The sequence below is a fragment of the Oncorhynchus nerka genome, linkage group LG13 (assembly GCF_034236695.1).
Source record: "Oncorhynchus nerka isolate Pitt River linkage group LG13, Oner_Uvic_2.0, whole genome shotgun sequence".
In the NCBI taxonomy this organism is placed as follows: Eukaryota; Metazoa; Chordata; class Actinopteri; order Salmoniformes; family Salmonidae; genus Oncorhynchus; species Oncorhynchus nerka.
This window is the reverse complement of record NC_088408.1, coordinates 30625292-30769470: the sequence shown is the minus strand read 5'-3', so window position 1 is coordinate 30769470 and position 144179 is coordinate 30625292. Positions and strand designations below refer to the sequence as shown.

Below are 144179 nucleotides of genomic sequence, written 5' to 3'. Positions count from 1 at the left end.
TCATAATGGTGGGTGTAGCTGGTGTATGCAGGCAGGCGCAGGAGAGCAGAGAATTGGGAGCAACGTAACTTCGCTCAGAATAATGAATGGTGCAAGGTACAACACTACACTTGCCCAAACACAAACACACGAACATCAATTTTTACGCACGGGCAAAAAACAGCACCCGTCGAAATAACCAGTCACCAACATTACCAAAAACATGACAATAACAATCCCGCACAACACCATGGGTGTCACGCCCTTGGGGTTCTCTATGGTGCAGTAGGTCAGAGTGTGACTAGGGGTGTTCAAGTACTATATTTCTATGATGGTGTGAGTATGGTTCCTAATTGGAGGCAGCTGATTATCGTTGCCTCTAATTGGATATCATACTTAATGTGGTCCTTTTCCCACAAGCGTTTGTGGGATATTGTTTTGTTTTCAGTTAGTGTCTTAGTCTGCTCTGTACTGTACGTTCGTTGATTCTTTGTTGTTTTTGTTAAGTTTCACTTAGTAATAAAGTATGTGGAACTCTACACACAATACGCCTTGGTCCGCTCCTTTTGACGGATGTGACAATGGGGGAAACAGAGGGTTAATTACATCAACAATAATTAGGGGAATGAAAAACAGTAGAAACAAAGACAAAACAACATGAACAACATGAAAAGTGGTTCGGCCATGGCTAGTAGACCAGCAATGTTAAATGTGCAACCAGAAGGGGGAAAAAACTCTAGACCACCTTTACTCCATACACAGAGATGCGTACAAAACTCCCTCGCCCTCCATTTGGCAAATCTTACCATAATTCTATCCTCCTGATTCCGGTTTACAAGCAAAAATTAAAGTAGGAAGCACAAGTGACTAGATCAATTAAAAAGTGATGCTAAGCTACAGGACTGTTTTACAGGACTGTTTTGCTAGCACAGACTGGAATATGTTCCGGGATTCTTCTGATGGCATTGAGGAGTACACCACATCAGTCACTGGCTTCATCAACAAGTGCTTCGATGACGCCGTCTCCACAGTGACTGTGCGTACATACCCCAACCAGAAGCCATGGATTACAGGCAACATCCGCACTGAGCTAAAGGGTAAAGCTGCCGCTTTCAAGGAGCGGGACTCTAACCTGGAAGCTTATAACAAATTCCACTGTGCCCTCCGACAAACCATCAAACAGGCAAAGCATCAATACAGAACTAAGATTGAATCGTACTACACCGGCTCCGGCACTTGTTGATGTGGATTGGCTTGCAAACTAGTACAGACTACAAAAAGGCAAGCACAGCCGAGAGCTGCCCAGTGACGCGAGCCTACCAGACGAGCTAAATTACTTCTATGCTTGCTTCAAGGCACTGAAACACGCATCAGCTTTTCTGGACAACTGTGTGATCACGCTCTCCGTAGCCGATGTGAGTAAGAACTTTAAACAGGTCAACATTCAGAAGGCCAAACGGATTATCAGGACGTGCACTCCTAGCATGCGCTGACCAACTGGCAAGTGTCTTCACTGACATTTTCAACCTGTCCCTGACGGAGTCTGTAAGACCAACATGTTTCAAGACTACCACCATAGTCCCTGTGCCCAAGAACACTAAGCTAACCTGCCTAAATGACTACTGACCCGTAGCACTCACGTCTATAGCCATGTAGTGCTTTGAAAGGCTGGTCATTGCTCACATTAACTCCATTATCCCAGAAACCCTAGACCCACTCCAATTCACTTACCGACCCAACAGATCCACAGAGGATGTAATCTCTATTGCACTCCACACTGCCCTTTCTCACCTGGACAAACTGGATCCTGGACATCCTGACGGGCCGCCCCAGGTGGTAAGGGTAGGTAACACACCTACTACGCTGATCCTCAAAACTGGGACCCCTCAGGGGTGTGTATTGAGTCCCCTCCTGTACTCCCTGTTCACTCATGACTGCACAGACTGAAATTATGTGTTGTTTGGACTATGAGTGCCCCTCATCTCCTACTTTTGAGTTGAAGTGTTGTGCAGGGTCCAGCTGAGGTCCAGTCATACATTACATGGCCAAAGGTATGTGGACACCCACTCGTCGAACATCTCATTCCAAAATCAAGGGCCTTAATATGGAGTTGGTCCCTCATGTGATGCCAGCATCCACTCTTCTGGGAAGGCTTTCCACTAGATGTTGGAACATTGCTGCAGGGACTTTCTTCCACTCAGCCACAAGAGCAGTAATGATATCAGGCACTGATGTTGGGCGATTAGGCCTGGCTCGCAGTTGGCATTCCAATTCATCCCAAAGGTGTTCGATGGGGTTGAGGTCAGGGCTCTGTGCAGGCCAGTCAAGTTCTTCCACACCAAATAATCTAGAATTCCATTGCATGCTGTAGCATTAAGATTTCCCTTCACTGCAACTAAGGGGCCAGGCCCAGACCATTATTCCTCCTCCACCAAACTTTAGTTGGCACTGGCATCCGCCAAACACAGATTCGTCCATTGGACTGTGAGATGGTCAAGCATGATTCATCACTCCAGAGAACGCATTCCCACTACTCCAGAGTCCAATGGCGGAAGCTTACCATCACTCCAGCCGACACTTGGCATGCGCATGGTGATTTTAGGCTTGTGTGTGGTCTCTCTCCCATGGAAACACATTTCATGAAACTCCCGACGAACAGTTCTTATGCAGATGTTGCTTCCAGAGGCAGTTTGGAACTCATTAATGAGTGTTGCAACTGAGGACAGATGATTTATATGTGCTACGCACTTCAGCACTCAGCGGTCCCATTCTGTGAGCTTGTGTGGCCTACCACTTCGCGGTTGAGCAGTTATTGCTCCTAGATGTTTCCGCTTCACAATAACAGCACTTACGGTAGACTGGGGCAGCTCTAGCAGGACGAACTGACTTGTTGGAAAGGTGGCATCCTATGGCGGTACCACTTTCAAAGTCATTGAGCTCTTCACTAAGGCCATTCTACTGACAATGTATGTCTATGGAGATTGCATGGCTGTGTGCTCAATTTCTATATACCTGTCGGCAATGGGTGTGGCTGAAATAGCCAAATCCACCAATTTGAAGGGGTGTCAACATACTTTTGTATACACAATGTGTTTGTTATTGTAACAGGGGTTGCCTCAAGTTAATAATATTCCTGTCACCACGCCAGACTGGCCAGCCCTGAGGAAGGCATTTTTTTTTTTTTTTTACAGTAGGTGTATTCCTGTCCCTTGTGCGCAGGGCTCAGGGCGGATGGGAACGGTGTGCAGCAAGGAAGGCTGAGGAGAAAAATTATCCTTAATGATGACTAAGTAATGTCCAGGGAAATGAATGTCTATGGGGAAAGAATTGCCTGCCCAGGAAAAACATTGTTAGGGCCCTAGTTATAGGCCATTCCTGTTCAGTTTATGTGGTCGGGAAAATCTCAGGGTTTAGTCATGTCTAATGCAAGAGAAACCTGAACGTGGTGTGACACTGCTTGGCTCTAGTAAGCATTGATTTAAGGTTGCAAGTTAAAGTCCTTTGAAGAGGCTAGTAAACATACCAGGGGAAAGCTGGGATTGGTACATCATTTTTTAAAAACTTTTAAATAAATTATTTATACCCCTTGATTCTTGAAGTATCTAATTTATAAATGCCTCCTGCGCCTAGTTCAACTGTCATACCCCATCAGAATCCAAAATATAAGCTTGTTTTACTCAAATGTGTGTAAACAATGTAAATGCAAACCAAACGAAATCACATTTTATTTGTCACATGCGCCGAATACAACTGGTGTAGACTTTACCATGAAGTTCTTGCTTTCCAGCTCTTCCCAACAATGCAGAGTTTAAAAGTAAAATAGTAACACAAGGAATAAAATACACAAGAATGGAGCTACATACAGGAAGTACCAGTACCAGATCAATGTGCAGAGGTAGGAGGTATTTGAGGTAGATATGTACATGAAGGCAGAGTAAAGTGACTAGGCATCAGGATAGATAAAAATAAGAGTCAAATAAAGAATAGAGCAGCAGCAGCAAATGATGAGTGTAAAAGTGTGTCTGTGTGAGTGTGAATGTGTGGTGTGTGTTTGTGTTGTGTCAGTCTGCCTGCGTTTTATGTGTGTGTGTGTAACGGATGTGAAACTGCTAGCTAGTTAGCAGTGGTGCGCGCTAAATAGCGTTTCAATCGGTGACGTCACTTGCTCTGAGACCTTGAAGTAGTGTTTAGCGGCTTTTGTGGAGCGATGGGTAACGATGCTTCGTGGGTGACTGTTATTGATGTGTGCAGAGGGTCCCTGGTTCGCGCCCGGGTATGGGCGAGGGGACGGTCTAAAGTTATACTGTTACATGTGCATGTAAACAAACAAACACTGTACAGCCTCAAAACATGGTTAAAACTATAATTATCATACCATGGATGGCCAGTCGCTGCATCCATAGCTCTATCTATGAATTGGAGAGTGGTTACATCGTTTGAACTGCAGATTGGCGCTTTAACTTCGAGACCACAAACTAAATTATTCGGAACTCAGTTTAACAGATGTAAGATCTTAATTTGAGCCAGTTTGCTACAACAGGAAAATAATGTGAATTATTATGTGGATTATAAATAATGGACATTTTTGCAGGGATTGATACATTTTTCGTTAGGGTAAATCAAGTGAAAATTACAAACTTTAGAAGCTTTATAAAAACTCAAATACACAACAACTTGCATTTTCTGTGGTGCAGGAAGATTCTGAGCAACAAAAGAGTGATCAAATTAAGATCCTACACCTCTATCTACTTGTCTACCGACTCCACTCTCAAAGTTACTACACGGGTTTGCCTGCAATTTACCTACCTCATCCCCATACTGTTTTTATTTATGTACTTTTCTGCTCTTTTGCACACTAGTATCTCTACCTGCACATGACCATCTGATCATTTATCACTCCAGTGTTAATCTGCTAAATTGTAATTATTCGCCTACCTCATGCCTTTTGCACACAATGTATATAGACTCTTTTTTTTAAACTAATTTTTAAAAAAAATTATACTGTGTTATTAACTTGTTTATTGTTTACTCCATGTGTAACTCTGTGTTGCTGTCTGTTCACACTGCTATGCTTTATCTTGGCCAGGTCGCAGTTGTAAATGAGAACTTGTTCTCAACTAGCCTACCTGGTTAAATAAAGGTGAAATAAAAATAAATCAATAAAAACTACCAGTAGTCTGTGTAGGTAGGATGAAGGCAAAGGCTACGACATGTCAGGGTTTGTTTTCCTGTCCCTGGAGTTCTATCAGCCTGATTTAAATATCCCTTCTTTTTGCATGTACCGAGTGACACAAAACAATTGCTGGAAACACATTCCAATGTGTTTATACATAGGTCAATAAACCATCCTGTTGTACACCAAACCTCTCAGTTATTTTCTCAGTAGTAAATGAAATCTGTCAAAAACTAGAGCCTCTGTGTGATTTCCTATTGGAGAAGCCCTATTTTACAAACTTAGGGCTGTCTGTCTCTGAAAACACATTCCACCACAGGATATGTTCTAACTGAACATCCACTGTCTCCCCGTCCATCTCCTTCCAATCAACAGTCTCACTCTGAGATCTAGGAAAAGATTCATAATGACCGGATTCTGAGACTCAAACCCCCAGGAATAACATTTGAACTCAGCCTACCCAAGAGATGGAATTTGTTGTCCATTAACCACAGTTTTTCAAAACTCATTTTTGTTTGAGTCTAGGTTGTGTATTTTGAACTAATAAACATGTGTATGAATGCCGCCATGGGTTTAAGTTAGGTGAAGTTCACTCACTTGATGATTAACATTGCCTGAGACCTGAAAACTAATCTCTAAGCCCTTCCAACTCAACTCTTGACCTCAAAGCCAGTTCCACTGCATTTTTTAATTGTTCCCCTCTAACCAGGGACTGATTTAGACCTGGGACACGAGTGAGCAATTAATTATCAGGTAGAACAGAAAACCAGAAGGCTCCGGACCATAGGGTAAAATTATTATAACCCTGCTCCAGGCTTAAGCTCACGTTTGACACCCTTGCAGTCAGTCCTGGTTTCTTTTGAAATCACTTCATCATCTCTGATGAACATATCTTCATGCTGAGCAAGCTCTGTTGCTAACAAGGTTTTCACACTTACTAGACTTTTTGCTAAACTTCGGCTAATCATACAGGATTACTATAATATAAACTTGAAACTTGTCATGACCGTAAATATTGCTTTCAAAACACCATTGTCAAGAATAACTATTACACCATATAATAGATTAAATATTTGCTCATATTTTCACGTTACACCTACCTCAGTATATTGACCAGTTTTGGGACAGTTGCTAGGTGGGGGGGTTCGATGAAGACGCATGGAATTTTTCTTGTTTAAACTTAAGTGAGCAGTGGAGGAGTGATGTGATCTAAGAGTCCCGTGAGGCCATTTCCTGCCGTTGAGTCGGTGGATCTACCTTTCCTCCCGTTCTAACACAGGACATGATTTACACTACAATTATTATCTGTGCCTCTCAGGCAGCGAAATACAATATCCTCACAGTGAGTTCCTTGAGGCAGAGGGTCAAAGAGGGTCAGAGAGGGTCAACAAAGCAAAGCAAGGTAAGCTTAGACTGTGGCAGACAGAATACCAAAATATGACTGGCTGGGTTGAGTCCACTAGCAATAGCATGAGGCATGCCAAATAATTTTGAGAATAATTTCACTAGAATCATATTACGTGGTTTCAGGGTTGGACAATCCCAACATAAACGTGAGTGAGTAAGACTTTTCATGTATTCATTACACATGGTACATTTCTGTGTCAAATTTGTGTCAAATTACATAACTGCAAGTTATGAGAAGATTGCAAATTGCTGCTCCTAAAATGCAATGTTTTTGTTAAGACAAAAATGTAAAGTTTCATGTTTTTAATATGGCATGTCTACATATTCTTTAATAAATATATAAATGTCTTCTTTCATCCTCCACAATCTATAGTTTTCCATTGACAACAACATGAGGGAATCTTTTTCAAGGTCATTTCGACCATTTCCATAAAGGTTATCATCAATGTAGAGTTGGTAGCCATCTCATCTCCCCCATGATATATTCTTTTCTGACAATGCTTACTCAGAGAGAAATCACTCCCGGGAGGGTGTGTGGCACAGAGAAGGTTATCGGTACAGACCTCCTCCCTTTCTCCTCATGCTCAACTACACCCTGCAGGGGAAGACCTCCCATTTCCTCCATTACGAGTAGCCTACATCTAGATAAAACACTGTTGTACCCTGTGGCCACAAAGAACTGGTCCCTTTTGAGGTACTACTTACTCAATGATATGCTTCAGATATGTTATTGGTGGCACCAGCAACGACAGAACTGGCTGTGTCAGAATGTGGCTATGCAAACACAAGCCAAGTAAGTGTTGGAAAGAACAGGCACTGTTTCTTCCGTTCTGGATATCTTTGATTTTCCCAAAATAAACATTTTGCTGCAGACACATCTTGAAGTTTTCACTAGTAAGTTTAATCAAATAGATATGCAAAACAGAGAAAACATTTTCCCAGGCATATCAAGAAGCCATCAATAATTCACAAACGCCACTACTTATCATACAATGTGCGTAATGGTTTTCATCGTGACGACCTCTTCATCATGAAGACCACAGTAGGCCTAATCAAATGAGAGGGTTAGACAGATTTTGTTTCCATTGCATGAACAAAAGATTGCTTCCCCGAATGCCAAAGCCACCTCACTTCCACCCCATTCTCCATTTCTCTCACTTCATCCATTTTTATCAAAGGAAATACAGAGACACTGAAATAGCATGCCGTTTCTATCAACTGCTACCGTGGATTGTGGGGTGGCCTTAGAGGAAGTGAGCCCACCTTCCACGTCCTGTAGCACAATGTGTCACTCATGACTCACACTCTCCCCCTGGGAAGGTCCCTCCCGCGAGTGATTATGTTCCTACTCCTCCCAGACAAACAGAGAGACCTAGAATCACTACATGGACACCTGCTCATCGAACATTTTATTCCAAAATCACGAGTTGGTCCCCCATTTGCTGCTATAACAGCCTCCATTCTTCTGGGAAGGCTTTCCACTAGATATTGGAACATTGCTGCGGGGACTTGCTACCATTCAGCCACAAGAGCATAACATGCTGACTAGACCAGGTACGTGCATCCGCGTGCACAATTGCATGTTGATTTGGTCCTGACGAGATCAGGACACACTGGTTGAAATATCTTTGAACCAACTATATTAATTTGTGGACAGGTCAAAACACATGAAACATACATGGACATTTAGCTAGCTAGCTTGCTGTTGCTAGCTAATTTGTCCTGGGATGTAAACATTGGGTTGTTATTTTACTTGAAATGCACCAAGGTCCTTTTTTTCCTGGATCTTTGTAGAATTTTGGCCCATTTTGAGTCACACAAAATTGTGTGTTCTCTACTCCGACAATTAATCCACAGGCATGTTGTCCGGTCCTCTGGCAGTCTCTATGGGGGTGCCACAAGGTTCAATTCTCGGTCCGACTCATTTCTCTGTATATATCAATGATGTTGCTCTTGCTGCGGCCGATTCCCTGATCCATCTCTACGCAGACGACACCATTCTGTATACTTCTGGCCCTTCCTTGGACACTGTGCTATCTAACCTCCAAACGAGCTTCAATGCCATACAACACTCCTTCCGTGGCCTCCAACTGCTCTTAAAAGCTAGTAAAACCAAATGCATGCTTTTCAACCGTTCGCTGCCTGCACCCGCACGCCCGACTAGCATCACCACCCTGGATGGTTCTGACAAAGAATATGTGGACATCTATAAGTACCTAGGTGTCTGGCTAGACTGTAAACTCTCCTTCCAGACTCATATCAAACATCTCCAATCCAAAATCAAATCTAGAATCGGCTTTCTATTTCGCAACAAAGCCTCCTTCACTCACACCGCCAAACGTACCCTAGTAAAACTGACTATCCTACCGGTCCTCGACTTCGGCGATGTCATCTACAAAATGGCTTCCAATACTCTACTCAGCAAACTGGATGCAGTTTATCACAGTGCCATCCGCTTTGTTACTAAAGCACCTTATACCACCCACCACTGCGACCTGTATGCTCTAGTTGGCTGGCCCTCGCTACATATTCGTCGCTAGACCCACTGGCCCCAGGTCATCTACAAGTCCATGCTAGGTAAAGCTCCGCCTTATCTCAGTTCACTGGTCACGATGGCAACACCCACCCGTAGCACGCACTCCAGCAGGTGTATCTCACTGATCATCCCTAAAGCCAACACCTCATTTGGCCATCTTTCCTTCCAGTTCTCTGCTGCCTGTGACTGGAACGATTTGCAAAAATCGTTGAAGTTGGAGACTTTTATCTCCCTCACCAACTTTAAATATCTGCTATCTGAGCAGCTAACCGATCGCTGCTTCTGTACATAGTCCATCGGTAAATAGCCCACCCAATTTACCTACCTCATCCCCATACTGTTTTTATTTATTTACTTTTCTGCTCTTTTGCACACCAGTATCTCTACCTGCACATGACCATCTGATCATTTATCACTTCAGTGTTAATCTGCTAAATTGTAATTATTCGCCTACCTCCTCATGCCTTTTGCACACAATGTATATAGACTCTTTTTTTTAATAAAAAAATATACTGTGTTATTGACTTGTTTATTGTTTACTCCATGTGTAACTCTGTGTTGCTGTCTGTTCACACTGCTATGCTTTATCTTGGCCAGGACGCAGTTGTACATGAGAACTTGTTCTCAACTAGCCTACCTGGTTAAATAAAGGTGAAATAAAAAATGAAAAAAATTAAAAGATAAAAGGGGAAACTTAGTTAGTTTCTAGTAATATCTCCTCCTTCAGTCGTCGTCTTCTTCTTCGGACTTTATATGGTGGTTGGCAAACATCTTTAAGGTGCATTACCACCACCAACTGGACTGGACTGTGGACCTCAGTTCATCTTGCAATCACCCATGTGGGTATATGCTCCTAAAAACCAATAAGGAGATGGGAGAGGCGGGACTAGCCATGCGTTAAGCGTCAAAAATAGAACCACGTTCTATTTTAGCGCCTGGCAACGCAAACGCTAGTTGACGCGAGCGAGCAGTTTGGATGAAATTATTGAATAACATGTATGTGTACATTTATTTTGCAATGCTCATGCACGTAACGCAGGTGGTGTGGTCAGCATGTTAGTGAGTTCGGGCATTGATGTTGGGCGATTAGTCCTGGTTCGCAGTTGGTGTTCCAATTCATCACAAAGGTGTTCGATGGAGATGAGGTCAGGGCTCTGCGCAGACCAGTCATGTTCTTCCACACCGATCTCAACAAATAATTTCTGTATGGACCTCGCTTTGTGCACATGGTCATTGTCATGCTGAAACAGGAAAGGGTCTTCCCCCAAACTGTTGTCGCCTAGAATGTCATTGTATGCATTGTAGGCCTACCATGAACAACGAAAAACAACCCCAGACCATTATCCCTCCTCCACCAAACTTTACATTTGGCACTATGCATCGGGGCAGGTAGCATTCTCCTGGTATCCGCCAAACCCAAATTCGTCCCTCGGACTGCCAAATGGTGAAGCGTGATTCATCACTCCAGAGAACGCATTTTCACTGCTCCAGAGTCCAATGGCAGCGAACTTTATACCTTTCCAGTCGACACTTGGCATTGCGCATGGTGATCTTAGGCTTGTGTGCAGATGCTTGGCAATGGAAACCCATTTCCTGAAACTCACGACGAACAGTTCTTGTGTTGACGTTGCTTTGGAAAATCGGTAGTGAGTGTTGCAACCGAGGACAGACTATTTTTATGTGCTAAGTGTTTCAGCACTCAGTGGTCACATTCTGTGAGCTTGTGAAGCTTACCACTTGGAGGCTGAACCATTGATGCTCCTAGACGTTTCCACTTCAATAACAGCACTTACAGTTGACCGGGGCAGCTCTAGCAGGGCAGAAATTTGACAAACTGACTTGTTGAATATCAAGCATAATAAGATATTATTCCAAATGAATGTATTCAAATATAACCTGAAACGTGTTTAAATCACCCCATGAAGAATGTGTTTGTCCTCGTGTCCTCAGAATGTGCCATTTGGCTGCCCAATAGGCATTCTCATGAGAGAGAACCATGTAAACACAAGGAGAGAACTGAGCAAATTAGGCTGCATATCACTGAAAGATATTATCTACGTTTTTGATGTCATTGATGTGTTTTCAATGTGTTTCTTATTTAAATGCTAGTTTTGCCATATGTGCGTAATTTGACTATAGCTTACTATAAATATACATTTTGTGTGTGTGTTGTGTGTGCACGTGTCAGTTCAATGTCTAGGTTTGATTTACATTTGGTTGAGTTGTCAACTAACGTGAATTCAACATGAAAAAAAATCGCCATGTTAGATTTAGTTAATGGTTGGGTGAAAATGTTACTTTTTGCAAATCTAATTAGTTTCCCACGTTGATTCAACCTCAACACATTGATATTTGGGGTTGAAATGAGATGGAAACAATGTTGATTCACCCAGCTGTTACCCAGTGGCTGGTTGTTTAGCATGATAGGCAGGTTCAGAGAGAACTTGTTTGTTCTTGGTCAGCAACTACGCCATCCAGAAAGGAACTTCCTTCCTTGATCAATCGAAGACATGGAGGGAGGCTTATATAAATGGGAGTTATCGGCAGTCTTAACGTTCATTCTGCAACTCAAGCCATGCCTAATAGACGAGTAGCCTACATCTAAATTATATGCGATTTTTATATTTAGTTTGAGGCGTAGGAGATTGTTTAAAAAGAAATGGGGGATACCGTAGCAATACTCTTTGCCCTGACGTTCCTTTTGAGAGTGAACGGGGAAGCCCCCCTCGTCGGATACTGCATGGGGAAGCAGTGCTTTGCCGTTTTCCAGGACCAAGCTAACTTTGGAACCGCTCAAAAACGTTGTGAGGAAAATAATAATGGATATTTAATGACAGTTCGATCTTTGATATCACATAGCATCCTTTTAATATTACTTGGTATTCATACAGGAGATTATTGGATTGGTTTACATTTAGCAAGCGGGCAATGCCCCGAACAAGCATCGTTTTTACGAGGGTACAGGTGGATAACTGGAGATAATGAAACCAAATTCCAGAACTGGGGGCGCTTTGAAGATGTCTGTTCTTCAAAATGTATTTCGGTATCAAAATACGACTTTGTGTGGAAGGAACAACCATGCGAAAGTAAAGTAGATGGATATATTTGTGAATATAAACTTGACAGTCCCTGCCAACATGTAATTGTAAAAGGGGACGAATCAGTTATGTATGAGACTCCGTTGGGATTCAAGGGAGAGAACCTACTGACATTACCCCTCGGAACCACTGCAACGCTCAAATCCATCGGGTCGAAGTATATCTGTCTATCTGAACAGTGGCTACAAGCACCGTGGAGTTGCGAGGTATTCAAAGGTGGCTGTGCGCATGACTGTTCCTCAGTTAATACTAAACCTGTATGCACCTGCCCACCTGGAAAAACTCTCCAGGACAATAACGTCACATGTGAATATGCGCAAAATGACCCCTGCCTTGACTCAGGATGCGCACATCTCTGCCAAAAAAAAGATGACAGCTACACTTGCATGTGTCAGCATGGGTATGCACTGGCAGAAGATGGGAAGGAGTGCAAAGACATTGATGATTGTATCGATAACAGACAGTGCCCTGGACATAACATTAAGTGTGTCAATACTGTTGGTGGATTTAAATGCGAATGCCATAAGGGATATGTGTTTGAAAATGACAAATGCGTCGATGAAGATGAATGCTCCATGGGTCCATGTGACCACGAATGCAGAAACACAATAGGCAGTTACAATTGCTCCTGTTGGGATGGATTCATAAGAATGGCCGAAGACACCAACCGGTGCCAATTTGTTTGTTTAGCCGAGTGTTCCCCAGAATGTGACCCAAGTAAACCACATCATTGCAACTGTCCAAATGGTTACATACTCGATGACAAAAATGGGAAGTCAATTTGTGTTGACATAGATGAATGTGAGATGGATGAGTGCCATCATAATTGTACAAATACGTATGGAGGTTACCTGTGTTCTTGTGATGAGGGATTCGACTTGGTTGGTTTAAATGATTGTGTTGAGAGAGAACCGTCAAATGTTTCAGGTTTTACCATACCATTTACACCATTTGTTAAGCATCCAACTGAGCGCCCTTCCACTGTAAAGGCTGGGGGTCTTCTTGGAATTATAGTATGCATTGTCATTGTTATTTTGGTGATGGTTGTACTTATTCACCTGATACTAAAACGTCGAGGTAATTTAGACATTGCTTTCGAAAGTCAAGATTTTGGTAATCACGATTTGCAACAAGTCACAATGGATAAGTACAAAACATTATCATTTGACAATCAATATTTTGTTGGATAACTTTGTCATTACCTTTTTACACGTCTGCAAAGGAGAATCAGATGTTTGAATGTTTTATATTTGTATTTCATACAGTTGTAGTAAACCTATCATAAATGTAATGGCTCCATAAGCATCTCATTACTGAAAATGCAGACCTGTCTAAGTAACCAATACAAAGTAGGCCTATAACTTGCAAATTATAATTTCTTCTTTTATATATACACTACCGTTCAAAAGTTTGAGGTCACTTAGAAATGTCCTTGTTTTTGAAAGAAAAGCACATGTTTTGTCCATTAAAATAACATAAAATTGATCAGAAATACAGTGTAGACACCAAACTTTTGAACGGTAGTGTATATTAAATTGTCATTATTTGTAAGTCTTTTACGTTCTCACCACAATACCCAATCTTTTGTGAAGTGTGACCCCTTGTGGACTCTGAAAGAGGTTGCTTTCTGATGACGCTTATTTATCCTTATGCTTAATAGTCAGCCCTTTTTCTTTGACTATAGCAAGGTTTCCAATCAATTGGCAACAGATTTTCGTGTGAATATTCTAGAATCTGCATAAGGAAAATATCTGCATTTTCCCACTAGTGGTATTTTACCGCCTGCATTGCTTGCTGTTTGGGGTTTTAGGCTGGGTTTCTGTACAGCACTTTGAGATATCTGCTGATGTAAGAAGGGCTATATAAATTCACTTGCCTGGCCAATTGTAAGCCGCCCTATGGGACTCCCAATCACGGCCGGTTGTAATACAGCCTGGAATCGAACCAGGGTCTGTAGTGACGCCTCTAGCACTGAGATCAAATCGAACCAGGGTCTGTAGTGATTTGATCTCAGTGCTAGAGGCGTCACTACAGACTTCTGCTGTGGCTGCATCACAGTAAATGCTGTACAGCCACAGCAGATGTCGGATTGACCATGCAGAGCCTTTATTAAGGCTAATGCCATCACTCCAGTCCTCGAGTAAGCACAGCAGTACACAGTTTTATTGTAGCACAGGACAAGTACACCTGATTCAACTTGTCACTTAATGAACGGTGCAGAATTATTATTTTTACTACAGATGGCTACATTGGTCCAGTAATGCAGGACTATTAAAGGCCCAGTGCACTACTTTTGTAAAAAAAAACATATGTATTACTATTTTTTATTTATTCCGATTTTTTAGGGGGTGCTGCAGCACCCTCAGGACCCCTACTTCCTGCTGATATGGGTTATTATATCAATATTTGCACACACAATGTTTGCACTGCTATTTCTCATGTAATTAATTTTACTGACAAAAAGTTAACACACATATGGAACGAACAAATGATCTGTCCGCATTTATAAAATTGTACCAAAACTTCCTGTTTTCATTACAGCTGTCAGGATTTGTATTTGTTTTATAAGGTAGGACTTTACTCGCATAAAAACATGGTTATAGGTACACATATAATCCATAGTAGATGTCTTCAGACCCAATATGCATAAATCATTTTTTTAAAGAAGGAGACCCATTCCGAATGGACCTGAAGACAGTCAGACCCGTTCCGAAAAGGACTGTGGAAAACAGACCCAAACAGACCCGTGCTGGTTCGGATCCGAGAGACCCGTTCAGATCCGAGAGTAAGAGAGATAAAGAAACCTCCAACTAAAACAATAGTTGTCTATAAATGTATCAAGGCATGGCATGCATATAGGCCTAGGAGTCCAACGTATAATATTCATATTTAAAAATGAAATAAAAACACATTAAAGGAGACAAGTTTAGGCCTAGCCCTGGAGAGACCGAGAGAAAGATAGAGATATGCCTGCGCCATGTTCCCGACATTAACATGGATTTCTTTATTGTCAGATAGGCTACTACTGCTATACAGATACATATAGGCGTACAGAAGGAGGCTAATTCGTTAATTTTCGAATATAGAATATATTTTTATAAAAGATAAGCATTATATCGTTAGATTAAGGGAGTAGGCTAACTCTGGTAGTCCTAAAACATTCTTCCTCACATCAAGTTCAACTGTCGGAGTCAGAGTGCAGGTGTGTACTGCCTTCATAGCCCTGCTGTAGGTACTGTAAGCCTAATAATATCCATACCACACCAAACCTTCACAAAAGTTGCTTACTTTTGATATTACCCTAATAAAGTTAAGTCAGTGTTTATCGGGAAAATACGAACAGGGTATTATATTGCAGCATTAAATTCATTACCAACAAAGGCATACCCAACAAATGACAGCAATTGGCTAATGCTATTTATTTTTACAACATTTTTACTTTTAACCTTAAACTAAATATGGAGCACAAAATTAAATAAAGAACTTAATTTAGCCCATTAAACTTTCTCAACAAAATGAAACAAAACACCTTTTGCATAGGCTATTTAAATTATTAAATGTTCCTACAATAATACTAAACATAATAAAAATGATGATTTACAATAGTAATATGACTAAAAAATTTATAATAAATACAAAAATAAATACATGAAAGATAGAAAATTGCATCAAACCTCACACAGTCCATTTGGCCGCGCCAACGTTCTTTGTCCACTAAAAACACATGTCCCAAAAGACATTCCCCTTGTCCGCTTCTTTTCACTATACTCTTTGTCCTCAAACTTTTGTCTTACCTAAATAACAAAAACTATTCCATCTAACTAATCAATAGTAGCCTAGGCCAGGGTTAATTGCACATACTCAAGAAAATTATATCTGACCGAATTTAGGACCTGGACACGGTCGGATTCAGGACATTTATTGGGACCTCTTCGTCTGCAGATAGGGTATCACGGCTCTCTGTATCCAAGGACAGAAAACATCACAAAGAAACAGGCAGCATTATACTCAAATTAGACAGCACTGAATATTATGTTACTATATCTCTTTTTCCTCAATTTTTCACTCTAGGGACTGAAACTGTAGAATATTTTCATAACGTCCTCCCACAAAGGTACCTGCTCCAGAGTAGCCTACTCTCCCTTCTCTGGCAGCTGGAACCTCTAGCTAATCCTTTCATCCTCTCCCATGGCTGTTAGCTAGCTACCTACGTTAGCTATAAATGCATTTTGATTTACAACGATAAATACATCCAGATAGCTAGCTAACTAGCCTAACATGAAGTTAGCTAGCTAGCAATATTTAATTATTTTGGCTAACGTAATCTCACCCCATTCCGTACAAATGTGCGCAACCACAACATTCAAACGAGGCTACAAAGAAAACGAATGGGACTGTAACGACTGTGTTGACAAAATCGGGGGTGTGAACTCGGTTTCTATTCAAGTGTCATCGACATGGTAATGGCTCTATTATATTGGAGAAAAGTTGAAAAAATGGACCCTCCGTTACATCTAGACGTGTCATGTCGTAACGTACAGCACGCATAAAACAACTATTTCTGTCTTACAATCTCTCTCCACCAGGTGTAGCACTTCCCTCATCCTTTAAAAACAAGAAATGGACAGTGATGGGATAAGGGGGGATACCTAGCCATTTTTTGCATCTTCATCGCATGCAATCATCATTCTCAAAGCCGCTGTTTACTTCTAAGATCACTTTAGCACCGCCCTAAAATCCTGATTCAATTCGACACAAACCTTCAAATAGGTATGTAATGACACATTATATAAACTCTTTATAGTGTTTTATTTACATTTTAGAGGCGATAAGGTGATAAGTTGGACAGATCGAGTGAAAAAAAGCAATTTTCCCACACAACATCTCTCCTTCTCACTATCACGCATTAGTTTCGCTTCTCTGCCCGCCATTTTTAAAAAGACCCGACGGGGCTCATTGCCTGCTTGAATTATGCAGAAACGGGCAGCGTTTAGGTCATGTAATTGATTCTGTTGGAAAGGGGAGAAATTGTGCTTTACAATGGTATTGACATTACAGATGATCTGGAAGTATTACGTTTTGGGTCGCTAAAATAAGGGCAATTGTACGGACCAAGGCGATGTACGGGTTTACGTTAGCTATACAGTATGTAATGTTAGGTCATTTGAATTAGCCTGCACACAGTTCCTGTAGCTATCATTTTCAAGAATATATGTAAGTACTTGAATAGGTTCTCCCACTGCCTCCCTTTTCCGGGTTCTTAGAAAAGGGAAATAACGGGTAAGCTTGAAGGTTTAGAGGCCATGATTATTTTCATCATTGTGTCAAGAGATATAGTACTAAAACACTTGAGTGTCTCTCTTGATCCTAGGTCCTGGCAGAGTTCTGCAGACTCAGGACAACTGAGCTTTGAAGGAATACACAGATTTAAAGAGGAGTCCGTAATTTGCTTTCTAATAATCACGATCTTTCCCTCAAAGAAGTTCATGAATTTATTACTGCTGAAGTGAAAGCCATCCTCACTTGGGGAATGCTGCTTTTCAGTTAGCTTTGCGACAGTATCAAAAAGACATTTTGGATTGTTCTTATTTTCCTCAATTAAGTTGGAAAAATAGGATGATCGAGCAGCAGTAGGGGCTCTTCGATACTGCACGGTACTGTCTTTCCAAGCTAGTCAGAAGACTTCCAGTTTGGTGTGGCGCCATTTCCGTTCCAATTTTCTGGAAGCTTGCTTCAGAGCTTGGGTATTTTATGTATACCAGGGAGCTAGTTTCTTATGAGAAATGTTTTTAGTTTTTAGGGGTGCAACTGCAACTAGGGTATTGCGCAGTTAGGTGGTTGGTTAACTGATTTTTGTCCTCTGAAGTCCTTGGGTAGGCAGAGGGAGTCTGGAAGGGCATCAAGGAATCTTTGTGTTCCCTTTGTGTTTCAAGAGGACGGTTTGAACTTGTAAGACCACTGGACTATAAAAACTGAATTTGAAGTCAGTCAGATTATTGTGTAATTAACTCTCAAACATGGTTGCATAAGAACATTTCAGTCATTTTCAGGGGAGGAGTTAATGAGAACTTGTTCTCAACTAGCCTACCTGGTTAAATAAAGGTGAAATAAATAAAATAAAAATGAAAAACGGTGCTTTGAGTTACAGTATCTGCGACGGGAGTAGCCTATCCGGTAAACAGGCTCACAGGCTCAAAGCATATTTAGGTAAGCCACAACTATTACCTTTAGCTTACTGTTTACTCTTAATGCATAATTGTGTGTAGTTGTTGATAGATATCAGAGAACATTGTTTTGGGTGTCGTAGTTCACTTCAATTAGATTATAGGCCTATGCCTACTTGAATGGTTACATTGCCCAAAGACAACTTTACTCATTGATGCACCAGTCTGCAACAATTGCTGTCATATTAAGACCTCACAGTTCTTTAGATGACAACTTTATTAAATGTCAAATAATTGTAGCCTCATTAAGTACATTTAAAGGGGGAAACCGGGATTGGTAGGCCTACATCCATTTTCTGATTCTTGAAGAACATACTGTATTTTAGAAATTACTCACAAGCTCAGTTGTCTTACCCCATCAGAACCCAAAATAAATAGCTTCAAAACATGGTTAAAACTGTAATTACAATGTCATTGATGGTCAGTCCTTGCATTCATAGTACCCTCTATTTGAGAGTGGTTACATTTCTCCAGCCCCATCCCTCAGTTGTTTGCCAGTTTTTGAATCTCAGATTGCCCCTTTAAAACAATTTTACTGGCCACATAATAGGTCTCATGATTATCGTTCATCCACATCAAAACGAGGCCATAGTTATATTGCCCGAGGCACTCTCTTGTGACACCTGACTAGAGTAAGGCTGTGTACCCAGCACACAAATCAAGTCTTATCATTATCAGATTGGGACAGAAACTGTGGACTATGGATATTTCAAAGAGACAGTTAAATGTGAATTCGCTATAGCCAAGGATGTCTCATCTGAAGCGGATACTCTAAGACTGATACCGCCAACAAATTAATTTATGGACTGTAGCCCTGTAATATCATAACAATCATTTAAATTATTTTGTAATAATTTGCATTATTTTCTATTTCTGTCAGGGGGATGATGAGGAACCTTATACTGCTGGCTATCTTTGGAGTCTATCTGCAGGTGGTGACACCCCAACATGCCCACTATATGGCTCTATAGCAGCTTGCACCAGCCAGTCTCTACATCAGGTCCCTCTGCTGCCTCCAGACATTACCATTGTGTATATGAGTGGAAACTACAGTGAGATCAATGAGACATCCTTCTCTGGGCTTGAAGGATTAAAGGAACTGGACCTCAGTTGGCAACGAGTAAATTGGCTTATTGTAAGAACTAACACCTTTCAAAGGCTGGCAAACTTGGCAAAGCTCTATTTAGGACATAGCTCAGGTTTACAGATTGAACCAAATGGGTTTGTGGGACTGTCGAACCTGAACTCTCTCTCTAAATAATTGTGACCTGACTGAATCTGTGTTACAAGGTGACTATCTCAGACCACTGGTCTCCTTGGTATCACTAGATCTGTATGGTAACCAGATGAAAGGAATTCAACCTGCACTGTTCTTTGTGAACATGACCTATTTCCAAAAGCTAAATGTTTCCCTAAACAGGATGAAAAGCTTATGTGAAGTTGATTTGCTTGGCTTTCAAGGCAAACACTTTCAGCTACTTGACTTGAGCAGCATCCAACTGAATAGTATGACTCAATGTGGCTTTGACTGTAAAATATGCAGAAATCCCTTACGGAACATGTCCATGGAGATACTTGACTTACCGTCCAATGGATTCAATGTGGACAAGGCAAAACTGTTTTTCAGTGCAATCCGAGGGACCAAAACTCCCCATCTTATTCTGGAACACAGCACCATGGGGAAATAATTTTGCTTCAGCGACGTCAAAGACCCAGACAGGAAAACATTGAGGGCTTCAAGAATAGTGGCGTCAAGATTCTAGATTTGTCCAAATGCTTTATTTTTACTTTGCAATATGCAGTATTCAGTCCACTGAGAGAGGTACAGGACATAACAATAGCCCAAAACAAAATGAACAAGATTGAGTTTTTTGGCCTTCTACAATGGCTGAACCTGTCTCACAATCTTATAGGGGAAATCTATTCTTACAGAAAACTTTATTCGTGATCTAGGTACAAATGGTTACCTTGCACCACTCCCAAACATCCAACTTCTTCGTTTGACTGATAATAAGATCACATCCTTAGAAGGCCTCGCTGGCTTTGCTGATAGTACGATCATACTTAATATTCAAAACAACAGGTTAACTAATTTAGAGGATGTATATATACATTGTTTTAGCTAAATTAATGCACATTAAGCTTCTCTGGTATGGTAACAACTTCAAAAAGTGGTGCACCGTTAACAATAATATTTCAGTGCCAGCTGTGAACTATTTAAAGCTGCTTGAGCTAAGAAACATCGCTCTGCAGGTGATATGGGCACAGGGAGAGTGTTTGCATGCTTTTGAAAATCTTGGCAACCTTTTTAGTCTGGATTTAAGCTTGAACTCCCTGCAGGCTCTCCCAGATGGTATATTTAAAGGCCTGATCTCTCTGGAAGAGATGAGATCTCCACTTAAACTTCCTCACATACCTCCAACCAGACATTTTCCCAGAGACTCTCAAAACACTTCACCTCTCTTACAATTCCTGGCCTCTCCTGACCCAGTGGCTTTCCATTCTCTCAGCTGGATCAACCTGTATAGGAATCGATTCCACTGTGACTGCGGCCTGGAGGACTTTCTGTCTTCTGTCTTTCTGTCTTTCTGGACTTTTCTGACGTGGCTGAACAGGACTAACGTGCCTTTTCCAGACCCTGGCGTGGATGAATTCAGCTGGGATTTTTCCTCAAATCTCCATGGCATCAGCCTGTTGAATTTCATCAGTCATATCGTGTGAGTAGAATGACGAGGGGCTGGTTCAGGAGCTGAGGCTCTCTCTTCGTCTGCTCAGCCCTGATCACCATCGGAACGATCGTTTTAGCCCTGTCTCCGTGGATACCTCTTCGACGTTTACAAAAAGGTGATCGCCAGGATCCTGGAGGGCCCTAGGAAGGATCATCCTGCTGATGGGCCCCGGTAGGACGCTTACTTATGCTTCAGCAACAACGAATACAAGTGGGTAGAAACTGCCCTGTCGAAGAAGCTTGACTTTCAGTTGGCGGAGTGCAACATCCTCCACTGCTGCTTCGAGGCCAGAGACTTCATCCCAGGTGAAGATCACCTGTCCAACATCAGGGACTCCATATGGGGGAGCATATGCCTGGAGGCCCTGACTCCGAGCAGGATGCTGGAGGAGCTCAGAGATTTTCTCATCATGGTGATCGTGGGGAAAGTCCCCCATTACGGACTGATGAAATGCGAAGCCATTAGGACCTTTCTCCAGAAGAGGGAGTATCTACAGCGGCCGGAGGACACACAGGACATAGAATGGTTTTATGAGAAGCTTATGTCCAAGATTCTTAACGACAGGAAGATCAAAAAGGACACAGCCAAAGATAACAATGGTGATATCACACTTGTAAATGTGCAAGCAGTTGGAACTTAAAGATGCACTCTCCAACTTTTGTATAATTTCAGGCAGCAGTTTTGAAAGTGGTGCTCACATTTTTTGTTGTTGCAATTCCTATCATATATTACAAATCCAATTCTTACTATGTGTTACAAACACAGAAGGCTGCTGAGGGGAGAACGGCTCATAATAATGTCCAGAACGAAGCAAATGGAATGGCTAGAAACACATGGAAACCAACGCTGGGCCAAATGCCAATTTGAACTATGGGACTCCCAAGCACAGCCAGTTGTGATACAGCCTGGATTCGAACCAGGGTGTCTGTAGTGACACCTCAAGCACTGAAATGCAGTGCTTTAGACCTCTGCGCCACTCGGGAGCCCCTTCACTGTATTGTGAACTGTATTTTGAAATATGACATCATTTTTTGACTGTACAACATAAATCATTGTTACCATAGTGATTACAGTCAAAACACAAGCATTTTCGCTAGACCCGCAATAACATCTGCTAAACACGTGTATGTGATCAATTTAAATTGCATTTGAATGGAGAGGGTCCTCTGTATTTTGGCATAGCTCATTTTTTTACCACTAGATGGTAGTCTCAACCTGTATTCACCAATCTTGGTCCTGTGAAATATGACCTGTTTAGTGTGTTTTATAGTGTGTACGTTGCAATTCTCTCCTATTATACATTTACACATTGTAATATAATTATTGTAAGAATTGTGTTACTTTTAATTAAAACCATTAACACTTCAACAGCACTACTCTTATAAATTTGAATCATTCTGTGAACTTTTATACTGTATGCATTCTTTCACTTGTTCAGTCACCCTATCTCCTCCCTATTTCCTCAATATAGAGTGTATGTCTGAAAACAGGATGCCACTGGACAGAGAAACTTCCTCCTGTAAGTCATTTTTAACATTTTAATTCAGATCCCCATTAGCTGTTGCTGATGCAGCAGCAACTCTATCTGGGATCCAAGTAAGGAGGAGCTGAGAATCAACTCATCCTCTCTCAGCAGTCACAGTGTTTGGGACTTGCGTACGGAAACCTCTCCTGACCTGTGGCAATTAACACCAAACATGTTTAGACCTCTATTTTCAAGGACCCTAGAACTCAATTTAAAAAGATTAGCAAATATTTACCAAGTAAATAAACTGCAGGTCTCCCCTTTCAAGTTATTTCAGGGATACGTAGTATTTGTGGAACACAGGCGCACGCCGGTCAGATTACCCTCACAAGAAAATGTAATAAACACTGCCCCCTAACCATAGCCAATATTTGGCCTCTGTTAAAACAAATATAATATACCTTCCGTGCAAGAGAAGTGGCCAATCTACAGTGAGCTGCCCTGGTGTATGAAGGCACCCATGGTGGAGACCTAAGACCAGGGAACACAGAACATCCAGTCTGGGTCGTATGAAGCCCATCAGTTCAGTATAACAGGAGCTCTCATGCGAATCCCTCTAACGCCTCACTTTCCCCCTTGGTGGTTAAACTTACGCAATGTGTTTTTAAGGGTTTGCTTGTAGGTTTGTATGGTGTTTGTGTGTATGGGATTTGGGAGGGCGGGGGTGGGCAGATACATAGGGCAATTCCTCGAGAACGGAATTACGCTGAGACTCGGATATTTTACTTTAAAATGTATGCCAAGTTAAGAATCTAAGTCAGTGTAATTCTGTTACCATGGAATTGCCCATATCAAAACAGAGGTCAGTAGTGACGTACAGTGGTACCGTTGATTTGTATCTCTATTTCAGAAGGGGATAAGGGAAAATAATATTGAAACATTTCCATTTAAAGCCACAGAGGCCTGTTTCTTCCAGTTTTCTGTACTTGCTGACTGCAGAAACATTTAGGCACTGGTAGCCTACCCAACCCAGGTTAGAGGCCCTGTGGTAGTAAAGGAGTTGATGGAGCATCTACAGTCAACTTCTCTGAGTGCTGTCTGTCCTCGGAGAGAAAGACGGGCCTGAGTGGCCATCAAGAGCATGGAGTTTTAATAGAGCATAACTGCTTTCCCATCTACCCCTGGGGCTCCGGCTGTAAGTGTTTGGTACAGGGACGTATCTTATGTTTCCGCCAGAGGATCAGCCTTCACATTCCAGAAAGGAAAGGAAAGGCAGGGAAGGGGAGAGGACCTATTTCCCAATTGACCCTTCGGAAACAGGTGTTTTCTGCACTTGAAACACTGGTGTAGCCTTGCCAGCGTGAGGAGAGAGAGAGAGCAGAGGGATAAAGGATTAGGATATTATTCCTGCCTCCGTCACCTGTTTTTCTAGCTATATCTCACCTACAGTTTAAAGTTCTACATTATATGAGACTGCAAGAGCAGCCAACTTTATGAAAATAAGTGCATTTTTGATACCAGGAAGTTTATATACAATGCCTTGCAAAGGTATTCATCCCCCTTGGCGTTTTTTCCTATTTTGTTGCATTACAACCTGTAATTTAAATGTATTTTTACGTGGATTTCATGTAACGGACATACACAAAATAGTCCAAATTGGTGAAGTGAAATTAAAAAATGAAAAAAACAACCACAGAAAGTGGTGTGTACATATGTATTCACCCCCTTTGCTATGAAGCCCCTAAATAAGATCTGTTGCAACCAATTACCTTCAGAAGTCAAATAGTTAGATAAAGAAAGTCCACCTGTGTGCAATGTAAGTGTCACACAATCTTAGTATATATACACCTGTTCTGAAAGGCCCCAGAGTCTGCAACACCACTAAGCAAGGGGCACCACCAAGCAAGCGGCACCATGAAGACCAAGGAGCTCTCCAAACAAAAGAACTCTGATGATCTTTGCCTGATAAATGGTTACACTGTAACCGGGGGTTGACACCTCATTACTCAGGAAGAAGACCTTCAGACTACTCAGTCTATATCATGAAGGGCTAGCCGTTCGTCTGTATACTCCGAATATTAGGCAGAGAATGATGTGTGATAAACCTACAGGTAAGTACCAAAATAATGGAAACACTTGAGTAAATGAGGGATACACAATATATTGAAAGCAGGTTCTTCTACACAGGTGTGGTTCCTGAGTTAATTAAAGATGCATTATGCAGAATGTGCTCCGCCATTTGCTAATAGTTTGCCTAATTTCAGTTTTTGACAAAACAAGCAAGTACAGTGACAGTGTTTTCCACCATCATCAACAAAACACCAAATTATGGAATTCCTTGTGGAAGAATGCTGTCGCATCTCTCAAATAGAGTTCCAGACACTTGTAGAATCTATGCCAAGGTGCATTGAAGCTATTCTGTCTCGTGATGGCCCCACGCCCTACTAAAACACTATGTTGGTGTTTCCTTTATTTTGGCAGTTACCTGTATATTGCCATGACTTGGGTTGATTTAACCTGGTATTTCATTGTGCACAGCATCAGCAAAGATCATCAGAGTTCTTGATGCACAGCTGTACCCTGAAGTTCACCTTACATAGCTTACAGTGGCTTGCTAAAGTCTTCATCCCCCTTGGCATTTTTCTTATTTTGTTGCCTTTCAACCTGGAATTAAAATATATACTTTTTGCCTACCACTTTGTAGATGCAAAATATGTTTTATTGTGAAACAAACAAGAAATAAGACAAAAAAACTGAAAACTTGAGCGTGCGTAACTATCCCCCCCCCCCCCCCCCAAAGTTAATACTTTGTAGAGCCACCTTTTGCAGCAGTTACAGCTGCTAGTCTCTTGGGGTATGTCTCTATAAGCGTGGCACATCTAGCCACTGGGATGTTTGCAAATTCTTCAAGGAAAACTGCTCCAGCTCCTTCAAGTTCTGCTGGTGTACAGCAATATTTAAGTCATACCACAGATTTTGAATTGGATTAAGGTCTGGGCTTTGACTAGGCCATTCCAAGACATTAAATGTTTCCCCTTAAATCACTCGAGTGTTGCTTTAACAGTATGCTTAGGGGCATTGTCATGCTGGAAGGTGAACCTCCGTCCCAGTCTCAAATCTCTGGAAGACTGAAACAGGTTTCACTCAAGAATTTCCCTGTATTTAGCACCATCCATCATTCCTTCAATTCTGACCAGTTTCCCAGTCCCTGCGGATGAAAAACATCCCCACTGCATGATGCTGCCACCACCATGCTTCACTGTGTGGATGGTATTCTCCGGGTGATGAGAGGTGTTGGGTTTGCGCCAGACAGCGTTTTCCCTGATGGCCAAAAAGCTCAATTTTAGTCTCATCTGACCAGAGTACCTTCTTTCATATGTTAGGGGAGTCTGCTTTGCAGCTCCTTCAGAGTTATCTTTGGTGTTTTTGTTGCCTCTGATGCCCTCCCTGCCTGGTCCATGAGTTTTGGTGGGCAGCCCTCTCTTGGCAGGTTTGTTGTGGTGCCATATTCTTTCCATATTTTTTTATAACCGATTTAATGGTGCTCCATGGGATATTCAAAGTTACATTTTTTTTTATAACCCAACCCTGATCTATACTTCTCCAAAATGTTGTCCCTGACTTGAGTTCTTCAGTTAACTTTCTGAGACAAGTGTTTAAATTTGTACCATCTACACTACATGACAAAACATATGTGGACATCTGCTCGTTGAACATCTCATTCCAAAATTATGGGCATTAATATGGAGTCGGTCCCCCCTTTGCTGCTATAACAGCCTCCACTCTTATGGGAAGGCTTTCCACTAGATATTGGAACATTGCTGCGGGGACTTGCTTCCATTCAGCCACATGAGAATTAGTGAGATCGGGCACTGATGTTGGACGATTAGACCTGACTTGCAGTTGGTGTTCCAATTCATCTCAAAGGTGTTTGATGGGATTGAGGTCAGGGTCCTGTGCATGCCAGTCAAGTTCTTCCACACCAATCTCTACAAACCATTTCTGTATGGACCTTGCTTTGTGCACAAGGACATTGCCATGCTGAAACAGGAAAGGGCCTTCCCCAAACTTTTACCACAAAGTTGTACGCACAGAATTGTCTAGAATGTAATTGTATGCTGTAGCGTTAAGATTTCCCTGGAACTAAGGGGCCTAGCCCAAACCATGAAAAACAGCCCCAGACCATTATTCCTCCTCCATCAAACTTCACAGTTGGCACTATGCATTGGGGCAGGTAGCGTTCTCCTCGCATCTGCCAAAAACAGATTAGTCCGTTGGACTGCCAGATGATGAAGCATGATTCATCAATCCAGAGAACGGGTTTCCACTGCTCCAGAGTTTAATGGCAGCGAGCTTTACACCACTCCAGCCAACGCTTGGTATTGCACATGGTGATCTTTGGCTTGTGTGCGGCTGCTCGGTCATGGAAACCCATTTCATGTACTTGATTGTATACACCTGTCAGCAACAGGTGTGGCTGAAAAAGCCGAATCTACTCCTTTGAAGGGGTATCCACATACTTTTGTATAACAGTGTATATTTCTTGTAGTTGTCTCCTTGCAGTGAAGTGGCTAGCCACTCCTCCCCAGTCAAAGGCACTTACTGATGTGTCTGTGCTATTCCTCAGGGCAGGGGTCAGGGCTGCAGAAACATTGGGGCTAGTTAAACAAGGGCAATCTTACACAGGAGATATGTCATTTTGAAAAGCTTCCAGGTAGCGCGAGGTGAGAGGTTCGAACAGTCACACCTATGATTGACCTAAAATCCCATCTGTATCCCTCAGTAATTGGCAAGGCTGAACAGGGATAGGGATATGTATTAACTGGAACTAGAGCTAAGAAATGTCCATGCCTAGTTCCTGTATGACCCTTGCCTGAGAGTGTGCAAGAGAGAGGGAGTGAAGGGAGTAATTAGAGAGGACTTAGCAGTCGCTAGAGGAATTTCTCCTCGCTCACAATATGTCATAGTTTTATTGTACCCCTGATCAAAGTTAAGAGTTGCTGCTGATCTTTGTTTTTGAGAGGGTGATGGTGTCAGAGACTAAGGGGAGATGGGCTACAGTGCCAGCTTGGTGTCTCTCTCACAGATAATTACAGGCGTCTGGTAGCCTACAATACAAGTTCAGAGCTGCGCATCTGACACTAATTCAAGACTGAAAGTGTAATTAGAAATCTGTATGCCGTGCTGTAGTGAGTCATACTGCCTGCAGAGCCCGGTCTAATGTATATGTTTGCTCTGTAGCAGAAGGTTTGGCCAGGATCTTGGACCACCAGGGAAACCTGTTAGAAGGGGGATGGATGGCAGGAGCCAGAAGAGCAAATAAAACACAGGATTCGTGAATGAATGGAATTCGTAAATGAATAGGATACTTTTTATTGGACGGAGTTAACAAAGGGCAGCCAAAGATTCTGAGAAAGGTAATAAAATAGCATGTCATTGATATGTTACAAGATCAAATCATGGGACCCATATGTGTTATACTATTGTTGGGTTTCAGAGTTTATCTTTGAAATTCATGCCCTTTTCACATACGTCCTTGGCCACTGTTAGAAAATGACTCTGTGGATGAGGGGTGTGGATGGTCTATAACAGGGTTCCCCATACTGGGAATTTGGCATGCGGATGGTTTTATCCCCCCGCCCACACCAGAAAATCAGCTCCAAGTGATTTTATTTTTGGAAATCTGTTGCCAAGTATTCCAACGCATAATAGAGAGATGTGATTATATGCAAATGTAAGCAAGGTTTCAAATGATTGTGTTTTAGACAAATATATATCTGTTTGGGCTCCTTGCGGTCAATCTGCAGTCTACAAATCATTTGTAATTATGTTCCGGTCCCCTGACCATCCGCTCAATATTGAATTTTTTATCTAGTTGAGGATCCCTGCTGTAGGACGTCAGCATTTCTCATTGACTTACAGTGTATGACCAGCTTGGAATGTGATGCAGGCTCTTGAGTGGAGATTAGAAATTAAACGTCTGTGTGATGTATGAGAGCCCAGCACAGCACTGTGGCCTCAGGCCAGACAGAGCAAATCTTCACAAGGCGCCAGCGGGAGTGAGACAATGAAACAGGTGTGCCATTTGTTATTCCAAACCATGCCCTTTGAACAAAACCTTGAGATACTTTCATTTCATACTATAGGAGCTGTGTGGAAAAAAACACGACAATTGGGTTCAAATGACTTTATAATCATACAGTACATCTTTCATATTGGACCGAGAGGCATCTGGCAACGTGAAACAGATGTCTAACTAAGAAGGCCTGTGGTTCTTAGAGAATAAAGTATAATGGTTCACCTTTCCTTAGACATGTTAGAACTCCATAAACACACCACATATTTACTGTGTACTCAAAAACAGTACATCTGACTGATCAAACCAATTGTATCTGCACAGTAGATACAGTAATCACAGAACATATAGGACCATACTTTTAGATGAAAGACATGAGGCACTTGGTCTATGAAATATACCAAGCACTTTAATTGCACAGGGACACTGCACATTATAGCTTGATATGACAAACGTTTACTCTTTAGATATAGTCTTTCAGAATTATCTTATAAGTTTATTTGCTGTCAACATAAACTTTCAGATAAGGGTTTTGAATTTATTGCAAGAGCAGGCACATTGGCTTCAGCTTTTGGCACATTAAACTCGACAGAATTGCACTTTACTTTCAAAGTTCTGTTAAAACAGTAGAGTTTCTTAGGAGAGGCTGAGGATGCCCTCTCCTTTTTGGGCTTCTGTTTGCACTTTTCAACACTTTCGTCCTGTGTGATGGGAGTAGTACTAGTTTCAAGCTTCTCCTGGTTGCTGGGCATCTTATGACAAGCGCCTTTTTGCGTTGTGGTGGACACATGATTATCCACGCTTGGAGCGTTTACCGTTCCATGGTTGGCCCTGCAGCAGCCTTGGTGTGTGTGGGCTAACGTGCAGCCCAGAGGAGAGGGAGGAGGACCTTGAGTCTGAGCTGGGGTGTTAGGACTGTCACCAGGGCCAGAGGACCCTCCAGTCCGGTGTGAATCCTCCAGCCCAGATGGGTCTGGGGCAGAGCTCTGGTCCCTGGGGAGGCCACCCAGGACGGGGACAGTGTGAACACAGTAGCTTCTGAGGTGGCAGCTGTGAGGGCCCTGTCTGGGCATCCTGCCCGGGGTGCAGTGGTGGAAGTGGGATGGGGGACAGTGTACATAGTTCATACGGCAATCTATGGGTTTGTAGACGGCGTCCAGAGTGGATAGGAAGTTCTGGCCTTTGTTGGCATGGCTGCCTGTGAGGGGGAACTGCGGAGTGGGGCATGGGGAGTCCTGGGTTGTTTGAGTGCATGGGTGGGGAGTCCACTGCATACCCATAGACTGCTGAGGAGGAGGGGGGTCCCCACATGCGCAGGTTGGGTTATGAGAGTACTGGCATTTGGATCTGGGTTTAGTAGCCAGTGTGCCCAGTCCCTTTTCAGAGCAGGGCCCTCTGCCGGGCTCTGCCTTGCTCTTAAAGGGGATGTGTGTGCAGGGGGCAGAGTGGGGGGCTATTCCATTATAGAGCTGGGTGCACGTCTCCTGTTCCTCTGCAGGTTTCTCCTCATTCCTAGGGTTTGAAGCTAATGGTTCCAGCTCGTAATGCTCATGCTCCACCTCTCCTCCTCGACTGTCCAGTTGGTACTTGGTGCCATGCTTGCCCTGGGGCGAGGGGACGTTGGTGGTGCCCTCTTTGAAAGCCTGGCACTGAAACCTCTTGGGCAGGGGGATCTGTCCACAGGTGCCCTGGGGGCCCAGGCAACGGCACATGCACTGGAAGAAGAAGGTGGCGAAGGCCCAACTGATGCACATGATAAGCATCATGAAGGTGCCCAGCTGGGTGTAGGCCAGCACCGTGGATGGCATCATCATCGCCCCGGCGACAAACGTGGTGAGCGCCGCCATGGCAATAGCGGAACCCATCCGGCCGAGGGAGAATACGACTTTCCCCTCACGGTCGGGGTCAGGGGCGAGGCGATAAGCGACTCCATAGTGCACCGCGAAGTCCACCGACAGACCCACCGCCACTGAGATGGTGACTGACTCTAGCACGTTGAGCTCCCAGCCCAATAGAACCAGCGAGCCCACCGTGACGAAGATGGTGCCCGCGATGGAGAGGATGGCGTAGAGGCTGATGATGATGTTCCAGGTGGTAAGGAGCATGACCACGAAGGCCACCACCACGGACAATGCCATGGCGATAAGAGTGCCATCCGATAGGCTGTCCTGCAGGTCGTAGAACTCCAGGTTGCTGACGAACCAGCCGTAATTCAGTCCGGCCGGGGCGCTCTTCAGCTCCTCCTGGATCCAGGTGTCCACCTCATGGTAGAACTGGTGCATCTTCTCGTAGGCCAGTGTGAACAGGTAGGTGCTCTGGAACTCCAGGACGATGGCCCGGATGGTGTCGTTGATGTCGAAACGAGGCCCGGGGGTCTTACTGTCCAGGTGGAAGCTGGTGCTGCGGTCCAGCTCCATGATGGCCCTCTTGATGCACAGCTCAAAGATTTCCTGCTTGTAGGGGAATGTTGACTGGCTGCAGCAAGGGTAGACCGAGGCCTCTTCACAGTCCCGGTTCTCCATCCACTGTTTAAAGGTCTCAATGAAGCAGCTGGTGAAGTCCTGTTCCTCCGACTGGAACACAAAGCTCTGGTTCCTTAGCCTCTGGCAGAAGTTGAGGATCCACAGCTGGGAGGCTGGGCTGGCGATGTTGAAGGTGTTGTCCAGCATAAGTTTGCCTTTGTTCTTAGGGTTGAGGGGGTCCCCATTGTCCACGGGGGTGACCCCCCAGATGATGGTGATGGGCATGTGCAGGTCCTCCCCATGGTGGACTCTCTCAAACATGAACAGTTTCTTGTACTCTGCGTCGTAGCGCTCAAAGGGGTGGGAGGAGCGGAACACCTTGAACTCTGAGAGCTCCAGGGAGGGCAGCTTCATCTTGGGGTTGACACACACCACATACGCCCCTCCCACTGTGAAGGCCAGGAACCAGAAGAGCCAGAGGTAGCGCAACTTGATCACGATGCAGGGCAGCACCTTCTCAAAGAAGATTCGGGAGGCCTCGGAGATGGTGAACAGGCACTTGCTGGCCTTCTGGCACAGGTTGGCCCAGAGAGTGCAGAACCCACTCTGCTGTGGGGGAGGTTGAGAGCAGGTGAAGATGTTGGGCAGGTAACGCTCATGGAGCACCACCACGGCCGGCAGCCAGGTCACCATCAGTATGTAGTTAACCAAGATGGCCGTGCCGGCGTAAACGCCAAAACAACGGATTGCGGTGATGTTGCTAACGTAGTTGGCGTAGAAGGCGGCAGCCGTGGTAAAGCTGGTGACGAACATGGAGAGGGCGGCGTGCTGCAGAGTGATGCTCACTGTCTCCGACAGCTCAGCGTTGGGCTTGTCGAACTTGGTGTAGTTCCACACGTCACAGAGGACAAAGGCGTCGTCCGCCCCGATGCCCACCAGGATGATGAGGGCCGTGAGGTTCATGAAGGGGAAGAATTCAAAGTCGAACACCATGCGGTACAGGAAGTAGGACACGATCAGGGAGCTGATGATGGCGATCATGGTCATCAGGGTGATGAACACAGATCGGGTGTACACACACATGACAAACAGCACAATCACTATGGCTATGGCCGGATACACGGTATCCGTCAGTAGGTAGTCCTGGAACAGGTTATGTTTGATACCGAACTCAATCCCCGTGATGGTGGTGATGCCGTCCGAGCAGTTCCAGTTCTCAAAGTTGTCCAGGTAAATGTTCATCATGGTCTCCCCTTTCTCTGTGGGGGAGAACAGCATGCCATGTTTCAGGACAGGGATAAGGTAGTCGGTGTTCTTTGGGCTCATAAAGTCTTTGTCCACCAGGAAGTGGAAGATCTGGTAAACGGCGTTGTACTTGGTGCACTTGCGGGGGACGATGGTGCACTTGGACTGGTCCTTCCTGCGCGTGGTCATGTCCCAGCAGTCGGGGCCCAGTGTTCCGTTGTGGTAGTATTTAGCGCAGGAGCGCAGGATCTTGAGGGTGTGTGACACGTCGCGCTCTGTGATCTTCTGGCAGGAGGACTTGTTGGTGAGGATGGCTACGTAGTTACCCAGGGTCCAGCTGGGGCAGCAGGAGGCGTCGGTGGTGCGCTGGCACAGGCTCCAGTACTGGGGATGGGAGCGCACCTGGGGACAACACAATACAACAAGATATAAGAACAGAGTACGACTAGAACATAACTATTGACCCAAGGAGACCATAACAGGAGACAAGGCCAATATATCAGTTGGGTTAGTTCCAGCCTGAGGCAGCATAGACTCCCAACATACAATTTCTAATATGATGGGGCTTAGTTCAGGCATTTAAAAATCATTAACATGGCACAATTTGACATGAGCAAACGCTGAGGCACATCATCAACAGTGCTGTTCCACTTACCCGTGTATTGTCCAAATTGCACATGGATTTAATTGCTTGTATATTCCAAAGGTTCTTCCCCTCTGCAGATGTGAATACTAATCTGGAGTATCTGTCACCTGCACATACATTAAGAGCATCCGGTTAGCATTTCATCGTAGTCAAACATTCAGTCAGTCAAACACTTACTAGACAAACACTTGAAACGGGAGAAGCATGATGAGTTTGTACCTGGGACATCACAGAAGAAACTGTCTTTACTGAAGTCCCAGTCAGCTTGTCTTTTATCTCTGTCAAAGTGATCTTCAGCCCATCTGTCCTCTTGGTGACTGGAATACAAAAGTAATGGTGTGATTGCACTGTTAACACTTCATACATTACAATGAAGTTTCCTATCAATTCTGAAGATCCACATGACAGAACGAGACTGAATCCGCTTAAAGCAAACACACAGCAGAGATTTGCACATGGTAACCAAAGAGTACTGAAAGGTCATTCTTAAAACAAACTAAGGAAGCGGGTTTAGACCGACCCATTTAAGCGATTACAAAGCCAGTGATTATACTTTTGTATTCCTGCCCCTGAACAGGCAGTTAACCCACTGTTCCTAGGCCGTCATTGAAAATAAGAATTTGTTCTTAACTGACTTGCCTAGTTAAATAAAGGTAAAATAAAAAAATATATCATAATCGGTGAAGTGATCACTATCAGATTGCAATCTTTATTTTTCTAATCATTATAATAGCCAGATCATTGTGATGAGCAGGGGTTTCAGGGACACATCATCTGAAAGAGACATTCTTCCTTTAATCAGGAGTCTGTCAGAGGAGACTGAGGCCATGGCAGAATGATGCAGAGAGTCCTGTTGACAGGCCTGACCCTGGAGCCTCCCCCTCCCCAGTGATCAAGATGAGTAATGGAGATGGGCCGAGGATTGAACAATCTCCCCCACCAATCCTCTTGCAGGATGGGATTGAGATGTAGTGTGTGTGCTTGTCTGTTTCTGTCTGTCAGCAGGATACATCACTCCATTTCATGGCCTGAGGCCTGATCCTGACCAGTCCTCTTCATCAGGGATGTTGAATCAATACATGTGTCACTAAAGGGTTAGAAGGATGACATTAAATGGACAGGATCTGTGAGCTCGGCTTTGTTACCTTTTCGCCTGCTCGTCGGCATACTTGAATGGGTAGTTAGCTAGGGTTGCTTTGTACCCTGTGTTTTTCACCATGTTATTCCATGTGACTAATCGCTGGCCTATGGCCGTGCCTCGTGGCTCAAATCCCTGAAGAAACAGACAAACAGAGGACATCTATTTATTAGTTCACCAGGAAATTGACCTTCGACATATTGGACTCTTCACATGCACTCAATATAATGATTTTGGTGTGTCAGAAACACTAGGTTTTCAATCTTGATCAAAATAAAGACCAGAATTTTCTATGGAGAAAGTTTTGTGCCTTCCTTCGATTGGCATGGCCTACTCACCAGTAAGGGGTCAGAGAAGTCTGGCAGGTCTGGCACCAGAATACCCACCAGGGCACACACCACGATGAGGACTGTACACACCCCCAGCACCACCACTGGCCAATCAGCAATCAGCTCTGCATAGCTGGAGATGAAGGTCAGGTATTGATTGAACACAAAGCTGATGGCTTTATAACTATACGAATATTATATGTACCGATAACCAAACAGAAAAGAGAAGGGTACACTAGTAGAATATCCAAAAGAGTATAAGGTGCTCATTGAAACGTCATGTAGATATTTAAGTATATTCAGTGTTCTGACTTGAGGGAAACTCAGTGGAAGGCATGTCTTGTAGAGGAACATGTGAGGTGGTTAGCAGGTTCCAGGCACAGAGAGCCCTTTCCACATCGATAACTGTGATGATTCACTACACAGGAATGACAGCTCGGCAGGGTTTTGATGGACTCAAGGAGAGCGAGAGAAGAGCTTTCGTAATAACATTTTAAAAAGATAATTATTTTTGGCAGATCTTACCTTTTTGGGAACCGAAAAGGCCTTGGAGGGCTGAAAAACAAAAGAGAGATAAATCAGATTTACATTTAGAAGTCAAAGCAAAGTCCAATCAGAACCAGATTTGCCTCTGCATCCGTGCAGGGGGAATATGTTTCTTCATGAAAGGTTTTTGAGCAGCAATGCAGCACACACCTTGTGTGGAACAACTAGCTCTATTCAAACTTACATACCCTCAGGGGACAGCGACCTCTTTTTGTTGAACTTTTGTTTTTCATTCATTAATAATAATGTAATCAAAAACCATACACAAAACTAGTGCCTGAAGAATCTCTGACACTAACCGGTTTAGACAAGAGTAACATCAATATCAATCTCTTTTAGGTCTGCTTTCTGTTTCTAACCTACAAAGCCCCACACAGTGCTGCAGTGCATGAAGAACCAGTAAAGGTAATAGTTTTAGAGGACTAGAGTCCCATTAGTGTGATCTCTCTTGTGCCATAAACACAGACAGAGAGGATCAGCACTGGGCTTCCCCGTTGCCAAAAGAAGCTTTCAGCGGCTCTGGATGTGTCTGGACTTCCCATCAGCACCTTCCCAGATCAGTGGGAAGCCTACGGACTGCAGAGTGCAAGCACGAGTCAGGGGGAATCAGATACGGCCACCGGATCACACAGGGCCCAGGACAGATAAGAGCAAGGCCAGGAGGGTGAGGATATGGGGAGAGGAGAGAGGGAGGATAGAGGTGGGGCGGAGATAGGTCTGGGCGATATAGCCAAATATCATGTCACGGTATTTTAAAAGAATTGGATAGTATGGCGGTATTTGACTATATTTTTTATGTTTTTGAATAATAAAAGTTGTACATTTGCTTTATGAGTAGTGAATGATCCCAGGGTGGCAACACATACATTCTAAGTGATTTCAATGGGTCTTTCTCCATTCTGATTGTTTTATACTGTTCAATTCAACTTTATCCAAAAATAATTTCAAGCATTTTCATACATTTCTGTATTTGCTGTACTCATTTGAGATCATTTCCACACTGCCACGTACGGATACACGATATGGGCAAACAATCTAGGCCTAATTTTTAACCAAATGTTGCAAATGCTATTTGACACTTTTGGAATCATGGAAATAAATCAAATCAAATCAAAGTTAATTTGTTATGTGCGCCGAATATTGTAAATACACCAGTTAGTCAGGCTGATTGAGGCAGTATGTACATGTAGACATGGTTAAAGTGACTATGCATATAAGATAAACAGAGTGTAGCAGCAGCGTAAAAAGAGGGTTTGGGGGGGGCACAATGTAAACACAATGCAAATAGTCCGGGTAGCCATTTGATTACCTGTTCAGGAGTCTTATGGCTTGGGGGTAAAAACTGTTGCCTTTTTGTCCTAGACTTGGCACTCCGGTACCACTAGTAGAGAGAACAGTCTATGACTGGGGTGGCTGGGGTCTTTGACAATTTTTAGGGCCTTCCTCTGACACCGCCTGGTGTAGAGGTCCTGGATGGCAGGCAGCTTAGCTCCAGTGATGTACTGGGCCGTACGGACTACCCTCTGTAGTGCCTTGCGGTCAGAGGCCGAGCAATTGCTGTACCAGGCAGTGACGCAACCAGTCAGGATGCTCTCGATGTTGCAGCTGTAGAACCTTTTGAGGATCTCAGAACACATGCCAAATCTTTTCAGTTTCCTGAGGGGAATAGGCTTTGTCGTGCCCTCTTCAAGACTGTCTTGGTGTGTTTGGACCATTCTAGTTTGTTGTTGATGTGGAACTTGAAGCTCTCAACCTGCTCCACTACAGCCCCGTTGATGAGAATGGGGGCGTGCTCGGTCCTCCTTTTCCTGTAGTCCACAATCATCTCCTTAGTCTTGGTTACATTGAGGGATAGGTTGTTATTCTGGCACCACAAGGCCAGGTCTCTGACCTCCTCCCTATAGACTGTCTCGTCGTTGATCAGGCCTAACACTGTTGTGTCGTCTGCAAACTTAATGATGGTGTTGGAGTCGTGCCTGGCCATGCAGTCGTGGGTGAACAGGGAGTACAGGAGGGGACTGAGCATGCACCCCTGTGGAGCTCCAGTGTTGAGGATCAGCGTGGCAGATGTGTTGCTACCTACCCTCACCACCTGGGGTGGCCCGTCAGGAAGTCCAGGATCCAGTTGCAGAGGGAGGTGTTTAGTTCCAAGATCCTTAGCTTAGTGATGAGCTTTGAGGGTACTATGGTGTTGAACGGTGAGCTCTAGTCAATGAATAGCATTCTCACATAAGTGTACCTTTTGTCCAGGTGGGAAAGGGCAGTGTGGAGTGCAATATAGATTGCATCATCTGTGGATCTGTTTGGGCGGTATGCAAATTAGAGTGAGTCTAGGGTTTCTGGGATAATGGTGTTGATGTGAGCCATTACCAACCTTTCAAAGCACTTCATGGCTACGGACGTGAGTGCTACGGGTCTGTAGTCAGGGTCTGTAGGCAGGTTGCCTTTGTGATCTTGGGCACAGGGACTATGGTGGTCTGCTTGAAACATGTTGGTATTACAGACTCAATCAGGGACATGTTGAAAATGTCAGTGAAGACACCTGCCAGTTGGTCAGCACATGCCCGGAGCACACGTCCTGGTAATCCGTCTGGCCCCGCAGCCTTGTGTATGTTGACCTGTTTAAAGGTCTTACTCACGTCGGCTACGGAGAGTGTGATCACACAGTGATCCGGAACAGCTGATGCTCTCATGCATGCCGCTGTGTTGCTTGCCTCGAAGCGAGCATAGAAGTGATTTAGCTCGTCTGGTAGGCTCGTGTCACTGGGCAGCTCACAATTGTGCTTCCCTTTGTAGTCTGTAATAGTTTGCAAGCCCTGCCACATAAGACCACCGACTCCGACGCTTTAGTATGATTCAATCTTAGCCTTATATTGACAATTTGCCTGTTTGATGGTTCATCGCAAGGCATAGCAGGATTTATTTTAAGCTTCCAGATTAGAGTCCCGCACCTTGAAAGCGGCAGCTTTACCCTTTAGCTCAGTGCGAATGTTGCCTCTAATCCATGGCTTCTGGTTGGGGTATGTACGTACAGTCACTGTGGGGATGACGTCCTAGATGCACTTATTGATAAAGCCAGTGACTGATGTGGTGTACTCCTCAATGCCATCGGAAGAATCCCGGAACATGTTCCATGCTGTGCTAGCAAAACAGTCCTGAAGTTTAGCATCTGCTTCATCTTACAGCTTTTTTAAGACCGAGTCACTGGTGCTTCCTGCTTTAATTTTTGCTTGTAAGCAGGAATCAGGTGGATAGAGTTGTTGTCGGATTTACCAAATGGAGGGCGAGGGAGAGCTTTGTACATGTCTCTGTGTGTGGAGTACAGGTGATCTAGAATTGTTTCCCTCTGGTTGCACATTTAACATGTTGATAGATATTTAGTAGAACTAATTTAAGTTTCCCTGCATTAAAGTCTCTGGCCACTAGGAGCGCCGCCTCTGGGTGAGAGGTTTCCTGTTTGCTTATTTCCTTATACAGCTTCCTTATACAGAGTGCGGTCTTAGTGCCAGCATTTACGGTGGTAAATAAACAGCCACGAAAAGTATAGCTGAAAACTCTCTAGGCAAGTAGTGTGGCCTGCAATTTATCACACTATACTCTACTTCAGGCGAGCAAAATCTAGAGACTTCCTTAGATTTCATGCACCAGCTTTTGTTTACAAAAGTACCTCGTCTAATTTATTGTCCAATGATTCCAAGTTTGCGAGTAGTATTGACGGTAAGGGCAGCTTTCCCAGTCGCCTTCTCAGGGTCCTGACCAGGCATCCGGCTCTTTGTGTTCTGTACCTGCGTCGTTTCCTCTTGCAAATAACGGAGATGTCGGTCCTGTGGGGTGTTTGGAGAATGTCTTGTGTGTCGTCTTTGTTGTAGAAAAAAACGTTCTCTAATCCGAGGTGAGTGATCGCTGTCCTGATATCCAGAAGCTCTTTTTTTGCCATAAGATACAGTTGCAGAAACATTATGTACAAAATAAGTTACAAATAACGCGAAAACCCCCCACATAATAGCACATTGGGATACTGATTTCTTCTGGCGCCATTTTATCATAATAAATAAAACCATAAATAACCATAACAAATAACAATAAATAAATAATAAATAAAAATAAATAAATAAAACAATTATTCTTATTCTATAGTTAGAATACAGTGCCCAAATTTTCTTACGTTATTCTAAAATGGATTAAATAAAATAAAAAATCCTCAGCAATCTACACACAATACCAGATAACGACAAAGCGAAAACTGTTTTTTAGAAATGTTACCAAATGTATTAAACCTAGAAAACAGATATACCTTATTTATATAAGTATTCAGACCCTTTGCTATGAGACTCGAAATGTAGCTTAGGTGCATCCTGTTTCCATTGATAATCCTTGAGATGTTTCTACAACTTGATTGGAGTCCACCTGTGGTAAATTCAATTGATTGGACATGATTTGGAAAGGCACACAGCTGTCTATAAAAAGGTCCCAGAGTTGACCGTGCATGTCACAGCAAAAACCAAGTCGAAGGAATTGTCCATAGAGGATTATGAATTGTGTTGAGGCACAGATATGGGGAAGGGTACCAAAACAATTATGCAGGATTGAAGGTCCCCAAGAACCCTCTATCATTCTTAAATGGAATAAGTTTGGAACCTAACGTTGGCTGCCCGGCTAAACTGAACAATCGTGGGAGAAGGGCCTTGGTCACAGAGGTTACCAAGAGCCCGATGGACACACTGATAGAGCTCCAGAATTCCTCTGTGGAGATGGGACAACCATCTCTGCAGCACTCCACCAATCAGGTCTTTATGCTAGAGTGGCCAGACGGAAGCCACTCCTCAGTAAAAAAAGGCACATGACAGCCTGCTCGGAGTTTGCCAAAAGGCAAACAAGATTCTCTGGTCTGATGAAACCAAGTTTGAACTCTTCGGCCTGAATGCCAAGCGTCATGTTTGGAGGAAACCTGGCACCATCCCTACGGTGAAGCATGGTGGTGGAAGCATCATAATGTGGGGCTGTTTTTCCGAGGCACGGACTGGGAGACTAGTCAGGATCAAGGGAAAGATGAACAGAGCAAAGTACTGAGAGATCCATGATGAATACCTGCTCCAGAGTGCTCGGAACCTCAGACTGTGCCAAGATTCACCTTCCAACAGAACAACGACCCTAAGCACACAGCCAAGACAACGCAGGAGTGGCTTCGGGACAAGTCTCAGAATTTCCTTGAGTGGCCCAGCCAGACCCTGGACTTGAACCCGATCGAACATCTCTGGAGAGACCTGAAAATAGCTGTGCAGCAACGCTCCCCATCTAACCTGACAGAGCTTGAGAGGTTCTGCAGAGAAGACCTAAGAAGACTCAAGGCTGAAGCCTGTAGTCGCTGCTAAAGGTGCTTCAACAAAGTACTGAGTAAAGGGTCTGAATACTTATGTAAATGTAATATTTCAGAGTTTGTTTTATTAGAAATTCTCAAAAATGTCTAAAAACCTGTTTTTCCTTTGTCATTATGGGGTACTGTGTGTATATTGAGGAATAAAAAACTATTTAATCAATTTTAGAATAAGGCTGTAACATTACAAAATGTGGAAAAAGTTAAGGGATGTGAATATTTTCTGAAGGCACTGTATAAAGGTGGGCACTTTGAATACAGTGTTAGAAATGACAACGAATGAAAATGCTAGAGAGGAGTTATTGTGACAGGGTAGGAACCAAAGTGTTGACAAGTGTTTCCTAGGGATCCTATAATCTTTGGCTACATTGACTGTTTTGTCTTAGCTACTTCATGTAGCGTTGCGTATTCCTCTTTGATTTTAAAGATACTGTTGCACAAACAACATGCTGATTTAGGTCTATACCATCACTGGTATTATCAAGCTGTACAGCTAATTCCGTTTGCTCTGACTCTGTACATTTATTAGCTAGCGATTAGCATTAGTGGCTACAATTAGTGGCTAACAAGATTTAGGCCCAACTTGCTAAGAAAATACAAACTAGCTGTTTGCAGATGTAAGAAACCCAAACTAATAGTGTAATTATAGAACGCTAGTGACTTTAAATTAAGAAGCATAGTGAAAACTGCATCGTTGTCATCAACATTGTTGCAATCGCTGCATTGACCATGATGACTTAATGCAAGTGTCTTGTGATCGAGGAACAACAAGTCTGTTCCTTGAATGATGGGGCGGCGCTAGGACTGTGTAGAAAGCGGCATGGAGAGAGATGACTCAAGTAGCGGAGTAAACTACAAAAATTGACATTACATATGGCGTATCACATTTAACAAACCAAACATTCAAATACCGTTATAGAAAGTAAAGTAAAAACCCAAACCGGTCCGTGCATCAATACCGGTATATCGTAAAATACAGTATACCGCCCAGCCCTAGGTGGAGATGTCTTCATATGCCATAAAAACGAGTGTACAAAACATTAGAAACATGAACAGGTGAATGTAGGTGAAAGCTATGATCCCTTATTGATGTCAATTGTTAAATCCACTTCAATCAGTGTAGCAGAAGGGGAGGAGACAGGTTAAAGAAGGATTTTTAAGCCTTGAGGCAATTGAGACATGGTTTGGGTGTGTGTGCCATTCAGAGGGTGAATGGGCAAGACAAGAGATTTAAGTGCCTTTGAACGGGGTATGGTAGTAGGTGCCAGTCACACCAATTTGAGTGTGGGCTTTTCATACTCAACAGTTTCCCAGCCAACTTGACACAACTGTGGGAAGCATTGGAGTCAACATGGGCCAGCCTCCCTGTGGAACACTTTCGACACCTTGTAGAATCCATGCCCCGACGGATTGAGGCTGTTGGAAGGCAAAAGGGGGTGACTCACAATATTAGGGAGGTGTTCCTAATGTTATGTACACTCAGTGTATACTCTGACTGGTCAAACTGACAGCGAATGGCAGTGACAGACTCACATGATCACATACACACAGGCTGGTGGCTATGAAGTCTCTAGAACTGTGGACAGACTGTCCTAACATTATGTCCTAGGGACCATAGACATTATTACTTTACACTGCAACCGTGACATGTTCATCCTCATTCTCATCTTCTATTCACTGCAACCTGCATGAGTATTGCACTACCACGGTCACAATTTGGCACAGGCCTCACAGCCCACATCATGGACAAGGTAAGATTACACAAGAAACGTAAACAAGGAAATCAGTATCCCAAACAGGGAAGTGAGCTCAGACGATTCTCTGCATTAGTCAATCCCAGTGCACGCACACAGGTGCCAGGAGGTGGCTGTATTTTTCCTCATTCTCCCCTTTAAAAGGGAATCCATGGAATGCTATAATTAGTGGTTGCCATGGCACTGTGAAGCACAGATGAACAAAAGCTATTGGCAGGAATTCTTCACCACAGGGTAACTTCTGGGGAGGCAGTAAATCCACTTTAAAGTTAGCTGGACATAATATGACAACCAGATGTTGTACGGTACAGGCTTTGAACAATCATCATATTGTAGACACAAGTTGAGTCCCATTAACACTACCAACCTGGAGTGGAGCTCTTTGCTATTTTTTTTTGCATTCAAGTAGACAGGGATTTAACCTTTTAAAATACGAGAGCCTGATACTAACAATGCCAAATGAAAAACACATTCCCCCTACCTTAAGTTAGCATTGTTTGCCAAGGAAAAATCTGTAACTTCATTTATTCTATGCCGTCTGTTAGTTTCCATGTACGGGCCTCGAACAGCGGAATTCGGGACAGAGATATGGCCCAGAACGAAGAAGAGTTACTGTAAATGGTTGAACTGGATTCATAAAGCATCTTTAGTCGTGGAGCCATCAAAAAAAGCACTGCTGCCTATTTATTTGCGCAATCTGTTTTGGATCTATTTGAAACTTTCCGAACCCTGACCACATTTCAGACGAATAAGAAGATGTCTAAAACAGAGGTAGCCCTATACTTTGGATTTACGACAGACATCCGAATCCTCAGATTCTATTTCAGCATGTTTTTTTGCATGAAGCAAACTTTTAAATATTTTTTCACTTCAAAAAAAAAAAGTATAAGCCTAGAATATGAATTGAAGTTAGCATTAAAAATATCAGCTTTGTGTCTCAATTCTCTTTTTTCCAATCTGTCAATGGGAGTAGTAATGTGAAAAAAATGCAGACTAATGTCCTTGGAAAAAACACCCTCTAAAGGAGAAGAGAGGAGGTGCTGGGGTGGGGAGGAGAAATCCGTTGACTGATGATCACAGGCTCTAAATCCAGCAGGATGACAACCCACAGAGTCAGGTTTCCTCCCCTCCTCTGATCCCAGTCCCCTTCAAACAAACTCCCACAATTCTTCCACAAACTTACAACAGCTACCCTTCCTAAATGTTATTCTATTTACCCGAAAGGGGAATGTTTATGGATCACAGGGTTAATTAATAAAGTTACTTGGGAGCAGCAGCCAGGTCAGGCCGCGGTGGCCATGTTGACGTGTGGTGGAGTGAAGGGAGGAGGAGAGAGGGGTCAGGGGTTACAGAGCTGAGGAGGGAAAACTGCTAACAGACACAGCATATATTCTGTAATAAGGGGCTGCATGAAGTGCTCAAGTCAGCCCAATTACTGTCAACTCTCAATTATTTGCTCCTGTGATTAAAACTCACTGGAACACTGCACACAATTAGAGTCTTGTTCAAGTTATGGAATTATAAGAGTTGATTGAGGGTGAAATACAAATATCAGCACGATATCATAGGCATAACATAGAGCAGTGAAATGCTGAGTTTGAAAAAGTATTCACCATCAGGGAGTAGCCACCAAAGTCAGGGCTCATCAACTTCCATTGTACACCTTAAATAGATTTATGAGGTACAGTATTCATTCTTACAAGCTCGTAAAACTGTATTTACAAGCTATCTACACAGCACAGGTCTCTGATGCAAGCGTGTATGAGAAAATGTGAGTCTGAATAAGAGGTTATTGCTGTATAATAAGTCTATGCACAGTTTGTTTGTGTGTTTGTAGAAGGGAAACGGAACAGCCACATCAGCCAGTGCATCGGGTCTGGAGGTCACAGCTGCCATCTCCACATTCTTGGGATTGAAATATGGGAGTGTACAAATTCCAGACATACAGGCCAGATTTCAACACTGTAGCCAATAGTTACAAGCTGTCCAAGAGATGTCTTTATCATCCTGTGGCCTCGCTCCCTTTATAGCAACCAGCTTAACCCCCATGAGTCCAGGGGCTTCAGAACCAACCCCAAAGAATGTATGGGTATTGCACATGCTTTCACCAACACTGCACTGAGCTAACCAACAGACATTGTCAACTAGGCCGAGCAGGGTGAATTACCCATACCGATAAGTCATTATGGCAATAAGTATGTCCATGTCATGAATTATTAATGTAGTGGCTTATGGTGTTCATAAGTTATTTGCTCAATAGACTAGATCCACGATGAGCAGTTTAAGCAATAATTCCTACAATATACCACCAATACCAACACCTTTAATTTCATAGTCATGATGATGGACTTCATGTCAGTCTTGACACAGATCCAACAGGAGGCAGTACTAGATGAGTGTGTTGTATGTTGGCCTATTCCTGTAGCAGAACAACAGGTCAAAGTCTCTATTGCTGATCACATTCGGTACAAGCGGCTGCACAAGACCTCCAGCAGTGGAACCAATGGCTTTCAGCTGCCAGCCCAACCAGCCCCAACCCATCACATCCAACATCCGCATTCAGACCTTGAGGACCGGGCTTCTGCAAGACGGGAGGCTGTGTTACCATTTGCTTCTTGCATGACCGAGATTCCTCTACTGCACAAAGTCAAGGAGTGGAACCAACGGCAAGCAGCTGTGCTGACCCATCAAGTCCTCTCCCAGTGCCTTTATGAAGATGTCCAACAACTTATTAAGGCCTGGAAGCTGCTTGATAAGGAGATCTGGGAGTTTCTCATGATTGATATGAGCTGCCCACCCCTAGTTGACACACTGTTGCTGCTTTAGCCAACTCTGTTGCAGTTGTCATGCTGGCTAGAGCAGTTAAACAGAATGGTAACCAGGCTAGAGTTCCCTGCCTGTAATGGTGGCCATTTTGAGAGTAAACCTCCCCCTCGTTTTTTCTATATATTTTTTTATATAACCTTTATTGAACTAAGCAAATTCTTATTTACTCATCATTTGGCCCAATTTCAAGATATGCCCTCCATTAAGACTTGATACGTGATCTGGTGCATACATGTCTAGACAGAAAGGTAAACTCATGTAAAAAGCCCAAGCACCACATAATCCTCTTTGTTTACCTACAATATCCAGTTTCAAGCACAGCAGTGCCTCTAGCTCCTGCCTGGGTCTCTTTGATCCAGCACGCCCGTTTGTTGTCCTGGGACTGATCTCACAGAGATATCAGGGTATCTTTTGTGTAAAGAGATACATGTTCATCCCTCCCACCTCCTCTTTATACTATTCTATCCATGTTCTCTGCTCTCTCCGGGCCATCTAATGCCACAGTGTCTGAAGGCTCTCCAGCTCTAACCGCAGCTCTTGACAAAGAGGGTTTGGCGAGACGGCGCTGTGACATCTTGGAAGTGTCTGGTGACACAGCCGTCTGGTGAGTTGCAGACCAGGGCCAGCGGCTGTTGGGGCTGAGCGTCAGTTAAGGCCAGTAATGAAGTCTGACCTGTCCTCCCTGAGCTGAGAGAGTGAGTGTGAGGATGGGGGTGGTGGCCGAGCTGGAAAATTCCAACCATTAGCTATGTTCACCAAGTGCGCAGAGGCTGAAGAAACTAAGAGAAAAAAACTAAGTGATTCATAAGAACCTTCACGTCTACAGTATATCAGAATGACGTTAGTACACCAAGCTACATGCATTGTTATGTTAAATGTTTGAATACTAATTGAATCCAGGAAGAATAATACAGTGTATTCTCAAGACTGTTTTTGAAAAACTATGAGAACAAATATAGGGGAGTCACTATTGGAACCATAGATGAAGGTCCATTATAAACTAAATATACAATGCAATTCTGCACATACATGATTGAGGGATTGTGCCTTCAACTTAAATACCATTTGGACAGGCTGTTAAAAGGGCATTTTTCGGGATCATATTACATGCTAGTAACTATTTATAAAGCATTACAAAAGTTATCAAATCTTCCATTAGGCCTAATCCCCCATGGAGCCGAGTCAGCCGTGGGAGGACCAGTAACGAAGCCTCACTAACTGCTCTCTCTACCAGAAGAAGAAAGAAAAAGTTATGACAGAGTGCTGTTCAGATGCAGCTTTGATCCTGGTTTATAGGATAGTATGGCTTGGGTGGGTACCTTTATGGGCTTTGCTTTGCCCCATGCTCAGGCGCCATACAGTATAGAGCATGGACTGAATGAATGAACAGTCTGGAGCAGGGGCACTGGGAGCTCACCCCTCCTGTTATTTTTCGTACGTGCAGGTACGGGAGTCAGCTGCCCCCCGAATCACCCTCACCCATGGATGAGAGCATTAAGTTGGGTTTATTTAGGTGAAAACGTCTAAAACCAACAAAAGCGGCTTACAAGCTTCTAAGATTGTCACCAGATTGTCACCTTCACCAGCAAATTAACTGCCGAAGTAAGAGGCCAGGAGGGTCCCATTTCTCAAGTTTTACAACAGGCAGAAGTGTCTCAGTGTTAAGGCAGGTGATAAATTGTGCCGGGGGGCCCTTTTGGCCCAATTCGGTTGATCCTGGGTAAAGGTACAGTGGGGTAAAAAAGTATTTAGTCAGCCACCAATTGTGCAAGTTCTCCCACTTAAAAAGATGAGAGAGGCCTGTAATTGTCATCATAGGTACACTTCAACTATGACAGACAAAATGAGAAGAAAGAAAATCCAGAAAATCACATTGTAGGATTTGTAATGAATTTATTTGCAAATTATGGTGGAAAATAAGTATTTGGTCACCTACAAACAAGCAAGATTTCTGGCTCTCACAGACCTGTAACTTCTTCTTTAAGAGGCTCCTCTGTCCTCCACTCGTTACCTGTATTAATGGCACCTGTTTGAACTTGTTATCAGTTTAAAAGACACCTGTCCACAACCTCAAACAGTCACACTCCAAACTCCACTATGGCCAAGACTAAAGAGCTGTGATTAGTAGGAGAGTAGGAGAACTTGCACAATTGGTGGCTGACTAAATACTTTTTTGCCCCACTGGATGCATGAGGTAAAAACACTATGTACAACATAGCAACCCTGAGGGCAGAAACAGGGTAGTGTTGACCTATCTGTGGGCTTAACTCACTCCACATAGATGCAGACCTGTTCTAAGAAGCCAATGGAAGGCTCTGGAAGCAAACTGGGTGGTTCCCTCCCTCCTTCCCTCATCTTTCTGGGGAAGGCAGTGCTCATCTCTCCTTTCCCCTGATCTCCCCAGAGACACCAGGGTGCTTCTTCATAAGTCAAGGCTGAGGCTGGGCGTGATGGATGTCTCTGTACAGTGGTTAATGGGCCAAATGGATAAAACGGTAGCGTGAAGAGTCCTGCCGCTACTTCACAGGGGTTCACATCAGGTCCAGGACTCCAGGCTCCCTCAGACCGCAGCAGGCATAGCAAACAGTTGTTATTCTTTATAATGTGCAAAGCCTTGTCAAACTGACACCCTGAAATCCATAGCACAAAGATCAATTTCAGGCCGCCTGGCTGGTCAGGACTTGCAGCTGTCAGACAGCTTGGCATATTAGTTAATGTCTCCAAAAATGATATCTCACTGGGTGAAAGTTATCTGATGCATGATTTTTTTTAAAGAGGGTCTATGCATTCATATCAAGGCTTTTCTGCATGTTTCCATATATGGCCCCTAGTCATAATCACATATTCAACTGATAGAAATGTTTTAATTCATCCAATATGATGAAACATTCCAGCTGGATGAGGTGTCATGTTTTATATGTTTTTCTTTACACCATGGAAACAAAAAAAATGGTACTTGGTACAAAATCAAACACGCGTGAGATAATAAAAACATGCCGGCTATCTGAGAAAGTATGAAACCAATCCAAACTTGTGGCCGCTACAATAACATGAATGTACTGTAGCAGGAAGCAATGCACGGGCAAAACCCCTCCCCGGGTGAGTGGAGTGTGAAGGAAGAGGTTACAAACATGACATGACCCTGAATAGTTCAGCGTCAGCGGGCTCTTTGGGGGTTGTTCAGCCTTGGAAGGTCAAGCCAGTCTCGGCAGCACAGGTTGACGCAGCTCTCTCACTCTCTCTCTGGGAGACCAGCAGGAGCTGAAAGGTGCCTTGAGAGTGTTCTATCAAGACAATTACAGGCTTGGAAGAAACCAACGCCTGAAAACCTATTGAGATGAGGCTAACTGCAGGCAAATGCCTGACTGACTGACTTCAAGTTCACAGACTCAGACTCATCCTCTGCTCTGACTGTTTCCCCCTGATCCTCAAATCATAAAAAAACAAAGTCACCATGAAGGATAATCTTACCATTCAGACACTGCCAATCTTAATGCATTTCCCAGACCCAGACAGAGAGATCCTTCATCTACTCAACAGATCTGCTGAGCTGGCCTTCTCCTTAATAGTGGATTTTAGTCATGACATTCAAGGATAAGTCCATTTACTTCTCAGAGTAAAACACATACACACAGAAAGAGAGACTATAATCTTACATCTTATGGGTGGATTAATACTTTCCATGTATTCTCAAGAGGAGTTATATACTGTAGTTCCAGAATGTATAGTTCTTGGACAAACACACAAAGGCCTGAATTGCCTGAGGAAGAAACTCCAGTGCAACCTTATCGGGAGGGGGAGGAGGAAGGGGCCTCTATAAAGCAGGGCGTAACAGCCAAGTGCTGTAATCATACATGTAATCCCCTGCCTAATCTCACGGATCACAGCCTTTGAGATCAAATTGATATTTGACACGATCTTGTCTGACTGCGTACCCTCAAATTACCGAGGCATTAAAAAGCCTCTCCCTCCATGCGAGGAGAGATTCTGTGGCGCACTGTGCTCCAACACGAGGGTAAAAGGAGAGGCCCAGAGCCCTGAACGTCTGGGGCCAGTCAGGGACTCGGAGACTGTGTACCAGACAGCCAGGCTTATCCTTCCCATCTCCAATCTCTCTGGAGACACAATACTACTGTACAGGGGATTGGAACTGAGAGCAACTCAACGTGGAGCCTGTAATTCAAACCTGTCATCACAGAACAAGAGGGACCTATTTACTAAATACAGCGGCTGAGGAACATCAGCTCTTTATTCAGACACAGAATATATCATTTTTTAAAGAAAGCCACAGATGCCAGCGAATGCATCCAAATGGCTGCACTGATGTCCTTTGCCACACCTTGCCCACCCAACTGCCTAATGTGCGTGGATGGAGCTTGCTGTGCGCACACCGGCACCTGATACGAGTATATACCTAATCTCTCACAGCCACAGAAGACATTTCTCTAATGAAGTTACAGGGATCTAACTCAATTCGGTAGGAAATTTCCATGCGAAAAGACGTAAGCAAAAATATAGTTTTACACAAATGAACCATAACTACTTGCTACTATAAAGAGGAGCTGACATGAGTAACTGCAATATTTACTTTTATTTTGTATGCTGTGGAGTTGGAGATAAATAACAAAATACACAAAGTAAGTAGATGATTAAGGAAAGCATTAAATGGCTCCAGTCTAAAATATATTTCAGTCTGTGGTTTGCAGGAAGGCGGGGAAAACGACTTGCTAAATGCGTCTCGCTTAAAAAAATGTTTGACAACAAACGTGGCAGAGTTCTCCCCCAAAGAATGTAAGAGCGGTGCTGCACCACCTTGTGGACTGGCCACTACGTACAATTAAAGCTGCAATATGTCACTTTTTGGGGGGACCAAACCAAATTCTCATTTGCTACGAGACTCGAGATTGAGCTCAGGTGCACCCTGTTTCCATTGATCATCCTTGAGATGTTTTTACAACTTGATTAGAGTCCACCTGGGGAAAATTGTATTGATTGGACATGATTTGGAAAGGCACACACCTGTCTATATAAGGTCCCATACCACAGTTGACAGTTCATGTCAGATGAAAAACCAAGCCATGAGGACAAAGGAATTGTCCATAGAGCTCCGAGACAAAATTGTGTCAAGGCTCAGATCTGGGGAAGGGTACCAAAACATTTCTGCAGCATTGTCTGTCCCCAAGAACACAGTGGCCTTTATAATTCTTAAATGGAAGACTCTTCCTAGAGCTAGCTGCACGGCCAAACTGAGTAATCGGGGAAGAAGAGCCTGGTCAGGGAGGTAACCAAGAACCGGAAGGTCACTCTGACAGAGCTTCAGAGTTCCTCTGTGGAGATGGGAGAATCTTCCAGAAGGACAACCATCTCTGCAGTACTCCACCAATCAGGCACGACAGCCCACTTGGAGTTTGCCAAAAAGCACCTAAAGGCTCTCAGACCATGAGGCACAAGATTCTCTGGTCTGATGAAACCAAGAATGAACTCTTTGCCCTGAATGCCAAGCGTCACGTCTGGAGGAAACCTGGCACCATCGCTACGGTGAAGCATGGTGGTGGTGGCAGCATCATGCGGTGGGGATGTTTTCAGCGGCAGGGACTGGGAGACTAGTCAGGCTCCAAAGTGCTCAGGACAGACTGAGGCGAAGGTTACCTTCCATCAGGACAATGACCCTAAGCACACAGCCAAAACAACGCAGGAGTAGCTTCGGTTCACATTTCTGAATGTCCTTGAGTAGACCAGCCAGAGCCTGGACTTGAACCCGATCGAACATCTCTGGAGAGACCTGAAAATACCTTGCATCCAACCTGACAGAGCTTGAGAGGATCTGAAGAGAAGAATTGGAGAAACTCACCAAATATAGGTCTAGCAAGCTTGTAGTTGTACACCCAAGAAGACTCGAGGCTGTAATCACTGCCAGAGGTGCTTCAACAAAGTACTGATGAAAGGGTCTGAAACTTATGTAAATGTGATATTTCAGTTTTATATTTTTTATATATTTGCTAAAAATTCTAAAAACCTGTTTTCGCTTTGTCATTATGGTGTATTGTGTATAGATCGATGAGGGGGGGAAACAATTTAATGCATTTTAGATTTAGGCTGTAATGTAACAAAATCTGATAAAAGTCAAGGGGTCTGAATACTTTTCGAATGCACGCCAAACACCAGTTTCAACATCAAAAGTGAAGAGGCGACTCCGGGATGCTGGCCTTCTAGGCAGAGTTGCAAAGAAAAAGACATTTCTCAGACTGGCCAATACAAAGAAAATATTAAGATGGGCAAAAGAACACAAGACACTGGACAGAGGAACTCAACATCCCGGAGTCGCCTCTTCACTGTTGACGTTGGGTGACTGTTGTTTTGTGGGTACTATTTAATGAAGCTGCCAGTTGAGGACTTGTGAGGCGTCTGTCTCTCAGACTAGACACTCTAATGTACTTGTCCTCTTACTCAGTTGTGCACCGGGGCCTCCCACTCCTCTTTCTATTCTGGTTAGAGCAAGTTTGAGCTGTTTTGTGAAGGGAGTAGAAAACAGCGTTGTATGAGATCTTCAATGTTTTTGGCATTTTCTCGCATGGAATAGCATTCATTTCTCAGAACAAGAATAGACTGACAAGTTCCAGCAGAAAGTTCTTTGTTTCTGACCATTTTGAGTCTGTAATCGAACCCACAAATGCTGATGCTCCAGATACTCAACTAGTCTAAAGGCCAGTTTTATTACTTCTTTAATCAGAACAACAGTTTTCAGCTGTGCTAACATAATTGCAAAAGGGTTTTCTAATGATCAACTAGCCCTTTAAAATTATAAATTTGGATTAGCTAACACAACATGCCATTGGAACACAGGAGTGATGGTTGCTGATAATGGGCCTCTGTACACCTATGTAGATATTCCATTTTTAAAAATCTGCCGTTTCTAGCTACAATAGTCATTTACAACATTAATGTCTGCACTGCATTTCTGATTAATTTGATGTTATTTTAATGGACATAAAATGTGCTTCTCTTTCAAAAACAAGGACATTTCTAAGTGACCCCAAACTTTTGAACAGTAGTGTATGTGTATATGTATATTTTTAAAACTTTATTTGTTATAATTTAAGGCCAGACACCACACCCTAATGGCTATTTTTGTGTTCTAGATTGCAGGAAATGGCAGTTACGCAAAATGATTTGAGTTATGACATCAGGGAGAAGCCACACGGAGGAAACCTCTGTCCCCGGCCAGACATACTTGTAGAGATTATCTCGTCTGGCTGAGCTGTGTGTTGGTACTGTCTGCATTGTGTTTGCCTGGGAAAGAGGACAGCCAGACCATGAAACCATCAGCACCTGTCCTAGAAGAGCCTCAATGCTGATGAGCGAGGGGAGGCTTGGGAGAGGCCAGGGGGACAGTCCCTGTGGATTGACGGGACAGGCTGGGGCCTGAGGAGGGACAGCGGCCCTGCAGCCCCTGGGGCTCTCAAAGCTCTCTTTTATTGGGGTTGGGGGTGCAGTGGGGGTGGCTCTGGGGCTGGTATTGTGCTACCTGGGTGCCTGGCTGGCTGACCCCTCCTCCTCCCTGCATCTGCTGGGTTGGCACCCCTGGGACCACAGGTTATCTCCCTAGGAAATCACCTTGACCTCCACACAGCAGAACAATCAGGAAGGAGTCAACAGGCAGGCAGAGGGATTATGAAGCTGAATTTAGATATGTGTTAGGAGAAAAGGGCAGTTCTAACTATGATTTCTCAATACAGGGTCCAATTCTGTAGCATGCAAGCAGTTACATGACTGACATGGTGTAATGCAAAAGTACTATTTAACCATGTCAAATGTCAAAAATGTTTCAGATATCACACTATCAGAACTTAAAACCTACCCTACATAAACAGACTCAAAACACATTCCTCTGGGGCATAACTGGGGGAAAAGGCAAGGCTACAGTTACATGCATGTACATATTCTTAAACAGCCATGTACATAATGGTACTACATAGCACCCCTAACATTATCCCTAAATACTGTGATATGTTAGTAAGCATTCAGTCAGCAGCCATTTGGCAAGGAAACGCAATGAAAGGGCTTCTGTTGGAGAGGCAGGGTAATAGAGATATGCCTAAGGCCACCCCGTTGCAGAGTGAAGCACGAACCGGCGTACACACAGAAACACACAGTCATCACACACGTACCTGAGGCCAGCCACAGTGGGCTGGTTCTGGAGGTGCTCCTGCCAGCGGTGGTGTAAACAAAGGGATGGAGGAGAGGCCTGCAGGCAGCAGGAGCCCGGGTGAAGGGGCAGGGCAGGGGCATGGGTCTGGAAGATGTGGCACTCCTGCTGGTTGCCGTGGCAGCACAGGGGGGGATGGAATGGGCAGCGGTGGCAGCACGGGGGAGGTGGAGACAGCGGAGGAGTAGAGGGGAAGGAGGTTGTGGAGGGCAGGAGCTTGGACAACCTTTGAGAGTCTGTGAGGTGTGATGAGGTGGAGGAAGAGGCCCTTAGGGAACCGTTCTGCTTGATGATGCTTCCATTCTGACTCACTCTGGATCTCTGCTGCAGCTCCTTGTGCGGTGGTGTTGGCCTTGGTTGGTGCCTCTGCCTCCGCTGTGTTCTGGGTGTGGATACAACGCTGACGTCCCTTCTTTCCGTGCTGCTGAGGCTCGCACTGGCCTCTGTGACGCTGGGTGACAGGCTGCCATTGCTGAGGAGCAGGAGGTCACCATTGGCGTCACTCAGGGCCATCGTCCTCCTCCTGCTGGCCTGGCGCAGGGTTTGCCACTCCTCTGCAGAACATAAACGGAAAAGGGGAGGTAATGCAGACAGGCCAATAGTTAGCTCTTAACTGTAGCTAGTCATGTTGACATTCAGATGAACATTGACTCTATTCACACAGAGCTGGTGAGCTGAGCTGAAGGGGGCAACGAGAGGAAAGGAGGCCTGGAGCCAGGGAGTAGCGTGGGCGAAGGGGAGAGAATGAGACAGTAAACAGTGCAAGGGTTCACACTCAAACTCAGATCAAAACAGAATGCAATGACCAGTCAGGAAAACAGATAATTAACTTGTTATTTCTAGGCCAGGAGACTGGGAACAGATACAAGCAACACAAAGTTCATTAGTGATCAATCCTCATTGATTTTCTGAATTAAAGCTAAATGTGAAATATTAGTCAGTCACTTTACCATATTTCTCTACCTTCCTCACTGCCATTTTTGTCTAAATAGTGTGATTTATAATGTATGAATACGATACGATAGGGTATTGGCAGCCTCTGTTCAGGGAGTATGAGCTATTTCTACATTATGAAAAGTATAAAATATTTCCAACAGAATAAGATTAAACAGAGGTCTTCAAGTGTTCATGTTGCTAGCATTTCAGCCCCTATGACTCTTATTAAAGAATACTTTCAGGCTATGTGTAATATAAAATGACTTCAGTTGGGACATTTTGGAGTAAGATAAAATAAAAAATATGTTTTTGCCAAGATATGGCTTGACACACTTTAAAAAAGTAGTGAATTGCCTTTCACAGGTAATGCACGGTTGTGGTTGGTTGTTAAGTTGGAAGGTTGCAAAACACCAACCCCCGCTGAAACAGATTTGACGTGAACCCAGATAAATAAATCTCTCTCAGTCTAATGTGACTGGGAGTCCTGAGAGAACCTCATCCCCCTACAATAACTAATGGCTGAGGTGGGGAGAAAAAAACTACTTCTCACTAGTTCCCACACAGTACGGTCTACTTCATCCACATCACGCCTAGGACCGAGAGATAGATATGGAACTGCACTAGATTGAAATGTACTGCAGTGCAGAAAATCCCCCTGTACATCACAACACATTATTACTACCATATCATAACGCATAAATATTGCCTTAAAAAACAAATCTACTGAATGTGGCTTTTATTCTTCTTTATTTTCCTATTTGATAAACTATGCAACTTTTTTAAAGGCTACTTTCTTTACCGAACCTTGTAGAGATTTTGCATTTAAAAATATTCACATCTGTCAAGACAAACTTTACACATGACACAGCTTCTTGCTGTTCCCTCAAACTCACTACGGTCCCATTCCTCCAAGTTCGGCTTGGCTCCATGTGATCGCATATGAACACAGTACACACACACACAATCGTAGGCTACATCAAATATATTGACGCCAAACTAACCGACACCCATTAAGATATATAATATAGCCTTCTAGGAAAACCTTTTCTCCATGCAAGGAAACAGCCATGATGCAGTGAATGTGAATGACTGTGTTCTGCGATGCCTCAACATGAATAAGGTAGGGGGTAACATGAGACTGACAGCCCAGTCAGGTCAGAGCTGTGGGAATGGGGGACTTCAATCTCGCTCTTCTGAAGGGCTCCGAATAGCAGGCAGTGCAGGGGAAATGAAGGTTACATTTTGAGTTTACCAAAAATCACAAGTTACCAACAATGATAGAAAAGCTGAAAGGTGGCAATGAAACGATTAAGTATGAAAAAGAGACTTAAGAGAGTAGTCTGGATCTTTGTAATATGAAAAACATGACTATGCTTGGCTAAAAAATCAGTTGCATCCCTCTACCTGTACACATCTTCCTTCAACATTGCTCCACGGCCACAGGAATTTAGATGGCTGCGTGGGCTCCAATACTGAGCGCTGAAATCCAGGTGAGACATCTAGGCCAGTCTGTAGTCTGACACAAACAGGGGTCTGTGGCCCTCAGGAAACTTGGACAGATTACAGTGTGGAACGACTGTCCTAAAAAAGAACACTGAGGACATGTCCTTAACAATTATTTAATTAATAAACTATTTATATATCTTTTTTTGTGTGTGTATCTGCAAACACTGGTATGTTACACATTTTGGTTTTAAGAATTGACGGTCACACTATGCTTACGACCGACACAATGAGGTTTGTGGAAACTGCAAAGATTTAGAATAACGGATGCATTTTTCTGCATTCATGTTGAGTTTGTGATTAATTTGGGGTGAATCTGTGCAACTACGAGGTACGCAGCAGGAGGCAAAGTACCTCATTCCTTTATTTAAAGCTAATAGGACAATCATTAATAAGAGGACTCAGTCAAGACAGTTAATAACTTCCGCCTAATAACAGAATTTATCCTGGAAACTACGAGTACATGCCCGAGAGGACTATGAGGACTTTGACATTCATATTCTAATAGTGTCTGAGAAGCTTATGACAAGCCTGAAACTTTGGCCCAGTTCCACAGCTGGGTTTTACATACCTATATGGCGTTCTCGCTCAAGGCTACTGCATTGTATCAAGTTAAATAGGTAAATAAGCTGGTTTGGTGTCATACCGTCATCATGCCTTGACCAATCAATGTGAAGCTGAAATGAAGACAAGCAGCATATTTTTTTTCTTCTATTTTATACATTAGCCATAATGTATTACAATGCATTGCTCTAGAGAGAGCATTATGATTAAATAAGAAAATAAACTATAATGTTGCTTCACTATGAGATATGAAACCATATTAAATAATTTGAGTAAAATGTAGTTTTGTTTAAACTTTAAAGGTAGGCTGAGTGACCACTAACGTTCTAACTAAGCTGCTGTCACACTGAATACGTTTCTCTGTTTTGTCGAAGTATGTCCATATTAGCCTACCAAATATAACGTTGATCAACTAAAGTTATGTAGATTACACGATGAGGCTAAAAACATTCCGATAGGAATCTACACCAGCGTTCAGCAAAAGACCGGTGCATCCCATTCAGCGAAACATCACTTTTCATGATTTCGTTCCAGTACCTTGTAACAGCGGAGAAGGAATCCGCTTTCTACATCGTATCCTAAACTCCCACTTTAGTAGCCAAAACAGTTGAAACAACAGACACAAATATACATTTATAAACCATTAAGATTATGGGTTTCAAAACAGTCTTTTTCAGAGGATCAATGCACAGCAGACATTTAATGGATTTTTGATACGGTACCTTACGAAGTGTTCAAGCTCTGGATGCTTGCGTTTCGTTCGTGCTCGCCTAAATTGAATGTATTAACCGAAAACGGATTACGTTTACAGTATCCACCACTAGTTTAACAAAACACTCAGAAAGAGAGGAACACGTCGCGGCGAAAGAAGGTCGTTTCTCACTGAGAAGCGGTCTGCCGGAATGACACATACATGCACCCTGTCTCCGTAAACGCAGGCGGTGGTCTGGGTGTGGGACTGCGCACTAGCCCACTGATAGGATGTTCATGATGATGCTTGTCGACTTTTAACCCAATCAAGGCCTCTGCAGGACACAGCAGCTGGAGGAACGGAGGTCCATCATCATCCTCATCATCATCAGTAGTAGTATTACCCTCACGAGCAAGTTATGCCGCGTTCAAAACAACTGGGGACTCGGAAAAATATGAGGTCAAATCATGACGTCAATGAAACTCCGAGTTTGATTACCGTTATAATCGATTTTTCTCAGTCTCGGCTCCTTTTTTTCCGAGTTCCCAGTTATTTCAAATGCACTGAAGTAGGAAGTCGGAGATTTCCCAGTTCTCATTTCCGAGTTCCCAGTTATTTCAAATGCACTGAAGTAGGAAGTCGGAGATTTCCCAGTTCTCATTTCCGAGTTCTCAGTTATTTTGAACGCGGCATGTGTCTCGCGTTGCCATACCTTCAAAATCACGTAGTTTTTCGACGAGGCTACTAGCTAGTAAACAGCCAAACAAACTAGACTAGAAACAATGTATTATGAGTCTGATTTATTTCATAATCACAACAGGAAAATGAAAATCTTCTGACCTGCTTATTTTAGGATGTTATTCAGACAATCACTGACTATTATTGAGAGGTTTCTAAGGCCAGGATTCAATCCGATCGCGCTTTGTCGCCTATCTGCATTCAAGATAAACGCTGCATACTGTATGTCGGCTCAATTGGAAATTATTATTTTAAATGTCAAGCGCATTATAACGCGGATTTGCAGCCAGAGGGATGTGTAAGAGAGAATAATGACCTAACACCAAGTTTACAAATGAAACTGACCCAAAAAATCAGCTGTCAAGTTAAGTTGTGAAATAATCACGGTTTTGGTATCAATACACCTTTTTGTTTTACATCAAACCACTTCATTATGACCCCACCCACGTCATGGCCTACACCAAATTAAAGATTACAGTCCAGCTGTGTTCCATCCTTTGGCTGGGTTCTATAATGTAATAACTCCCTAAAATATACTCCCCTTTAGCTCAGACCTCCCTTTAGGTCAGACCTCTCTGCCCTGCCCATTCCCTTGAAATAACTGTGGTTTGATTCAAAACACACTGTGGACTTTCTGATAAAACCATACCCAACCAACAGTTGGGCCTCCGCCACACAATAAAATGTTTACCATATCCTTTGGACTATTTCAAGAACATTTTGTTCCCATGTTGCATGTCTCCATTACACCACCATGCAATATCCCAATCTTTCCCACATTGAAAAGATGAAAAACGGAAAGAGCTCGTCTTCCGGACTGTTGGAAAATCTTTGGACACCTTCTGTGCTCAGAGCATTCTGCTCAGCGGGGGGTTAAAGGGAGAGGCTATACCTGGCTTTAATTTCAGCTGTCTGCCAGTATCAGGACACAGTTCATATAGCACACCATAATATGCACTGCAGTAGGGTGCTGGCTCCAAGGAAAGTACCTAGGATTTATTTTGCTTAGAACAGTTGTGTTTACCATCGTTTACCACCTTTCAGGTCAACTTTCATTGAGTCCTAACTGCTGTATAGGCCTACATTGTGGTTTGTTGTGTACATCTGTAGTTTCAATGAGCAATACTAATGTTAACCTAGCAGAACATCCAACACAAATCTTTCAATAAACACTCACCCTGTTTAAGTGATTACTGGCCAACAAAAACAATATAGCCTAATGTAGGCCTACTTGCAAAGCAAAAATACAGTAGGCCTACACTACATTATGTAGGCTACTGTATACACAAAGAAAATAATAAGCCATTTGAATAAATTACATAACATAGAACCAATAGTCTCACTCAACGACAAAGCTTGTGCGTGTGACCAAACATGATTATTACCTATTCATATACAATAGAGTGTATATTACAGCAGTGGTTCCCAAACGGTGGGGCGCAGGGGGACCTCAGTCCGGCTTTAAACTTACTCTTGAATGTTGTAATAGTAGAATGCACAAGGTGTCATTTTGAAATTGGGTAGTGCATTATCAGTTTCCTCTTGTCATGTCAGTCATTGGATCTTAGAGAGCTGTTTATAACCTGTCAGAAATGTCCAGATCAACGAGCCAATGTCAGGTAATGTTTTTTTTTTGCCCATAGATATTGTTCTAATTTTTTAGTCACTCAAATATCACATGAATATACATTAGACATGGAAAACTGTATAAAATTGCATGAAAATTTGCTTTAAAACTGCTAAATGTTCTTTGCACCCCATGAAAAAATGTGTAGAGTTACAGAAAAGAAGCTTTCAACCTGCTAAATTCTCTCCATCAACAAGGGGTGTGAACAGTTTGTGTCATGAACAGTGCTGTGCGCAGGGGGGGTGTTCGCCAATGCTGGAAGGGGGGCGAGTGAAACATTTTAGGAACCACTGCATTACGGGGCTAGTTAGCTCAGTGTGAATAAACGGCTTTATGGTTGAAGTGCAGAGCCTATAGCCCCATTAAACCTCATGAGTGGCTAGGATTATCACACTAAAGCCTGGTGTATCAGTATCCAGCCATGCCTGTGGTGGTGGTCATCTGCCTGGTCAGCCCAGGCCATCCGAGTCCAGTGAGGATGCCCCCTTTGAAATAACAAGAGGCTGGCTGGTGGCCACTGCGGCCCTGGACTGCAGGGAAACCACATCAAAGGGCACAGTAACGGGATGAAGCTGTAATCAAAGCATACTGGTCCCAGCACTGATCACCCACAGTTCAAACTGACGGGCTCCGCCAAAAATGAAAGAGAAAAAAAAGGAGAGAGACATTTCTAAACACTTCCAGGAATGGACCTGGAGTAAGACAGTTGTAGGAACGGGTTTTCTGTTTCATGTTATAATTTGGAGCACCAATGGAAATGTGATAAGGTTTTGCAACAGCCTGCTCTATTGGAGCTTGTACTTCCTAAATTCAAGGGTCGAAGCAATATTGAAAGTACTAGGGTGACTAGTACTAGTAAAATACTGTAGGACAACTGAAGGATCCCTTACAAAAGATACACGTTCAGGTTTGCACAGATGCAGAATACATTTAGGCCTACGCTTAAACAAAATGCAGCACAAATGCCCAAAGTAAAGAGCCAAAGCCGCTCCCTCTTGCACATTCCAAGGACATAAACTTCAAACAGCTGAGAGGAAAAAAAACATGCAGTGCACAAAGGTTTCCTGCTATAAATTAAACATGATCCAACTCGTTTTGATTTGGAAGCACATTTACGGTGACCTAATAGGCAATCGTGAAAGCTGAAATCAGGCAGGAACCATCCGTCAGATGATGTTACAACCCCATTGTGCATTGCAGTTACCCCTGCATGTGGTAATGGGGGGGGGTAGTATCACTCTCATCTTGCAGCATTGCTGACATTGCTCTGTGGCTTCTGTGAGTCTAAGTTTCGGAAACCCAGGGAAACCAAATAGCTCTGACACCCCCAGAGTGAAGACGGACATCTCCCACCCGATTAACACTCCCCAAGTCCGCAGGGATGGCCAGGACTTACTGCCAGAGTTAGACAAGGCCTAAAGAGAACACTCTAGGTTGGGCCTAAATCTGTATGTTTATTAAAGTACACTAGACTTTATATACACTAACTGAGGCTTCACCTCTCCCTATGACCACAGACAGTTAGAAGAATAGCCTTTGTGCTGAATTATCCTCATTGACTAGCTGGAGATTCAAGGGACCAAAGAACAAGTGCAAGGAGTTGCTGGAGTAGCAGGAGAAATTGCAACCACAACCAGCTACATGCTGTAGCCATGTGACCTGCTTCATGTCCCAGAAGAGAAGATAAACATGAAAATAGGCTGGAGAAACCTTGCAATTAAAGAGATACCGGGGTGGTGTAGCTGGATGGCCGTAATGCTAATCTACATTCCTCTTATAGGTGTTGATGGGCAGCTTGGAGGTGTAAATGAGATCACAAGCACCTGTTCTATACTCACTTTGACAGACTGATAGAAGAGTGACATTTTTGTAATTTGCTGATAAATGGTTTGTCCTTTCCTTTCAAGTCCTCTAAGGATGGAATAGGCCTATTGTCGGGATGGTCAAGAACGCACTTATTTTTGGTCACAATGAATTGCTAGGCCATATCTTTGACAATCCCAGAACACACACCAAATAAAAGAGAAAACTAGATGTGTATGTTTCAGAGGACAAGGGGAAAGGATTCTTAGAACCCAATTAACAGAAGGTTGTTCTTCAGCCTTGCTCCAGCCTTGGACTGGGAAGTAACCTCCCACCCCACCAGTACCACCCTCACAAAGCCCTTTGGCACAAAAGCAGGCTCTGCCCTCTAATTACAGTTGTTTTTACAAAGGATTTCACATGGTGTCAGGGCTTTGGACTGGACCTTTGTCCTCCTTTCACATAGAGCGGCAGTGCACCCTCGGCTTTCTCTCTCTCTCTCCACCTCTATCCCTTTTCTTCCTCTTCTCCTCAAGTGCAGGGATTTTTCTGCCATTGTAATTCTTGGGCGGGCCACCTAAGCGTTGTGTAAAAAAAAACTATTATAATAATATTCAGCTAGACAGTCAGGGAGAATTGAAAACTCCCAAAACAATCAATTTAGCAGTATCCATTTTGATATTATGTTTGAGCAAAACAGCATTATCCTTGGCAAAAATGCATAGAATTCCAGGAAACTTGCTTTAAATTAAAAATCTCAGCTCTATGGCAGAATATGGACATTAGAGGATTAGAAAGCCAAGGCTTAAAAACAAAGGTGTCTATGTATGCCAATGAATCAAGTTTTATATTAAGTCTGCAAGATAGATCCCTGCAATATCTCATTGAAGATCTTGATAACTTTTCCGTACTCTCTGGACTAAAACCTAATTATGATATTTGTACAATATTACGTATTGGATCTTTAAAAAACTTTTACATTCCCCTGCAGTTTACCTATAAAATGGGCTGATGGTGAAGTAGACATACTCTGTATTCATATCACAAAATATATAAATAAGCTCTCCACAATGAATTTCAATAGAAAACTTGTAAAAATAGACAAGATCCTGCAACCATGGAGAGGTAAATACCTGTCTATTTATGGAAGAATTGCCCTGATTAACTCCTTAGTCATATCTCAGTTTACTCACTTACTTATGGCGCTGCCTATTCCTGATGATTCGTTTTTCAAATCATATGAGCAAAAAATATTTCGCTTTATCTGGGATGCTAAAGCAGACAAAATAAAACGTGCCTATCTGTATAGTGAATATGAATTGGGTGGGTTGAGATGATTAAATATAAAAGCACTAAACCTCTCTCTAAAAGCTTCACTTATTCAAAAGTTTTACTTGAACCCTAAATGGTTCTCAAGTAGATTACTAAGAAAAGCTCATCCATTGTGCAGATTGCCATGTCTCATTAAAAATGATACTTTTCTCAAAGTGTCTCTCTTTTTCAAACAAGCATTGCAGAGCTGGCTACAATTTCCCCCTGAAAAGATAGAACAAATATTACAGCAAATATTATGGCTGAACTCAAATGTGCTGGTTGATAAAATACCTGTATTTATGGGAAATATGTTTGAAAAGGGTATTTTGTTCTTAAAATATATTGTAAATTGGCATGGTAGAGTTATGTCCTTCATGGAGTTATCAGAAATGTACGGGAAGGTCTGCTGAATCCAAGAGTACATCCAATTGATTACAGAATTACCCCAAAAATGTATGAGGCAGGTGGCAGCGGGAGGAGGTAGGGAACTGGTCTGTCTGCCCAATATAAAGGATTCAAACTGGCGGAGGAAAAAAATAGCATAAATAGGAAAGTATACCAGTTTAATTTGAGGACCAGGATGTTGACAACTGTGCCATACAGATTGCAAAATAGTTGGGAAGAGATTTTTGATGTACCGATTCCATGGTATGAGATGATATATAAAACAACGCAAGACTTCGTGCTTTTAAGCTAAAATTATTATATAGAATTTTTGCCACCAACAAAACGTTGAATATTTGGGGCATAAAATCATTGAAGCTCTGCAAATTTTGTTGTGAGGATACAGAATCAATAGACAATTTATTTTGGTATTGCCCTCAGGTAGACTGTTTCTGGTCTCAGGAATGGCTGAAAATGCATAGCATTGATCTAAAATTGACCCTATAAATAGTACTGTTAGGAGATCTGGAGAGACCGGGTCAGTCAATTACTAATATACTAATACTCTTAGTAAAAGTATTTATCTTCAACTCACAATCTGTGGATTCTACTCGATTAGATAGATTGAAATGGTACGTTAACCATCACAGCATAGTTGAAAGATACAGTGGGGCAAAAAGGTATTTAGTCAGCCACCAATTGTGCAAGTTCTCCCACTTAAAAATATGAGAGAGGCCTGTAATTTTCATCATAGGTACACTTCAACTATGACAGACAAAATGAGGGGAAAAAATCCAGAAAATCACATTGTATGATTTTTAATTAATTTATTTACAAATTATAGTGGAAAATAAGTATTTGGTCACCTACAAACAAGCAAGATTTCTGGCTCTCACAGACCTGTAACTTCTTCTTTAAGAGGCTCCTCTGTCCTCCACTCATTACCTGTATTAATGGCACCTGTTTGAACTTGTTATCAGTATAAAAGACACCTGTCCACAACCTCAAACAGTCACACTCCAAACTCCACTATGGCCAAGACCAAAGAGCTGTCAAAGGACACCAGAAACAAAATTGTAGACCTGCACCAGGCTGGGAAGACTGAATCTGCAATAGGTAAGCAGCTTGGTTTGAAGAAATCAACTGTGGGAGCAATTATTAGAAATTGGAAGACATACAAGACCACTGATAATCTCCCTCGATCTGGGGCTCCACGCAAGATCTCACCCGGTGGGGTCTAAATGATCACAAGAACGGTGAGCAAAAATCCCAGAACCACACGGGGGGACCTAGTGAATGACCTGCAGAGAGCTGGGACCAAAGTAACAAAGCCTACCATCAGTAACACACTAAGCCGCCAGGGACTCAAATCCTGCAGTGCCAGAAGTGTCCCCCTGCTTAAGCCAGTACATGTCCGTCCAGGCCCGTCTGAAGTTTGCTAGAGAGCATTTGGATGATCCAGAAGAAGATTGGGAGAATGTCATATGGTCAAATGAAACCAAAATATAACTTGTCGTATTTGGAGGACAAAGAATGCTGAGTTGCATCCAAAGAACACCATACCTACTGTGAAGCATGGGAGTGGAAACATCATGCTTTGGGGCTGTTTTTCTGCAAAGGGACCAGGACGATTGATCCATGTAAAGGAAAGACTGAATGGGGCCATGTATCGCGAGATTTTGAGTGAAAACCTCCTTCCATCAGCAAGGGCATTGAAGATGAAACGTGGCTGGGTCTTTCAGCATGACAATGATCCCAAACACACCGCCGGGGCAACAAAGGAGTGGCTTCCTAAGAAGCATTTCAAGGTCCTGGAGTGGCCTAGCCAGTCTCCAGATCTCAACCCCATAGAAAATCTTTGGAGGGAGTTGAAAGTCCGTGTTGCCCAGCAACAGCCCCAAAACATCACTGCTCTAGAGGAGATCTGCATTGAGGAATGGGCCAAAATACCAGCAACAGTGTGTGAAAACCTTGTGAAGACTTACAGAAAAGTTTGACCTCTGTCATTGCCAACAAAGGGTATATAACAAAGTATTGAGATAAACTTTTGTTATTGACCAAATACTTATTTTCCACCATAATTTGCAATTAAATTCATTAAAAATCTTACAATGTGATTTTCTAGTTTTTTTCCTCATTTTGTCTGTCATAGTTGAAGTGTACATATGATGAAAATTACAGGCCTCTCTCATCTTTTTAAGTGGGAGAACTTGCACAATTGGTGGCTGACTAAATACTTTTTTGCCCCACTGTATATGTTGCGTAGAAATCCAAAGAGGGTGGCCAGCAGAGATAGGTGGGATGGGCTGAGGGTTGGGATGTGGAATTGGAGACAAGTGGGAGTGGAGTTGCTGTGCGGGAGATAGAATAAGATAAAAGTCAAAAATAAAGTCAAAATAAAACTTAATAAATAGTACGTTTGAATGACACTGAGGGGCAGTGTTTTTACCGCTAATGTAGGTTTGCCTGAGGCTGATGCCGTGCAGGTGTTTATACACATGCATATACACACACTCTCAGTCAAATAAACGCATACAAGAACACACACACATACATGTAATAGTGCCAGACATGCACACAAACATATACAGTTGGCATTGCTGTTATGATTTTAGTTGTCCTTGATGTCCTTTGTTTTAAATGTATTATTTTTTCCTTTCTTTCTTTTTTTGCCTTGCTGTTTGCTGTTTTCTTCTGTCTTTATATTTTTTCTCTTTAGTTCATTCTCTTGGTTGTTGGTGCTTTGGGGGGTTCTTGGGGGTGGGGAATGGAATTAATTGTATTTTTTATTTAAATGTTTCTTCTTGTGAGGGGGGGACTGTGGGAGGGGTCTCGAATGATTGATGGACAGGTATTGGGGAACTGTGGGGGGGATCTTGGGGGATTCGGGTTCACGTTTTTTGGCCTGGTGGGAGATCTGTCAACGTGCCCTTGAGCAGGGCATTGACCCTGGATGAATCTGTGTGTTGCTCTGAATGGGAGTCTGTTGGATGACTGGTATGGTGCAAGTATATTGTTTGTTTCAGATATTCAATCAAAAAAAAATATATATATATATATATAAAAACCAAAAAGAATATGTAGAATCGCAGGAAATTAGCTTTAAAACTGCAACATTTTCTCTCAGCTGCATGGCAAAATGTGTAGAATTGCAGGAAATTAGATTTAAAACTGAAAACAATACATCTCAGCTCCGTGGAGAAATTTGTAGTATTGCAGAAAATTGGCTTAAAATGCAAACGCTCATTGCCACGCCCACCACCTAAGCACCTTTTTGATCCATAAAAACACAGGACATCAAGGACAACTAAAATCATAACAGCAATGCCAACTGTATATGTTTGTGTGCATGTCTGGCACTATTACATGTATGTGTGCGTGTTCTTGTATGTGTGTGCCAGAAGAGACACTGTGGTTTGGTTCCTCCTCTGGTCAATGACAGTTTCAATCCCTGTCTAGCCTCTCAAAGAAGGGGGCTCTCAGAGCACTAACAAACTGAGGCTGGCACTACAGACACTAGAGGAGAGTGACAGTGGAAGGAAATAGTAGTTGTTTGACCTTGGGCTTGCTGAGATGCTAACGAAGGGCTGAGACAGACAGGGCAGTCCAGCCGAGCCGACGGGGAAGGAAAAGGAGGAGGCTGGTGTTGGCCTGTGGGGGTAATGGAAAGAGACTCTTTGAGGAGCCCAAATTTAGCGTTTGTTCATCAGGTCGGCTGAGCCTTTGATGAATTGCCCAAACACAGCCAAAGCTTTCCAGAGTCAAACTTCCCCCTAGCCCCTGCTCTACAAACACAGGACAGGGCAGCTCCTCTCCTCTCCGGCCTCTGATGGGAAGGAAGGGGGGTGGGGGGATGTCTGTCAAAATCCAGCCTCCGATGGCTACCTTTTGGGACGGGGATGTCAAATTTCTCTGGGACCCTCTGATTCCACGGTTGGTATGTCACACAGTGCCGGACAGAGAGAGGAAAAATCATGACGCTACATTTTCTGTGGCAAAACAGTCTAGGTGTGAGATCACACACCACTGACATTATACTGTCATTCAGAAATACTGGGAGAGCACAAAATGAATGGAATTATGGATAATAAACACATTATCCAAAAATAATCATGTAAAAAAAGTTGCTTTAGGAGAGGAGACATGAACAGGAACCTCTCCCAACTCTCACCGACATGCATTCTTCAACGTCACCACCTGACTTATTTCAGAGGGGTTTTCAACACAGGCTTTACAAAGGCAATGCTGGACGTGGGTCCAATGTACTGCGACACAAACCTCTTGGTTCCTGTCCCTCTCACCATCGTGAGACGTGTCCAAGAACTCTTGGCAGGCATGGCATCAGCCCGGTCTCTGTGCCAACATAAATGGAATGACTTCATCCTGTGTCATCTCACTCAGCGGCCCAAGGACAAGCAGACTTTCTGACGCGGTTGGGGTGAATTCGCCTCACTAATGAGACTCTGGTTTGGGAGGGCTAGAGTGTGTGTGTATGTGTATTAGCCTTACTAATGGGTCTCTCTCTTTTTAGGAGGGTTGGGGCAGAGTTGGCATTTGGACTCTGTCATGCTCCCTACGGAGGGGGTAAACCACTGAGACGGGGCTTAGGCATCTGCAGCTGCTCCTCCAGAACAGAAAAAAAAACGGAAAAGTGATGACATTTTAACACAATAAGATGTTCACATCTCTCTTCCTTTCCCACCTCATTCTCTTTTGGTTTTTACATGGTAAGTGCAGGCCCAGTTATTAGATCTGTTCACAGCTAAGGAATACTACTCTATACACCTCAAGACCAGTACAGAACCGTGCATTAACCTTTCCCAGAATGACTGAGTAATGGCATTCAGCTAGCTATTGGCAGCTAACCAGCTATACGTTGTTATGAGGGTTTAGTAAAGAATGACAGCCAATGTAAAAAGCTGGTCTTGGACTGGTGTAATGTACGGGCATTCTAAGACAGTTCTGTGCACTTTATGATTGTTTAAAAGGCAGAAGAGGTTATTTACCATTCTTGCCAAAATAAGCTATTTCAGGGCTCCCGAGTGGCACAGCGGTCTAAGGTGCAGCATCTCAGTGCAACAGTCCCTGGTTTGAATCCAGGCTGTATCACATTCAGCTGTGATTGGGAGTCCCAAAGGGCGGCGCACAATTGGCCCAGCATCGTCCGGGTTTGGCCGGGGTAGGCCGTCATTGTAAATAAGAATTTGTTCTTAAGTGACTAGTTAAATAAAGGTTAAATAAAAAAATACACATGTTATTAAGTGGTTCCAAATAAAAATCACTTCAGCCCTGTAGGCACAACACTTCTCTCTCTTTAAGGCTTATCCCTGCCATATGTAGAGAATGGCTAGGGACGCAAGTTGGATGGAGCAAACCTTTCAAATTCTTCCCCTTACAATCTTAAGACCAAACAACAAAATGACTGTAGAAAAGTTAGGCCCGTCGAGTTCTCCTGTACCAGACTGGATAGATTGTGAGTTCTCAGAGTGATTTCTGTGGTGAGGGGTGCATTTATCAATGTAAGGCTAAATGTGTGTGTGTGTGTGTGTGTATCAGGTGTGCAGGTGCTGGGTGTCGCGCTGAGTACCAGCAGAGGGAGAGAGACATGGGAACACGGTACTGACACCAGTGGGCCACATGATAAATGTGCGCTTTGACAAATGTAGACTGTAAATACTCACATGTGTGTACTCCTGTCTGTCACATTCACATGTGGCCCTGATACTGCGGGTGTGGAGGATGGGGTGTGTGTGTCTTTTCACTGTGATAGAAGAGGTGCACTGGGGGAAGAGGGGCAGTGTGGGGAAAGGGGGGCTAATCTCAAAGTCCCTATCCGTAAAGTAAAAACAAATAATACGAAAAGAATCACTCACAAAGAATGGCTGTGGAACTTTCTGACAGCCGATCCACTTAACACATTTGAAACGTTGCTGCCCCGGGCCCCAAAACCAATAACAAATCGTACATCAAAAGGACACTGATACTGTACCAGGAGCCGAGGAGAAAGAGGCTTGAGAGCTACAGGTGTCTCCTCACAACTCCCTGTGTTTGTATAGAATGCCCCGGCCCATCCATCCACCCACTTCACAGCATCAGGGTACGGAGCAGACATGGACATATGAGGGTATGTTTGTGTATGTATATGCATACTTATAGGGGTGAAGGTCTGTTTGTCATTTTCATTTTACATGAGAAAACAAGCTGTTATTATTATTATTAAAAGGGTGGATACAGCTTTTTGGCGTCTCCACCAACAATATAGAATATCTTCAAAATTAAAACTGGAAAGCCGTCCAGTTCCTAGTCAGACCTGACTTTATTAGCTGTTATGTGCATAAATATTTATAAACAGTGAAATATGACAGTAAAATGGATGGAGCAGGAAAAACTCCTCGCCCAGAGAAAATTATGGGGCTAGGATTATTGAATTACATCATGCTTTGGGTCAACATTCCTCCCCCAAAAGGCATTGGAAATGCTTTTTTCCCTTTCATAAACGCATATGCAATACCCCCCTCCGGGTTTGTGTCACATGTACGTACACTCACACACACACCAAGGCTACACATCCATAATCAAGCAGGGAGAGTGTTAAGGAACAAGTGAATGAGAGTGGCTCATAAACCACTGGCTGGCTGGCTGACACAGCCGTGGACATGCACCCACTTAGCTCCATACTCAGCCCATTAGTCTGCTAGAGCAGCATGACCAACAACACAGCTTTAACTGGACTAATTACAACACACCAATTAAAAACCCTACACAGAGACAAATTGCCAGCCTGTTATTTTCCATATTCATCCTGTCTGTTTGTTTGTTCCATTCGTTTCCCTTTGAAGTGTTGATTCCTACTCATGCTTATGAATTCTAACAAAGAAATTGCTTGTTTGGAGAGGAGTGTTGGAGGACTCTAGCCAGTGATGACTGGTCTTTGTCCTCTGTTCCATGATGCAATCCATCATTAACAACCTAACATTAACGTTCAGTGATGCAATTATATACACTGAGGGTACAAACATTAAGAACACCTGCTCTTTCCACGACATAGACTGACCAGGTGAATCCAGGTGAAAGCTATGATCTCTTATTGATGTCACTTGTTAAATCCACTTCAATCAGTGTAATCGGAATGGAGGAGACAGTTTAAAGAAGGCTTTTTAAGCCTTGAGAAATGGATTATGTATGAGTGCCATTCAGAGGGTGAATGGGCAAGACAAAAGATTGAACGGGGTTATGGTGGTAGGTGCCAGGCGCCCTGGTTTGTGTCAAGAACTACAGCGCTGCAGGGTTTTTCATGCTCAACAGATTCCCTGTGTGTATCAAGAATGGTCCAACACCCAAAGGACATCCAGCCAACTTAACACAACTGTGGGAATCTTTGCAGTCAACATGGGCCAGCATCCCTGTGGGGGTGGGGTGGGGGGTGTTCTTAATTGTTGCTAGAGTTTCTTTTTACTGCCATCTACACCATGGCAAAATGTCCCTTCTACTTTCCCCCCACTCTGTGTCAGTGGTAGAAGTAAGCTGTCCCAGTGTTGAGAGGCTCAGTGACCCTGGACTGGGCTTTCTCTACCTCTCTCTGCAGTGGCAGCCAGTGAGCGCTAAGCCGTAACAGTGCCAGCCAGAATGATTCCCGGAGTGGAAACGGTTGGAATGAGGGGTCAGGCCCATTCACCCCGGCACAATGCGTTTTGTTGAAGAACTTCACACCTTTGGAGGAGTAATAATGGCAGTAAATTACGAGGATTTAGGAGTTACAGTAAATCACAATTATAAGGCCCCATGCTTGCTCCCTCTCCTCCTGGCCAGGGTACAACCTTCGCACACTAAGCCCTGCGCCGCCCGCAGTCTTCTGGGCTGTTCATGTCAGTCACACTGATGGCGCACGGGAGACAAAGACCTGCTTTAAGGCCTTTCCAATGGAACCCGGCTGAAACCTAAAGACAGCCGAACCCCCATTTTCATTGTTAGCATTAATTGTGATGTAGGCCTAGTGTACAAGCGTTTACAACTTAACAACTAATCTAAAATAGGAGAGAAGGGGGGGGGGGGAGAAAGGACATCCAGAGTAGAGGTCGACCGATTATTATTTTCCAATTCCGATACCGATTATTGGAGGACCAAAAATAGCCGATACCAGCCGATTTAAAAAAAATGTATTTGTAATAATGACAATTACAACAATACTGAATGAACACTTATTTTAACTTAATATAATACATCAGTAACATCTATTTAGCCTCAAATAAAATGAAACATGTTCAATTTGGTTTAAATAATGCAAAAACAAAGTGTTGGAGTGCAATATGTGCCATGTAAAAAAGCTAACGTTTAAGTTCCTTGCTCAGAACATGAGAACATATGAAAGCTGGTGGTTCCTTTTAGTCTTCAATATTCCCAAGTAAGAAGTTTTAGGTTGTAGTTATTATAGGAATTATAGGACTATTTCTCTCTATACGATTTGTATTTCATATACCTTTGACTATTGGATGTTCTTATAGGCACTTTAGTATTGCCAGTGTAACAGTATAGCTTCCGTCCCTCACCTCGCCCCTACCTGGACTCGAACCAGGAACACATCGACAACAGCCACCCTCGAAGCAGCGTTACCCATCGCTCCACAAGTCTCAGAGCGAGTGACGTTTGACACGCTATTAGCGCGCACCCCGCTAACTAGCTAGCGATTTCACATCGGTTAAACCAGCCTAATCTCGGGAGTTGATAGGCTTGAAGTCATAAACAGCTCAATGCTTGAAGCACAGGGACGAGCTGCTGGCAAAAACGCACTAAAGTGCTGTTTGAATGAATGCTTACGAGCCTGCTGGTGCCTACCATCGCTCAGTCAGACTGCTCTATCAAATCATAGACTTAATTATAACACAATAACACACAGAAATACGAGCCTTAGGTCATGAATATGGTCAAATCCGGAAACTATCATCTCGAAAACAAGACATTTATTAGTTCAGTGAAATACGGAACCGTTCCGTATTTTATCTAACAGGTGGCATCCATAAGTATAAATATTCCTGTTACATTGCACAACCTTCAATGTTATGTCATAATTAAGTGAAATTCTGGCAAATTAGGCGGCCCAAACTGTTGCATATAATAACATGACTCTGCGTGCAATGAACGCAAAAGAAGTGACACAATTTCACCTGGTTAAAATTGCCTGCTAACCTGGATTTCTTTTAGCAAAATATGCAGGTTTAAAAATATATACTTCTGTGTATTGATTTTAAAAAAGGCATTGATGATTATGGTTAGGTACAGTCGTGCAAACGATTGTGCTTTTATTTCGCAAATGCGCTTTTGTTAAATCATCCCCCTTTGGCAAAGTTGGCTGTCTTTGTTAGGAAGAAATAGTCTTCACAGAGTTCCCAACGAGCCAGGTTAAAAAATATATACTTGTGTATTGATTTTAAGAAAGGCATTGGTGTTTATGGTTAGGTACACATTGGAGCAAGACAGTCCTTTTTCGCGAATACGCACCACAACGATTATATGCAACGCAGGACACGCTAGATAAACTAGTAATATCAACCATGTGTGGTTAACTAGTGACTATGATTGATTGATTGTTTTTTATAAAATAAGTTTCATGCTAGCTAGCAACTTACCTTGGCTTCTTACTGCATTCGCGTAACAGGCAGTCTCCTCGTGGAGTGCAATGTAATCAGGTGGTTAGAGCGTTGGACTAGTTAACTGTAAGGTTGCAAGATTGAATCCCCGAGCTGACAAGGTAAAAATCTGTCATTCTGCCCCAGAACAAGGCAGTTAACCCACCGTTCCTAGGCAGTCATTGAAAATAAGAATGTGTTCTTAACTGACTTGCCTAGTTAAATAAAGGATAAATAAAGCTGTAAAAATACTAAATAAAAAAAAGTCCAAAAATACCGATTTCCGATTCTTATGAAAACTTGAAATCGGCCGTAATTAATTGGCCATTCTGATTAATCGGTTGACCTCTAATCCAGAGTGTGTCTAAAGGAAGGCTGGTAACTTTACTTTTTAAAAAGATAAATACAAACACACACAGAGACACACACACAGAGAGACACAGAGAATGTCAAAGAGGGGGGTAAAAGAACAGAAGAAAGAAAGATGTGCCATAATGGAGTTTTCCAAACAGAGGAGAGACAGCGCTGACAGAAAGGATGTCTGATCGCTCAAACAGTGTGAAAGATCTTAAATATATATTTAGACAGAAAGTCCCCTTAGTGGCTGCTGTGGGTTCTGGTGAAAACCTCGCCCTATAAATGAGACTTCTGCTTGAGAGATTCCTTTCCCCCAAAAAACCCTCCTCCAGAAATAGCCAACTTGTCCCCCCCTCTGCCATAAGTTCTGGTGAAAGTCTCATTCTCTCTCTGGGCCAGCCATTGTTGTGCAGCCTGCTAAATATTTACTTTTCCCAGCTTTCAGAGAGGAGGATGAGAAGGTCCCTTTGTACTGGAGGGGTCAGAGACACAGAGCTGGTCCTTCCTGGCACCCAACACCAGAACCAGGCATCCTCTAACTTCAATTACCCCATTAAAACCAGAGGCACAGGCTCTCTGACAGACAGACAGAGAGACAGACAGACAGAGAGAGAGAGAGAGAGAGAGAGAGACAGACACAGAGAGAGAGAGAGAGAGAAAGAGAGAGAGAGAGAGAGAGAGAGAGAGACAGACACAGAGAGAGAGAGAGGGGAACCCCTTTCAGAGTTGTTTATATGGGACCACCAGCAGAACTGCCAACACAATAGACCAAAGATGAGACAAAACAACAGCCAAAATGAATTATAGGGAAGAGTGCTGCCCTAGCTATGAATAGCCTACATCTGCCCTTTGATGAAACCTCTAGGACGGCAAGGAACCCAATAAGGGAAAAGAAAACTCCAATCAGAGTGACCGACCGGGAGTTTCAGAGTTCGGGCATCCGTTACTGAACAAATATACTCACTACACCGCCTATGCTGGAGTCAGCGGTGAGGTGTCCAACACAGATGGGATCACTGCCAGAAATAAGCTGTGACTGAGCATTAGGTGAAAAATCTCCTGCTAGGGTTGAATCATTCATGAAGCGGGTTGTATGCTTTGTGGGTTTGAACATGTCAAAGCAGAGAGGAGCAGCTCTGGCAGCATGTTGTGGGCCATCTGGTATCTAGACTATCAGTTTACCTCAGGGCTCCATTTGTCTGAAACATCCAAGGCCCTTCATGAAGGTCACACATGACTCAATTTACTCAAAGTCATCTTGCCGACTAACAATTGGCAACTATCTCATACTTTCTCAATACATTCATCAACAAGCGCATTGAGATAGTTGCCAATTGTGTATCAAAATCAACAGATAATCAAAACTTTAAGCAGCCTAGTATATCTTCCTTCCAAGCTGCCACAAATGGGCACAAACAAACTGCTCAAAAGTTCCAGTGTTTCCCCTTGGAGTTCACTGTTTTAAAGCAAATTCTCTGCAATTCTACACATTTTTCAAAGGATTATGCTGGATTCTTATGCTATCTGAGTGAATCAAACACTATAACAAAATCATGACATTTTGGGAATTTACAGATTCTCCTTGACTGTCTAGTTTCTATTTTGGTGATTGTTATTTCTCAAAGATTATCTTATAAAAAAATATATATAGGCTCCCTTAACTTTTTACATAGTTTACATCTGGTTTAGTCATTTAAGTTTACACTGAAAACGTTTTACCATCACAGAAATTATTATCATAAAATAAAATATAAAATAAAAAACACATAGAAAAAAAAACATTTTTTTTGAGTGGCGGCAGCGATTTAGCAGTGGCGGCAGCGATTTAGCAGTGGCGGCAGCGATTTAGCAGTGGCGGCAGCGATTTAGCAGTGGCGGCAGCGATTTAGCAGTGGCGGCAGCTATTTAGCAGTGGCGGCAGCGATTTAGCAGTGGCGGCAGCGATTTAGCAGTGGCGGCAGCGATTTAGCAGTGGCGGCCCGCCGCTGTTAATTGAATATAACGAAAAAGATACTTCAGCGCTGGCATCAAAAGTGCTTGAGGGCCCAGTACTGTAGATAAAGATTTAAACCCCTTCATAAGCTAATAAACCAGGGTATTACCTGAGGCCTTAGATGATGGAGCAGTTTACAATGCTAAATGATCAAAGCTGCTCCTTGCTGTGACTGCGGCCGTGCCAGAATGTTGCACTTTATAATCAGTGCCTTTCTTCGCAGTCAGACGAGACGGTCAACACAGCTGCTAGGTTCCCTCGCAGGCAGCAGCCATATTTTTACTTAGCTAGCTGCACTGCAACCCCCACCTACGTACACCCCCCCACCTCCAACCCCTTAACCCCCATCCCATTCCCTCCAGCTTTGTCTTGGGTACATAAGTGGGCCTTATTAAGAGCAGAATCATTGCAGCTGTGCAGGAAAGGTGTAGAGCATGCAGTTTTGCTCTGAATCAACACCAGACTGACATTTTCAAAACAAGCACACATAGCAGACCCAGCTGTTCCATTCTGCTCCTCTCCACCTTTCATACACGCACAGATATTGGACCGCAACACTGGCACGCACACAAAAACATACAGACCCACCTGTTTACTCGTCTGATAGACTTTTATGAATCAAAGCGACAGTCAAAGAGAAGGAAAGTGGTCAGTCTGGTCTTCAACATGAACTTGAGAAACCCTCTCGCAAAATGTAACAGTTGTGGGTTTTTTGACATGGCTCTGGAGGTGGTTCAGTGGTTCAGCAGGGCTGCCTGCATGAGCTGCAGGTAAACATGTTCACCTTGTGCTTCTCACTGACCCAGTTGTAGCAAGAGCAGGAAAAAAAAAACTTTGTTTGACTTTTACTGACAGCTTGTCTGGGCACGCCGGACAGAGAGGAATGGGAAAGGGGGAGAGGGTACAATGGAAAGCAGAGTGTATTCACTGTGAAAAACATACTCAGTGTCTGATTACATTAAAGTTGGAATCGTTATTATCCAACAGCTCTTTGAAGACAAAGTAGTTAACGCAAGTTTGTTTATTTTAACTAATGGATTGGTCACTTTTAAAAGTAACTGAAATGTCAAGAAAGAAAATACTGCGTATGTACTTGATTCCGAGGATTTAGACCTATATCTGTTTTTATCAGTCAAACATGCATAGTGTTGCAAAGGCAAATGCTTTGCTTCATGTATAAGAGGAAAGAGAAAGATGTAGTAAAATACCTTACCAGGGGAAAGATCTTGTCCAACCTAGTGATGTTGTTCATGAATTCAGATTGGAAAGAGCTTCACAATGGGTAAGCTGTAAGAGAGACAAAAAGACCAAATTAACCCCCACAGAACAGTTTTTTCTTCCGTTGGGGAATGTGAGGGTCTCTAAGCAAAACTTAATGGAAGTTTCACTCTGGCAATCTCATCATGATGGAGTAACTGGCTCTCAATGGTGATATACTGTACTTCTTCCTTTTAAAACTTGATGGCACAGCATGTTTTATGGCTCCCCAAACAAAGCCAACACTGAGCTGAGCCAGTGTATGCAGCAGACTTTACAAAGAAGAACAACCAGTAAGCATGCATGAACTTCATCAGTCCCATATAAAATACCTTTCCAACAAACAAAAAAACATCCTACCTCGACAATTCCAAAGAATTGTGATAGAAACGTTTTAAATCGACCTCACACAGCCTACCTACTCAACAGAAAAAGAAAACTCCCAACAAAACATCCCAAAAAATACTGATTCAAAACAACTCCCAACTCGCAGGCCTGAAAAACCACCAGTGAGGAAAATCACTTTAATTGGAGGAGAAAGGGAAAGGAGAACGTGACATGTTTCCTGGGGGTTTCAAAAGAGCCTCTCCTCAGGGCGCTCTCAAGCTAATAGCTGCTCCCCGCCTCAACCACCTTGACCCCCAAGAAGAGGGGTAACAGCAGTCCTGCCACTCTCGCCCCGTTAATAAGGTCACGGAGGTCACGTGAAGATTATAGACACTGGCAGAAGCAGGGCTGTGGAGCCTCTTTCAAAACAGCCTGCCCACTGGCCAGCTTTCCATCCAACCAACGCTCTACCAAGAGGGGTTTGGAGGGAGGAAGGGGGAGGAGAGGAAGCTATTCCTCCCCCTCCCTCCCTTAACGATGATGCCAACAACTATGTGCCTGGGAAAGAGAGGTCCTGGTGCCAGAGGTCCTGGTGCCACTGACTGAACAGAGGGCTATTGAAAGCCAACATGTGGTCCACATCACCAATTACCAAGGTGTGCTGAGATAGCTACAAGAAGATCAAGAGAACTGTAGCAAGTGAAGAAGGGAAATGTGGACAGATTAGTTTTTTGGGGTAAATTGGTGTAAAAACTTTAGGTCACAGGGACATTACCATAATGGACATAAATGTGCAGTCTTCAAGATCCTCAAATTGTTTGACATTCCTTCAATATAAATTCAAGCTCTTAATGACTTGACTCATTTTCTAAACAACTTAATTCACACAGTAGACCTAACAGTTCAAAACCGGAACTTCTCTCTGACATAGGCCTAGGTCTACATTCACCACAATTCTACATCAATTAAAGCTTCAATATGTCACTTTTTGGGGCAACCTGCACAAATTCACATAGAAAAGTGTGTTATAGATCTGTCATTCTCATTTAAAACAAGGCCATGTGCACTATTTCTATGCTTCCCATTCTCAAGTTCCGTTTTTGCGTCTTTTACAGTGGTTTAGATAGTACAATGATTCTCTACACCAGTGGTTCACAAACCTTTCATAGTCCCGTACCCCTTCAAATATTCAACCTCCAGCTGCGTACCCCTCTCTAGCACAGGGTCAGCGCACTCTCAAATGTTGTTTTTTGCCATCATTGTAAGCCTGCCACACACACACTATACGATACATTTATTAAACATAAGAAGGAGTGAGAGTTTTTGTCACAACCCGGCTCGTGGGAAGTGACAAAGAGCTCTTATAGGACCAGGGCACAAATAATAATAATCTATCATTTTGCTCTTTATTTAACCATCTTACATATAAAACCTTGTTTTTTAATCGAAAATTGTAAAAAAAATCACCAGAGGTTAATGAGAAGGGTGTGCTTGAAAGGATGCACAGACCTCTGTAATGTTGGTTTGTATTGGAGAAAGTCTCAGGCATAAATTATTTTCCACACACAGTCTGTGCCTTTATTTAGTGTTCATGCTAGTGAGGCCCGAGAATCCACTCTCACCTACATTACTATTAAAAATGTTGAGGTCACTTAGAAATGTCCTTGTTTTTGAAAGAAAAGCACTTTTTTGTCCATTAAAACAACATCAAATTGATCAGAAATACAGTGTAGACATTGTTAACGTTGTAAATGACTACTGTAGCTGGAAACAGCTGATTTTTGATGGAATATCTAGATAGGCCCATTATCAGCAAACATCACTCCTGTGTTCAAATGGCACGTTGTGTTAGCTAATCCAAGTTTTATCATTTTAAAAAGCTAATTGATGATTAGAAAACCCTTTTGCAATTATGTTAGCACAGCTGAAAACCATTGTGCTGATTAAAGAAGCAATTACAACTGTCCTTCTTTAGACTAGTTGAGTATCTGGAGCATCAGCATTTGTGGGTTCGATTATAGGCTCAAAATGGCCAGAAACAAATAACTTTCTTCTGAAATTAAGGCTATTCCATGCGAGCAAATGCCAAGAAACTGAAGATCTCGTACAACGCTGTGTACTACTCCCTTCACAGAACAGCGCAAACAGTCTCTAAACAGAATAGAAAAAGGAGTGTGAGGCCCCGGTGTACAACTGAGTAAGAGGACAAGTATATTATATATATATATGAGAAACAGACACCTCACAAGTCCTCAACTGGCAGCTTCATTAAATAGTTCCCTTAAAACACCAGTCTTGTCTCTCAATACAAAAAAACGTGCCATACTTTGCCCCTTGATAACCAGCGCACTTCTGTATGTTGTAAAAGCGTTACATGGTCGTTGCCCTTATCATTGCATAGAGCAGAAAATACAAGAGAGTTCAGTGACCTTGCTTTAACAAAGTTAACCATTTTCACTGTAGTGTCAAAAACGTATTTCAAGTTGTCAGGCATTCCCTTGGCAGCAAGAGCCTCTCGGTGGATGCTGCAGTGTACCCAAGTCGCATCGGGAGCAACTGCTTGCACGCTCGTTACCACTCCACTATGTCTCCCTGTCATGGCTTTTGCGCCATCAGTACAGATACCAAACTGATCAGCAGCTACGTTTGGCTACATACGAACCGTTAGTGGAATTCCCGCGAGAGATTAACGGTTAATGTGATTGGATGTTAATTATTTGACTAGGCTACCTGTATTTGACATTGTATTGTTATTTCGCTGAACATGGTTAAGTTTCATTTTTGGCAGTGAAACGAGGCTACTCAGGTGAGAAAAAAAACTCACCCAAATGTATAACCCCGTTGGAAAACATAAATGGACTGTTTGAAAATGTGAAGATAAAAAAAAAACTAGCAACTAGGAAATGGTGGAGCGATTTCTGCAAAGTGCATCTTTAAGTTGTTCAACCTGACTTTTTATGGAAACCACTTCTACATTCCATGCTTTTTTCTGTCTCCCAGATATGTAGCCTGCATGTTCTATGCATGTTACTATTTACAACATAGACCATGTGGTCTATATTAGGAGGGGAAAGGAACATCATTAGCATTTGACAAGGAAAACATCTGGCTTTATTTATTACATCACAAGAAGACAAGCCAAGGTACCAACAAATGCACTAGTTTGCTGAACAATTTTTGAAGGGTAGTAAAGAGAGACAATGCTCTATGTCGGCTAAATTTTCTTTACAATTCCAGTATAGCATCAGTTGTTTCCTGCGGCAAAACTAAGTTGGTCTCTGCTGTTTTGGTACAAAAATGTGTCTGTAAGATCTTTGAGGGTAAAACACTTCCATACTAATTTAGATGAAGTCCTAAACACAGGCCCAATTAATTCACATACATCCTGCTCACAAATTATTTCCATCTCCCCCTGCCTGGTCACTGAACGGCACAGTCCCAGCATGGTGCAAGCCAATTACTTCAATGAGGCTTGGCTTGAGTCACAGTCAGCACTCATTTCCAAAGGAGTCACTCCAATTCACTGGGCAAGTTCAAAACCATGGAATCACTGAGTCCTGTGTACGAATCCTCTTCTGAGAAGTTTGATGGCATTTTAGTTTGATGTAAATGGATGTTTCGGAAAAAACGAGTGTTCTTTACATTTGAGCTCAATTCGGGGAAATTATCCTCTTGAGCTGAGCAATTTAGACAATTTAGACAACAAAACCATCACCCAAAGTATTTACTTTTGCGATGACAACACAAGGGGAGGAATTCGGGCAACGACTGTTTATCACAGGCTCATTTCCTTTGAGTGAAGGGCATCCTCAGACACCAGTGTGTCTCCCTTATTCCCGCGCCTCAGGGTCTGATCGGATCCTCTGGTCGTGTTTAACACAGGCATTTTGCAGATACATACCCGCACAAATCCCAGAGCCGCATTTGTCAACCATTGCCTTGGCAACAAAAACCCGGGAGGACAGAAGAATATAGAAAAATAACAAATCACCCAGTCTGCTGAAGGAGAATGAAGGTGGTTGGGGGTTCAAAACAAGTAATGACATGAGAAAACTGTTCACTTCTAAATCATAAGCGTGGTTTATATTGGAGTTTCCAATGGCATGAATAGATTCCAAAACTCTTCTTGTTTTTAGTTCGAAGACGCCGCAGTATTTGGTCTCCTCCACCACTGAGTAAAGGTAGGCCTATATCAACTCCTGAAAGCTTTTGTGGAAAAGACGGACTACCATTGAGGAAAAAGTAATCCCCTTTTTGCTTTCAAAGATCTTTTTCCTCATTATTGTTTTACATTTGAATAATGAGTCATAGACATTTGGATTCCTGCTGTCTTACTGTCTTATTCTATTCAACATGGACGTCTCTCTCAATTGTATTGGATCAAAGTTCAAATGTTTTTTCTTTCAAGAAAACTCCAAAATCCAAAGCAACCTCTGCTATAGGATCAACTATACTGAGCAAAAACCCAGGCAGGCAGCCTTACGAGAACATCTCCCAGGATCTATGCCAAGAAGCACTGCTCTTCCTCCCCTCCATTCGCTGACTTTTGCTCTGAGCATGCTATGCTGCGAATTTACATGCAAGCTAAACTCAATAAGTATAACAAAAACACATGAAAGAGCACTTAAGATGCATTTTCCTAAAGTGCTTAACAACCAAAGACAGGGGGGAAAAGCAAAGCCCAGAAAGCAGATTAGCAACCACAGCCCTTCCTGGAGAGCTGCCAAGAAACATCTCTGCTCTGCGCCTTATTTCAGCTGTTCAATTTCACGCTAGATACGTAAATTGCTTCTGAAACTCACACTGTACACCGTATGGGACTAGGTTTTAGGACAGGAAGAAATAGGATCGGATGACATGGGGCTATCAACATGGGAAATCTGCAGTGATGAAAGCACAGTGGGGAGAGGCAACACCAAAGCCAAAGTAGGCTGAGTAATCCTCTAAACAAATCAAATAATGGCAGGATGAAAAGGGGGAGTAGCGGACACCCTTTGGAGTAAAATCAGCCCTAAAACTAAATCCCCAGTATTGAATCTGTGAACTACTAAAATACCTTGAGACCAACACACACACACACACACACACCTTCATTCTTTAGTGGGCGGAACAGCTATTAGCAAAGTTCCCTATGGATTATCTGTAAAGATAAAGAGATGAATAGAGTTACCAGACAAGCAAATATTGGGTCTGGGACCCATTCTTGTCTCACAATGCCTACTAGCCTATATCATTATCAGGTAACATAACATCATTTTAACAGGAATTTTGAAGGAAGGGCATACAAATCTACATCTCTGCCAAACCCGGAGCTCTCATCAAAAAGCAAACGACTTATCAGCTTAACCGCCCCAGCGTTCATTTTTTCCACCACGTCCAGAGCAATCAACAAACCATGACACATGTACTATTGGGAAGCCAATGTTAGGTCATGGCCTAGGTTTATGTGTACTGTTCGATTCAAGTTTAATATAAAACATTTGAGTGACTGATTTACCAGTTATCCGCTCCCACAACACATACACTTAGCTATCTGTTTTTCTCACACAGCAAGGCTCCCATAAAAGGGTTCCCAAATTTCTTTGCAGTGAAATTACAAATAGGTGTCACAACGTGTTCATTGACATGGAGCACCCTGCAGCTGTTCCTGTGCATACTGATGGTGTTTGTGTTCCCAGGAGATGCAGACAAAGCGCTTCCAGGTCGTCCTCTAACCTGCCTTCTCATTACTAAAGGTCAGGATATTTGAACACAACAATGACCTGCTGCCTCTAGGGACTCAGGGGGCTGCGAAGCTCAGCCAGAGGCAGTGTTTGACTAAAGGTTCTCAATCCAACCCATCCTTCACTGCTCACTTTCATTTACTGTGGTCGTCCATCTTAAGTTGGCCTAAGACGTCGTACCCCTGTCGGCCATTCTATTGTGACATAAATCCTCCTCCCGTTACCCTTCTAAGGCACTTATTAGGCACTTAATGGTAAGTAATCACACATAAATTCCAAATAAGTGCCTAAGATAGATTTAGGGCGCTTGGAGGGTTTTGTCCCAGGCTGTTGTGTTCACTCAAACCAGACCAAAAGATGAGATTGGGTGGAAACTCAGGGGCACGATACATTTCCTTGGATAAGGGGGCCTAATAATGACTTCCTGGCATCCTGCATTTAAAGAAAAAACAAAACACAAAAGCACACTACACAATGCTGCGAAACAGCGTTTTATCGAGGCTTCTAATACTAGGACTATACTGCAATCCGTTTTTAGGGTTATGGAGATGTAGAGTGGAAGTCAACATCTGGTTTTCGTAGTCCACGCCTCTGGCCTGACAGTCTCTCTGATTCAATCAAAGAGAGGAACCATTTGGCAACGATCTGAGGCCCACCCCTCGTCTGCCTGTCTGTCCCATCCTCCCTACTTCTGGTCCTCTACTTCAGGATCATGTGAAAAATCCCAATTACCAGGAAACCTGAGAAGCACACGTGGTTGTACGTGAACTTGGAATATGCAAAACACTGCGGCCGTTAACAAGAGCCATGTTGAAATGCGATAGACTGCGTCAGCAGGTCGTAAAACCCTCTCAAGATCAATGTAATTATGGAAGCTTACACACAGACTTTCCGGATAAGCGGGAGGAGAGGTTTGCTCGTTCTGCCAAACCCTTTAAAACCAAACAAGTGGAAGGTCTCCCCAGCTGCCTTCCATCAGCTACAATAATAGTGAGTAAAAAACATCCAAAACACCTGGAGGAGGGTGTCAACAAACACCCCTTATTCCAGGCCAAAGTGATGCACTCCATAAATCCTTTTGATTAGCTACAGTAGCGTGGCTAGGTGCCACTTAAATCAAACCGAAAGGGGAAGTCGCTCTGACCTTGAGCTTTGGAAGTGTCATTTAAGTGATCATTACAAAAACAAAGCTGGTTCTGTTTCTGGACGGAGAGAGGGAGGGAAAGAGGCAACCCTGGGGGATGAAATTCAAAGCATGGTTATGAAAATAACACCCATTGTTTGAAGCCACCATAGTAAAAATGGGGAGAGACGTTTTAGAATATTCTTAGATTTTTTTTCTCCAAAAATAACAGGAAGCTCATGTTTCCACACTCAAAACAACAGATATAATGAACCAGAAGGGTTTTGAATTGATTAACCAGCGATGGTGACCAGTGACCTTTGAGAAGTTTCTTGTCAAACTAAATGACCTGCTCTATATTAACAAAAATGACAGAGTAAAATAGGAACATATTACTTTAAGAAGTGAGCTCTAAAAACAAAGTTGAACTAAAATGATTTAAACACATAGGCCTACTCCATCATTGTCTTCAACTGGATGATCAATGAAAAAGTCACAACTGCCATGAATAAGAATGTGATTGACCCTGGAGATGAAGCACATATTTCCAAGCTAATGGCAACCAGTGGATTCGCTGTGAGATAATAAAAGAAGAGGTGATCCAGTTGGTCTCCAGGGGTACATCCAATCCCTGTGTTTACAGTACAGGAGGGATGGCATAACTCAGGCCTGGGTACAAGCAGACAAATCACAAAGGCCAGGCTCCCGTTCTAACGCTTGGTAGCACGCCAGGTCCACAGAGAAAAAGAGGGTGGCCTGGCCTGCTGTAGGAACCTCTGCAGATGGCTACGAGGTTCCACAACAGTCTAATGAGAACAGATGCAGTGCCAAAGGTGGGGTGTGATAACCTAGAGGAGCCCACGTCCAGGGCACTAACAGGGAACAGTCCGTCAGCGTTCACCTATGAGGAAATCAGCCGTTCTTCCCTGTTATCACTTACGTAGACATGGGTGGACTGACGAGAGAAAGAGAGGAAATAAAGTCAATCTAAAGTCAAGGCCAAAAGGTTACCATTAAACTACTATTTCCCTTTACTGTTCACTCCAAACTCTGATATCTGGAGGAGGAAGAGGAGTAGTAGGAGGAATGAGATTAATATTGCCTTCATTTAACAGGGTACCACATTGAGAACACATTATTTTTTTCCAGTAACGACCTGGCCATCTCTGGAGCTCAGGGCTGGGAGAAAGCAAGCAGCTCCTCCACTACACTACACTACATAATCAGGGTCCAGACAGAGCATATAATGGGGATTGAAGAGCTGCCAGTGCTCCAGAGAATCCCATTTAGTAAACACTGACACAAGGCCTTGACTGTGGCTTACCCAGAGCTCCCTCTTTAACGAAAAAAATAACCCCAAAGCCGGGAGCTGGGCAATGTCATGTCATCCACTTTACTGAGCGAGGCTGAGCTGCTGTTCCACCAGGAATCCAAAACAAAATCAGCATCAGTTTAACGCAGTACTAAAAAAAGAGAGAAGACCTTTGAAGTTCTGACTGTTACCCTTACGGGCTACCATTCCCCCCCAAAATGTTGCCTTTTATTGGAACCTGTCTGCTGAATGTGCTTTTTAATCAATCGCTAAAACACATCCAAAAATATTTGAATTCCATTGGTTGATATATAAACATTTCTGGTTGTCCATCAATCAAACTCTACCAAACAGTCAGCTCACAGTAGTGAAATGAAACACACAGTTTCAAACCACAATTAAATTAAATACTTCAGTTCAACGAAAATATTGGCTACTGCAATCAAAACCAGTATTCCTCTGAGGGGATGGAACGCAAGCTAAATCATTTGTTTGGCAGTCGCTGTGCCTTTTAACTCAATGTATGGATAGGCTCAGACTCTACAAAGGTCTCTGTTGACTGAAACAAAATAAATGGATTAAGTTGAACCCAAAGCCTTCCCATCCCAGTCCCACCTTCTGTATGGTGACCAAATCAGCAGGCCCTCAGGGGGACTTTGGGCCCCGTCCAAGACTCTTGCATACAGAGAGCCACTTCCCACCCTCATGGTTCTCTCTGGTTTGTGTCAGTCTAATGAACAGTTTCTTAATTGTTTGGAGCCAAGAACATGGAACTCTGGGAAGATTTACAGCACAGAGAGCGAGGGGGAATAAAATCCCACTCCTAGGTTCTGGCCAGCGAATACGGCTTACATTTGCAATTTTTTTCAATTTATCTCTTATTGAATTAAGAGTTCAGACTCTTGGACGCCTTTCAGTAGAAAACGTAGAGGACTAAAGCACTGACATTTTTCTTAAAGGCTTCAGCTCAGACGTGATGAATGATGGGAGCCTGGTTATGAAAGAGAAGTTTCAGGCTATGAATCAGCAATGGAGAGGGCAAACAGGTTAGGGTCCCGTCTGGCCACGATAAGAGCAACAGCAGAAGAGGCCTCTGCTTTGGTTGGGTCTCTGACATGATCATTAGGACCATGTTTCCATCAACACAGTTTCTGAATTATATCACTAGGCATATTCTAATTGGTCTCCATGGTATTACTGGGGCAGCCCGGATGCCAAAAAGAACCAATGAATGAGGGTTCAGTCAAACAACGCAGGTATAGTGCAGAAATTCCATTGAAATTCCACTGCTGGGAACAGACATTTTCTGAAAATATCTTAAAAACCAAAAATAGTTGGATATTCATTGAGAGTTCCGCCATTTTGGGACTACCAGATGATCTATTAATGAAATTATTTGAAAAAGCCTATGTAACTTCATCATTAGTTTCCCCAAACTGAGGCCATCTCATGATGATCTATACTCAAGCTAATTGCTATTTTGAAAGTCTGCATGTGATGCTGCCGTTTGACTCCGGCACACAGGGAGTGAGAACAGACTTTGGGCATATGTCTCCATGCTTTAGCTGCTGGGGCCAGCAGGCTCTCTAGCGTCCTCCATATACCCACATAGACCCAACTGTTTTGGCAGAGAAACCAGCGACAGTAATCAGAAAATGCATCCTTGACCCTGTCACCAAACACCTGTTGCAAACATGCTTCCCGCAAGGGGAGGAGGATGGAGGGCTCTCAGCCTCAGGGCAGGTTTTTGAACTCAACCTACTGACCGATCAACCTCAAGTTTATTGAATAGGCGTCCTTATTATTTTCGGTTCCAACAGGTCTTGTTTGTGACTGACTACGTCACGCATTTTCATATCTGAGCGAGGGGCCCATCCTGCGGACAGACTCATCCCCTCAAACCCCAGAGGCAAGAGACAATCCTCTGACATGGGAGTCCAAATACCATAGTATTTCCCCACTTTGGTTTACATTATCGTTCTTGTTTTTTTTGTTCATTTTTAGGCTCATGTTAAGCAGGCAGTTATGGTGCACGGTTTTTATTTATATCGATGCATCATCGGGAATATAAGGTCACAAGTCTCAATGTAAACACTGGGGAGTGACATCAAGAGAAGTAATGTAATAGCAAAGATGAAACTGGAGAGGTGACATACTATTCTGGCAGGAAACGCACTTGACCACCTGAACACGAGAAACTCAAGAGAATTGGATATAGGAATACTTTTTTTTCTTCTTACAAAATGGGAAGAAGGGGAGTTGCAATCTTGATCCCAAATTCAGTTAATTTTGAGTTTATGTAGAAATTAAAGAAAAGGAGGGTAGGTTTATACTTGTTAAATATAAACTGGATAACAAGGAAGTTACATTATTTAATGTATACGCACCCCCAGGGAGTGACATGGTCTTCTACAGGAAGTTACATTATTTCATGTATACTCACCCCCAGGGAGGGACATTGTCTTCTACAGGAAGTTACATTATTTAATGTATACGCACCCCCAGGGAGTGACATGGTCTTCTACAGGAAGTTACATTATTTAATGTATACGCACCCCCAGGGAGTGACATGGTCTTCTACAGGAAGTTACATTATTTCATGTATACTCACCCCCAGGGAGGGACATGGTCTTCTACAGGAAGTTACATTATTTAATGTATACGCACCCCCAGGGAGTGACATGGTCTTCTACAGGAAGTTACATTATTTAATGTATACGCACCCCCAGGGAGTGACATGGTCTTCTACAGGAAGTTACATTATTTCATGTATACTCACCCCCAGGGAGGGACATGGTCTTCTACAGGAAGTTACATTATTTAATGTATACGCACCCCCAGGGAGTGACATGGTCTTCTACAGGAAGTTACATTATTTAATGTATACGCACCCCCAGGGAGTGACATGGTCTTCTATAGGAAGTTACATTATTTAATATATATACGCACCCCCAGGGAGTGACATTGTCTTCTCCAGGAAGTTACATTATTTAATGTATACGCACCCCCAGGGAGTGACATGGTCTTCTACAGGAAGTTACATTATTTAATGTATACGCACCCCCAGGGAGTGACATGGTCTTCTACAGGAAGTTACATTATTTCATGTATACTCACCCCCAGGGAGGGACATTGTCTTCTACAGGAAGTTACATTATTTAATGTATACGCACCCCCAGGGAGTGACATGGTCTTCTACAGGAAGTTACATTATTTAATGTATACGCACCCCCAGGGAGTGACATGGTCTTCTACAGGAAGTTACATTATTTAATGTATACGCACCCCCAGGGAGTGACATGGTCTTCTACAGGAAGTTACATTATTTAATGTATACTCACCCCCAGGGAGGGACATTGTCTTCTACAGGAAGTTACATTATTTAATGTATACGCACCCCAGGGAGTGACATGGTCTTCTACAGGAAGTTACATTATTTAATGTATACGCACCCCCAGGGAGTGACATGGTCTTCTACAGGAAGTTACATTATTTAATGTATACGCACCCCCAGGGAGGGACATGGTCTTCTACAGGAAGTTACATTATTTAATGTATACGCACCCCCAGGGAGTGACATGGTCTTCTACAAGAAGTTACATTATTTAATGTATACGCACCCCCAGGGAGTGACATGGTCTTCTACAGGAAGTTACATTATTTAATGTATACGCATCCCCAGGGAGTGACATGGTCTTCTAAATGAAGTTACATTATTTAATGTATACGCATCCCCAGGGAGTGACATGGTCTTCTACAGGAAGTTACATTATTTAATGTATACTCACCCCCAGGGAGTGACATGGTCTTCTACAGGAAGGTGTTTGATTTAATTGCCACAGAAACCTCTGGCACTCTTATCTGTGGAGGAGATTTTAACACGATTTTAAACTCAAAATTTGACAACACAAATCAAAATAGGAAAATGAGTCTAGTTGCTAAAAAGATCAATAGGATACTGCAGGATCTAGGACTGCTCAATGTGTGGCGTGATACCCATAAGACCGATAAGGAATATACTTTTTACTCATCCCGCCACACTGAATACTCTAGGTTTAGACTACTTTTTCATGTACAATGCAGATAGACACAGCTTAAGGATTGTAGGATCGGGCAGAGTAATTTAGCAGGTCATAATGGAGTTTACCTAACTCTACACCTTGATAGCAAACCAATAAATACTATATCATCTCAAATAAAACTGTGAAGGACCTCGGCGTTACTCTGGACCCTGATCTCTCTTTTGACGAACATATCAAGACTGTTTCAAGGACAGCTTTTTTACATCTACGTAACATTGCAAAAATCTAAAATGTTCTGCCCAAAAATGATGCAGAAAAATGTATCCATGCTTTTGTCACTTTTTCGGTTAGACTTAGTGCAATTCTCTACTTTCCAGCTACCCGGATAAAGCACCAAATAAACTTTAGTTAGTGCCTAATACGGCTGCTAGAATCCTGACTAGAACCCAAACATTTGATCATATTACTCCAGTGCTAGCCTCCCTACACTGGCTTCAGTGCAATGACTGTTTTCAAGGTTTTACTGCTAACCTACAAAGCATTACATGGGCTTACTCCTACCGATCTTTCCAATTTGGTCCTGCCGTACATACCTACACTTACGCTACGGTCACAAGACACAGGCCTCCTAATTGTCCCTAGAATTTCTAAGCAAACAGCTGGAGGCAGGGCTTCCTCCTACAGAGCTCAATTTTTATGGAATGGTCTGCCTATCCATGTGAGAGACGCAGACTCGATATTGAAGACTCATCTCTTCAGTAGGTCCTATGATTGAGTGTAGTCTGGCCCAGGAGTGTGAAGTTGAATGGAAAGGCACTGGAGCAACGAACCGCCCTTGAGGCCTCTGCCTGGCCGGTTCCCCTCTCTCCACTGGGATTCTCTGCCTCTAACCCTATTACAGGGGCTGAGTCACTGGCTTACTGGTGCTCTTCCATGCCGTCCCTAGGAGGGGTGTGTCACTTGAGTGGGTTGAGTCACTGACATGGTCTTCCTGTCTGGGTTGTGCCGTGGCGGAGATCTTTGTGGGCTACATTCGGCCTTGTCTCAGGATGGTACATTGGTGGTTGAAGATATCCCTCTATTGGTGTGGAGGCTGTGCTTTGGCAAAGTGGGTGGGGTTATAGGCCTGTTTGGCCCTGTCCGGGGGTATCATAGGATGGGGCCACAGTGTCTCCTGACCCCTCCTGTCTCAGCCTCCAGTATTTATAATGCAGTAGTTTATGTGTCAGGTTGCTAAGGTCAGTCTGTTATATCTGGAGTATTTCTCCTGTCTTATCCGGTGTCCTGTGTCAATTTAAGTATTCTCCCTCGAATTCTCTCTTTCTCTCTGAGGACCTGAGCCCTAGGACCATGCCTCATGACTACCTGGCATGACGACTCCTTGCTGTCCCCAGTCCACCTGGCCGTGCTGCTGCTCCAGTTTCAACTGTTCTGCCTGCGGCTATGGAACCCTGACCTGTTCACCGGACATGCTACCTGTCCCAGACCTGCTGTTTTAAACTCTCTAGAGACAGCAGGAGCGGTAGAGATACTCTGAATGATCGGCTATGAAAAGCCAACTGACATTTGCTCCTGAGGTGCTGGTCTGTTGCACCCTCGCTGTGATTATTATTACTTGACCATGCTGGTCATTTATGAACATTTGAACATCTTGGCCATGTTCTGTTATAATCTCCACCCGGCACAGCCAGAAGAGGACTGGCCACCCCTCATAGTCTGGTTCCTCTCTAGGTTTCTTCCTAGATTTTGGCCTTTCTAGGGTTTTTCCTAGCCACCATGCTTCTACACTTGCATTGCTTGCTGTTTGGGGTTTTAGGCTGTGTTTCTGTACAGCACTTTGAGATATCAGCAGATATAAGAAGGGCTATATAAATACATTTGATTTGATATATGGAGACTTAATACCAGCATGCTGAATGATCCAGCATTCAAGGAATTAATAAAGACAGAATTTAACATCTATCTGGAGAATAATGATAACGGTGAAGTATCTCCTGCTACATTGTAGGATGCAGCTAAGGCGGTTATTAGAGGAAAGATCATAGTCACATCTCTCAAGAAAAAGATTAAAGCCCAAAAACTGAAAATTGAAATTACAGGAAACATTAAGAAACTTAGAACGATCTCATAGTCAATACAAAGACCCTCTTATATTACGAGAGATTCAAAAGGTAAAACAGGAAATTTACCAGATTTATAGAGAAGTGAAAAAGCATTTGATTCAGTGGGATGAGATTACCTATTCCAAGTTATGGAAAGATTTTGTTTCAACAAAGAAATGATACAGAGCATCAAAACACTGTATTCATGTCCGACTGCTAGAATAAAGATAAATGGACATTTGACACGAACGATAAATTCTCCTTGTACCTCGAACCATTAGCACAGGCAATAAGACAGGACCCAACCTTAGAGGGAATAACAATAAGAGGCAGTAAACACAAGATATGCATGTATGCTGATGACATTCTGTTATTCCTTAAAGACCCAGGCTCAAGTGTACCTAGATCAATTGATGTTTTACAAACATTTGGAATACATTCAGGGTATGTGCTTTACATACACAAGACCCAAGCCCTAGTATATAATTATACCCCACAGGAAGAGCTGAAGAGCAGGTATAACTTCACCTGGACCTCCTCATCCATTAAATATCTGGGAGTAAATTTACCAAAAGATACACCCAAACTTTATGACGTGTATTACGATCACATCAACAAGAAAATATATGATGACCTGGACAGGTGGAATTCACTTCCCTTAGATCTTAGTAGTAGAATTGAAACAATCAAAATGAACATCCTGCCAAGGTTACTGTATTTGTTCCAATCACTGTACATAGAAATCCCACCTAAACAGTTTAGGGAATGGGATAAACGGATATCAAGGTTTATCTGGAACAGTAAGAGACCAAGAACTAGATATACAACATTACAATTACCAAAAAACTGTGGGAGTATGGCCTTACCAAACCTAAAAGATGATTTTGTGACCTCCAATTGAGACCTCTGGTGTGTTTGTGCAATTCACAATATGAATGAATCCAAATGGAAAGACATGGAGATTCCCAAAACTGACTGTATGGGTAACAAGGACATGGTAATAGAAATATACAATAGACAAAATCAATGGATTAATTTCGCTCTTAAGACATGATTTAGGGTAGTTAAGCAAAATAATTTAGACAAAGCGGTCAAACTGCTGAGTTGGCCCGCATACGAACCTAGCTCAGTCCTGCAACTCAGGACAGCAGATTTAAACAGTGGACGCAGAAAGGCATCACATCATTCAGTACAATTATAAGGAATGGGAACCTAGATAACTTCCAGGACCTAAGTAAAGAACATGGCTTGGATAAACAAGATTTTTACAGATACCTACAAGTCCAACACTATTTCTTAGGGGAGATAAAAGTGACTGACCCTCGAGCACCTCAAATTAATCCAAGTATTCACTAACGCATACAACTTGGGGAGTAACAAAAAAACTACTTCAAATCTTACTTGGGTATTCAATACTCAAAGAAATATTCTACAAACTATATTAAAAAGAAATGGGAGGAGGAACTTGACATTGAAGTAACTGATGAAACATGGTTGAACATATTAGAGACTCAACAAAGCTCCACCAACTCAAGGTCATGGAGAGAATTCTGTTGGAAGAATGTTATACGTTTCTTCATGACACCTAAACTGAAATCAAAACAGACTGGCTCCCTACACCCTTCTTGGAGAGAATGTGGGCTATCAAGGGTGGATCACTCTCATATCTTCTGGTCCTGCTCCGCAATCAAAACTTACTGGGGAGAAATAAGATGGAACATTGGAAAAATAATGGGATTTGACATAGAACAAACATTCATTTTTTGGTACTTGGGTGAAATACCTGATAACTTACACAATAGAGAAAAGTACCTCTTGATTGTCCTACTGGCAGCCTGTAAAAAGGCTTTCACTAGGAAATGGCTACAAAAAGACCCTCCCACCGTGACCCAATGGATAGATATTGTAAAAGAAATACACCATGTGAGCGTATGACCTTTGCTTTAAGAACTCAAGAGAAGAGAGGCCGGGAATACTGGGATAAATGGGTTTCGTACTTGAAAATGGTCTAATTCAAAGATGATGTCAATGTAACTAATATGATGAATGTATGATGTGCACTGTAGCTGACAGATCTTTTTTGTTCTTGTACTTTACTTTATTTGTATTTTCTTTGTGTTCCTCAATAAAAACAAAGTATAAAAAAATGTTTACAAAATATGACTACAAAGAAATATAGAACCATAAGCGTGAAATGTTGAAACCTCAGGAAATAAACTTCCTCTGAAAATAGAGGCAAAACACAATCACTTCTAAACTTAAGTACATTTCATTTTAAGTTTGTAAAAAGAGGTAAGACCCCTGCATCCTGAAGTCACTTGGAAATCAGATGCAAGGTGCTGAGAGTGCCTCTTTAGTGAGTTAGATATTCCATATGCATGCCATTACTCAGCATGGCTTCCACTGATTCCTATGGGGACCTGACCTTTCCTCACTAATGGGCTCTCACAGAGCACCTTTTCAAAGTTTGCTGGTGTGTGTGTGTGTGTGTGTGTGTGTGTGTGTGTGTGTGTGACCACAGGTCATTGAGGTCAATGATCCTATTAAGATGTTACAAGTACAGTATGACAAATCAGTTTTAGAGCTCTTTCCATACTGGAACAATAACCTACTGCATATCCAATATGTTTTTTAAAAACTTTGAAAGAATGTAAATAGCAGAATATCTGCTACCGGAGTTTTAGGTAGAATATTTCATGCGGGGAATCAATGTAAAACGTATTGAAAGCATTAAAAAAAATGGTTCAAAGAAAGTTGCATCTTTCTGATCTCTCTTTGAGGTCAGTCCACCTGAACTGCATTATTTTTTTCCCCTGCTTTTTTTCCTGGAGAAAAGGGGAGGATGATGGTTTGCAGCAATGGTCCATTTAAATGTCAGATTGCCATATATTACAATAATGTGCTCTGACAACTCTATTGACTCCAGTCCACATTTTTGGGGAAATAAAATAATGGAACTAATACTCAACACCTGTTCCTTTTCAGCATCCCCAGTATATCAAATATGCAAACAGTGACAGCTGCGCCGCAGACTGAGATAGCAGAACCGGGCAATGAGAAAGACAGAGCCATGCGTTGTTCTCTCTGCTTTATCTTGTGGGCCCAGGTCAAATAGCTGAAAACAGAGTGTAATGGTTAAGTCAGTAATATTTAACATGTGGCTTTTGAAGGAACAGCACGCACTATCGATTTCTCCCATCTAAGCGGAGATTCAGAGAAGCAGCCCTATCAGCAGCCTGGCTTCAATTATGGGCTCCATAAAGCCCAGTGATAGAGCTGGTGTGATGTACAGCCTGGTAGATGCCAGGATCCATCCCATCCACCGGCATGCCTGCTGATGACACACATGCCATCGTACCAGGTGAATGCTAAGGGAAGTTTAATAGAGATCGTCAAGCTAGGACAGGTTTATGGGTTAGTGAGGTGACAAGACGGTGCTCTCTCTCTCTCAGTAATGAGGACAGCGTCTAGAAATGAATATCGTAAACTTCAGACTAGATTTGATGGAGGGATTCATTAAACTGTAACTAAAGGTTAAAGACAAGTAGATGTGAAAGCAGTTAAAGGGACTGTGGAATTCTTCCACATTTAGGACAGGAGAGGAAAACAGCTCTAAAGAGTGACAGTTGAATATAATACGATCAGTTATAAAATGTATCAATCCAGTTCCACTACCTTCAAACCCGTATTTAAGCACAGGCCAAGAGCCTCTACAAAGAATGGTGAAATGACTCAGACTTAAGACTTCCGTTCAACTTACTTTGTATGTATTTGTCATGCAGTCAATAGCTACTTTGCTGAGGTCAAAGTATCACTAAGAGTATGCTTTGCCTCCAGAGCCACTGGTTTGAAGTTGAAGGGTCATGAACTTACAGGGGAACTTCAGGACGACTTGACTAAGGCCTATATACAATTGAACTACTCCAATCTCAGTCCCATCTGACAGATGAAGTCATGCAATCTTACTCATTCTTGGTATTTCCAATAACCAAGGGATATTTCAGTAGTTATTCCAATCAGTTCTACTACACAAAAGACTGAACTCTACATGACTCTATGACCTTTACTTCAACAGCATTGGGCTGGCAATGACTAAGCGGTTAATACAAGCACTGTTTCAGTTTGACGTCGCTACAGGGAGATTAGACAAGGCAATGTGTAGGATTCAAGTGGGAGCAGGGATTGGATTCACCCGTCTCTCTCTCATCTAAATGTAAGAGCCAATGATGCGTTATAGATGGTAAGAGTGTAGTCAAGCCTTTAGTGGAACCAACCAGTCCGTTTTACCCATGTCACCACTAGATGGAAGATGTTAAACCTAACTTCAATGGGGGGGCTACTGAAAATGACAGAGGCACCCACCAGAGTCTTTTCTTATATTTCAAATTACAGTAAGAGCACATTCAACACATACAGTAAGAGAACATTCTTAGGTTTCTGAGAATGCTGATAGCTCCAGATCGCCACTGGTGCATATTCACACAGCAGTAAAAAAAAAAATGAGGCCAACAGCAGGTGTCCAGCCCAGTTGTCCGAGGATGGCAGGGGTGGAACAGGGATTGGAAAGAGACCCTTCCGAGATGCTCCTCCTATAGGACAGGACAGCACTCGGATAGTCCAGACAGAGGAACAGTAACAGTCTATATGTGTTCTGAGCTGGAGCTGGCCAAGCATGCTAAACTCAAGAGGAATTTACAGTCAAGGTCACAGTCCACACAGCAGTCAACAAAGCTGCAGTTGTCTTTTATAAGGATGAGCCATTCCAAAGCCCTGACCTGCTCAATTTAACCATAAGAGTTTCACCGGGGTATATTAGTTATTCATAAAACATATATTGACGGATTAAATAGATAAGCAGATTCAAAACAAAACTTTTGGTCTAACAAATCTTCTAAATAAGTGGCTCTGGTGGTGATTTACTCTCCCTCTGATAATTGAAACATGCATTTATTGATTATGCTACAGGCATTTTAATGTTTGACATTCCACAATAAGACACAATCCATCTTCCAACATATAAAAAAACGAACTATCCTTTGACATACTTCATCCTTTGGGTGACATTTTCTTCAGAGCACCTGGACACTCAGGCCTCAGTGGCCTGGATGCAGCATTTTAAGGCCTGGGGCAGTAAACAGGTCACAGTTCCCTGAGGACCACCTCCAGTATCTGAGTGTGGAAAACTTTAACCCCCCCTATCCTATCCACCAGCCAGGATGGGCTCCCCTCCTCTCACTTAAGTCCCTCACAGTCCCTACAGCCAGTCATGAGTATATCTCTGAGTTTATGCCTTTTGCAGATAGATTTTTTTTTAGTTCCTTTCTCCATAAAATACTCAGGGCTGAACACATCTGTTTTTCTGTCCGCATTTTTATTTTGTTGGTTCAGTTAACTTGATGTTCATAAAGAACAAGTAAGAAAAATACAAATGCATTGGTTGCGGATGCAACTGCCAAAAATATTGGCAAAACTTGGCAAATTATTTATTCTCCCCCCCAACCAGAAATATGAAATCATAGTAGTGTTTTCCCTTCTATCATAGCTTCTCACACACTCTCTTTTGTTTAGTTAACATTTGAGCACCCCCATGTGGGAATTGTTGAAAACTGCTTAATTCTGTGTGGATTCCATCACCTGAGACCATTCCAGAGGTCTATCGTTTTGAATGAAAAACATTTTCAGCCTAACTTAGGACCTCTATTAGGTCATGACTGGCTTGTGTGTATTAATGTGAAACATGCAAGGGGGAGTGTCTAACTTATTAAAAGGTACTTACTGGGAATTCTCAGACCATGTCAGAATGTAGCCTAATCTCCGGGCTCTGGCCTCCAGTTCTGACAGCATATGATCTCAGTCCACTGGCTTCCTGAATCCCTGATAAAAACATGACATTGACAAAGTAGAGTTCTAATCAGTGGAGTATTCTTGGATTCTCTGTGGAGAACCGCATTCTCCAACCTTGGTTGGAAGGCTAGGCTATATAACAAAAATACTGTACAATACATATTTCAGTGACATGAGCAAATAAGGGAACATCTCTAGAAGAAAAGAAGGGATCAGCATTCCTCTTAAGTCACATATTTAAGCCGATATAGCCTAAGTTCAACTGCAAAAACAACACTTTATGTAAAGCATTGCAACCATTATCACTACCGTTTCACATTAGATGTGTATAAGAATTCAATGTTGACCATTTAAGAAACTAAACCACTTCCTCCATTGAGTTGCATGCAGAATCCACTCGTTTTGTTTCTCAGCTGATGCTGGTTGTTTCCTTTCCAGCTCTTTCAGAGACTGAAGTGGAGACAAAAGTAAGCCTACCCATGCCCAAATATCTAGTTTTCAGAATTATGTTCAGAGAGCAGGATCTAAAATTAGGCCTACCCCATTCTGTTTTCTCAACTATCGGTCTGTGATGAAATAAGCTGGCCATTCTCATCCTAACATCTTTATCTAGAGGGGGTGAAAAATGGGGTCATCCAGCAACAGTGTCGGGAACTGGATAGTGTGCAACCCCAGGAGAGACTGTATCATTTACTCCCATAGTAAATCCTGAGGCGTCTGTGCATGGGCAAACAGACTGACTGGTGCTTCCTGGGCCTCAGACTCAGGGATTCTCTTTTAATGATGCGGGGAGCGAGGAGAAGCCACATGGCTGTACTAGAACCATTCCTCTACCCTAGGCCCTAAGGGGAAAGAGGCCATAGAGCAAGGCTCATGTCTCAATGTCTGCATCAACAAAAACATGTGTTCCTTCTCACTGGTTCTTTACAAAGTTAGATTCGTATTCATACATACCTGAGTTTAGAATAACAAAGATTTTTCCCAAAACAGAAACCCAGTTTCAATGTTATTGAAGAGCATCTTGTACCTGGAGATTATTTTGTGATGGGGATAACATTGATACAGTTACATATCGGAATATTATTTTTGCACTAGTGGGCTGAACCTGCACCAAGTATTTTTCCTTCATAGCTTGTTCTCCAGTTAGTTCTTCCAGTTAGCCAACTAGTTTTTAGCACTTTACATCTATGACTGATTAAAACTAATTTCTCTCATGGCTCTTTCTCGTCTCTCTGCAGCTGATATATGGCGAGCAATATGTTTGGAACATCAAATTGCAATAGATATCGTATAAACACCATAGTATCGTGGTAATATTGTATCATGAGGCCTCTGGCAATTCCCAGCCCTAGTCATATTTGTGAAAGAGCCCAGAAAAAGATGTGTTGTGTGATTATTATGCTTTTTTACTTTTTTTCTCTGACCCAATCGCTCAACCATTAGGCCTTATTTCCCACACAGAACAGCAAACACTCTTAGCTAGGGAGCTGTTGGTCACATTCATATGATGTAAAGTAGGCATGAGAACTGGATTAATAAGAGAAACACTTCCACCAACTAACAGTGCCCCACAATTAGAATGGACAAGCTGTGTTTTCTACTAGCACAGCCACATATAACTAATAGACATACCAGAGCTGACCCACACCACCAGAGCCATTCTTGTGTGATTCATGTTGTTTGTCAGAAAGCAGGATGAGGCAGCATTACATTAACTCAAGTTTCACCCTTCCTTCTCGCCCTCTCATTAGGGTGAAGAAGGGTCATTTTGGAGGCATTGGGTGGTGCCGTGAAAATTAGCGCTCTCTTCAAATTTTTGTAATGCAAAAGAATTGAAAGCAAGGGACAATGTATGAGGAATGTAGGAAACCAACAGGGAACAAGAATAATGACTCCAAGCCAAGTTTGCGGGTGAATGGACATTAAAACTTCTTCCCCTTTCAGACCCTACATGTAGCTGTCAAAAACAAATGGCTGTAGAGAGAAAGGGATGTCACTGCTTTATGATAATGTGAAAAGAGCAGGTTCAAAGGGGTACGATGCATTTGGACATTATTCAGACCCCTTGACTTTGTTACATTACAGACGTATTCTAAAATGTATTAAATTGCCCCCCCACACACACACCAAAAACATATAATTATTTTAATAAATATTCAGACCGTTTGCTCAGTACTTTGTTGGAGCCCCTTTGGCAGCGATTACAGCCTCAAGTCTTCTTGGGTATGACGCTACAAGCATGCAACAACTGTATTTGGGAAGTTTCTCATATTCTTCTCCTCTCAAGCTCTGTAAGGTTGGATGGGGAGCGTCACTGTACAGCTATTTTCAGGTTTCTCCAGGGATGTTCGATCGGGTTCAAGCCAGGCTCTGGCTGGGCCATTCAGAAACTTGTACCGAAGCCAGTCCTTTGTCTTTGTGTCATTGTCCTGTTGGAAGGTGAAACGTCACCCCAGTCTGAGGTCCTGAGCAGGTTATCTTCAAGGATCTCTGTACTTTGCTCCATTCATCTTTCCCTTGATCCTGACTAGTCTCCCAGTCCCTGCCACTGAAAAACATACCCACAGCATGATGCTGCCATCACCATGCTTCACCGTAGGAATGATGCCAAGTTTCTTCCAGACGTGACGCTTGACATTCATGCCAAAGAGTTCCCACTTGGTTTCATCATACCAGAGAACCTAGTTTCGTATGATCTGAGAGTTTAGGTGCCTTTTGGCAAACTCCAAGCAGGCCGTTTTGCCTTTTACTGAGGAGTGGCTTCAGTCTGGCCACTCTACCATAGAAGGCCTGATTGGCGGAGTGCTGCAGAGATGGTTGTCCTTCTGGAAGGTTCTCCCATCTCCACAGAGGAACTCTGTCAGTGACCATTGGGTTCTTGGTCACTTCCCTGACCAAGGCCCTTCTCCCCCAATTGCTCAGAGTGGCCAGCTCTAGGAAGTGTCTTGTTGGGTCCAAACTTCTTCTATTTAAGAATGATGGAGGCCACTGTGTTCTTGGTATCAAACCATTTCTGCAGCATTGAATGTCCCCCTTCCCCAGACCTGTGCCTTGACACAATCCTATCTCAGCCCTCTACGGACAATTCCTTTGACCTTATGGTTTGGTTTTGCTCTGACATGTACTGTCAACTGTGGGAGCTTATATAGAAAGGTGTGTGCCTTTAAAAATCATGGCCAATCAATTGAATTTACCTCAGGTGGACCCCAATCAAGTTGTAGAACCATCTCAAGGCCGATAAACGGAAATAGGATGCACTGGAGCTCAATTTTGAGTCTCATCACAAAGAGCCGGAATACTTACCGAAATAAGGCATGTTTTTTTATTTGCAATAAATGAGAATAGAAACCTGTTTTTGTTTTGTCATTATGGGGTATAGATTGATGAGGAAAAACATTAACTTGATCAATTTTAGAATAAGGCTGTAATGTAAGATAATGTGGAAAAAGTGAAGGGGGTATGAGTACTTTCCGAATGCACTGCAAATGAGAAACCCCATTGAAGACATGAGAAAAACACATACAACTGAAAAAGTTTGTCATTGGCATAGGCTATAAATTGGGTAAGTGATTATATGGTATTTCCATAGCATGTTTCCTGCCAAAAACCAGCATATAATTTTACAAAATAGGCATTGGCACATCAGTCTCATCCACAAATGATTTACTGGCATGTCTGACATTTCTAGCTTAGCCAAGTCTACATTTGGAGACTGTGGCAAATGCAATACACTATAGCCATTTTACCCATGAAAGTGGATAGCTAGTAAGCAAACTAAGATAGCAATGCAAGCCACACAATATAGGCAAAGTTGCATTTGGATGGTGGTCTCGACTTAAAATTAACAAGCTAATTTCATTAAAGTAAAGATTCCCTCTACCACAGATGAAAAGGGTTAACTAGCTAGTCATCTTTGCCTCTACAATTTTACCCTGGCTTAGATAACTGGATCATTCCTACTAGGAAGTGCGTTTTCTGTCCCAAGGAAATATCAGTTATTTGGTGTAAAATATTAAAAGGCAGCTGTTAGGTTGCGTCACGGCCACTCCACCAGCGGCAACTCTACAGGGCAGGGGTGGTACGCTCTGCCGAATGCACCTTAACTGTGTCCTCACTGCCATCAATCCAGGACACCTACATCACAAGTGTCGCAGGAAGGCCAAGAAGATCTCAGCCACCCGAGCGACGGCCTGTTCTCCCCGCGACCATCACTCAGACAGTGTCATGGCAACTATCACTGGCCAATAGAATAGTCACTAGGCAGTGAACATTTACCCTGTCCCAACGGAATGGTATAATTGTTACAGCTGTAAATATGTATATTAGTTCATTCACTTCTCCCCTATGGACATTGTACACGCCCAATGGACATTTATCATCGCTAGTTGAAAATGTGCATATTAGCACTAACTTTTGTTACCTGCACTGTTGGGAGCATAAAATGTCACTGTACACTGCAATTATTTGTGCGATCCTGTGCACGTGACTAATAAACAAAAGCTTGCAGCCTATGTGCAACAGATTCAGATAATTGTTTACAATTAACTACACATAGCTAGAAATGCCCAACGGCAAGCTAGGCTAGAAAGGTAATCTAGTTCAAGCCAGTAAACTGCGAGTTATGCCGTCATTCAACACAGGTATTTAAGATACAAAAGAACGCATGTAGCTATGGTTTCTTACTTCAGTCTATTCCGACAAAAAAAAAAACGTGTTCTTGGGTTAGTGTAGTCAATTTGCGAGCAGTGTGTGCAGACTTGCGTCTAACTTCCGGTAGGCAGCTTTCGTTTAACGAATTTCAAAATAAAAGTTGTGTAAAAACTTGGACTAAGAAATCGCCCCCCCCCCCTTTACAAGAGAAACGGAACCGAATTACCATGGGTTAAATTTAAAAGTTTAATATACAAGAAAGAACTCAATGAATTTGAATCAAGCAAAACACTGACAGGTCAATCACTTTTAAATTGTGCAGTCTTCTAGATGAATAAAATATGACTAAGTGAAAACAACTTTTGCAGGTAGTAATGATCAAAATGACTTCTCAAAGTTAGTTGAAAGATACAAAATATTTATACTTACATTTACACTAAAATCAAAGACAGACACACACAATATCTACTCCAACAAGAGCTGCTCTGCTTCCTCAAGAGCCTTATCCATTTCTTCAACTTCCAAGGAGAAATTCTCCCTCTCCTGCACCAGATGCTCCCGAGAATCGGTGAGAGCCTTCATGGTCTTTTGAACTTCCTGGAAATTAATTGCAAACAAACTCTAGACAGACTGGCATACTGGATTACTGACAATTCTGCTTTCATGTCAATCAAACATATGGAACTTACTGTTAGTTGTGCACTTTGTTCTGTTGCCATGTCACCAAATGTCTGCAGTTCACGTAACAGATCTTGGGATACGTTCTGCATTGTTGGGAGAGATCCATTTGAAAGAAATCACTAAACAATTACAAAGCCAGATTCCTGCAAACAAGGACCTGAGTAACATTTGAGTCTAAATAATCACAGACTGGAGTTCAACCATATGGCTGACAAAAAAAGACCTTACCACCACCTCTCTTTGTTGATCCTCATTTTGCTGTGCAGTTTTTCCAATTTTCTCTCCCAGAACTGAGAAATAAAGTCAGAAGAAAGGTTAGAGCAATCTTTAGAAAGCTCACCAAACTGTCAAAATAAACACTCTGAACCTGTAACGGTGAACCAATTCCTGTCATCTAATGATTACCTGGATCAATATTTCCAGCAACTAGTAGCACATGGCAGTCCTTCAGTTGTTTCTGGACATCTGCATTGGTTCCTTGGAGGTCACTGCATCGTTGTTCCAACTGGGCAACTTTTTGCTGCAAAATTAAACACTTGTGTTCTTTATAAACTGACTACAGTGAAAGAGTGCACAATATAGCACTGAACCAAACAGAGAACAGTGAGGCATATTCTCCTTCCTAAGACCTTCCATTCAATAGCCCATTGAAAAACTCTAGTGCATTTTGTTCACATAATAGCCAACATTTGGAACATAGTGAATCATCCCTTTAACGAACTTGCCTGTGTTTCTGTAAGGTTTTTCTGCAGTTCTTCATTGGCTTCCAGTAAAAGTTGATTATGGCTCTTGAGTTCTGACTGCTGCCCATATCTGGTGGAAGGTCTATTAAAACAAAGACAATGCTATGAGAATGTAATTGTCAAATGTATTTCTCCCAACTTATAAAAAAGGGGTATCTTACCCTTTATGCACTTTGGCTACAACATTCTTTCTGGAAAGAAAAGAGAATGTAGAATGTCTTAACATCTTGCCCATACATAGCCTTTGTTATCTTCCCATTGTAAATTGAAAGTCAGTCACCTTGGTACATTCTCATTGAGAGGCTTGAAAATAGCAGTTTTTGGAAAGAAATTGAAGTCTGACGGTACAGCAGTCTCTTTGAAAACGTATTTATTGGCCGCCCTCTTCATTTCTGCAGCACTGCCAGCAGGTCGCACACCTGATATAGGTAAAGAACAAAATGCGAAATTAAGATTAGACAAGTAGCCCGGAGACAGATGTTGAATTTCATTGTATTCAACGTGGGCAATAAATTAGCATTTTGATCAGGAAAGTTTTTTTCTCAAGACATGTACAAGCCAGAATGTTGCCTAAAACTATATTTTAATTTACCAGTACTTGCGATTGGTACTTTTGAAAGTAGGAACGGGAGACCTATCCACATGAAAGTATAATTAAATTCAACTTAACCACCCCCCCCTCCCCTCCTTAAAAGACCTAGATGCACTATTGTAAAGTGGCTGTTCCACTGGATGTCATAAGGTGAAAGCACCAATTTGTAAGTCACTCTGGATAAGAGCGTCTGCTAAATGACTTAAATGTAAATGTAATGTAAATGTAAACAGTGCACAACATTTACGTTTATTGCGCCGACTGCAGGTTATGGAAATCTGAATGCACTACCAGAGCATTGCAAAAAATGTAATTATACTTTCATGTGGATATGCCTCACATTCCTATCTGCAAATGGACAAACTGCACGGACAACAGGTAAAGTTCAAATATAATTTAAGTCAACATTCTGGCTTGTGGAGGTTTGTGAGGGGAATTGTCCTGAGCCAAAGGCTTTCTGCCCGACCTAGAATTTAATATCGGGTTTCCAGGCTATGAGCCAAGACGCTTACTAGTTGCATTTTTTTGTTGAATGACAAGACAAACACCGAAAACACTGCTATCCCGGAGGCTTGCGGTGGAGGCGAGTTGTGTGAATGTAAGAAACTGAAGGGGAAATAACTTACACTTACTCTGTCCGCATCTAGGAATTTTCGATGCCATCAAACTGTGTTGCAACGAAAATGGTAACTTTTAGCAATAAATATCCAAATTACACAACAAGCCAACAGCTGGCTAGTAACTGGCTATGAACTCCAACATATAAATTCACGCCACTTCAATACAGTTACGACCGGAAGTAACTTTCGTAACAGATTAGGATAATTAACGTAGAAAGTTACGAGAAATAGGTTAAGGTTTGGAAAAGGGTTAACGAAAATGCTCTCCTAACCTGTTATGAAAATCCTTTCCGGCCGTAGCTGTATCGAAATGGCGTGAAAAGAGTATCCCAGCTCCAGAACTATCAGCAGGGAAAGACGTAGCTATTCAACTCAAATGTACACCTCCACACTCACAGAATAAAACACTGAATGGGTAATATTCTGACATATCTGATTAATGTAGCAATAAAACAAAGCTTTCTTCCCGTATATTGTACTCAATAATAAAAACAGAGAAACTTACTTTAGAAAGCGCCCGTTCTGTTACAGCTAGCTCAATGAAGGCGCCAGACGATTTGAAAATGTTGGTAACGTCACTTCCGTACCACGTTACATCAACACAGGAAATTACGTAAAAGCCTTTTTTTTTTTTTTTTTTTTTTTTATTACATCAGTGATTCCGACATGGGACACACTGCTTCAATGCGAAGTGAATGTGATTTACTTTTCCAAAGCAGCTGGTCCATGTCTTAACATTCATAAATGTGAGCTCATGGCTGTCAAAGATTGTGTGAAACTGAAGATCTCGTACAACGCTGTGTACTACTCCCTTCACAGAACAGTGAAAACTGGCTCTAACCAGAATAGAAAGAGCGGGAGGCCCCGGTGCACAACTGAGCAAGAGTGTCTAGTTTGACAAACAGACACCTAAACTGGCAGCTTCATTAAATAGTACCCACAAACACCAGTCTCAAAGTCAACAGTGAAGAGGTGACTCCGGGATGCCGGCCTTCTACGCAGAGTTGCAAAGAAAAATATATATCTCAGACTGGGCAATAAAAATAAAAGATTAAGATGGCAAAAGAACACAGACACTGGACAGAGGAACTCTACCTCGAAGGTGAGCATTCCGGAGTCGCCTCTTGAGAGAATGCCAAGAGTGTGCAAAGTTGTCATCAAGGCAAAGGGTGGCTACTTTGAAGAATCTCATATAAAATGTATTTGGATTTGTTTAACACTTTTTTAGTTACTACATGATTCCATATGATGCTTCATACTTTATGTATTCACTATTATTCTACAATGTAGAAAATAGTAAAAAATAAGAGAAAACCTTGAATGAGTAGCTGTGTCCAAACTTTTGACTGGTACTGTAGGTACTTACAAATTCATGAATCATTTGAATAGTATTAACTATTGCCCCCCCAAAAATGTACCATGCAAGTGCGCTACGTACTGTGTTAATCTTTGTAGTAGTGGATTTAGCTATTAATGAGACACTAAAGTAATTTATGTTTCCCCTAATAGGAAAATGTAATGTTCAACCAGGATGATGATGGGGAGAAAATTATTATGTTCACAGGAGAGGAGACAGCATTTATGGATATCACTCACAGTCACACAATACTCATCGCCAATGATTCAGAATAATCTATTGTTCTGCCACATGAAAGCAATGTAAATATATCTAACTATGGCAATGTGGATTTTACTTTTTCAATTAAGAAAAGTGAGACTGTGTGTTCCCAGGACTCAGTAGAGAATTGTGCCCTCTTTAAAAACACTTCCACCTCAGTCAGAGATATAGATCCAGAACAAAATCATGTGGCCCCAGGGGCAATCCAACTCCCAAATCCTCAACTACAATGGCATTCCACAGAGCTGTATCCCCTCCAGAAAAAAACAGACAACAAATGTTTCCATGCTGCGCTCAATGCGCGCAGGTCTAGAGTTGATAAAGAGAATCAGGTTCCAGCTTTGTCGACAACGTGGAGAGACCGTACAGTGGCCTCAGTTAGTCCTAAAAGGCAAGGTCCACAGTTCATGAATACATCTACGATGCAAACTGAACAGGATCAGTTGGATCTGACAAAAAGCCATACAACTTTGATAGATGGCAAAGGAGTATTTCAGTGTCTACAAACTGTAAGGTCTGAAGAACACTGGCTTAGGAGAAGCACTTTCAGCCAGGTATCTATCTCTACTGATCCAAATGGAATGGAGTTGACCTGTTGCCAAACTTTTGCAATTGGGATGATAGGCCCAAATCCGCTTCGGAACATTGAAAGCATTAGTGTGGTCTTCACATCAGATCCCAATTAAACCCAGATCTTCTCAGATGATGACCATGGTATGGAGATGACTGCAGCTCTCAATGTACCTCTCCAGGAGAATGTGTGTGCTCTGACCAAGAAAGGTGAATCATCACCCTGGATGTTTCCCAAGAAAAACAGAATCTCCTTTGAGCCAAATCAACAGACCTTTCATATCACCTCATGCCCAAACTGGGATGACATAGAGATGACAAGATGTCAAACAGTTGCCTTTGATTTCAAAAGTGTAGGCCTAATCGAAATCCCCTTACTGGGGAATACAAACCACAGTTTATCCTGCATGAAATTCTCTCAGAGAGGTTTTTGTTACAGAAGACTGTAATGGTATGGATATGACCGAGGCCCTCACTAGAAATATTGTGGCCAACAGCCATACAGTGACCAATGAGCCACTCCAGTTGCTTGTTCCCCACAACAGAGATGTCCCTTCATTCTGATCGAAGTACCAACATGGAGATGACTTTAGGACAGAGAAGTTGTAATGTATGGGAACCTGCATCCTCTGATCCAGATGACATGGAAATCACAAAAAGCCTAACTGTTGTTATTGATTCCAATTCTTGTGTGATGGAGAGGCCTTCTCTTAGCAAACCCAATACCGAGTTTGACCTGGGTCTATCCTTAGTGCCATCCTCTATGGAAACTGCCATGTTCTCAGACGATGCTCACAGTGTGGAGAGGGCTCTGCATCAGGGAAAAGTCAGAGGGTTCAGTGTTTCTGTAGCCATATTGGATCCTGATGACATGGAAATAACTAGAAGTCAAACTGTTGCCATCAACACCAAAAGCCTCAATGTGGTCAATCGCATGCAAAACCCTACTTGGAAAAGTATCTCCTTCATGTCAGCTTCCAACAGAGCCAGTCATCTATCAGTAGATGACTGGTATCGACATGACCAAATCTCTCACTGTGTCTATAGATCATAGAAATTGTCTGAACATGACAGATGAGACCACTGGCAGATTGTTCCCCATAACAAAACACCAAAAGGAGAGGTTTGAGGAGAGCCAGGATAGAGCAGAACTTAGTACCGATGACATGGAAATCACAAGGAGCCAAACTGGGGTCATTGACGCCAGATGTTTTGGCGTCAATGACTTTACTCCGAGGTGGTAAAGGAAGATCTGTCAGCACGTTGGATTCAACTAAAACTAAAACTAAAACACTTCTCGGGGAAGATGGCAATGGTATGGACATGACTCAAGCTCTCACTGCACAGATATGGGAAAATGTTTGTCATTCTGCCAATGGGAATGAGACTTTGGCTAGGATGTCCACCATCTCAAAGACAAATTTCAATAGAGAAAAGGGCAATTATTTTGTTGGAGTGGGTCACAAAACCGATCAACATCAGTCTTTTGGATTCAGATTATATGGATATGACAAGAAATCAGACCGGTGTTATTGAGTCTGACAATATCAAGATGGGGCTTCATGACCCTTTCAGTGCGAGGAAACATTTTATCCAGTGTGAGTGGGACCCTGCAGATGGTTCCTCCCTCAGAGCAGAGTGCACGTGGTGGGATTACATTTCAGTTAGGTGTTGAAAGCGTCTGCAGTAGTAAGGCACCTACAGTGGGGAGAACAAGTATTTGATACACTGCCGATTTTGCAAGTTTTCCTACTTACAAAGCATGTAGAGGTCTGTAATTTTTATCATAGGTACACTTCAACTGTGAGAGACGGAATCTAAAACAAAAATCCAGAAAATCAAATTGTATGATTTTTAAGTAATTAATTTGCATTTTATTGCATGACATAAGGGGGCAGTGAGTACATCACTGGGGCCAAGCTCCCTGCCATCCAGGACATCTACATTAAGATAGCATTAAGATTTCCCTTCACTGGAACTAAGGGGCCTAGAATTATTCCTCCTCCACCAAACTTTACAGTTGGCACTATGCATTGGGGCAGGTAGCGTTCTCCTGGCATCCGCCAAACCCAGATTTGTCCGTCAGACTGCCAGATGGTGGAGCTTGATTCATCACTCTAACGGCAGCAAGTTTTACACCACTCTAGCCGACGCTTGGCATTGCGCATGGTGCTCTTATGCTTGTGTGCAGCTGCTTGGTCATGGAAACCCATTTCATGAAACTCACGACAAACAGTTATTGTGCTTACATTGCTTCCAGAGGCAGTTTGGAACTCGGTATATGAGTGTTGCAACAACGGACAGATGTTTTTACACGCTTCAGCACTCGGTGGTCCCATTCCGTGAGCTTGTGTGGCCTACCACTTCGTGGCTGAGCCGTTGTTGCTTCTACTAGATGTCTCCACTTCACACTAACAGCACTTACAGTGGACTGGGGCAGCTCTAGCAGGGCAGAAATGTGACATACTGACTTGTTGGAAAGGTGACATCCTATGACGGTGCCAAGTTGAAAGTCACTGAGCTCTTCAGTAAGGCAATTCTGCCAATGTTTGTCTATGGAGATTGTATGGCTGTGTGCTCAATTGTATATACCTGTCAGCAACGGGTGTGGCTGAAATAGCAGAATGCACTCATTTGAAGGGGTGTCCACATACCTTTGTGTATAGTGTATATCAGGCAGGGTGGAAGGAAGGCCCGGAAAATCGTTAAAGCCATAGACTATTCTCTCTGCTTCCGCACGGCAAGCGGTACCGCTGCATCAAGTCTGACACTAACATGCTTTTGAATAGCTTCTAACCCCAAACTATACCACTGCTTAATAGCTAACAAAATAGCTACACAGACTATTTGAGTTAACCTTGTATCTTTATTTTTGCACTGTCTCTATGCACACTCACAGGGTCCTACACACTCACACACACACTCCATCTTCTCATTCAGACATAATATGCACATACATTTATACTGACTCTACATACACGCACACTCACTCACATACAAGTTGCTGCTACTCTGTTTATTTTATATCTTGTTGCTAAAATATATAGCCAAAGGGGCTTTAACACAAATTAAAATTGATATCCGTGCTCCACTGGGTAGAGGTGAGGCCAAATGTAAGATCAGAGCCATTTTGTGTGGAAGAAGAGTTGGGACTCCGAGCCAAAGGCCGGCATTTATATGCCCTCCAAAGAAAGGTTGGTGGACCAAGATTCAAAGGTCAGTTTAGGAAGGAAGAGGTGGTGTTTTCTCGGTTGCACCTAGGACATTGTACATTTAAAGTGTCATTACATTTGGTTGGCACGCATGTGAATGGTTTCTGTACGGCCGGCGTATATGGTTGATGAAACTATGGAGCATGTGCTATTGTATTGTTGTATGTGGAAGAGAGGGAAAGATTCATGTGTAGGGTTATTGAGGTTGGATGGGGTTGGAAGGGTTTGTTAGAAGTTAGTAGGGCTCTTTTTTATTTTCTTAGTAGTGCATGATCGGGTAGGAGTAGGAGGGTTAGGTTTTCTTAAAGGCCCAGTGCAGTCAACAATGCAATTTTCCTGTGTTTTATATATATTTCTACAGAATGAGGTTGGAATAATACTGAGAAAGCTTGAAAATGACGATAATGCCCCTTTAGTGTAAGAGCTGTTTGAAAGGACCACCTGAAATTTCAGCCTGTTTTGGTGGGGTTTTGGTCTGCCTGGTGACATTACCAGGCAGTAAATTAGTTAATAGGTCTATAAGAAAGAGAGTTCCAAACCTCTCTGTCAATAACAGCTAGTTTTCAGTTTCCCCCTCCCCACTCAGACCACTCCTCGACAGTCCTAGCAAAATTCTTTGTTGAGAAATATGTCTTTGTGCAGAAGATATTTTTGTTTCTATTTGACTATTTTAATTGAAAAACAATCACACTTAATTGTTACCCAGAAATGATTTGATATTGTCATAAAAAGGCTGCATTGAACATTTAATGTTTCGTTCAATTCTTATATCTGTGATCTGTGATTGACTTTACACCCGGGTACAGTAGGTGGCGGCATGCACCTCTTAACGTTTGTTTGCGGCCCACTATTATATTAGAGATGAAGAAGAATCCCAGCGCTCTGGACGTCACTAGTTACCACAGACACAAAGTCATAAACCCCGCATATTTCTAGTTTCTCTTCTTAAAATGTGATTTTGACCCTAACCATACTCACATATTTCTAGCCTTACGCCTAAACCTGGAATTAAGACCAAAGAGCGAATGTTGTTTTTGACCAACTTTGTGGCTGTGGTTACTAGTGAAACCCCAACCCTCGAGTGAAAGGACAGCGTATTTACGTGGCACGCTCAATAGCTAAATTGAGTTACGAGCGGGAGATTTTTGTTCAAGGAAATCAGGAGAAACTGGTGGTAAGTGGACGCTGTTATTGTAACATTGGACATCCTATTCATCACTTTAAATTAACATAAGCTAGCGACTATTTTGAGCGAAATGTGGATAACTCAGCCTTAGTGAAGTACACGAAAGCAATGTCATTGTTGGCTCAGCTGAACAAATAGCGTAAGATAGCTACGTTTCATAACACAATATCGGTCATATTCAAAGACTGTTCAGTATTTAACGTTAGGTGTTTTTACTATCTAGGTAAGTCTTATATGTTCAAGTACATTTTTATGTGATAACAAGATGCTAAAGTCATCAACAACTTGACTATGTTAGCAAGTCAGTTGCAATTTCCAGTTGTGTAAACTAGCTAACTAGAATCATTTTGGATTCCATTCCAACAAGAAAACAACCCTATCTTGATCAAGTTTAATAGCATTTGAGTGTGTCTCAATAACTAACACAGAAGGAAACGACTAACGTCATATGCCTTTCAGTTTCACCCTCTGTGAAAACAACTTAACGTTATTTTATGACCTTAACAGACATACCTCGCCTGTCCATAAAAAAAGATGGCTATGAGAAGCGAGGCCAGGGTAGAGGCAGAGGTAGAGGAGGAGAGCTTTGGACCACAGCCACTGAGCAGACTTGAGGTAGGTTTTGGAGCATTTATGCCCATACTAATTTATCTGGGTACAGTATTAGATGTGTGTTTGGCTGATATTGACTGAGGATATTCTCTGTACTAGGCAGAACTGACAATCAATATTAAAATGTCTAAACGTCAAATGCATGATTGTAGTGTAATTTGCAATGTCCCACTCAGCAATGTGGCATCAGTGCCAGTGACCTAAAGAAACTGGAGGATGCAGGGTTCCACACCATTGAGGCAGTGGCCTATGCCCCCAAGAAGGAGCTGCTCAACATCAAGGGGATCAGTGAGGCCAAAGCAGACAAAGTCTTGGTTAGGTCACCTTAATTTACCAATCTCTTGAGTTATTTTCTGCTCATTTTGGGTTGCCCACAGCTGATATTAGGCCTGCTATTATGACTGAATGATGTTCCTATACCTCTATGGTAACTCCTTCAGGCTGAAGCTGCCAAACTAGTGCCCATGGGCTTCACCACAGCAACAGAGTTCCACCAACGCAGAGCTGAAATCATCCAGATCTCCACTGGGTCCAAAGAGCTGGACAAGCTGTTACAGGGTGAGGATGGAGTCTCTTTACCAGTTACTTAGAACCTTAGTCATGAATCTGTTTTTCCACTTGCCCATTTTTATTTGTCACTATCATGGGTATGAAAGGCTTTATCACTCTCTCTCAGGTGGGATAGAGACGGGCTCCATCACAGAGATGTTTGGAGAGTTCCGAACAGGAAAGACGCAACTGTGCCACACCCTTGCAGTCACCTGTCAGGTACTTGCCATGATGACATTATTTAGCACTAACAAAGGTAGACTTGGCTATATACTCCTATCACATCTGCTGACATCTTATGACAATAACATTGTTTGTGTTCTTGTTCTGTAATGTTTTCCCCCAACTCAGTTGCCCATTGACCAGGGTGGTGGAGAGGGCAAAGCCATGTACATTGACACTGAGGGGACCTTCAGACCAGAGAGGTTACTGGCTGTAGCAGAGAGGTGAGTTCTCTCATGGACCAACACAATAACAATGGAGTAACTACTGGGTTATATGACACTGACACATATGACACTGAGTGAAATTTGGAGCAACACTATTCCACTACAGGAACAACGCACATCAATTTCTGTCTGTTCAAAGAGTTACCATAGTACATGCAGTACTTCCTTCAAAAAACTGTACCACACTAGAATGTACTGTTTTTTTTATTAGGTATGGACTTGTTGGGAGTGACGTTCTGGACAACGTAGCCTACGCTAGGGCCTTTAACACAGACCACCAGACCCAGCTGCTTTACCAAGCCTCAGCCATGATGGCAGAGTCTAGGTCAGACCCCATCCACCCCCCCCTCTCCTATCCATCCATCCCCCTCTCCTATCCATCCACCCCCCCTCTCCTATCCATCCACCCCCCTCTCCTATCCATCCACCCCCCTCTCCTATCCATCCACCCCCTCTCCTATCCATCCACCCCCCTCTCCTATCCATCCACCCCCCCTCTCCTATCCATCCACCCCCCTCTCCTATCCATCCACCCCCCCTCTCCTATCCATCCACCCCCCCCTCCTATCCATCCACCCCCCTCTCCTATCCATCCACCCCCCTCTCCTATCCATCCACCACCCCCCTCTCCTATCCATCCACCACCCCCTCTCCTATCCATCCACCCCCTCTCCTATCCATCCATCCACCCCTCCTATCTATCCATCCACCCCCCTCCTATCCATCCACCCCCTCTCCTATCCATCCACCCCCTCTCCTATCCATCCATCCCCCTCTCCTATCCATCCATCCCCCTCTCCTATCCATCCATCCCCCTCTCCTATCCATCCATCCATCCCCCTCTCCTATCCATCCATCCCCCTCTCCTATCCATCCACCCACCCCTCTCCTATCCATCCACCCCCTCTCCTATCCATCCACCCCCTCTCCTATCCATCCACCCCCTCTCCTATCCATCCACCCCCTCTACTATCCATCCACCCCCTCCCATCCATCCACCCCCTCGCCTATCCATCCACCATCCCATCATCCCCCTCTATCCACCTCCCCCTCTATCCATCCCCCTCTCCTATCCATCCATCCACCACCCCCTCTCCTCTCCTATCATCCACCCCCTCCCATCCATCCCCCTCTATCCATCCACCCCCCTCCCATCCACCCCCTCTCCTATCTATCCATCCACCCCCTCTCCTATCCATCCATCCACCCCCTCTCCTATCCATCCATCCACCACCCCCTCTCCTATCTATCCATCCACCCCCTCTCCTATCCATCCATCCACCACCCCCTCTCCTATCCATCCACCACCCCCTCTCCTATCCATCCACCACCCCCTCTCCTATCCATCCCCCTCTATCCATTCTTCCCCCTATCCCTCATCCACCTCCCCCTCTATCCATCCATCCTTCCCCTCTATCCACCCCCTCTATCCATTCTTCCCCCCTCTATCCATTCTTCCCCCTCTATCCATTCTTCCCCCCCTCTATCCATTCTCCCCCCCTCTATCCATTCTTCCCCCTATCCCTCATCCACCTCCCCCTCTATCCATCCATCCTTCCCCTCTATCCATCCCCCTCCTCGATCCATCGCTTGATCTCTCTTGATCTTTCTATCCCTCCCTTAACCCTGTTCCTGAGGGTTCTGATCCTTCAAATGTTTTTCTATTTCTCACATTCCTTGTTTTCCTTCCATGTTGATAGTATTGTTTATGACATGAATTGAAGTGATCTGGAATAAGGCCACTACCCTCTGGTCACCCAGTCTGCAACGCTATACATCTCTAACCATATGGCCCCTTCTCTCTCAGGTATGCCATGCTGATAGTGGACAGTGCCATGGCCCTCTACAGGACAGACTACTCAGGGAGGGGAGAGCTCGCTGCACGGCAAGGCCACCTGGGACGCTTCCTGAGAATGCTGCTGAGACTAGCAGATGAAGTAAGGCCAGGGTTAGAATTACAGGGGCTTTGTCTGTTTGCTGAATTCCTTATCCATGACTCCGGTGTCGATCTAATACAATACATTTGTCAGTAATGTTCTGAACACTACCTTATGGGCCCATTATGTGTGTGCACAACTCTCTTCACAGTATAGTCATAATGCTAAACTTAGTCTCTCTCTCCTTGCCAGTTTGGCGTTGCCGTTGTGATAACCAATCAGGTGGTGGCCCAGGTAGACGGTGCTGCTATGTTCTCTGCAGACCCTAAAAAACCCATCGGGGGCAACATCATGGCACATGCGTCCACTACACGGTGAGTAGCTCCATTGACCACATTGGGCGTTGCAGAATAAATACTTTTTTTTTTTTTTTTACATTCTGCTCCCCATCTGTTACGTTCTAATGGATTCTAACATAGCATACCACTTGTTAAGCCCCTGGTGTTCTAGAGCAATTTAGCTAAACCTCTCCATGTTTTTAGACTGTACTTGAGAAAAGGCCGTGGGGAGACGAGGATCTGCAAAATCTATGACTCACCCTGCCTCCCTGAGTCTGAAGCCATGTTTGCCATCAATGCAGACGGGGTGGGTGATGCCAAGGACTGAGCTCAGTTGGAACCATGCCAGGAGGTGAGAGCATGGTTGCATTTCATGAGGCCATGCCCCTCACCCGCCACTGTAGACTTGCACAATGGCAGCTCTCTTGGGCTGTGTACACTTCCCTGAGGTAAGGGCTAATATGGGAGATGCTGGCCATAATGGCTACTTTGCATGGAGTGTTGCCCATTGCCCAGAAGAACTCAGTGATGCACATGCTCAGGCCAACACTGTATACAGATCTGTATGGCCCTATGAAGCTGAGAACCAGAGGGAGCTCAGCTTCACATAAATGTGGATTTTTTTTTTCACCAAACCAATAGACTTAAGATAATTCTTGTATTAACTCCACTGGAGGATATGGACTTATTATTTAAGAAATGTGTTGTATTGTGACTTCGGTTTTTCAAGGATGTCTGGTTTTCTACAAGTGTTCTTCTTTACAACCATTGTTTGGATTTGACATTCCCACTGTATATCAGATCTATTCTATTATTAAGAGTAGATGTTTGAGTGAACATACAAGTACAGACCCCTTGAAACTCAATTTTTCCTATCATTACAGAACTATCCTTTCTGTATAAGATGCATTGTATAAAAACCATTAGGATACCCTGTCTCTGTTCTACATCTGAAGTTATTTGAATTCTGACAGTTGACAAATGACCAGTAAAAAATACCATGGAATTGTTGATCATTTTTGGCAACAGATTACCATACGACAGTGAATAAACAAAGATGCATTTAGCTGAAGTCCTCATGAATATACTGTAAGTAAATCCTTCCTATAGTATCGGGATCAGTACAATAAAAAGCTTTTCAAAACCAGGCCAGTTTCACAACTGTCACAGGGAAAGATTATGACAGGACATCCATTAAAGGACTTTATTTTACCAGGTAAGTTGACTGCGAACACATTCTCACTTACAGGAATGTGTATATGAATGTTAAGCAATAACTTGCCCTATTGAAACCAGCAAATGGAGGAATATAAATGCCCAGTAAACGTTCTTTAACAAACAAATAAATAATCAAAGGTAAACATTTTCTCAAACAAATCAAAGGCAGCATAACACTCTGGAATTAAATAAAGTAGACAACCTAAGGGTCCATGCTTCTAAAATGCTATTACATGGACTTAAGACTGGACTTGTGCTTAGGTCATTGAAACATTACGCACTAAATCTTTAATAATAATCTTGCTATCTATATGAGCTGTGAGGCTAAAGGGGGACATGTTTTGATCCAATTTGATTTGACATTTAGGATAGGTTGTCAACATTGTATCACAACACCATCTAAACAACGGTAGGGCTTATGTTTGTACAGGGGAATTCGTCCCGATCTAAGTTACTCTCAACACAATGCACACATTTGGTCAACACTAGCAAGAAACAAGCATGCTAAATTACAGTAGTACCGGTTAGATGAAAGTGCTTTGAAAACAGCATATTAAGTGAAGTGAAAGGCAAAGATCATTCTGAAAAAGGTACTTACTCCAATTGAGAGGTCATGTGACCAATATAAATAGCTCACTCCATATCGATTCAGTGACATAGGAAGTTGAATATCTACTTGGCGTACTGAGGAGAGAGAAAGTTGTCGGTAGACGTTTCTACTACACAGCTGATTGGGTGGCCTGTGATGAGCGGACTAGTTTGCCAATGGCCATCCAGTGGCAACTGCTGTGTCCTGCCCTATTTGTCCCCACCGTCAAGTGAGAGCTCAGTCACTTTGTCAATCAAGGCTCCCAGCTCTGCCTCCAACTTAGCACTATCCTCCTAAAGAATGAAAAGAAAGGTAAGTGCTGCCTAGCAAAGTCAACCCTGTGTGCACAGTGAGTGCTCATCTCCATCTCAAAGGAATGTCTGCTTACCTCACTGGAGCCACTAGGCATCTTCAATGCCAACAGGGCCCAGTTTTTGGCCTCAGACACATTCCCCAGCTCCTTGTGACACTAGAAATCAAAACCACCAAGAGAACAATCAGAGGATCAAAAAAGTTACCTTTTACACTAGTTACAAACTGGAGAAATCCACTATTTAATTGATCTTGTCTACAGAAGTGCATTTCCAATACCTTGGCGATGTAAAGTCTCACTGTCTTGGAGAATCCTGGGTTCAGCTCTTCTGCCTGAAATCAAACAGGGTGGAATAAAAAAATAAAACATTTAAATGATTTTTTCCCCTTCTGTATAGAGGCTAGCAGTCGATTTGGCTTTGGGCAACTGATTAAGTACCTTGAGGAAGTTTCCAAGGGCGTCGTCGAGAGTAGATGTTGGTGGTTTGTCATACAAGGCAGCTGCCGCCTTCCTCTCCAGCCAGCCAAGAGTGGAAACCTACAGAGGAAAAAGGATAGGAAACACATTTTAGTTAGCATAGGACTGGTTGTATGGCTGTTGTTTTTCAGTCAAGTCCCAAGATAAGGATTTGGGATAAAAAGCTTGTTCAGCTTACCTCATAACACCAGCGCCCCAAAAGGTAGAAACACAGTGGGTCATCGTCCCTAAGGGCAATCGCTCGGTCTAAATGCTCCTAGCACAAAGGAAGGGTGAATAGTGCATACAACAGTCACTTTCATTGTTTATCGTTTTCAACATTTTAGAAAAGTGCAGATCTTGACATTCACAATTGTTTTCTGATATAGATTACACTTTATGAACGGAGGACTTGGATGACTATTCCAATAGGATTCTGAATAGAGTAACAAAAACACACCTTTAGAATGTGACTGCTTTTCAGTTTGCTATGCATAGTCTCATATTGGGAGGTAAGGCCTGTGAGAACAGCAAACCTGTGGAGTATTGAAAGAGATTAAAAATATTTATTTTACCATTTTGCAAAGGGTCAGCACAACATCTCTGACGGTTTTCAGTGACTCACCACTTGTGACATTCCGCATTCAGGCCATTCTTCTTTAGAGCAAACTCTGCTTCTTCCCGACCTGTGGAGAATAGATCAAAGGTCAAAAGCGAACCATCTGACAGTGCATGTTAAAGTGAGAGTTCACTACAAAATCTAATATTTTCTTTACCTTGTTCTGCATACGACTTCTTCTCCTGCTTGTCCTCGGTAGAATCATACATGTCACTGTAGGCACGGGCCAGTCGCCATAGAAACTCCCTGCTGTCGCCATACTGGTATCACAAAAAAACAAAATATGACAGATGTAGCTAGACTGAACAAAAAAATATTTTAACTTCAGCAACATGAAAACAAAATTTGCCACAAAAGATCCACATTCTCAGACTCCTTTCATTTGGACTGACCTGTAGCTTGTTGGCAAGGAGCAGATGGAAGCCCTCTGCCTTCAGCCTAGCGTCACCCGTATGAAGGATATCACTCTGGGCCAGGAGTAATGCCAACTCCCCACTTGGCACTTCAGCCATCACCTCCAACATTTCCTCCTCATCGTCATCATTATCTTCGTCTTCCTCCTGTGGTTCCTCTCCCTCCTCCTGGGAGTCCTCCTGGCGTAGAGTGATGGTCGTGGCACAGCTCTTGTCCTCATCGGAATCCTCCTCCGGCTCTCTTTCTGCCTCCTTGTCGGTCTCCCGATCCGTGTCCCGATCCGTGTAGTCCGACTCAGCGTTGGCGGTGGAGTACCTGAGACAGTATAGGCAGACAGTTAATGTCACTACAAAAGTATAGTCCACAAAAATGGTGTTGTTCCGTGACCCAGGAAACAAAACGTCAAAAACATTACATAGGTAATGTTATGAATATGAACACTGTTTCAAACTTGTAAAAGTTGCACATTAGTTATGTTTAATAAAAGTGAAGATTTTATGTCGCAAAATCATTGCGCATCTTGTGTAATTTCCCTAGCAATGTTCCGACATTGCCATGTTTCACCTTGGTTACTTTTGTTGCACACTGCCTCACAGAACTGTGAGATCAGTGCTCATCCTTGCATAAGCTCAAGCAACACATTACCGATCCTTCACTGATCCAGTTGAACCACAAAACAAAGAAATGTTTTAACCATATACAGTGGTTCTCAGTTAATCTAAGACATTTTGGCAGGTGTATTTAGCCTACATCATTATTTTACCTGCTAGCCAAACTAAAGACAGCACATCGTTTTCTAGATAATACAGCTCACAAAACATTTAAGGTCACGACAGCTACATAAAGCGCTGTTCTGGCATCTGAGAAAAATCAATTTAGCAGCTTTCAACAGCTTTTTATCTTGTATTATTTCGGATTCCTCAGATCCGGTACATACCTTGCTTTCTGCAAGCATGGACAACAAAATGTGCGTAACAATTGCAACCGCATTGCTGCTAGGGGAAATTACCCAAAATGCACTATGATTTCAAAATTGTACCTTTGCTTTAATATTTAACATGCAACTTTTACAAGTTTGAACCACACAGTGTTCATATTCATAAAATTAAGGAATGTAATGATGTTGAAACTGTTGTTTTCTGGGTCACAGAATGCCTTTTCTGAAGCCTTTTTTGGTGGGTGGCTCGTGGACAATTAGCCCTATGCTCATGTTCTTACAATGCTATCTATCCCAGTGATTGCAGTCCATGCTGATCTTACCCTCCCTCGCTGGTCTCCCCTCCATACACGCCTTGACTGGCAGAGAAATAGATGGAGCTGGAGCTCATGGAGTCAGTGCGTTCCCGATGGCTGATGATGTGGCGGCGTCTGCGTGCCCTCTGGCTATCCTCAACACCCTTCCTGCACAGAGCAGCAAAGAGACATTCAACATACATGTCTTGAACAAAAGACACTGAACAAAAAACCTGAAACATGATATATCCTAGATTCAGTGTCCACTTGGTGAACCCATGTGGCCACCACCAAACACCACCACTCACTTGACATCCTGGATAATCTGCTGGGCGATGTCCTGCAGGCCAGTCCTGAGCTCAGCCACCTCGAAGCGGAGGGAAGACACACAGGTCAGCACCTCATCCAGTTGGTTCCTCAGCTCCACCTGCTCAGGGAACAACCCCTGCACCACCGCCTCCAGGGCCTGCTGCTGGGCCACCACCTCTGTGGAGGGACAAACAGACAGAAGAGATATAGCTATGTTGTCTGGGGGGGGGCTGTATAGACACACACCATTGCAAAGATACTCATTACACACGTGCAGACAGCTAGACACACACACACAAACGGACATAGTCTCAGATTATGCTGCTATGCCATGCAGTGTTTACCACCTACCTTGTTCAAGTGACTCAATCTGAAGGGGTGTTCCATCTGGGCTGTCTATCAAGTACTCAGGGGGGTTAGTGTGGAGTAATAATGTTTGAGATCTTCTTCTACTAATTTCTTTGTAGATTATTAATGTAATCAAACCTACACCCGCGGTGGCTCCTACACCCAGTCCGATCATCCAATTTCTCCCTAACGGCTTCATGTTGTGCCAAATTGGGACCATAGCAACTTCTTTAGATATCTTATTTAGCTAAGTTTTTGTTTGATAATTGCCTTGGTCTATTGATAAATTTCTAGCTAGCTAGCTAGATAAATTACTTATAGGGTAACTGGCAATAACTTTCTGTCCGTCTCGAAAACCCTCATGGTAGCGATATTGATAACGTTAGCCACTTTTGCTTTCGAAATGATCTGACAGCTAGCTAGCTTACTAGCATAGATAGAGTAAAATAAACGCTGAATTTTAAGGTTAGCTAGCTATCTTGCAATCAATAACGCCAAGCTATCTGACATCTTTAGCTTTGTTAATCAATATTTAGCATTTGCTGTAAATAAAATAAAGATCTGCTAGCAAGCAATGTTAGCTAGTTAGGAACGATTAATATCGTCAACCTCGGTTCTAGCTGTCAAATCAAGACGCTCGCATCGTGGTACTACTGACAGTGTGACGACTAGCAATCGTTTCAGGAAAATGCTCTTAAATTATCTCAGCTAGCTACCTACTCTATTCCCGCCTGCTGATAAAATACGTTTAATTGGTATAATGTAATAACAGTAACCTTAAAACGCCACATTCGCTTGTATTTCGATCTGTGCGGAGGGGGAAGATAAAAATGCTGGACTCCATGAAACGTGTCACATATGAATAATTCCGTCGAGAAACTATGTTTCCATAAACGTTTCTAAAGGTCTTTGGGAGATTTATTTTGCGACCAAAAATTATGTTTCCCAGCTATTTAAATTATCATCACCAAACATCGGTTTTATGATAGGCAAGGTTCTTGCAAGTCAATATTTTTTGTATTTATCATTTAGGCTACTTTTCCATTGTAACATTTGTTTGTAACACATTTGATTGAACTAGACCAGGGCAATCCAACCCTATTGCTGGAGAGCTACCGTCATGTGGTTTTTGCTCCAACCCTAGTCTAGCACACCTGATTCTAATAATTAGCTAGTTGATAAGAATTAGTTTAATTAAAACTGGAGATGGAGTGAAAATCTACAGGAGGTTAGTTGTCCAGCAAAAGGGTTGGAGAAACCGCAAATCTAATTTGGTGATTGAAAATGGATCTAGGAAAACATGTTTTTCAATATCTTTCGGGTTTTCCAGTAATATTTCCTCAGCACCCGAATGACAAGTTCACAGACAGAGTTTAAAACAATCTGTCATTTTACTGTAGCATAGCCTTAAAGGATATTAAAGATAGTGTCTGTTGACTTGTCATTTTAATCAGTGCACAAACCACTCACCCAGTTAACTCTATCATCTGAAGCAACCACAGAGCGTTAGTTTTCCACAGCGACATCAAAAAGTCCATCTGGAAAGTTTTTTTTTTTTTTTAAGGATGCATAGATACTCATCAGCACACTATTCTGCCTGGTCAGTAGCCTATTTCTATTTTCATCATTGATTTATGCATATGTTGAGAGCGACATGCAGTGGTGGAAAAAGTATCCAATTGTCATACTTGAGTAAAATGTATAGTTACCTTAATCAATAGTTACTCAAGTAAAAGTAAGTCCCCTTGTAAAATACCACTTGAGTAAAAGTATTTGGTTCTAAATTTACTTAAGTATCTAAAGTAAAAGTATAAATCATCTCGAATTCCTTCTAATAAGCAAAGGTGGCACCATTTTCATGTTTTTAAAATGTATGGATAGCCAGGGGCCACTCAGACATCAATTACAAAAGAAGCATTTGCGTTTAGTGAGTTCACCAGATCAGAGGCAGTAGGGATGACCATGTGTTGTCTTGATAAGTGTGTGAATTGGACCATTTTCTTGTCCTGCTAATCATTCAATATGTAACAAACTTTGCTGTGTCAGTTAAAATGTGTGGATTATGTGTGGATTAGATTATTTTATTTAGGAATGTAGTGAAGTTGCCATATATATTTATAGTAAAGTACAGATGCCCTAAAAAACTACTTAAGGAGTACTTTAAACTATTTTTTACTTAAGTACCTTACACCACTGGTGACATGTATGTCTGCTACAATGTGTTTTATTTAACTACAGCCACACAATTATCTCAATTTGATGTAAACATGTGTTGTTGCATTTCTGCAATTTGTGTAAGAACTAATTGGTCATAGCCATAGCAAATGAGAAAAATGTCAGTCCAAATGCCAAATTGCATTTGGGAGGTCATTTGAAATGTAATTTTACCTTGCATTGTCACTGTGCTTTAGGAGACTGGTTCAACAAGGGTTGGTGGTGAGTTTTCAGACCCATCCATAATAAACTACTTATGAGCCAGAAAGGCATTTGGAAACAACTTGTGATGAATTTGAATAATTTACAGTTTTTTTAAAAGCTCAGAATCTACAGAATGTGTAGTCTAACAAGTGTTTTATTAACATGCCTTCAAAGGGCAAACAAATGCCCTAGTGTTACTTTGAGTTTGTTTATGAATTTACAACAAATACCCAAACACCATAGTGTTTGTTTATAAAGCCTTTTGTCTGCCATGGATTTGCAAGGTACATACTTTCTATTATGATGCATAATAAGGCAAATAATAACTAGATAATTGCATTTACAGGTTGGAGTACCATGTGGATGAGTCTCCCTGGGTGACTCTGGAGAAGCTGGGCTTCTCTGCAGCGACCATGACAGGTGTGGGGCAAACACTGTTGTGGCATCTACTGTACACAAGCACACCATGTGACAGTCATTACACAAACCACTGGGTGTCACTGCTGCAACAAGGCAGGAGTATTTTCACCATAGTCGGTCAGAATTGTACTACTGCATCACTGTGTTTGATTGGAGGGGTGTCCATGGTCAGTGCTAACTTTGGTGAGGATGTATTTTTTTCTCTCTAATGTATGTCGGTGTCATTTTATTGTTGATAATAGAATATGACGTGGCTACAGTACTGATGTCTTAGTGTAACTATAGTGCCTTCAGAAAGTATTCACCCTGCTGGACTTTTTCCAGATTTTGTTAGACTGATGGATTTTAAATGGATTTTGTCACTGGCCTACACACAATACCCTATAATGTCAAAGTGGAATTACGTTTTTAGGCATTTTTATAAAATGGCTTAACATTAAAAGCTGAAATGTCTTGAGTGAACTATTCAAGTAATGGCAAGCCTAAATACGTTTAGGAGTCAAGGTTTGCTTAACTTTCATAATTTGCATGGCCTCACCCTGTTTGACTACCTCATCTCTGTACCCCACACAATTTTCTGTAAGGTCCCTCAGTCGAGCTGTGAATTTCAAACCGATTCAACCATATAGACTAGGGAGGTTTTCCAATGCTTCACAAATAAGGGCACCTATTGGTAGATACATAAAAATAAAAAGAGACATAATTACCCCCAGTCACTACAAACATACATGCCGGAGAAGAAGGAAACCACTTGGGGATTTCACCATGAGGACAATGGTGACTTTCAAACAGATTTAATGACTGTGATAAGAGAACTGAGGATGGATCGACAACATTTTAGTTACTCCACAATTATAACCTATTTGACAGAATGAGAAGGTAGGCTTTACAGATTTTTTTTCAAATGCGCATGCTGTTTGTCATAAGGCACTAAAGTAACACTGCAAAAATGTGGCAAAGAAATTAACTTTGTCCTGAGTACAAAGTCTTGTTTGGGGCAAATTCAACACAATACGTCACTGAGAACCACTCTTCATATTTTCAAGCATAGTGTTGGCTGTATCATGTTATGGGTATGCTTGTCATTGACAAGGACTAGGGAGTTTTAGGCTGAAAAGAAACAGAATAGAGCTAAGCACATGCAAAATCCTAGAAAAGTTGGTCTGCTTTCCAACTGACACTGGGAAACAAATGCACCTTTCAGCAGGACAATAACTTAAAACACAAGGCTAAATATACACAAGGTGCTTACCAAGAAGACATTGAATGTTCCTGAGTGGCCTAGTTAGTTTTGACTTGAATCTGCTTGAAAATCTATGGCAAGACATGAAAACGGCTGTCTAGCAATGATGAACAACCAACTTGACAGAGCTTGAAGAATTAAAAAGAATGTGGAAATGTTGCCCAATCCAGGTGGGCAAAGCTCTTAGTCTTACCCAGAAAGACTCACAGCTGTAATCGCTGCCAATGGCGACTCTGTATTGACGCAGGGGTGTGAATACTTAGAGTATGTAGATGAGATTTCTGTATTTCAATAAATTTGCAAAAATGTTTTTACTTTGTCACTATGTGCTAGTGTGTGTAGATAGGTGAGAAAAAAATTCTAATTTGAATTCAGCCTGTATAACAAGGGATATGAATATACTTTTGAGACATTCAAACAAATTGAACAATGATGTAGCTACATTCACTATTGCACATACAGTCCTCTGTCACTAAATTGTTGGCTGTGACAAATCTTATGTTGCACATTTGGTATCATGTATTTTAAGACATCAGTAAATCACAAAATAAAGTTACCCCAGTTTTTGTGTTAATGTTTTCTCATCATATGCTGTTTATTTATGACTGCAATATTCCAATCTTTTGTATTCCTCTTGCATACCAGTGGTAATTGTGTAAAGTGGTTTGTACCAGTGGCCCAAGGCTCTATACACAGATTTTTTTACAAGTAGAATTTTACAAGTTTCGTGTGAACCTGCCACAGAGTTGAAGGGGGATGTTCATGCTGTTTCTGTCTGTTAAAGTCATCAGAGATGGAATTAAGGTTCACTGGCAAAGTAAGTTTTATTGGCTGTTTTCTTGCTCTCTCTCTCTTCACAGCTCACAATACCAGTCACTGACAGACGTAAACTAGAGATCTTAGCCGATGAGTGACATCCCTTATTTGGCTACAGCAGGTCTAAGGTGTGCAAAGTGAGTGTCTGCCTCCCATATTGCTCTGTGCATTTTTCGCAAGCTTCAGATTAATTTACCATTTGTCATCTTCCTTCTGCTGCAGAGGGGAAATGCTTATGGAATCTGAAATAGCCTGGTAGGCTATTTCTCACAGGGGATCATCACCTGAGCATGTTAGTGAGATCTGTGCAACAGTCTCAGATCAACAGCACTGACACACATTTACCCCACCAGACATGCCACCAGGGGGTGTTTTTACAGTCCCCAGGTCCAGAACAAATTCATGGAAACATACAGTATTATACAGAGCCATGAGTGCCTGGAACTCCCTTCCATCTTCTATAGCACAAGAGAACAGCAGACCTGGTTTCAAAAACAATTAAAGCAACACCTCACGGAACAATGCCTCTCGCCCATGTGACATACATGTGCGTGTGTGTACTGACATGTACAGTGCATTTGGAAAGTATTCAGACCCTTTGACTTTTTTCATATTTCACAGCCTTATTCTAAAATGGATTATATTTTCTTTTTTTTTTTGCTTATCTACACACAATACCCCATAATGACAAAACAAAAACTATTTTTTTAGACTATTTTTTTTTTGACTCACATTTACATAAGTATTCAGACCCTCCACTCAGTACTTTTGTTGAAGCACCGTTTGACAGCAATTACAGCCTCGAGTCTGCTTGGGCGTGACGATATAAGCTTGGCACACCTGTATTTGGGGTTTCTCCCATTCTTCTCTGCAGATCCTCTCAACCTCTGTCAGGTTGGATGGGAGCGTCGCTGCACAGCAATTTTCAGGTCTCTCCAGAGATGTTCGATCAGGTTCAAGTCCAGGCTCTGGTTGGGCCACTCAAGGACATTCATTGACTTGTCCCGAAGCCACTCCTGCATTATCTTGGTTGTGTGCTTAGGGTCGTTGTCCTGTTGGATGGCGAACCTCATAACTGAGGAACCTGTAAACAGAGTTAGGGTAATGTGGCTGTATTGTCTTTAATGAGGTCACAACCATGAAACAAAATGGACTGGGTCGTAGCTGGCTTCTCTACTGACCGTTTCCACATTCTCCCGAATAGGAATATTGTTAAATTCTCAAATTCTGGGATGTAGTAGAATTTGTCAGGAGAGTTCCTTTGTTCTACTGTGACCCCCTCTCTCCCATATTGCATGGTCAGGGAGACTGTCTCTGCAAGGAACTTACGATATGGTTGTAAAGTCAAACTGTAAAGTCAAAAATTCATGACACTACCCACAGGGCGAAGACATCAGGGCCCATATTCACAAAGCGTCTCAGAGTGATAAACCAGGATCAATTTACTTTTTTTAGATCCTAATGAATATGATTATATGGACAGTGTTGACATGATCTTAAATCAGCACTCCTACTCTGACACACTTTGTGAATATGAGCCAATTGATTGATATTCTTTGGAGAGACTGCATGTTCTTCAGGTGTGAGGAAAATGGGTTTGTTTGCATATTAGATCAACATGATGATGCAAGAAATCCTTATCTAATGATTGTGAGAAGCAAACCGGGTCTGGAATGCAGTTCCCCGCACCACATAACAGGCCGACTTTCTCTTAGAAATCAAGGTGTTCAGCTAGTGATTTACTAATGCAATTATTTCTGAGTATTTGAAGGGTACATTTTTCCACTTGGTCATGGACTGGAAAACCCTAGGACCAGACTCATAATTTTCTGTGCAAACCAAAATGTTGTGTGCCTTCAAATGCACGATTCAGAAACAAGCATAACAGTCTATAATAATGCTCAAATCCACAAGTTGGCAAAGAAAAGGAGAAAAAGATAGATGCGACAATTGATTCACCATACCATGATGTACTGTAAAATAATCTGAGTCAGTGTTTTATAGCGTACTTAGTATTCTAGTGAGAGATTTATTAGATAATTCATCCTCAGGACTATCATGGCAAACTGAACATTGTGTCTCTGAGTGGCGTTTTCCATTTCAATACTGAAGGGATTGTGCAAGCTGAGGTCGCTTCTTACAGACGACAGGCGCCATGGCTCCACATGGCCAGGTGAGTTTCCGTTGGACCTGTGCCATAGGGACTGGGTGTCAGCATAAATTAGTCCAAGTCCACATTAGTCCACGTCATTTCAACGTGGATAATTGGGTAATATTTGGTTGAGAAATTGATCAATGAGATCACAACCTGTATTCATCCACTCAAAGACAGCCAAAAGTTAGTTGAATATCCAATGGATTATCACTATGCTTTCAACCATCTAAAAGCACAACCAAATTCCAATGGAAAAACAATGTCAGATTTTTGATTTAGTTGTCACCCAAATGTCTGTCACTGTGTTTTCAACCATTTTTAAAAGCACAGCAAAGTTCAAATGAGGATACAATGTCAGATATTTTGTTTATTTATACAACAGATTCATATGTTATCACTGTGCTTGATCTAATAGCAAATGGCCTGAATTGCAGTTGAGATTACATTAAAAGTACATGGTGAAAGTGATCAATGCCGTTCGAGACTGCGCTAATTATTACAGCAATTGTTGAGACCTCCACAGACCTGCGATGACCTTTGCATGCTAACTTGAACATGCATGCTTTATACGATTACATAAGGAGAACGTTACACTGAGTGTACAAAACATGATGAACTCTTTCCATGAAATAGACTGACCAGGTGAAAGCTATGATTCCTTATTGATGTCACTTGTTAAATCCACTTCAATCAGTGTAGATGAAGTGGAGGAGACAGGTTAAAGAAGGATTTTTAAGCCTTGAAACAATTAAGACAAGGATTGTGGGTGTGACCTTCAGAGGGTGAATGGGCAAGACAAAATATCTAAGTGCCTTTGAACAGGATATGGTAGTAGGTGCCAGGCGCACTGGTTTGTGTCAAGAACTGCAATGCTGCTGGATTTTTCACGCTCAACAGTTTCCCGTGTATATCAAGAATGGTTCACACCCCAAAGGACATCCAGCCAACTTGGGAAGAATTGGAGTATTGCTTTGGCCAGCATACCCGTGGAACGCTCCCTGTGGATTCACTTCTCCATCTCAAACAAAAAAAGTTAAAGAATAGGTTTTATTTGATTTAGTCCTATTCTTTAACTTTGTTTCTTGGTTAATATGGAGACATGAATCCAACATATACATTATTAATTTGTAGACAAACTGGAATTAAAGCCGGACTAAGTCAGAGCTTGAAACCCTAGGCCTACTGTATTGTTTATTTTTAGTTGAATTGAAAAAATAGCTGTTGATTACATTGTAAATGCTATATAGCCCTAAATGGCATCATTCATGATACTTGAGGGATAAAGTATGGTCACATTTCATATGCTCTGTTAAACCTACCGTTATGAATGACTTTGATAGCAACAGTGAATATATTTTGTTTTACCTAAAGATTGCTCAACAATCATTCTCACAATAGCAAATTGGTAATAGTCAACGACAAATATCATAGCTAAGCAGGGCTGGGCTTGGTTAAAAATCTGGATGAGAGACCAAAAGATAGTTGTAGATACATTTTCCAGTAGGAGGTGCTGCCCAGTCTATTGTTTGTTGATTTCTGATAGTGTATAATAATGTTAAAAATCTGACGTTGTTTTAAACATAAATTCATAAAAACAAATTCATATCCCAAGATGGCATAGCAGTCAGACATCATTTGTCCTTGTCTTGTCGTGTCCCATATATATATATATACACACACCTTTCTTCGCATATCTTTTATACATTTTCTTTTCCAAAAACTCAACTCCAAAACACTCTCCTGCAACCCACCTCACCAATTTTTTTAAAAAAGAAAGAAAAGGTATAATTTACCTGAAATCCACAATAAAAGCTAGCCAGAAGCTAGCCAGTTTACTGGTTAACGTTAGTATTCAGCTAACCACTGTTTGTGGTCATCAGCTATCCTTTAGCTCGAAAATCTATTGCCAGTTTTGTACAACGTGACTCAGACCAGAACATACCGGATATATTTCTCTCCATATCCCTGGATTTCAACCGCAAGGTCTGGACATTTACACCTGGATCTCGCAGCTAGCTAGCTGCTATCCGTGTGACTATTGGCTTACGTCGATCCCGGAGCAAACATCAATTATTCCGGAGCTAGCCAGCTGAAGAGCTCCATCAGCCACTTCTGGGCTACAACCACCTATCCGGACCCATTTTTACTGCCAATGCGGAGCCCCATCGGGCCTTCACGATGACACTACCGACGTTATCTGCCCAAGGGAGTTCTCCAACTGGCCCCTCCTTTGCGACGTTACCTGAATGCCCATCTGCAGCCCGCTAATCGTTAGCTGTCTTATCGGCTGCTATCTGAATAGATCTATCGGACAATTTTTCTTGGATCACTATAACTATATCTATTTTTCCAATTGTATTGATCCCCTCTACCACACGGAACCCCACTAATCTACCGACGGAAATGCAGGAGGTGGCAAAAAACAGACCTCCATCCTATGCTAGCTTGTTACCGATGGCCCGCCTAGCTGTCTGAATCGCTGACCCCAACCAACCTCACTACTCACTGGACCCTTATGATCACTCGACTAAGCAAGCCTCTCCTTAATGTCAATATGCCTTGTCCATTGCTGTTCTGGTTAGTGTTTATTGGCTGTAGAGCCTCTAGCCCTGCTCACAATACCTTATCCAACCTTTCAGTTCCACCACCCACACATGCGATGACATCACCTGGTTTCAATGATGTTTCTAGAGACAATATCTCTCTCATCATCACTCAATACCTAGGTTTACCTCCACTGTATTCACATCCTACCCTACCTTTGTCTGTACATTATGCCTTGAAGCTATTTTATCGCCCCCAGAAACCTCCTTTTACTCTCTGTTCCAAACGTTCTAGACGACCAATTCTCATAGCTTTTAGCCGTACCCTTATCCTACTCCTCCTCTGTTCCTCTGGTGATGTAGAGGAGAATCCAGGCCCTGCAGTGCCAAGCTCCACTCCTATTCCCCATGCGCTCTCTTTTGATGACTTCTGTAACCGTAATAGCCTTGGTTTCATGCATGTTAACATTAGAAGCCTCCTCCCAAAGTTTGTTTTATTCACTGCTTTAGCACACTCTGCCAGCCCGGATGTTCTTGCCGTGTTTGAATCCTGGCTTAGGAAGACCACCAAAAATTCTGAAATTTTAATCCGTAACTACAACATTTTCAGACAAGATAGAACGGCCAAAGGGGGCGGTGTTGCAATCTACTGCAAAGATAGCCTGCAGACTTCTGTCCTACTATCCAGGTCTGTACCCAAACAATTTGAACTTCTACTTTTAAAAATCCACCTCTCTAAAAACAAGTCTATCACCGTTGCCCCCAGCTGTGCTCTGGACACCATATGTGAACTGATGGGTTAGCGGTCAAACGACCTCCACTCATCACTGTCAAACGCTCCCTGAAGCACTTCAGCGAGCAGGCCTTTCTAATCGACCTGGCCGGGTTAGGATAGGATATTGACCTCATCCCGTCAGTAGAGGATGCCTGTTTTTTTTTTTTAAATGCCTTCCTCACCATCTCAAATAAGCATGCCCCATTCAAGAAATGTAGAACCAGGAACAGATATAGCCCTTGGTTCTCTCCAGACCTGACTGCCCTTAACCAACACAAAAACATCCTATAGTGTTCTGCATTAGCATCGAACAGCCCCCGTGATATGCAACTTTTCAGGGAAGCTAGAAACCAATATACACAAGCAGTTAGAAAAGCAAAGGCTAGCTTTTTCAAGCAGAAATTTGCTTCCTGCAACACAAACTCAAAAAAGTTCTGGGACACTGTAAAGTCCATGGAGAATAAGAACACCTCCTCCCAGCTGCCCACAAGATAGGAAACACTGTCACCACCGTTAAATCCACTATAATTGAGAATTTCAATAAGCATTTTTCTAGGGCTGGCCATGCTTTCCACCTGGCTACCCCTACCCCGGTCAAAAACATTGCACCCCCCCACAGCAACTCGCCCAAGCCTTCCCCATTTCTCCTTCTCCCAAATCCAGTCAGCTGATGTTCTGAAAGAGCGGCAAAATCTAGACCCCTACAAATCAGCCGGGCTAGACAATATGGACCCTTTCTTTCTAAAATTATCTGCCGAAATTGTTGCCACCCCTATTACCTATTACTAGCCTGTTCAACCTCTCTTTCGTGTCGTCTGAGATTCCCAAAGATTGGAAAGCAGCTGCGGTCATCCCCCTCTTCAAAGTGGGGGACACTCTTGACCCAAACTGCTACAGACTATCCTACCCTGCCTTTCTAAGGTCTTTGAAAGCCATTTTGAATTCCACCATACCTTCTCCGCTATGCAAAATGGTTTCAGAGCTGGTCATGGGTGCACCTCAGCCACGCTCAAGTTCCTAAACTATATCTTAACCGCCATCGATAAGAAACAATACTGTGCAGCCGTATTCATTGACCTGGCCAAGGCTTTCGACTCTGTCAATCACCACATCCTCATCGGCAGACTCGACAGCCTTGGTTTCTCAAATGATTGCCTCGCCTGGTTCACCAGTTACTTCTCTGATAGAGTTCAGCGTGTCAAATCGTAGGGTCTGTTGTCCGGGCCTCTGGCAGTCTCTATGGGGGTGCCACAGGGTTCAATTCTTGGACCGACTCTCTTCTCTGTATACATCAATGATGTCACTCTTGCTGCTGGTGAGTCTCTGATCCACCTCTACGCAGACGACACCCTTCTTTGGACACTGTGTTAACAACCCTCCAGGCGAGCTTCAATGCCATACAACTTTCCTTCCGTGGCCTCCAATTGCTATTAAATACAAGTAAAACTAAATGCATGATGTTCAACCGATCGCTGCCTGCACCTGCCCGCCTGTCCAACATCACTACTCTGGACGGCTCTGACTTAGAATATGTGGACAACTATAAATACCTAGGAGTCTGGCTAGACTGTAAACTCTCCTTCCAGACTCACATCAAACATCTCCAATCCAAAGTTAAATCTAGAATTGGCTTCCTATTTTGCAACAAAGCATCCTTCACTCATGCTGCCAAATATACCCTTGTAAAACTGACCATCCTACCGATCCTAGACTTTGGCGATGTCATTTATAAAATAGCCTCCAATACCCTCCTCAATAAATTGGATGCAGTCTATCACAGTGCCATCCGTTTCGTCACCAAAGCCCCATATACTACCCACCACTGCGACCTGTACGCTCTCGTTGGCTGGCCCTCTCTTCATACTCGTCACCAAACCCACTGGCTCCAGGTCATCTACAAGAACCTGCTAGGTAAAGTCCCCCTTTATCTCAGCTCGCTGGTCAACATAGCAGCACCCACCTGTAGCACACGCTCCAGCAGGTATATCTCTCTGGTCACCTCCAAAACCAATTCTTCCTTTGGCTGCCTCTCCTTACAGTTCTCTGCTGCCAATTACTGGAACGAACTACAAAAATCTCTGAAACTGGAAACACTTATCTCCCTCACTAGCTTTAAGCACCAGCTGTCAGAGCAACTCAGAGATTGCTGCACCTGTACATAGCCCATCTATAATTTAACCCAAACAACTACCTCTTTCCCTACTGTATTTATTTATTTATTTAGTTCCTTTGCACCCCATTATTTCTATCTCTACTTTGCACATTCTTCCACTGTAAATCTACCATTCCAGTGTTTTACTTGCTATATTGTATTTACTTCGGCACCATGGCCTTTTTTTTTGTTGCCTTTACCTCCCTTTTCTCACCTCACTTGCTCACATTGTATATAGACTTATTTTTCTACTGTATTATTGACTGTATGTTTGTTTTACTCCATGTGTAACTCTGTGTCGTTGTATTTGTCGAACTACTTTGCCTTATCTTGGCCAGGTTGCAATTGTAAATGAGAACTTGTTTTCAACTTGCCTACCTGGTTAAATAAAGGTGAATTTAAAAAAATAATTAAAAAAAAAGGTACAAATTAAAGGTACAACATATTATATTCAAAGTTGGCTTATGCTGAAATTTGGTTACCATGATGACATTTTACTTGCTATATTGTATTTACTTTGCCACCATGGCCTTTTTTGCCTTTACATCCCTTCTCACCTAATTTGCTCACATTGTATATAGACTTTTTTTTTTTTTTTTTTTTTTACTGTTTTATTGACTGTATGTTTGTTTTACTCCATGTGTAACTCTGTGTCGTTGTATGTGTCGAACTGCTTTGCTTTATCTTGGCCAGGTCGCAATTGTAAATGAGAACTTGTTCTCAACTTGCTTACCTGGTTAAATAAAGGTGAAATAAAAATAAATAAATAAAACATTACCCTGTGGTTGAAATTTCCCCCTTTTTTCAAATCCAATGTATTTTCTACGTAACAATACGTTGACAAAGTACATTGAAACAACAGATTCAACCAGTTTGTGTCCAGTGTGTGGCTACTGGGACTACTTAACAGCACTCAAAACCGAAAATTCCTTTCACAATATCCAATCATTACAGACCAAGTCAAGCTGAATTTGTTTACTGTATTTATGAATCATCGAGCTGGGGTGGCACACACATAATTACAAGGTGTCTGTATGCATAAAACAACAGGATATTCCATCTCATTTTCATATTCTAGACTTAAGATCCTTTGATTGCTGTTTATACACTACAGGCAGGATGTCCTCCCTAGCAAACCTCACCAAACATCTTACTCATTCTATTTCTGTAGTGTTATATCAAACTAGAGTATTCTGACTTGCTCCATGCATCCCATACTTAGGTTAATGACACACTGGGTGCCGATAGCAGCCACGATGCAATATGATTCATAATAGATTCTCCACAGTTTTTGTTGTATTCCACATTTGACAGATAGGAGCAGTTATGTTTATTTTTAGAGAAAATCTCAGAGGGAAAATGTTTACATAAATAGTGAATTGACTTAAATAGATATCTGGTTTGAGTATTTTGTGGTGAATGCCTGGTGATCAGAAGGTTGTGAGTGATTTTTATTTGTCCCCCCCAATCCAATCCCACCCCTTCCTATACATGTACAGTAGACCTAAGTAAGTTCCATTGGAAAACCCACACCCTATAGGAAGAGATGCTTTGGATTCTTCCCCAGGAATTCACCAACCCATAGGGCAAGTGATACAGTAACATCTATCACTGCCCCCTTTCCCTATCTAACTTGAAGAAACGCAAGCAGTGTAGAGTTCACATGAGCGTCACGCTTCTACAATAAAAGGTGATCCTCTTTTCTACAGCTTATTTAGACTAGAGAACTACCCGAGAGAAGATAGTCACAGACAGAGATTCATCAAGGGGGAGGGACTGGAGGTTTATCACTTCATACAAACGCCCCACAGACACAGGTGAGCTGATAAGGCTGTCCGGGGCGCTCATTCAAACACAGAACGTCTGGAGAGCTGTGTGTTCTAACCCAACCGAGAAGAGTGAAATATATTGAGTGAGTATAACGTTACCTCAGGATATAAAGACAGACACAGGTAAACTTTCAAGACTTTTAAGCAATAAGTGAATGAACGCCATGCTTTAGAAAGAAAGGTGGTATCTAGAACCTAAAAGGGTTCTTCTGTTGTTCCCATAGGAGAACGCTTTGAAGAACCCTTTTTGGTTCCAGGCAGAACCCTTTTTGTTTTCAGGTAGAACTATTTTTGGTTCCAGGCAGAACCCTTTTTGTTTTCAGGTAGAACTCTTTTTGGTTCCAGGTCGAACCCTTTCCACAGGGGGTTCTACATGGAACCTAATAGGGTTCTACCTAGAGCCAAAAAGGGGACAGCCGAAGCGTGTACAGTAAAGGTTTTTCCTCACTACAACTTGATCAAACGGTGTGGCCTATACATGGCTTCAGTTAGTGGTTACCGTGTTGACTTTGTCAGTGGAACAACTAACTTTCCAAAGAAAGTGTTTATTTTAATCTGGAAACAGCAAAACAAGTTGTCAGTCCTGCTGTATTTGAATCATACCAGCCACCTCAGCTTACCTGAGGCAGTATCTGACACATTGTCTTCATAGCTGCAGTAAGTAACTAACCACTATCAAATATCCCGATCTCTGAGAAACCTTTAAAAGCCACATACAAATCTTAGATAAATAATTGGGTCTCCATTGGAGCTAATTTGTTGAGGAACCATAATTGGAACTATCATGAAGTTTGTTGAATCTTGTACTAACTGTACAGAACTGTAAAAACTTGGATTTCTGCATTGTCTGAAAGATAGGGAAAATTCCTTAAAAGCAGCATATTTGGGGGGGGGGTTGACTAACAATACAAGCAAGACAACATAACCTTCACATTTTAGACAAATTAAGAGTCCTAACCAGTTTGTCTTCCAGTAAACGTTTTCCTTAGAATTCCCAACTGTTGTTCCATTACAGCTATATGAATATGAAACACTAACCTTGGGAGAAAAATATGATTTTTCCAATCTTTAATCTGAGTGAAATGTGGAACTACCAGTTAGAACAAGCCATGATTGCAACACATCTCAAAAGTTCAAGCAGCTTTAGACACATATGGTGTGAACCAGTGGAGGCTGCTGAGGGGAGTACGGCTCATAATAATAGCTGGAACGGAGCAAATGGAATGGCATCAAACACATGGAAACTTCAGCCATTACCAAGAGCCTGTCCTTCCCAATTAAGGTGCCACCAACCTCCTGTGGTGTGAATGATGACATTGAGTGAAATCAAATCTAATGTAATCATAGCAACAGTCAAATAAAAAAAAGTTTTTTTATGCTTTAAAGTAATAAAAGCAAGCCTTCAAGATTACTTATTAACAAACTAAGGTGCCCCAGTGTTCACGTTCCAGTACAAGAGGTCAGAGGAGGCTGGTGGGAGGAGCTTTAGGATCAATGTAATGGCTGGAATGGAATCAATGGAACGGAGTCAAACACGTTATTTCCATGTGTTTTGAGTGTTTGGTACCCTTCCATTGTTTCCATTGCAGCCATTAACATTGAGCCCCATCCTCCTATAGCTCCTCCCACCAGCCTCCTCTGTACAAAGTTGTTTAGACTTTTCCCTCTATGAGACAATTAATTCAACATTTTTTAAACCTCAACTCTTACTAGATTAACCTTTGTGCAGCAAGCTATGTGTGTGAAGTTAGAAGAGTATTACAGTGTGTTTGCTTTGACATGCACAATAAAAACTGGTTCCTATATTATACAGTCACTGCTGCAGGAACCAGTCCATAAATGGACCCATCTCAACCTGGAATTCAAGGTCATGGCAATTGTGGCAAATTTTAGCAAAGGTTGGATTTTGGGGTGTATCTATGAAATGCCAAAATGAAAAATAAAACTATGGAATGATTATCAGATAATTACAAATGAGTTTTCTCTATCTATTTTGTTTGTCCTCACAATTTCAGAGTTGCCTAAAGGCCAACTAGACCCTTCAACTGAGTGACCTTGAACTCACTAACTGACGTTACACACAATCAAGTCAATGCCTCTGTACTTAAAATCGGCCACGATGCGCTGGCCCCGCAAGCAGAAGCGCCGTGAGCTTCTGTCAGTCAACATGATCAGCCTACCACTGGGCGACTTCCGTCACCTCTCCCACATCGGATTGGATGCCCACGGTGATACCTTCGGCGACCTCGCAGCCTTTCACCGGACTGGTAGTCTCATCCTCCACAGCTCTCAAAGCCACCAGGACCTCTACTGCAAAGGGACCTCCCCAGCCCCACCCAAGCCCCCACGACTCCTCAGCCCAGAAGAGATGGATGCACAGTCTGCCGAAGCCAGAACCCTTCCCCAGGCTTTCAGGCACAATAAGTGCCACTCCCTGCCTTTACTGGATGATGTGGAGGTGGTGGAGCATGACGGGTTGTACCAACGAGAGGAGGTAAAGCAGGAGCAGGAAGAGGAGGGAGGGTTAACTATGGGTCCGGATGGATTTGAATTGAATGCGGCCCCCCAGCAGGTTCCTTGTCCCCCAGTGGAGGCCTCTCCAGTGGTCGAGGAAGACTCATCTTTTGCCCTGAACCTTGACCTGGGGCCATCCATATTAGAAGATGTCCTGCAGGTGATGGACCAGCTTTACCAGTGAGACTTTGAGAAGGGTGCCCCTCATACATATGATTGTAATATATTTTGTTTTAAGGGCCTTTCAAGAAACCCAAGACACTGTACCAGACACTATACATAGGGAGAACTCCAAACTCCTTCCTTTCTAATGGGAATTGAAAGAGGTTGTGCCATGGATGGACAAATGGGCTGAATCATTGTCAACTGTCAGGATGCTAATCGGCACAATTGTTTTCAATTAATGGCCTACATAGAGGACAGATTGTATAATATTTCCTTCTTTTGGATGCAATATTATATAATTAGAGGGATGTGTCACATCTGGGTCAACACATTGGACATTTACCCTTCTCAGGTGAAAGCTCTGTGAGCCAATGACACCACTCCACCTGGGTCATGTGATCTAATGACAGACAATGTCACATATTTGTATCTAGAGGAGACATGTTGTGAAAGGGAAGAAAGACAGACAGTAAACTATGAGACAGGGCTGTGAGACAGACATTTATGACTGAAGCTTGTCTGACAACTTCTGTGGTGAAACACTGAAAGAACACTGGTTGCTAATGAGAACTAGCTCTCCCATAGTATATAAGTCAGCTACAGTATGACTCACTCAAGTGTATACGTATAGACCTATCTCTTGTTTTTCTTACCAAGTACTCAAGGGGAAAGTTCACTAACAAACCTTTATGAATATACTACTGTATACGTCTTTATGACATGGTTTATGGCTTGACTGTGAATAGTATCAGTCTATAAAAGTTTCTTCGGAAAAGCAAAGATCACCAACGATCCTTTTCCCATATCATAATCTGTTAGACTAAAGTGGAGCATGAACTCTGCCCAGCACAATGAAAGCACATTGTGTTTAAACTCTATAGAATAAGCTTTCATTTGTGAAATAAAAAACAGAAAGGTAAGATAGTGCTTAATTTTTGCATCTGAGCCACTTTATTCTTTAACATCACTGCTTCCTCCTGGTGGCCCATCTTGTAACCACTATCACATCCATTTGTCTTTCTACACCACCTGAAGGAGATATTTCACAGCCTTATATTGGCTGGTATGTGCATCTTCAGTACTTCATGGTCCAATGGGTCAATGTCCATTATTTAAATATATTAGTTTTATAAATCTCCCTCAAGCTTTTTGACAGAAACTATCAAGAATAATCCAGAGCAAATTACAGTTGAGTACCTAATTGTTTTACTTGTTTTTACTAGGGACCACAACGCTACTTTGCCCCATAACAAATATACATTTAATATGATCTATAGTCAGTATGGCCATCCATGTTATTATTATGCTTTCTTTATTTATCACACTCATTTCACTCCCTGTATCCTATGTAATATCCTCCATTTTGTTCCCTCGACTCTTTGGGATTCATGCAATCTCAACAATGGGACTGAGGCACAACCACCCCAATTATTGTGTTCTGCATCTGTGTGAGATAACATGAATCAGCTTGTTGTCTGTGGAAGATACACTGTGTTTACCCACAGCAAACCCATTCAAATACACGGCTGTTCTCAACAAGTCTGCCTTTTTGAGCAGACTCTCCTTCACAGGCTTGGTAGAAGCCTGGGCACGGCATAGGTTGTCAGAAAACCGACGCTGTTCCAAAAACATCCGTTGTGAATGTTGACATGGCCATTTTATTGGAATAATTCATCCAGGCTACTGTCTTATGGGTTGGCTTAAATAAAGGTAACTGATGAAGGGTTATCGTACAGTTTTATTGACTCATTGTATTGGTCACATACACATGGTCAGCAGATGTTAATGTGAGTGCAGTGAAATGCTTGTGGTTCTACTTCCGACAGTGCAGTAATATGTAACAAGTAATCTAGCAATTCCACAACAACTACCTAATACACACAAATCTAAAGGGATGGAATAAGAATATGTACATATACATACTGTATGGATGAGCGATGGCCGAGCGGCATAGGCAAGATGGAATAGATGGTATAAGATACCGTTGAAGTTGGAAGTTTACATACACCTTAGCCAATTACATTTAAACTCAGTTTTTCACAATTCCTGACATTTAATCCTAGTAAAGATTCCCTGTCTTAGGTCAGTTAGGATCCCCACTTTATTTTAAGAATGTGAAATGTCAGAATAATAGTAGAGAGAATGATTCATTTCAGCTTTTATTTCTTTCATCACATTCCCAGTGTGTCAGAATTTTGGCCCATTCCTCCTGACAGAGCTGGTGTAATTGAGTCAGGTTTGTAGGCCTTGCTTGCACACGTTTTTTCAGTTCTGCCCACAAATTTTCTACGGGATTGAGGTCAGGGCTTTGTGATGGCCACTCCAATACTTTGACTTTGTAGTCCTTAAACCATTTGCCACAACTTTGGAAGAATGCTTGGGGTCATTGTCCATTTGGAAGACCCATTTGCGACCAAGCTTTAACTTCCTGACTGATGTATTGAGATGTTGCTTCAATATATTGTGGAAGGACCACCAGAGGGCAGGCTGGGCTCACAGATAGTAGCCCAACAAGGCATGGGAGACAAGGTAACCAGAGGCAATTAAGCACAGCTGATGGTACTAATGACATACTCTCCTTCCCCTATAAGAGAGAGAATGGAACCAGCAGAGAGGGGGGGGGAAAACTATCTCTGGAAGATGGCCACCGAGAGAGAGGAGCTATCCAGGAAGAACCACTAAGGCGGTGACAATCCCGTGACTTTTGTTGTAGTTTAAAAGATAATCCTATCGTGTTCCTGTTTCATCTGGAGAAGAAGATGTATGATTTTCCTTGGAAGATTTTCAATGATTATGTTGGAGTGTTTGTGTTGACCAAATGCCCTCAATAGAGAACGGTGTTCAATCAAGAAACCCTACTCCTGACTCGTTTATTCCACCTTCCCGCTTTAGAGTGACGCCCAATTACTTGGTCCGTTCACAATATCCACATGATTTTCCTGCCTCATGATACCATCTAGTTTGTGAAGTGCACCAGTTCCTCCTGCAGCAAAGCAACCCCACAACATGATGCTGCCACCTCCGTGATTCACGGTTGGGATGGTGTTCTTCGGCTTGCAAGCCTCCCCCTTTTTCCTCCAAACTTAACGATGGTCATTATGGCCAAACAGTTGTATTTTTGTTTCATCAGACCAGAGGACATTTCTCCAAAAAGTACGATCTTCGTCCCCATGTGCAGTTGCAAACTGTGTCTGGCTTTTTTATGGCAGTTTTGGAGCAGTGGCTTCTTCCTTGCTGAGTGGCCTTTCAGGTTATGTCGATATAGGACTCGTTTTTACTGTGGATATAGATAATTTTGTACCTGTTTCCTACAGCATCTTCACAAGGTCCTTTGCTGTTGTTCTGGGATTGATTTGCACTTCTCACACCAAAGTATGTTCATCTCTAGGAGACAGAACGCGTCTCCTTCCTGAGCAGTATGACAGCTGCATGGTCCTATCATGTTTATACTTGCGTACTATTGCTTGTACAGATGAACGCGGTACCTTCAGGAGTTTGGAAATTGCTCCCAAGGATGAACCAGACTTGTGTAGGTCTACAATTTCTTTTCTGAGGTCTTGGCTGATTTCTTTTGATTTTCCCATGATGTCAAGCAAAGAGACACTGAGTTTGAAGGTAGGCCTTGAAATACGTCCACAGGTACACTTCCAATTGACTCAAATGATGTCAATTAGCCCATCAGAAGCTTCTAAAGCCTTGACATAATTTTCTGGAATTTTCCAAGCTGTTTAAAGGCACAGTCAATTTAGTGTATGTTAACTTCTGACCCATTGGAATTGTGATACAGTGAATTATAAGTGAAATAATCCGTCTGTAAACAATTGTTGGAAAAATTACTTGTGCCTTGCACAAAGTAGATGTCCTAACCGACTTGCCAAAACTATAGTTTGTTAACAAGAAATTTGTGGAGTGGTTAAAAAAAGTTTTATTGACTCAAACTTAAGTCTATGTAAACTTCCGACTTCAACTGTACATATAAGATGAGTAATGTAAGATATGTAAACATTGTTAAAGTGGCATTATTTAAAGTGAGTAGTGATCCATTTATTATAGTGGCCAATGATTTGAGTCTGTATCTAGGTAGCAGCCTCTCTGAGTTCGTGATTGTTGTTTAACAGACTGATGGCCTTGAGATAGAAGCTGTTTTTCAGTCTCTTTCAGCTTTGTGCAACTGTTCTGGCCTCGCCTTCTGGATGGTAGCGGGGAGAACAGGCAGCGGCTTGGGTGGTTGTTGTCCTTGAAGATCTTTTTGGCCTTCCTGTGACATCGGGTGCTGTAGGTGTCCTGGAGGGCAGGTAGTTTGCCGCCGGTGATGCATTGTCCATCCTCTGGAGAACCTTGCGGTTGAGGGCAGTGCAGTTGCCTTACCAGGCGGTGATACATTCCCAACAGGATGCTCTCAATTGTGCATCCTGAGGTTGAAGTGGTGCTGTTGCACCTTCTTCACCAGTCTGTCTGTGTTGGTGGACCATTTCAGTTTGTCTGTAAAGTGTAGCCCGAGGAACTTTCCACCTTCTCCACTACTGTCCTGTCGATGTGGATAGGGGGGTGCTCCCTCTGCTGTTTCTTGAAGTCCACAATCCTCTCCTTTGTTTTGTTGATGTTGAGGAAGAGGTTGTTTTCCTGACACCCCACTCCGAGTGCTCTCACCTCCTCCCTGTAGGCTGTCTTGTCATTGTTGGTGATCAAGCCCACTACTGCAGTGTCGTCTGCAAACTGGATGATCGAGTTGGAGGCGTGCATGGCCATGCAGTCATGGGTGAACAGGGAGTACAGGAGGGGGCTGAGCACGCAACCTTGCGGGGCCCCAGTGTTGAGGATCAGCGAAGTAGAGATGTTGTTTCCTACCTTCACCACCTAGGGGCGGCCCATGAAGAAAGTCCAGGACCCAATTGTACAGGGCAGGATTGAGACCCAGGGCCTCAAGCTTAATGATGAGCTTGGAGGGTACTATGGTGTGGAATGCTGAGCTCTAGTCAATGAACAGCATTCTTACATAGGTGTTCCTCTTGTCCAGGCAGTGTGATGGTGATTGCATCGTCTGTGGACCTGTTGGGGCGGTATGCAAACTGAAGTGGGTCTAGGGTGGCAGGCAAGGTGGAGGTGATATGATCCTTGACTAGTCTCTCAAAGCACTTCATGATGACAGAAGTGAGTGCTACGGGGCGATTGTCATTAAGTTCAGTTACCTTTGCCTTCTTGGGTACAGCAACAATGGTGGCCATCTTGAAGCATGTGGGGACAGCAGACAGGGATAGGGAGCAATTGAATATGTCCGTAAACACACCAGTCAGCTGGCTGCTCAAGCTCTGAGGACTTGGCTAGGGATGCCATCTGGGCCAGAAACCTTGCGAGGGTTAGCACGTTTAAATGTCTTACTCACGTCGGCCACGGAGAAGGAGAGGGGGGTCTTTTGTAGCGCGGCGCGTCGGTGGCACTGTATTATCCTCAAAGCGTGCAAAGAAGGTGTTTTAGTTTGTCTGGAAGCAAGATGTCGGTGTCCGTCACGTGGCTGGTTTTCTTTTTGTAGTCCGTAATTGCCTGTAGATCTTGCCATATACGTCTCATAACTGAGCCGTTGAATTGCGACTCCACTTTGTCCCTATACCGACATTTCAGTTGTTTGATTGCCTTGCGGAGGGAATAACTACACTGTTTATATTCGGCCATATACCCTGTCATCTTTCCATGGTTAAATGAGGTCTTTCAGTTTTGTTCAAATGCCGCCATCTATCCGCGGTTTTAATAGTCACAGTGGGTACAACATCTCCAATGCACTTCCTATATACTCACTCACCGAGTCAACGTATAAATCGATGTTATTCTCTGAGGCTTGCCAGAACATTTCCCAGTCCACGTGATCGAAACAATATTGAAGCGTGGATTCCAATTGATCAGACCAGCGTTGAATGGTTCTAGTCACGGGTACATCCTGTTTGAGTTTCTACCTATAGGACGGCAGGAGCAAAATGGAGTCCTGGTCGAATTTGATACTGTTCTGAAGCCCGAAAGGGGGGTCTTCCTAATGTTTGGTATACTCAGTGTGTGATCGAAGAATGTTGCTCTTATACAGTCTGTAATGGGATCTGTATTTGGAACTTTTGTGCTGACATCGTGACAAATAATGATTGCAGTAAGCATGACTCAATGTTCACACACCCACGGCTGAAAAATCTATTCAGCTTCTATCAAATTTGGAAGTTAAAGTAGTGTGCCTTTTACAGGCGCATTGACACAAAGTTTCAAATACAGATCCCATTACAGACTGTATAAGAGCTAAGATCACAGACTGAGTATACCAAATATTAGGAACACCCCCTTTGGCTTCAGAACAGCCTCAATTCGTTGGGGCATGGACTCTAAAATGTGCCGAAAGCGTTTCACAGGGATGCTGGCCCATGTTGACTCCAATTTTTCCCATAGCTGCGTACATCTGGCTAGATGTCTTTTGGGTGGTGGACCATTCATGATCCACATGGGACACTGTTGAGTGACGGACACTGTCTCATCAACGGGCTGTAGTGGAGCAGGTTGAGAGCTCCAAGTTCCTTGGTGTCCACATCACCAACAAACTATCATGGTCCAAACACGCCAAGACAGTTGTGAAGAGGGCATGACAACGCCTATTCCCCCTCCAGGAGAATGAAAGATTTGGCATGGGTCCTCAGATTCTGAAAAAGTTATACAGCTGCACCATCATGAGCATCCTGACTGGTTGCATCACCGCCTGGTACGACAACTGCTCGGCCTCCGACCGCGAAGCACTACAGAGGGTAATACGTGGGGCCAAGCTTCCTGCCATCCAGGACCTCTATACCAGGCGGTGTCAGAGGAAGGCCCTAAAAATTGCCAAAGACTCAAGCCACCCTAGTCATAGACTGTTCTCTCTGCTACCTATTTGCTATTTACATTGTGTTGTGTTATATGCAAACGAAGTCAAATTCACTGTGCTGATGGGCAGAGGGGTATCCTAAGAAGAAAGCTAGATCTACTCAGGGTTTTCTAAAGCTAACCAGCTTCAGTTAGCTTCACATTCCAGCTCAGGCTTCATCCGTACTACGACAGTGGATATTGCTCGTCCGCCTGCCGCAAACTCTAGCAGAATTATAACCAGGCTTGGCTAGTCAAACTCTGAACCATTAATCCAGGGGCGAGTCAGTGACACATTTTCATTGGTGCCGAATTCAAAATGAAAGAAAAGTTATCTTGCAAAAAAAGGCTATGGTGTGAAAGAAGCTTTGAGAAGTGCCCTCTTTTTTTTATTACGTATTGTTAATGCTGTCTTTTGTGTGCTTATCAATGCACAAGCACCTTTCCCCCCACTCCTATCTATTTATTTATTTATTAAGTCATACGAAGGTGATACACTGGCTGAAGTTTAAAATGCTTTCTGTCATTACTAAATATGTAATGTGTACTGTGATATTTTGACAACTGTTTTTTTGCCCCTCAAAAAACATTTGATTAATAAAATATTTTATCGGTTGTCTTCCTCGA

The 144179-nt window shown here is 42.7% G+C and overlaps 6 protein-coding genes, 1 long non-coding RNA gene and 2 pseudogenes across 15 annotated transcripts in view; 5 read left to right on the top strand and 4 right to left on the bottom strand.

The window, feature by feature from the left end:
* The window catches only part of LOC115140476 (uncharacterized), a 6464-nt gene extending 6205 nt beyond the window's left edge, over positions 1-259 (bottom strand). Inside the window, exon 1 of the long non-coding RNA XR_003865236.2 lies at positions 1-259. This exon is cut by the window's left edge and continues 86 nt beyond it. This is a non-coding gene — a long non-coding RNA (uncharacterized LOC115140476).
* An 11333-nt stretch (positions 260-11592) lies between these two features.
* Positions 11593-14728, top strand: LOC115140475 (thrombomodulin-like). Its single transcript, XM_029678816.2, has one exon. The coding sequence runs from the start codon at positions 11755-11757 to the stop codon at positions 13381-13383; it is 1629 nt and encodes a 542-aa protein (XP_029534676.2). The 5' UTR covers positions 11593-11754; the 3' UTR covers positions 13384-14728.
* Positions 14729-19314: 4586 nt separating this feature from the next.
* LOC115140405 (toll-like receptor 5) lies at positions 19315-20492 on the top strand (annotated as a pseudogene).
* Positions 20493-20547: 55 nt separating this feature from the next.
* On the top strand, positions 20548-22426 carry LOC115140404 (toll-like receptor 5; annotated as a pseudogene).
* A 5525-nt stretch (positions 22427-27951) lies between these two features.
* On the bottom strand, positions 27952-96918 carry LOC115139348 (protein dispatched homolog 1-like). Of its 2 annotated transcripts, XM_029676615.2 has the most exons (9): positions 96389-96918; positions 75960-76033; positions 53176-53767; positions 35033-35062; positions 34517-34640; positions 34186-34313; positions 33260-33357; positions 33050-33147; positions 27952-32796 (listed from the first exon to the last, which is right to left on the bottom strand). In XM_029676615.2, exons 3-9 carry the CDS (start codon positions 53724-53726, stop codon positions 29194-29196), a joined length of 4632 nt encoding a protein of 1543 aa, XP_029532475.1. In that variant the 5' UTR covers positions 53727-53767; positions 75960-76033; positions 96389-96918; the 3' UTR covers positions 27952-29193. The 2 variants fall into 2 exon arrangements, with proteins under 2 accessions (XP_029532475.1, XP_029532474.1); XM_029676614.2 differs by lacking the exons at positions 75960-76033; positions 96389-96918 and adding an exon at positions 56939-57190.
* A 4420-nt stretch (positions 96919-101338) lies between these two features.
* On the bottom strand, positions 101339-104334 carry knstrn (kinetochore localized astrin (SPAG5) binding protein). 6 transcript variants are annotated; one of them, XM_029678809.1, is made up of 10 exons: positions 104248-104334; positions 104015-104083; positions 103749-103789; positions 102811-102949; positions 102692-102721; positions 102513-102612; positions 102193-102307; positions 102016-102077; positions 101796-101870; positions 101339-101703 (listed from the first exon to the last, which is right to left on the bottom strand). In XM_029678809.1, exons 3-10 carry the CDS (start codon positions 103783-103785, stop codon positions 101572-101574), a joined length of 690 nt encoding a protein of 229 aa, XP_029534669.1. In that variant the 5' UTR covers positions 103786-103789; positions 104015-104083; positions 104248-104334; the 3' UTR covers positions 101339-101571. The 6 variants fall into 6 exon arrangements, with proteins under 6 accessions (XP_029534669.1, XP_029534671.1, XP_029534674.1 ...); XM_029678811.1 differs by having other exon boundaries at positions 103755-103789; XM_029678814.1 differs by lacking the exon at positions 103749-103789 and having other exon boundaries at positions 104248-104333.
* Positions 104335-110022: 5688 nt separating this feature from the next.
* Positions 110023-115219, top strand: LOC115139346 (DNA repair protein RAD51 homolog 1). Its single transcript, XM_029676613.2, has 10 exons — positions 110023-110316; positions 110836-110943; positions 111117-111254; positions 111381-111498; positions 111617-111708; positions 111841-111935; positions 112150-112263; positions 113746-113875; positions 114068-114189; positions 114358-115219. Exons 2-10 carry the CDS (start codon positions 110863-110865, stop codon positions 114479-114481), a joined length of 1014 nt encoding a protein of 337 aa, XP_029532473.1. The 5' UTR covers positions 110023-110316; positions 110836-110862; the 3' UTR covers positions 114482-115219.
* A 124-nt stretch (positions 115220-115343) lies between these two features.
* rmdn3 (regulator of microtubule dynamics 3) lies at positions 115344-120728 on the bottom strand. Its single transcript, XM_029676612.2, has 12 exons — positions 119656-120728; positions 119304-119481; positions 119023-119163; positions 117741-118077; positions 117506-117608; positions 117355-117415; positions 117190-117265; positions 116929-117006; positions 116712-116810; positions 116552-116605; positions 116349-116429; positions 115344-116253 (listed from the first exon to the last, which is right to left on the bottom strand). Exons 1-12 carry the CDS (start codon positions 119870-119872, stop codon positions 116170-116172), a joined length of 1509 nt encoding a protein of 502 aa, XP_029532472.1. The 5' UTR covers positions 119873-120728; the 3' UTR covers positions 115344-116169.
* Positions 120729-133902: 13174 nt separating this feature from the next.
* LOC115139344 (cdc42 effector protein 2-like) lies at positions 133903-138410 on the top strand. 3 transcript variants are annotated; one of them, XM_029676610.2, is made up of 3 exons: positions 133998-134126; positions 135817-135901; positions 136019-138410. In XM_029676610.2, the coding sequence occupies exon 3, from the start codon at positions 136096-136098 to the stop codon at positions 136699-136701; it is 606 nt and encodes a 201-aa protein (XP_029532470.1). In that variant the 5' UTR covers positions 133998-134126; positions 135817-135901; positions 136019-136095; the 3' UTR covers positions 136702-138410. The 3 variants fall into 3 exon arrangements, with proteins under 3 accessions (XP_029532471.1, XP_029532470.1, XP_029532469.1); XM_029676611.2 differs by lacking the exons at positions 133998-134126; positions 135817-135901 and adding an exon at positions 133903-133991; XM_029676609.2 differs by lacking the exon at positions 135817-135901.
* Positions 138411-144179: the final 5769 nt, after the last annotated feature.

What these genes read in the sequence shown, in the direction of transcription:
- LOC115140475 (XM_029678816.2), top strand. Translation starts at nt 11,755, where the DNA reads ATGGGGGATACCGTAGCAATACTCTTTGCCCTGACGTTCCTTTTGAGA.
- LOC115139346 (XM_029676613.2), top strand. Translation starts at nt 110,863, where the DNA reads ATGGCTATGAGAAGCGAGGCCAGGGTAGAGGCAGAGGTAGAGGAGGAG. An exon ending in GCTGGACAAGCTGTTACAGG is followed by an intron (nt 111,499 to 111,616) that starts GTGAGGATGGAG and finishes ACTCTCTCTCAG; the next exon opens with GTGGGATAGAGACGGGCTCC. An exon ending in CCCTTGCAGTCACCTGTCAG is followed by an intron (nt 111,709 to 111,840) that starts GTACTTGCCATG and finishes CCCCCAACTCAG; the next exon opens with TTGCCCATTGACCAGGGTGG.
- knstrn (XM_029678809.1), bottom strand. Translation starts at nt 103,785, where the DNA reads ATGGCATCGAAAATTCCTAGATGCGGACAGAGTAAGT. An exon ending in GTAGCCAAAGTGCATAAAGG is followed by an intron (nt 102,613 to 102,691) that starts GTAAGATACCCC and finishes TTGTTTTAATAG; the next exon opens with ACCTTCCACCAGATATGGGC. An exon ending in AAAACCTTACAGAAACACAG is followed by an intron (nt 102,308 to 102,512) that starts GCAAGTTCGTTA and finishes TTAATTTTGCAG; the next exon opens with CAAAAAGTTGCCCAGTTGGA.
- rmdn3 (XM_029676612.2), bottom strand. Translation starts at nt 119,872, where the DNA reads ATGGTCCCAATTTGGCACAACATGAAGCCGTTAGGGAGAAATTGGATG. An exon ending in CAGATTATCCAGGATGTCAA is followed by an intron (nt 119,164 to 119,303) that starts GTGAGTGGTGGT and finishes TGCTCTGTGCAG; the next exon opens with GAAGGGTGTTGAGGATAGCC. An exon ending in AAAGCAGTCACATTCTAAAG is followed by an intron (nt 117,007 to 117,189) that starts GTGTGTTTTTGT and finishes CCTTTGTGCTAG; the next exon opens with GAGCATTTAGACCGAGCGAT.
- LOC115139348 (XM_029676615.2), bottom strand. Translation starts at nt 53,726, where the DNA reads ATGGCCCTGAGTGACGCCAATGGTGACCTCCTGCTCCTCAGCAATGGC. An exon ending in GCCGACGAGCAGGCGAAAAG is followed by an intron (nt 33,358 to 34,185) that starts GTAACAAAGCCG and finishes TTTGTATTCCAG; the next exon opens with TCACCAAGAGGACAGATGGG. An exon ending in GCAATTTGGACAATACACGG is followed by an intron (nt 32,797 to 33,049) that starts GTAAGTGGAACA and finishes TGTTGTCCCCAG; the next exon opens with GTGCGCTCCCATCCCCAGTA.
- LOC115139344 (XM_029676611.2), top strand. Translation starts at nt 136,096, where the DNA reads ATGCCTCTGTACTTAAAATCGGCCACGATGCGCTGGCCCCGCAAGCAG.